The sequence below is a fragment of the Bos grunniens genome, chromosome 6 (assembly GCF_055505025.1).
Source record: "Bos grunniens cultivar Pamir isolate PY7600 chromosome 6, Bosgru_T2T1.0, whole genome shotgun sequence".
In the NCBI taxonomy this organism is placed as follows: domain Eukaryota; kingdom Metazoa; phylum Chordata; class Mammalia; order Artiodactyla; family Bovidae; genus Bos; species Bos grunniens.
In genome coordinates, this window is record NC_141170.1 from 92,825,799 (window position 1) to 92,939,554 (window position 113,756).

At 40.1% G+C, this 113,756-nt stretch overlaps 2 protein-coding genes and 1 long non-coding RNA gene across 5 annotated transcripts; 2 read left to right on the forward strand and 1 right to left on the reverse strand.

Moving 5' to 3' along the window:
• Positions 1–14,574: 14,574 nt before the first annotated feature.
• On the forward strand, positions 14,575–69,342 carry METAP1 (methionyl aminopeptidase 1). 2 transcript variants are annotated; one of them, XM_086406695.1, is made up of 11 exons: positions 14,575–14,702; positions 34,519–34,570; positions 40,096–40,208; positions 41,152–41,212; positions 46,912–47,003; positions 47,736–47,819; positions 51,215–51,353; positions 52,856–52,987; positions 55,786–55,929; positions 60,970–61,035; positions 63,717–69,342. In XM_086406695.1, exons 1-11 carry the CDS (start codon positions 14,589–14,591, stop codon positions 63,878–63,880), a joined length of 1,161 nt encoding a protein of 386 aa, XP_086262821.1. In that variant the 5' UTR covers positions 14,575–14,588; the 3' UTR covers positions 63,881–69,342. The 2 variants fall into 2 exon arrangements, with proteins under 2 accessions (XP_086262821.1, XP_086262822.1); XM_086406696.1 differs by lacking the exon at positions 14,575–14,702 and adding an exon at positions 14,814–15,054.
• Positions 69,343–74,607: 5,265 nt separating this feature from the next.
• ADH5 (alcohol dehydrogenase 5 (class III), chi polypeptide) lies at positions 74,608–89,429 on the reverse strand. 2 transcript variants are annotated; one of them, XM_086406697.1, is made up of 9 exons: positions 89,363–89,429; positions 86,489–86,590; positions 84,781–84,922; positions 84,195–84,282; positions 78,245–78,464; positions 77,834–78,094; positions 77,136–77,271; positions 75,047–75,185; positions 74,608–74,908 (listed from the first exon to the last, which is right to left on the reverse strand). In XM_086406697.1, the coding sequence occupies exons 1-9, from the start codon at positions 89,372–89,374 to the stop codon at positions 74,884–74,886; spliced, it is 1,125 nt and encodes a 374-aa protein (XP_086262823.1). In that variant the 5' UTR covers positions 89,375–89,429; the 3' UTR covers positions 74,608–74,883. The 2 variants fall into 2 exon arrangements, with proteins under 2 accessions (XP_086262823.1, XP_086262824.1); XM_086406698.1 differs by lacking the exon at positions 89,363–89,429 and adding an exon at positions 89,182–89,206.
• Positions 89,410–90,618, forward strand: LOC147371008 (uncharacterized). Its single transcript, XR_015165698.1, has 2 exons — positions 89,410–90,028; positions 90,242–90,618. It is a non-coding gene; the product is annotated as an uncharacterized LOC147371008 (long non-coding RNA).
• Positions 90,619–113,756: the final 23,138 nt, after the last annotated feature.

Genomic DNA, 113,756 nt, shown 5'->3' on the forward strand with positions numbered 1-113,756 from the left:
TATGAACCGGCAATCCCATTCCTGGCATAGATCCAAAAAGGATGAAAACTCTAATTTGAAAAGATACATGCACCCCAGTGTTCAATAGTGGCACTATTTACAATTGCCAAGACATGAAAGCAACCTATAAACGTCCATCTACAGATAAATGGATAAAGAAGATATGGCAAACACCCCCCCACACACACACACACATACTGGAATACTATGCATCCATAAAAATAATGAAATAATACCATTTGCTACAACATGGATGGACCTAGAGATTGTCATACTAAGTGAAGTCAGTCAGAGAAAGACAAACAAATGATATCACTTGTACGTGGAATCTAAAAAAGTGATACAAATGAACTTATTTACCAAACAGAAACAGACTCATAGACATAGAAACCAAACCTATGGTTATGAAAGTGGTGGGGAGAGAGGTAAACTAGAAGCTTGGGATGAACAGATATCCACTGCTGCTGCTGCTGCTGCTAAGTCGCTTCAGTTGTGTCCGACTCTGTGTGACCCCATAGATGGCAGCACACCAGGCTCCCCCGTCCCTGGGATTCTCCAGGCAAGAATACTGGAGTGGGTTGCCATTTCCTTCTCCAATGCAGGAAAGTGAAAAGTGAAAGTGAAGTCGCTCAGTCGTGTCTGAGTCTTAGCGACCCCATGGACTGCAGCCCACCAGGCTCCTCCATCCATGGGATTTTCCAGGCAAGAGTACTGGAGTGGGGTGCTATTGCCTTCTCTGCAGATATACACTACTATCTGTAAAATAGATTTTTAAAAAGGACCTACTGTATAGCATATGGAACTATATTCAATACCTTGTAATAACTTATAATGAAAAAGAATATATGTATATTTGAATCACTTTGCTGCATGCCTGAACACAACATTGTAAATAACCTATTGTTGTTTTTGTTGTTGTTTAGTCACTAAGCCATATCCAACTCTTTTATAACTCCTGAGACTCATAAACTAGCCTCCTCTGTCCATGGGATTTCCCAGGCAAGAACATTGGAGTGGGTTGCCATTTCCTTCTCCAGGGGATCTTCCCAACCCAGGGATTGAACCCTCATCTCCTGCATCAGCAGGTGAATTCTTTACCACTGAGCCACCAGGGAAGCCCCCAAATCAACTATACTTCAAGTAAAAAAAAAATGTCATTACTGAGAAGCTGATAAACAAAAGTGCATCCTAGGCTGCATTCATACGTGTATATTTCCATTTCTTCATGTGCTTATTCTACGGATATTGTGAAAGTCATAATAATGATTGGTAGAATGCTGATCAAACTCATTTTCTCTTATGTTGAGGCTACAGATAAACTGTTTTCTAGCATCCCTTGTATGTGGCCGGGGACTGACTTCTGGACAGAGGAATGCCCTAGAGTGAACTACACCATTCCAGTGGTGACCTGTGAAATCTCATGCATAGGAGAGTTCTCGTGGCAGCCTATTCTCAGGTAAGGATTCCAAGGACCCAGGATGTGGTATACATAAAAGACTGATCTGGGATCTGAGATCAGATTGACTGAGAAAGCAGGGCTTCCCCGACTGATCTATAACTGACTCTGACATACGGAGATATAAACTCTTGATTTTTTTAAGTCACTAAGTGTTTTGGGATTGTCTATTACAGCAGTTAGCCTTCCCTGACTAATGCTAATGCCACGCCTATACTGTGCCAGCCCCTATTCTGGGTACTAGGGACATAACAGCAAAAAAACAAGAGAGACAAGTTCCTGCTCTTACAGGGTATGTCATATATAGAAGGGAGGCAAGCATAAGCAGTGGTCATTTACATTCATATGGCACTTTATGGTTTACAAAATGATTTCATAGGTACAAATTCATTTGATTTTCTTAACAACATTCTACAGATGAGGAGACAAAAGCTGAAAGATCTGAAGAGCATTGCACAAGACAAAGGGTTTGGAACTAGACACATGGACCAGTTTTCTGACTCCCAAGCCATTGTTTACACCATGGTGCTTCTCAGCTATAAAAACATGACGGAGCAGGGCAAGTGTTAGTCCTTGTCATAAACTTGTGTTATTCAATTTCAATGAAAAGATATATTATGCAGAAGTATAAGAGTCTTTGTGGCAGCACTGCAGGAGAGGTAGTGGAGGGACGTGACTGGGGAGGGGTACCCTGAGGACCTCAACTGTATTGACCAGTATTTCATTTCTTAAGAGGCTTGGTGGCTGCTGTTGTCTAGTTGCTAAGTCATATCTGACTGTTCTGCAATCCCTTCTCAATCTGGCCCTCTACCCTTTGAGGTGGACTTGGATGGTCCACTGTAGATGACAGGCTCCTTATCCTTGTAGTTTTAGAGGACTGAAGGGAAGAGAATGAGGTCCTAGATTACTGACTTTGGGGTGGATTTGGGCTGGCTGTGTCTCTTCACCAAAAGTCATAACTCCTGCTAGGAGGCCTTCTCCTCCCAGCTCACTCTGGATTTTGGCATTTGCATTTATTGCGTCGAGCACTGGAAATATCCAGTAAGTTACCATGCATCAATCTGCTGAATCCTCAACATCAGTGTCCATACTGTGGGCCCATGAAGGGGAGCAGATAGAAACAAAAAACTAAATTTTGGTGAATGTTAATAAGCTTCTTGGCTACAAATATTTCTTCGGCAGACACAAAACATTCTTTAGCATCCATCAATAAAAATGCTACTCTGGAAAGAGAAAACTAAATTGATCCATTTTCCACTGCATCTGAATACCAAACCTTCTGGCTTTGATTTTCTAGGACAGTTGCAACTTACTGCCCTGTCCTCTTACTCCTTCAGGTTGAGAAATGTAAATATTTTCCCATTGTTAACTCTCAGTTATTGTACCATTTCTTTTGGTTTTCCAAGGCCCTGTCCAATCCTTAGTATATGGTCCTTTTTTTTTTTTGGCCACAGTGTGAGACATGTAGAACTTCCCTGAACAGGGATAGAACCTGTGCCCCCTGCAGTGGAAGCATGGAGACCTAACCACTGTACCACCAGCAAGTCCCTATTCCTTTTATCAAATTCTTTACTTTTCTCAAAAAACCCAGCTTGAGAGTATTATCTGCTTCTTTTAGGGTTCTAATAAAACCAGTGTTCTCCCTTCCACCCCTGACTCTCTTTCAATTACCACACACATACCTTTTTTCTCTTTTGAACATTTGAAATAATTCATAGTTACATTACATAAAACTTAAAGAGGAAAAACGTTGACTGAGCACTTATTATACATCAAGAATTGTGATAAGGTTAAGGGTTGGGAATAGAAAAAAAATAACACATAAACCCCCATGTCACAAGGAAGTTACAGACTAGTTGGAGAGACAGGTGAAAGATTAAAGGTAAGGGATACAGTGGTTAAGAGCATGGGACTTGTAGTCAGACAGACTTGAACACAAGCCCAGGCTCAGCCACCTACTGTTTATGTGAACTTGGGCAAAAAATGGGATTAGTACTAGGACTTGGGCTTTCAAATCCCAAAGAAGGGCAACGCCAAAAATGTTCAAACTACCACACAATTGAGCTCATTTCACATGCTAGAAAGGTAATGCTCAAAATCCTTCAAGCTAGGCTTCAACAGTACATGAACTAAGAATTTCCAGATGTACAAACTGGATTTAGAAAAGGCAAAGGAACCAGAGATCAAATTTCCAACATTCATTGGATCATAGAAAAAGCAAGGGAATTCCAAAAAAACATCTATTTCTGCTTCATTGACTAAGCTAAAGCCTTTGACTGTGTGGATCACAACAAACTGTGGGAAATTCTTAAAGAGGTGGGAATACCAGGCCTGCATCCTGAGAAACCTGCATGCAGGTCAAGAAGAAACAGTTAGAACCAGACACGGAACAACAGACTGGTTCAAAACTGGGAAAGGAGTATGTCAAGGCTATATATTGTCACCCTGCTGATGGAGCTTATATGTAGAGTACATCATGCGAAATGCCGAGCTGGATGAAGCACAAGCTAGAATCAAGATTGGTGGGAGAAACATTAATAACTTCAGATATGCAGATGTTGCTGCTGCTGCTGCTAAGTCGCTTCAGTCGTGTCTGACTCTGTGCGACCCCAGAGACAGCAGCCCACCAGGCTTCCCCATCCCTGGGATTCTCCAGGCAAGAACACTGGATCGGGTTGCCATTTCCTTCTCCAATGCACGAAAGTTAAAAGTGAAAGTGAAGTCGCTCAGTCGTTCCTGACTCTTAGCGACCCCATGGACTGCAGCCTACCAGGCTCCTCTGTCCATGGATTTTCCAGGCAAGAGTACTGGAGTGGGGTGCCATTGCCTTCTCCGGATATGCAGATGACACCACCCCAATGGCAGAAAGTAAAGAGGAACTAAAGAGCCTCTTAATAAAGGAGAAAGAGGAGAATGAAAAAGCTGGCTTAAAACTCAACATTCCAAAAACTAATATCATGGCATCCAATCCCATCACTTCATGCCATATAGATGGGGAAAAAATGGAAACCGTGACAGACTTATTTTCTTGGGCTCCAAAATTACTGCAGATGGTGACTGCAGCCATGAAATTAAAAGACACTTGGTCCTTGGAAGAAAAGCTATGACAAACTTAGGGTATTAAAAAGGAGAAACATCACTTTGCTGACAAAGCTCTGTATAGTCAAAGCTATGGTTTTTCCAGTAGTCATGTAAAAGTTGGACCATAAAGAAGGCCGAGTGCCGAAGAATTGATGCTTTTGAACTGTGGTGCTGGAGAAGACTCTTCAGAGTCCCTTGGACTGCAAGATCAAACCAGTTAATCCTAAAGGAAATCAGCCCTGACTATTTTTGGAAGGACTGATGCTGAAGCTAAAGCTCCAATATTCTGGCCACCTGATGTGAAGAGCCAACTCATTGGAAAAGACCCTGATACTGAGAAAGATTGAGGGCAAGAGGAGAAGGGGGCAACAGAGAATAAATGGTTGGATGGCACGCCAACACAATGGACATGAGTTTGAGCAAACTCTGGGAGATAGTGAAGGACAGAGAAGCCTGGTGTGCTACAGTCCATGGCGTGGCAGAGTGGGGCATGACCGAGGGACTGAACAACAATGAGGACCTACCTCACAGAGTCCTTGTGAGGATTAAAAGTAACTGCATTAGCATCTTACTTATCCTTACGTAGTAGTACTTACTTGTACACATGACCATATCATATAGTAAGTTCTTAATAAATGTTACTTAAAATTATTGTCAATTGCGCTAGTAACACCTTGCACCTGGTTTGGAGGCAGCACAATGGAAGGTACTGATGGAGGACAGCTGCATGTGTTAGTCGCTCAGCCGTGTCCTACTCTTTGCTACCCCATGGACTCTAGCCCTCCAGGTTCCTCTGTCCATGGGATTCCCCAGGCAAGAATACTAGAGGGGATTGCCATTCACTTCTCCAGGGGATCTTCCCGACCCAGGAATCAAACCTGGGTCTCCTGCATTGCAGGCAGATTCTGTACCATCTGAGCCACTAGGAAAACCCAGAGAATACTGGAGTGGGTTGCCATGCTCTCCTCGTGGGGATCTTCCAGAGCCAGGGATTGAACCTGTGTCTCTTACATCTACCTGCATTGGCAGGCAGGTTCTTTACCACTAGCGCCACCTGGGAAGCCCCAGAGTTGCATGAAGTGAAAGTCAAAGTGTCACTTGCTCAGTCGTGTCCAACTCCTTTCGACTCCATGGACTTTAGCCTGCCAGGCTTCTCAGTCCCTGGGATTCTCCAGGCAAGAATACTGGAGTGGGTAGCCATTCCCTTCTCTAGGGGACCTTACCAACCCAGGGATCTAACCTGGGTCTCCTGCATTGCAGGCAGGTTCTTTACTGTCTGAGCCACAGGGAAGTCAGAGTTGCATGGGTCAACACAAATTTAATGGGTGAAGTGATACCTGAATTGGATCTTGAAGAAACAGTAATTTCACCAAGAGATCAAATAGGGATCAAATACAATTTCCATTATAGCAAAAACATTTTTTTTTCTTTTGGTCCAAGATTCAATCCAGTGTCAAGTGTTGTATTTAATTGCTGTGTTTCTTCAGGTCTGGAACAGTTCCTCAAATCTTTCCCTGTTGGGACACTGGCATTTTGAAGAGTACAGGTCAATTATATTATAGACTGTCTTCTGTTTGGATTTGTCTGATGTTTCCTCACGATTAGAGTCGATTATGCATTTTTGGCAGGAACACCACAAAAGATACACTGTGTTCTTGGTGTTTCATATTAGGAGATGCACAAAGTTGATTTGTCCTATTACTGGTGATTTTAACTTTGATAACATAGTTTGGAATATCTGCAAGGTTTCTCAGCTGTGAAGTTCCTATTTTGCCTTTTTAAATGGTATATATTTTGTAGGGAGTTACACTAAGGTTATGTAACTATTCTGTTCCTTAACAAATATTCTCCAAATCAATTTAGCATGGCTTGAGTAAAGTATTCCTATGCGTGCACCTGTGCTAAGTCACTTTAGTCATGTCTGACTCTTTGTGATGCTATGGACTGGAGCCCACCAGGCTTCTTTGTCCATGGGATTCTCCAGGCAAGAATACTGGAGTGGGTTGCCATGCCCTCCTCCAGGGGATCTTTCTGACCCAGAGATCGAACCAGTGTCTCCTGCTTGTCGGCAGCCCAAGTATTACTATGAAAGTGAAAGTCCTCAGTTGTGTTGGAGTCTTTGGATCCCACGGACTATACAGTCCATGGAATTCTCCAGGCCAGAATACCGGAGTGGGGAGCCTTTTCCTTCTCCAGGGGATCTTCCCAACCCAGGGGTCAAATCCAGGTCTCCCTCATTGCAGGCAGATTCTTCACCAGCTGGCCACAAGGGAGGCCCAAGTATTACTACCAGATCAGATCAGATCAGTCACTCAGTTGTGTTCGACTCTTTGCGACCCCATGAATCACAGCACGCCGGGCCTCCCTGTCCATCACCAACTCCCAGAGTTCACTGAGAGACACATCCATCGAGTCAGTGATGCCATCCAGCCATCTCATCCTCTGTCGTCCCCTTCTCCTCCTGCCCCCAATCCCTCCCAGCATCAGAGTCTTTTCCAATGAGTCAACTCTTCGCATGAGGTGGCCAAAGTACTGGAGTTTCAGCTTTAGCATCATTCCTTCCAAAGAAATCCCAGGGCTGATCTCCTTCAGAATGGACTGGTTGGACCTCCTTGCAGTCCAAGGGACTCTCAAGAGTCTTCTCCAACACCACAGTTCAAAAGCATCAATTCTTCGACGCTCAGCCTTCTTCACAGTCCAACTCTCACATCCATACATGACCACAGGAAAAACCATAGCCTTGACTAGACGAACCTTTGTTGGCAAAGTAATGTCTCTGCTTTTGAATATGCTATCTAGGTTGGTCATAACTTTCCTTCCAAGGAGTAAGCGTCTTTTAATTTCATGGCTGCAGTCACCATCTGTAGTGATTTTGGAGCCCAGAAAAATAAAGTCTGACACTGTTTCCACTGTTTCTCCATCTATTTCCCATGAAGTGATGGGACTGGATGCCGTGATCTTCATTTTCTGAATGTTGAGCTTTAAGCCAACTTTTTCACTCTCCACTTTGGGTAATTTTCTAGTAACTTCATTTCTTCCACATTTATTATCTGACATTCTGTTATAAAGAAGTGCTTACTTTTGTTTCTCATTTGTATGTTTTTATCAGTATGTGTTCATGGATGACCATTTTTTAAAATGGCTTATAACCTGATACTATCATTATTTATTCTAATGCTCGGATTATTTCCAGTTTGGTCAGTGGGAGCTCCTTCAAATTGGCTCCAATGTCCTTTTTATACTCTCCATCACCTTTGTGCTTTACCTTATGTTTTGGTACAATGGGACTTTACAGACTTACCTTGTACTTCCCCTGCTCCTGTAAAGTACCTCTTCTCCAAGAAGCTCTGATTCCTTTCAGTGGGGAATGGTTTTTAGAAACCAAGATCTGGAAACTAGATGTGTTCATTGCTACTAGGTTCTCTTAGTGGGCGAAGTGTTACCCAAACATATACACATACAACTGAATTATCTATCTAAAGTTTGAGTTCATACTGATACTTCTATTTCCAGTATAATCCTACACGATTCATTCTAGCCTTCAGTCTTCCCATATTTTAAACTTACTGCTTAGACAGTGAAAATCTGGCTTTCAATATCCTTAGCTACTTATTTTCTCATTTTCCTTTTATGTACCAAGCTCCTGATGCTTGATTATCTCCTTTGCTTTGGCCTAGTGTTGGCAATGGCATCCCACTCCAATACTCTTGCCTGGAAAATCCCATGGACAGAGGAGCCTGGTGGGCTGCAGTCCATGGGGTCGCTAAGACTCAGACACGACTGAGCAACCTCACTTTCACTTTTCACTTTCATGCACTGGAGAAGGAAATGGCAACCCACTCCAGTGTTCTTGCCTGGAGAATCCCAGGGATGGGAGAGCCTGGTGGGCTGCGATCTATGGGGTCGCACAGAGTCGGACACGACTGAATCGACTTAGCAGCAGCAGCAGCAGCAGTGTTCCCACAGATCCCCTTAGCTCTGACTATTTCACTGGCCCCAATTCTTCGAGCTTTGGTTACCTCTTGGATCTTGGCTCCAGCTCCACAGGCCCCATATTAGCAAAGGATGTTAAGCATGGGAAAGGCATGATCAGATTTGTCTCTTAGAACAATCAGTTTGATGGCAGGGATTAGATTCAATGGAATTAGAAGTCGTTAAGAGGCTAGGCTTAAAATGGCCTAAACTAAAAATGCAAAGAACAGAGAGAATACAGAAAACAAATATTTAGCAGATAAAAGCTATAGGATTGAGTAATTAATTTGATGCTGAAGCATGGGGAAGAAGAGAGAGCCCAATTTCGTTTTTGGCTGCACCGCATGGCTTGCAACATCTCAGTTTCCTGACCAGGGACTGAACTCGGGCCATGGCAGTCAAAGTGCTGAATCCTAACCATTGGACCAGCAGGGAAGTCCTGAGAGAGTCTAATTTTTAACTTGGGAGATAACAGTAGAAAGGCTGTCACTAAACAAAACAGTGAATTCATGAAGAAAAGCAGATGTAAAGGGGGTGACAAAAGTGTCTAATAGAGGACAGTTGTTTCTTTTTGACCATATTGAATATAAACTGTCTGTGGACACTTGAAGCAGAGTAGCTAGTTGGAGATAGCTTTGGGCATGTGCTTAGACATTACCTGAAAAATGCTCTTCTGTGTGTAAAAGTTCAGAGAAACAAGTGCCTTAGGGCCAAAGGACTCTCAGAAACACCAAATCCTTATCTGAGACTCTGAAGTCCATTCTTTTGGCTCTAAGTGGGCTACCTGAACTTTGCCCCCAGGAATTAAAACAGAAATTAATGTCCAATAGGGACTTTGAGTTAAAAATATCAGAAGGAAGAAAAGAATAAAGTAGGGACTATGTCTGGCACAATTTCATAAAAATCTGTTTTGTTACTTTTTCACAATTAAACAAAAGCATAAAATTGATTGTCTTAAGAACAGCCAGAATGGTGGTCAAGGAAGTTTATGTCACTCAATAGCTTGTCTTGTGGGGGTGAAGGGGACCAAAGAGAAACTTATAGCAGGCTAACTAATATTGATGATAATTATAACTTATCTGTCTCTTAAGCACTTTAAAAAGTCGATCCAAATTAATTATGACAGAACTCTATAAAGTAGGTACTCTAATTTGTATTTTTCTGATATGGAAATATGACTAAGGAAAGGGGTTTGCAGGCAGAGGTTTCAACTCAAGTTGGATTTAGAAAAGGCAGAGGAACCAGCAATCAAACAGCCAATATCCGTTGGATCACTGAAAAAGCAAGAGAATTCCAGAAAAACATCCACTTCTGCTTTGTTGATTATGCCAAAGCCTTTGACTGTGTGGATCACAACAAACTGTGGAAAATTCTTAAAGAGATGGGAATACCAGACCACTTTACCTGCCTCCAGAGAAATCAGTATGGAGGGCAAGAAGCAACTGCTAGAAGTAGACTGGAACAACAGACTGGTTCCAAATCAGGAAAGGAGCACGTCAAGGCTGTATATTGTCACCCTACTTATTTAACTTATATGCAGAGTACATCATGCGAAATGCTGGGCTGGATGAAGCACAAGCTGGAATCAAGATTGCTCAGAGAAATATCAATAACTTCAGATACGCAGATGACACCACCCTTACGGCAGAAAGTGAAGAAGAACTAAAGAGCCTCTTGATGAAAGTGAAAGAAGAGAGTGAAAAAGTTGGCTTAAAACTCAACATTTGGAAAACTAAGATCATGGTATCTGGTCCCATCGCTTCATGGCAAATAGATGGGGAAACAATGGAAACAGGGAGAGACTTTATTTGGGGGGCTCCAAAATCACTGCAGATGGTGACTGCAGCCATGAAATTAAAAGACGCTTGGTCCTTGTATGAAAAGCTATGACCAACCTAGACAGCATATTAAAAAGCAGAGACGTTACTTTGCTGACAATGGCCCATCTATTCAAAGCCATGGTTTTTCCAGTAATCATGTATGGATGTGCGAGTTGGACTATAAAGAAAGCTGAGCGCCGAAGAATTGATGCTTTTGAACTGTCGTGTTGAAGAAGACTCTTGAGAGTCCCTTGGACTGCAAGGAGATGCAAAAGGAAATCAGTCCTGAATATTCATTGGAAGGACTGATGCTGAAGCTAAAACTCCAATACTTTGGCCACCTGATGTGAAGAACCGGCTCATTTGAAAAGACCATGATGTTGGGAAAGATTGAAGGTGAGAGGAGAAGGGGACGACAGAGGATGAGATGGTTGGATGGCATCACAGACTCTATGGACATGAGTTTGAGTAAGCTCCGGGAATCGGTGACGGACAGGAAAGCCTGGCATGCTGCACCCCATGGGGTTGCAAAGAGTTGGACATGACTGAGCGACTGAACTGAACAGTGCCTATCTTAATGCAACATCTGTGCTCTTAATTGGCCTACAGTATGGCTTTAGTAAAGATCAAGGAAATAGCAGCCTCCAGAGGAGATGGCCAACAGGAGTTTCCAGTCTCCCTGTGCCTGAGAGGAACCCTGAGGGTCTTTTTAACTAGAATTTTCAGAAATTCCTGTTCCTCTATCTGATTAGCTTAATCTTGCACACAACCCATCAGAAGCCAGCAAACTGGAATTCCTCCAGAGTAGAGGGACAACGATGACAATGGATATAAACATACAATAAAATACAAGGGAATACGGTAAGAACTTACAAACCATAAAACACGATAGTACAAATACACAAAGAGTTATCATATAGAAAGGGAATGGGACTTCCAGTTTTCTATAAATCTAAGAATAATCCATGGCATAGTGCTATGTGAAAACGCAGAACAAAATATTCCATCAATAACAGCAAATATGTAAACATTTAATACACATGTGAAAAAGGTATTGAAGGTAACTAGGATAGATGAAACACTGGTGAGTTTAGGTAATGGTACTATGGCCAATTTGTGTCTTGACCTTTTTTTAGCATTGTTCTTGAAAAAAGAAATTTTAACAAATAAAAGCAAACACATAAAAATAGAAATAAAAAAGGTATAATCAGAGAAAAATGTTCAGCCTTACTATATTCTGATAACAAATAGATTTATCTATTTATCCCAATGAAAAACATTAAATATAGATAATATCTAGCACTAGTAAGGTCTCAGGAAATAAGATCTCTAATACAGTTCTGACCAGAGTGTAAATTTTATACACTTTCTGAGGAAAAAACTGGCAAACTATATAAAAAAGAACAAACAGCAGTGACAATCCTTTGATGCAGCAATTCTACTTTTAAGAGTATATCCTAAATAAATAAGGATTTATGTGAAGTTAGAACTAAAAAGATACTCACAGCTTTGTTTATAATCTGTAACAATTAAAAATAATCTAAATGTCTATTATTAGTGAATTTGGCTCAGTAAATTATATAACAATATTATACAGACATCAAAATTATGTGGGAAAGGTACATATACATATTTATGAAATATACATATATATGCATTATGTGAAAGTTGCTCAATCATGTCTGACTCTCTGTGATCCTACGGACTATACAGTCCATGGAATTCTCCAGGCCAGAATACTGGAGTGGGTAGTCTTTCCCTTCTCCAGGGGATCTTCCCAACCCAGGGATCCAACCCAGGTGTCCCACATTGCAGGCTGATTCTTTACCAGCTGAGCCACAAGGGCAGCTCAATATGCATTATATATATGATATATTTTTTACTGCACCACACAGCATATGGGATCTTAGCTCACCAAGTAGAGATCAAACTTGTGCCCCCTGCAGTAGAAGTGCAGAGTCCTAACCACTGGACCACAAAGGAATTTCCTGGAAAAAGTATATTTGATGGCAATATAGTTCACAACTTGAACAAAACAGGTAACTAAATACTCTGCATAGTATGATCCAGTTTTTGTTTAAAAATATTCTATATACATGTGTCATATGTGCATATTGTTTTTACTGTTGTTTAGTCACTAAGTCGTGTCTGCCTCTTTTCAACCCCATGGACTACAGCCCACCAGGCTCCTCTGTCCATGGGATTTTCCAGGCAAGAATACTGGAGTCGGTTGCCATTTCCTTCTGCAGTGGATCTTTCCAACCCAGGGATTGAACCCACATCTCCTATATTGGCAGGTGGATTTTTTACCTCTGAGCCACCAAGAAAGCCTATATGTGCATATACATGTACATCTATGTATATACATATATTTGTTGCTTGATTTCTTTTTATGTATATATAACATTTTACAATTTATTATTTGATTTTATTATTTATATGTACTTATATAACAAAATTATTAAAAATATGTGCTTTTCTCATCTATCAAATTTGGAAAGATTTAAAAAAATATTTATTAGGTAACACAAAGTTCTCAGCACTTAGTTTGCAATGGAGCAGGATCCTATGGGGCCTTCCATGTGGCCTTTCCCTAAATCCTCTGCTTTAGCTCCTCTCTGAAATACCCAGATAATAGTATTTAATGCACACTGCCTGAATTGTTTTACAGATGTGAAAACCCTTCACAGAATGGAAAATGTTACTTTATAACCCTGAGCACAGAGCCCCAGGCCTTATGTCACCTAGGGCGGCCGTTTACCCGAGATACCTCACTTTCAGTCAATCAGAAAATTGTAAACCAGCTGATTGCACACCTTGCAACTCCCTCCATCCTTCACCAGGCTTTAAAAAAATGTGTTGCCAAAACCCTTCAGGGAGCCAGGGTTGGGGGCGGGGGGTGGAGGATGGGGGTGGTTTGGGGGGGCTGTGGTTTAGAGCAAGGAGTCATCCATCTCCTTACACAGTCCTACAATAAACCTTTCTCTGCTCCAAACTCCAATGCTTTGGTTTCTTTGCTCTCACTGTGCAGGTGGGCACATGAACTTGCACTACCAAGTTGATGATCAGTAAATACTAGTCCCTCTCTCCTCTCTCGTGACAGAACCATACTCAAGCACCAATTAGAAAATGGCAGACCTGGGATGTAGCCGAAGAGACTTAGGTTTGCATTAGATGACCTCTAAGTGAAAGTGAAGTCGCTCAGTCGTGTCCGACTCTTTTCGACCCCATAGACTGTAGCCTACCAGATTCCTCTGTCCATGGGATTTTCCCGGCAACAGTACTGGACTGTTGGACAGAAGGATTGCCATTTCCTTCTCCAGGAGATCTTCCCAAACCAGGGCTCGAACCCGGGTCTCCTGAATTGTAGACAGACGCTTTACCGTCTGAGCCACCAGGGAAGTCCTAACAGATGACCTCTAAAGCTTCTTTCAATTTTGACATTTCATGATCAACACAATCTTCCCCTATTTACCTCTTAAACAATCAACTGGTATAATACAAAAAACTGTATTGAATATTCAGGAGTTGTGTTACTATCACTAGCACGTATTTTGCGAATGGAGGGGGGAGTGGTGTGAAAAATAAGAGGGCACGAGGGAAAGCTGACACAAAACCCAGCACACTTCTTCATTAACAGTTCCCGGGCTTCCTTTCTTTGTGAATGAGCGGCCGTCCTTAGGCCTCAAAGCAGACACTATCCGTAAAAATGGAGTTACTTTCCTTTTCCAAGGAGCTGCCGGGTGGACCAACACAGAAGAGTGGAGTGTCCTTTCCAACGGCCTGAGAGTACGGCAGACGTTCAGGACCCTGGGATCCAGTCAGTAGGCGACAACCGGGGATTTCTCGTTAGGCACCGAGAAGGCCTTTCCTAGTCGGCCGAGCATGGCCTTCTCCTCCGGGGGCCGGCTCGCGGCAGGTAGAAGCGCTACCGCGCGGAGAGGCCGAGGGCTAGGCCAGGTACCCTTGCGGCCCACGTGCGCACAGGCGGCCGAGAGGCTGGGGCCCTCGGCTGAGGGGCGGGGCGAAGGCCATGGGGCGGGGCCAGCTGCGCGCGGGGCGGGGGAGGGGGCGGGGCGCGCAGCGTACTCTGGGCAGGCCCCGCGCTCCTCCTCCTCCTTCTGCACCTAGGCCCGGCAGTCCGAGCTCCTCCCCCGGCTCGGCCTCTCTCCCCTCCCCTGCCCTCCCTCTGTCCAACCGTTCCTCCCTCCCTCCTCCCCTTCTTCCTCGGTGAGGCGCTCCTCCAGTAGCCAGGCAGCATGGCGGCGGTGGAGACGCGTGTGTGCGAGACGGACGGTTGCAGCAGCGAGGCCAAGCTCCAGTGCCCCACCTGCATCAAGCTGGGCATCCAGGGCTCGTACTTCTGCTCGCAGGTAGACTCCCGCTTCCCCCGCGGCCCCGCTGCCGCTTCCCTCCCCTCTCCTCTTTGCCCTCGCGGCCGGTCGGGACACGCTCCTCCTCTTCCCCCGGCGGGCTCGCCCGCCGCTCTTCCTCCTCCGCCCTAGTCTGCCGCGCCGCCGCCCCCTCTCGCCTCCCGGGGATCTGGGGCCCCTGCGGACCCCGGCCGCTTGGGGCGCCCGCGGGGGTGGGGGCGCGGGCGCGGGCGTGCTGCCTTGTGGGCTGGGGGCGGAAGCGGAGTTGCCCCGGGTCTCCCGACCGCCCTAGGGCGCCGCGTTTGGGAGCCAGTTCTCGACGCTCATCTTCTGACCGGGCGGGGGCTGCCAGGTGTGCGGGCTACGCGGGACAGGTGGGATCGCCGGGGAAGGGGCCAGCCCTGGCTGTGCGAGTCGCCACAGCTGCAGCTCCCGGCGGGGCTCTGGTCTTGGTCGGTGGGGGCTGCGGGGCCGGGTAGTCACTGTGGTCCTACGGGATTGGGGATCGAAGAGACCCGCTGGGCTTGGAGAAGGGATACCTGGAACGGTGGGGGCGCCGAGACGGGCAATGCTAGCTCCAGCCCCACCTACCTCTGTCCCTAGGTTTTACTACCGCACATTGACACTTAAGCAACTTTGGAGTTGCGGATGGAGAGGGAGCTGTGTAATTCATTCTTTTCCTTTGGCACTCAGAATTATTGATTTACAAAACCGTAAGGTAACAATATGAGTCACCTCAGATTAACTGAACTTCCCACTGAGCGAAAAAGACAGTTCCATTAAGGATTATGCTTTAAGGCCGTATTTTAATAAGTTTTGTGCAGTGGAGCAAAGCCAGCATTGAATGGTGTCCGGACTGAAACGTGTGCTGGTGTTTGTTTACTGAAGAGCCCTAGTGTTCCGGCTGCATTTAGACGCTCAGAGTTTTGGCCTGGCGGCATTTGTACGGCTTTTCGTTACAATCCAGTTTTGTTGAAGAGAGGCACGGGAATATTCAAGTACGAAATTGGTAGTGTCCTGCGGGGAGGAGAGCATGCACAAAGAGTCTAAAGGCACCGACAGGGCCCTGTCCTTGCCATTGACTGAGATCTTGAACTAGTCAGGAGTATCTTTCTGAGCTCCAGTCCCACCACTGTCCAGACGGGAAGATGAAGTTTTTACTAATGTATTTCACAAGGTTGTTCTGAGACCCAAAGTATCCAACGAATGTGAAATCTTAAGAAAACAAAGGCAGTATTTTTTAAGGCTGGCAGTAGAGCGTAGCACATATGTATGTGTATATATACACAGATGAATAGAAGGAAAACATACATGAACAGTAAGCACAAATATAACTTTCAAATATAAATGTGTAAACATAAAGCTGTATGTGAAATGAAGATGTAAATAAAATCCCGGAGATCCAGCACTTGTAAGATAAGTTGTTGTAAAAGATCCTAGCAATGTTGTATAGGACTTGTTTTCAGATAGGATATAATCCTTGACCTTGTTAGTATCATTTGGAAAAAGTTACACTTGGAGAAGTGTTGCTCTTTCTAAAAATAGCACTGGGACTTCTCAACATGCTGAACCTGGTCTGAGTCCTTTTGTTTCTTTAAAATAATTTTTAAATTCTGTGATTTGTTGAGGCCTGTGTGGGACCTGGACTTTAAAAAAAAAAATCCAGTAATTTGTTTTTGAAAATCATGTACTCTGAGTAGAATAATGTGGTGTTTTGCGTTTTGCTTAAATTAAGTTGTCGTTTTGTAATGTTACATGAAATAATATGTACAGACACTTGTTGAGATTCTGAAAAGATGCTGTGAAACTATACTCATCGAGGATAGGTGATACTCTCCTAGGCATGTATTATTTAGTAGAAAGGACATTGGCTCATTGGGGTTTTTGGGAACATGCCAACACATTTGTGAAAACACGCAGGGTATATTTAGTACAGTAGGTATTTCATGTTGGATTCTGCAGGTATATTTCTTGTTCCATTGTTATGCCTGTAGTTGAATATATCCTGACTGATGCTTGAAGCTCTCTCTCTTCATTCCTGTTGCTTCCTCCTTTAGTCAGTTTTTAAAATTTCTCACCAGTTTCTTAGTTCATTTCTCTATTGTAGTTTCCCACCTTGCAAGTAAACAGTCACACACACACACACACACACACACACAAATCAAAGGAACAAAACCTTTCATGCAAAAGTTATTTTTCCCCTAGCATAGCGATCTGACTGTGCTTCTCCCCCACCTATAATGAATAGAATTGCCATTACTTGCAGGATTCTAGTCCCATAGTTAGGGCACCTCTTCTGAGTCCAGCTTTATTCTCTTGCTTTAACCAGAGTCTGTATTTATACTTGTTCCTTTGCACGGAATATCACCTGTCTTCTGAAATCATAAATGTTCTTTCAGTCCCAGCTTGAGACCTTGTTCAATCACTAAGCCAGTTTCCACATTTATGATGAAATTGGGGCTTCTCCTTGCCACTTCTCTGATCATCTTCACTAGCAGTGGTCAGTCTTTTCTCTTCTCCTTGCTTCTGTGGTCCCCAGGCTGATTGTCTGACCAGCTCGTCTTTGGGAATAAACTGTGAACAAAACTATAAGAACAGAAGTAAGTCTTTTCTGGTTATCCTGTCACACCACCTTATTTCCTTTATAACATTTTATACAGTCTGATCATTTGATTTTTGTTTATCTGTCTTTCAATCAGAAGGTGAGCATCATGAATAAACTCTCACTGCCCTCTCCTCATTTCTCAATACAATGCTCTGCGTGTAATAGGAGGTCAATAAATGCTTGAGTCAAAAGGCAGAATAAAGAGGTGCATTCATGCATGCTCAGTTGTGTCCGACTCTGGGACCCCATAGACTGCAACCCCCCAGGCACCTCTGTCCATGGAATTTTCCAGGCAAGAATACTGGAGTAGGTTGCCATTTCCTCCTCCAGGGGATCTTCCCAACCCAGGGATGGAACCCTCATCTCATGTATTGGCAGGCAGATTCTTTACCGCTGAGCCACCAGGGAAGCCAGAATAAAGAAGTAAACTGCCACAACTGAATCACAGTTCTGTTACTTACTAGCTGTGTGCTTTAGGCAGGTAATCTTTGTTTTTTGTTATAACCTTTCATTTTTTAACATTAATTATATTATTTTTGTTTGCTGTGTCTTTGTTGCTGCGCAGCAGCTTTCTGTAGTTATGGCAAGTGGGCATCTCATTGCAGTGGCTTCTCTAGTTGCAGAGCACTGGGTTTAGCGCACCCAGGCTTTAGTAGTTGCGGCTCCTGGGCCCTAGAACACAGACTCAGTAGTTGTGCACTGGGCTTAGCTGCTCTGTGGCTTTTGGAATCTTCCTGGACCAGGGACCGAACCCATTTCTTGTGCATTCGCAGGTGGATTCTCATCCACTGTACCACCAGGGAGGTCCCATTACAGCCTTTAAAATGGGGCTTTGAATAGTACCAACCTCAGGGTTTGTATGTATTAATGAAACACCTAGCGTAGCAATACATTTAATCAATGTTAGCTCTTTTTATCGTTATACTGTATTTATGCTTAAGAAGATAGGAATGTCTTTACTTAAGATGCTTAATTTTAAGACAGTTTTTTGTATTTTAATGAGTAAAACCTATTTCACTTGAAATTGAGCTTTACAGGAGTTTGTGATGTTTCATGGTATTTCTTTATAGCTGTATCCGTCTTATTCAGTAGTAGTTGACTAGGTTTAATAGTAGCTTAGTAGTTTACTCATAGTCCCAAAGAGTTTGTAAGAGTTTTTTGGGATGGAGGCTGTGCTGTACTCATTTTTGTATTTCTCGTAAGTACCTTGTACACAGTAAGCACTCAGTTCATTAAATGAAAGAAAAATGGTCATTAGGCCTGAGAAGGAAAGGCAAAGAGCAGTCAGGCCCTTAGTGAACACCCCAGGGCAGATACTATCTTGACTGTAGTTTAAAGGATCTGCAGAGAAGCACCTGAGTGATTTGCAGCCCTTCATAATGCGTAAGCACTTAAAAGGAAGAAGCCTGGGTTTGGAGTCTTACCTGGGTTTTTTGCGACCATGTCTTTGAGTAGGTTGTGTCCTGTTTTATAAGAGAGCGCTAATGATGCACCCAGGATCCTTATAGTTGAGGGGAAGGTGAATAAGAGCGTGCAAAGCGCCTCAACACTGTGTTCAGTAAATAGTGTTGTTGCACATGCCTTATGTCTACTACCATTGTAGCTAGCCATAAGGAAGGTTTAAAATGTTTGAGGAGGAGTCTTATTTGTTATGAACGTTTTGCACAAATTCTTGGAATAGGTTCTTTCACAGAAGTAGTGGCCATGTAAAGTGACTGCCTGGATCTTCAATAAGAAAATGAGTGGGTGGGCATCTCGTATGTTGGAGTGGAAAAGTGAGAAAAGATTTGCACTTCTAATATGTAGGTCTTTGAAATGTAGCCCTGTCCTCTAAAACACTTTCTCCTTTGATAACAAAGTTCCTGACATTCCTAGGGATTTTCTTAAAATTCCTTACATTACCTCACACTATTTCTAGATATTGCTGTAAGATAGCAATATCTAGTTGTGATTTTTTTTTCCTTAAAAATAACTTTTATTGTAGAAAAATTCGAAAATACAGGTGAAAGGTTGCTTGGTGATAATTTCTGTAAGTCTTTTGATGGGTAGTCTTACAAACATTTATGTATTCCTACATACACTCATGTGCATATACTTGTATGCATTTTTATCAAAATGGCTTGATCATATACATAATCTTAGGGAATTTTCTCTCTTTTATGTCTTAAGTAATACATTTGGAATGTGTATAATGGCTCCATTTACATTATCCTTTGTAATGGCTGAATAATATTTTATGTGATAGATGTACTGTCCTGTATTTACTCATGTATGGTTGAATTTACTCTCTTTTTAATTTTTTAGCTGCTGTTTAACTGTTTTGCAGTAAACGTTCTTGTGAAATTTTAAATCATTTTGATTACTTGAGAGTATAGAGTAATGGTGGGGCTGGTATATAAACCAAGGATTGAACCCACCTTGAGGTGCTGGTAGTTCTCACAGTGTAGTTAATGGATTATTAATAGTTTGAGAACCTCCTGGTGGAGATCTCCTTTAACTGACATGCTTGTATTATAAATGTTTATGTTGGAGTCTTGGCATGAATTATATTTTTATTGTAGAACTTGTAAAAAGCAAACATCATTTGGTTGGTAGATAATCAAAAGTTTAACCAATCTTTAACTCCGAGTTACTGTTTTAGAGATTGAAGGGCTATTGGAAGTAGATATGAGCTTATACTGTTCATTTAGTTTGTGACAGAAGTGTTAGTCACTTATTTTTTTCTTCCTTTTTTTTTTTGGTGAGTCTTTTTCAGGTTTGGCATACTTGCACAATATTTAGTTTGGTCTTAGTTAATTTGGTGGGGATGACAAACACGTAAGCCTGTGGCTAAACACATACCCAGCTCTAGATAGGAGGGAGAAGCAGTAGCGTGGTGGCTCCTGTATAAATGAGGAGTTGTCCCTGGTATTAATAGGAAATCCATTTAGTAGATGTAACATGGGCAGGAATGTGCTATAGAGCAACCGTTGAGATCTCTCTCCATGTTAAAGTTCTAATGAAACAAAATATAGGTATAGCCATCCTCTCTGCTTGATCTTGAACCTTTCTTGACTCAGTTTTAACATGAAGCATGTGCTTATTCATGCTTGGTCAGCTCAACAATTGTAAATCTTTTTTTTTTTTCCTTTGATTGGTATCAGCCTTGGGTCTGACTTTGAATAAAGAACAGTTTAACACACCCAGTAAGCTAGGTCCGCCTTTCTCAGTGTGTGTATTTAGCTGCAATAGTTGAACGTGGGACAGGGACCTCTGAAACGTCCTCTCAACTGTTCATTGCAAATGATTTTTCTTTTTGTGCACTCTTCACAGTAGCTAAGTTGTGGAAACAACATGGATATATAAATGGGTAAATATAATGTGGCATAAACATATAATGGAATACTAGGCAGTTTTAACAAAGAAGGGAATTTTGCAGTGTGCCACAACATGAATGAATCTGGAGGACTTTGTGCCAAGAGAAATTAGCCAATCATCAAAAGTGACTACACTTAACCCGAGGTACCTGAAATTGTTTAAATTCATAGGCTCAAAGAGTGGAATGGGTGAAGGGGGAAATAGGGAGTTAGTAATCAATAGGCATTTAAGTTCAGTCCTGCAGATGGATAAGCTCTAGAGATCTGTTCTGTACCACTGTACCTATATCGACACTTAAAATTATTAAGAGGATAGGTCTCATGTTAAGGTGTTCTGACTATTCTTTTTTAAAAGTTCTGTTTTTGTTTTTTTTTTCCCCCAGTAATCTGTCTGTTTTATAGCCAGGTTCAGTGGGGACTTCTTCCTGATATACCAGAGCTCTGTGGTGTCTGTTGGAAGGCATTCCTAAAATCCCTGTCATGGGGTCTGCTACTGTGGCCTTTGTCTAGGTCATAGGCTCAGGCCTCTCAAGAGTGGGTAGGGTATAAGTGAGATTTTGTGACTTTAGCAATTTTCTTATCATAAAGTGGCAGGCAACAGAGACGTTTCCATCTCTGTTGAGAACTTGTATTAATTGTTCCTGCCTTGATAAAAGGTGCAAAGGGGCAGCCCTTTGCATCAGATTCTGAAGGTTGCCCTGCCTTATCAATCAAGCCATGAGCTCAGATCATTTAGTAAAATAGGTAAGTTGTAAATGCCATTAGGTTTTAGATGTAACATGACTTCTTCCCCCCCTCTCTGACTGGGCATTTATTTTCTTACTGATTATTTCACTAACGGGTACTAGTGATGGGCTTAACTATTTGAATACTGATAACCTTGCATAGTTCACTACTAAAATGTAGAGGAAAATATAAATGGAGGTATTATGTGATTTAATATTGCTTTTGAATTGAGGTTCTTAAGTACCTTAAAATCAGGATCTGTACTTTTTTTTAAAACTCATTTGTTTTTATTAGATGTTGAATAGAATAAAAAACTAACAGTAAGTCAACCACAGTATCTAAAGAAACATGGTACAGTAAATGCATCTGTATTTAACCACCTGAATTATTAGAAAGAATATATTAATGAAGCAAGTAAAACCAGAAAGCACCTATGTGTCTCTCACCCTAGAGGTACTCCCTGTTCTGAGCTGCCTTTATCATTCATTTGCTTTTCCATGTATTTGATTCGTTAGATACGCATTGTTTCGTTTTGATGTTTCTGAAAGTTTTATAAATCATTGCACGTATTCTTCTGCAACTTGCTTGCTTTATATTCTGTTCTTGAGATTCACCCTTGTTGCGTGTCGCTCTCGTTCTTTCATTTTCATTGCTGTATAGTATTTGTGAATTAATGTATCAGTTTATTCATTCCTTTGTTGATGGAAATTTGGGTTGTTCTAGGTTTTTACTATTATAAACAGTACTACTCTAAACATTCTTGTACTTAGCTCCTGATGCCTATGTGCAAGAGTTTCTCTTGGGTGTACAACCAGGGGAAAAGTTCTTGGGTCATGGGTTATGTATGCATTCAGCTATGTTTTGACTGAGCCAGAATTTTTTCCAGTGTGATTGTGCTTATTCTCCCATTAGGAGAAACTTTATATTGTTCCATATCCTATCTAGGACTTGACATTAATAGACATTTTTGGATTTTGCCTGTTGTGTTACTTATGAATAACAACATTTGTTGGGCTATTTTTGCATCTGCAAACCTGCTAAAATTTACTGTCCTCAAGAGGCCAAGAGGTTACTTGTATGGACAGGAAGTACTTAAAAAAAAAAAAGTTAAATGACCTGGAGGTGCTAAGTGAAAGTATAGACAAGGAATTTTTTTCTTTTAATTATTTTATAACTTGATTGAGTATCCCTAGCTTTTTACTGTGATGATTTTCAAACATAGAAAAGTTTAAAGAAGAGTCTTATAACTAATTGCAGTATACCGTCACCTACATATTTTGCTCTAATTGCTTTATTTATGAGTTCTTATGTGTATTGCATTTGTATATGTATTAGTTGAAAATTTTTGAGTCACAGACAACATGACACCTTACCCATTCATTACATGGTTACATGTAACCATCTTCAGCATGTATCTTCTAATGACAGGGATATTCTTTCTTACTTATTAATACAGTACCATGATTACCTGTAAGAATATTGCCAAGAATTCCCTAATATTTCCTAATAGTCAATCCTATTTGAATTTATCAGTTATCTCCTGAACATCTTCAGTAGTTGTGTTCTTGGTTAATTTTGGAACCAGGATCCTTTCAAAGCTCACAAGTAGCGTGTGATTGTTACATTTCTTAGTATAGAACAGTCCTTTCATCTTTATTTTCATGATGCTGGCTTTTTGAAGAGACTAGTCAGTTGTCTAACAGAGTGCACACGTTCTTGGTTATCTGATTATTTCCTCGTAGTGTCTCTAAGTTGTTCTTTTATCCCCTGTCTGTTCTGTCAGGATTCACTTGACAGGACTCGTGAGTGATGCTGTGTGCTTCATATTCTGTCACATCAGGAGGCGCTCCTAAATGTGATCGCTTGGTTAGGAGGTGCTGCCTGCTCACTGTACGCTGTTTTTCACTTTGTAATTAACTACCTACCATAGTGCCTTTGAAGGACAGTGGATTCTGTGTCCTTTTGACCTTCCTCCAATAGTTTCTGATTGTTCCCTAGCTCTCTGGCCCAAGACAAACAAGGTTTACCTTGCAGCTTCCCTGTCCCAGATCTGGAATCCAGCCTGTCTCCAATGAGCCCTTGTTTCTGGTAGGAATGTCTTTAGAAATCTAGTTCTGCCTGCTCAGTATGCTCCATACTGAGCCACTGCCTGGAGTCCCTGCCTCGAGAAGAAAGGTACTGAGATCTTCAAGAAAGTGTGCTGATGGCTCTGGAGGACACAAATAAAACTGCTAATGGGCAGTTTTTCAAAGCAGCGTAATAAAAAGGTGCAAAATGGTATAGATAAGGTCCTAGAAGGCCTTCTGCAGGAGAGGTTAAGAAATGGATTTGGGTACACTGGAAAAAATAAATAAAAAGGTAAGTAAAAAGGTGTCTGTTAGCAAGGAGGAGAGGACATTCTCTCCAGGGGAAGGATGTTTATGGAAGTAGGAGCAAGCTGAGGCATGTGTGTTACAGCAAGTAACCACAGCCTTGCAGTGGTGAAGAGTCTGAGTACAGAAATACAAGGAAATAAAATGATTGTTAGCAGGGCCAGAGACTTTGTATTCCACTGAGTATATTTTTTTTAAATGTAAATACCTCCATTTGTTTTTTTGTTATAAAAAGCAGTGCATGATCTTTGCATAAATTTAAAACAGAAGTGTTTAAAGTAAAAGCTGTGTCATGATCGTATCCTAAGAGTGTGTTACAGTTTGGTTTATTATCTTTTCAGACTTTTATATATTTATTACATAGAGGTTAAGAGCATGGAAACTGTCTCAAGAGAGCCTGCATTTAAAACCTGGCTTTGCCATTAATGAGCTGTGTGGGCTTTTTTTAACGTGTTAATTTTTCTGTGCTTCAGTTTTCTCATCTGTTAAATAGGAAATAATAGAATCTACCCTGTAGAGTTGTGAGGATTAACGGTGCATATAGTACTGCCTAAATCAGTGCTTGGCATACGGTCAGCATTCATGTGTTACTTGTTGTTTTTATGTTTTTGAAACAAAACCAGAATCATTGTTTTGTATAACATACAGCTTTGTAACTTAACTTATTTAAAAATGAATTTCTTTTTTCTACAGGTAAAGAACACATAGAGACGTTACTATCCTAACCATTTTTATGGGTACTTTTCAGTGGTGTTTATTATATTTGCATTGTTGTAGAACATATCTCAAGAACTTCTTTAATCTTGCAGAACTGAAACAGCTCATTAAACAGCTCTCTTTTGCTTGCTCCACGCAGCCCTGATAACCACTGTTCTGCTTAACTTGTGGAGAACAGCATAAGTATTTTAAAAGAAACATTTTCCAGGTGATTCGAGGACCTGTTCAGGACTGAGAACCGTATTACCCCATATCAGCTCCTACAACTTGGTAGATATCTCTTGGTGTTAAGAAAAAGTGGGGTAAAAACTTAACCATTCTAGTTTTAGTAGGTACTCTGTAGCCAGTGCTTTGGTGCAGTGAAATAGGTGGAAAGCAGGGTAGTGAGACAAAGCGCTGTCAAAGAAGTGCTGAATAAATACATGTGCCCTGTTGTTAGGCATGGGGTGGGATGAGGTATGGTGTGGACACTTTATGAAGGTAGCATTTGTAACAGACTGAAGGGATAGGTTAAAACTTGTGAGGACAAGATGTGAATATGAGTGTCAGGAACAGATAGACGAGGTCGTGCAAGGGAAAGGACAGTGTGGTATTCTCTGGGGGAACTCTCATCCTAGTTTAGTTAGGTTGTTGGTACATTTTTCAGAGATAAGGAAGGAAAGGTTGCTCAGGTAAGAGTCAGAGGTTGATTCTTCATGGTGTGGAGAATAAGTCACTCACGGGTTTTGAGTGGTCCTAGTCAGGTAAAGAAATGGGAGAAGAATGAGATTGTGGTATAAGGAAGGAACAGTGTTCAGTCTTCAAGAGTTACTAGGAGGCACAGAATGTACTTGATGCTGTCAGGGGTCTTGAAGACTGTGCCCTTGTTACTTCATGGCCTCAGCAAGTAAGAGGATGGTGGGTGTCCTGAGAAGTATTTATTATGAATACTTTGATTCCTTCATTTCCTCAAATATTCATATATTTTGAAATATAAGTCTTTAGCTAGGTAAGCTGTTTTGTGAGACAGTTCCTCAGTTTATTTAATGAGAATAATCCTATTAGTCCTCTTATTAAAAAGGTGGGATTTGATGTAGGTCTCACAAACCAAGTACAAAACACTCTGAAATCCTCTGAGGAAAATACAGGGCTATTTATTTGAATAGCTGCTTTTCAGTGAATGTGATGAATTTCAGCATGTTTATTAATGGTTGATGATAGCTACATTGAAATTTTAATTGGGAGAGAAATTGACATGGTTTGACATTGATCCAGTGCACTGTAAGCTTTAGAACACCAGGTAGTCTGAAAAATGTAAAACATGTTCTGCTTTTTTAGGAGTAAGTTGATAATCTTGTTAATCCCCACCCCCCCCCCCCGCCCCGAAATAGAATCAAGGAGGGTTATTTCTAAATCTTGGCAGTTTTTCCATAGCTGTGACTTTTTAGAGTAGATATGAAAAGAAAATAGTTTACCATGAATACTTATGGTGGGAACCAAAACTTAACTGTTGGTCTTTGCACATCATCTTGGGCTTTTTACTTTCCCCAGTATGAAGTGACAATCAAGGAGAATCATTTTGAAATATGGTTCCTTTAAAAAACTTACATTGCTTTTAGTTGGTTCACAGTTTATTAGAGAATCAAATTAAGAGAGATCACCATGAAATAGATTATTAATTGAATTGTAGAGGCAGTACATGCTAAAGGGTTTAGAGGATGTGTCATTTCTCACTGGGGAACAGGAGGAGTTTTACAGAAAACGTTGTATTTAAAATCATTTGTTGTTATCTTCTGAACTCTTGAAGGAAAGTATGATTTGAATGGAGAGGAGGAAGGCATCTGATTATTGAAGCTTAATTGCTTTGAAAGATAAGATATGTATGAAATTGGGCATAGGTCAGAGTGGTACCACCTCCTGCTCCTGTCCCAGTCAGAGCCCCTCTTTTTCTGTTTAAATACTAAAGAGTTCTAGATTTCTTTTTACAAGAGTTCTGTGATCAGTAGGGGTAAAAAGAAAAACTTGGCACCTACTCTGATACACTCCAGATGGTATGCATTTGCAATTAGAATAAAAAATTCTTTGTTTATTTAAAATTCAAGAAGATTTGATGATTGAATTTTTGGATGTTGTCATGTTGTAAATAACATTACCTTCTGAATGGAGAAACTTGGAACAGTCAACAAATAATGCTGAATGTTTAGATGTGCCCACTGTAAGAGGTGAGTCACAAGAACGACAACATTAGGAAGGATGTGAGATTGATGAGAAAAGAAAGAATAACATGATTGTCTTTGCTGATGCTTGCCTGACAAGCCTTGTTCACCATAAGGTGACGTCCCCCAGGAAGAGGTTGAAAGAGACGAGCTGTGTATTTTGGCCACTGGGGGGATACCCAGTTGTGGAGCAAAGAGTAGGCTGTCCAGTTGGTCACACTGTGAGCAGAAAGTATAAACACATTGCCTTAATGCTGTATTAATTGGTTTAAATCTACTTTAAGTGACAAGATGCCTTAACTCAGAAAACAATTTGTCTTTTAGAGAGAATCTTCCTGCAGCTGGAAAACGGCATTCAGCTTAAAATACTGGCTGTAGAAAAGGAACTTAAATATATGTGCACTGGACATTTTAGAGATTATGCCAGTTATTATGTATTCAATATGGCTTTGATTCTTGAAAACACATGCATATGGCTTAGAAACAAATATTCTAATACCAGGTATCTCTTAACCTGGTGTTAGTTTTTCAATTGTTACTGAGAAATCGACAGAACATTGAATAAGTTTAAGGTATTGTTGTACAGTCACTAAGTCGTGTCCGACTCTTTGTGACCCCATGGACTGTAACCCGCCAGGCTCCTCTGTCCATGGGATTCTTACTGGAGTGGGTTGCCATATCCTTCTCCAGGGGATCTTCCCAACCCAGGGATTGAACCCAGGTCCTCTGCATTGGCAGGCGGATTCTTTTTACTACTGAGCCACTAGGGGAGCCCATTAAGGTATACAACATAATAATTAGATATTGTATACTTTGTGAAACAGTTACCACAATAAGTTCAGTTATTATTCATCACCTCACAGTTTCAGTTTTTTTCCCTTGTGATGAGAACTTTTTAAACAACTTTCAAATATACAATATTGTTAGCTATACTCATCGTGTTGTACGTTATATCCCCAGAATTTGGTTTTCTTTCCACCACTTTAAACTGATTATTTTGGCATTCAATTCCATATCTCTAAAAGACATGGTGTATTTCTCTGTCTTGATTATTTGGTTTAGGCCTTGTCACTAGGTTTCCTGTGATGGAGGAAGAGAGTTTGGCAGTTATACTCCTCACATGCCATGTGGCTCTCTTCTGACTTGTAAAGTGGTTTTGAGTCATGTAGTCTACTTGCCACTTAATAGTTGTGTGACCTTGGGCAGGTAGGTCATTTAGTGTGGCTCAACTTTTCTCATCAGTAAAATGAGTACTGTATATATAGTATCTACTTCATAGGATTCTTAGGACTTAACATATGTAAAGTAGTTGGAATAGTGACTAGCACATAGTAGGCTCTACATAAGTATTATGTATTATTGTTACGGTATAATTACTTTTCCTTCCTTGTACAACTCCATTCACTTAGCTTTCTGTGTAGTAAGTCCCCCTACATACGAACCTTGGAGAGTTGCAAACTTTAAAAGATATGAACGTATGTTTGCACGTCCACTTGTGTTTAAATTCATGTGTCTGGTGTACATTGTCACATGCGTCCTCCACACGAGGCTGTGCTTTTGTTTACTTTACTGTAAAGTACTGTTGCCATGCAACATCAGGAGGTTACTAATGAAGACCTGATGGAATCGGAGGCCCAGAGAAAGGACCAAGAGAGACAAGAGGAAGAAGTAATTGAAGAACCAAAGAGATTCACAACATGGGAAATGGCAAGGGGATTTTCTTTATTTGAGGAGGCGCTGTTAGTTTTTGAGGCATAGGACCCAAACGAAGAACGGTACATGAAGGTTGCAAAATGCTGTCCAGTGTTCCGGCTTGTCTGTGATAGGAAAAAAAAGAGATACTGCCTAGACATTGCTGGATTGTAGTTTTAAGAGAGTAGATAGAACTGAAAACATCAAGGAGCCAGAACCTGTGCCATCCGTGTCAAGCATGAGTGAAATTGCAGCTGCCCTCCGTGCTGCTGCTGGCGACCGTTCCGCTCTGCCGTCTCTCGCCGCCGCTGCCTCCTTGTCAGTAACTCTTGTTGCGCGTTTACTCAGTGCCCGCCCCTGTGTGCCAGCTGTTGTTCTGTACTACTGTACTTTTCAAGGTACTGTGCTATAAGATTAGAAATGATTTTTTTGCATTTTTTGTTTTTGTTTTTTTTTTATGTATTATTTGTGTGAAAAGTATTATAATCCTATTACAGTACAGTACTGCATAGCTGATTGTGTTAATTGGGTGCTTGCGCTAACTATTGGACTCACAAACCTGCTCTTGGAACGGAACTTGTTTGTATATAGGGGGCTTGCTGTAACCTGTAGACGTTTTGTAGATAATCTTTATCAAGCTGAGGAAATTCTCTTCTATTTTACTGAGAGTTTTTATTATGAGTGGTGGTTGATTTTTGTTTCCAACCGTATTGTGGATTTTTGTTTCATCTTGCACTTTTGTTACCTTCTGCTTTATGTATTTTGAAGCTCTGTGGATATATACAATTTAAACTGTTATATCATCTTAGTTATTTGACCTTTTAAAAAAATCATTACGTAATTTTCCTCTTTATCCTTAGTAATTTTCTTTGTTATTGTCATACTGGTCCTGAGGCTCTGTTTTTTATTTTTATTATTTTTTTAATCTTTTCTGTGTTCAAATGGGATAGTTTCTTTGGTCTTTTAAGTTCACTGAATTTTTCCTGTCATCTCCATTATGCTACTGGATGCTGCTGCTGTGTTTAGTCAGTCGGGTCTGACTCTTTCTTGGTAACCCCTTGGGCTGTAGCCTGCCAGGCTCCTCTATCCATGGAATTCTTCAGGCAAGAATACTGGAGTGGGTAGCCTTTCCCTCCTCCAGGGTATCTTCCCAACCCAGGGACGGAACCCAGGTCTCCTGCATTGCAGGCAGATTCTTCATCAGCTTAGCCACCAGGGAAGCTTAGCTATTGTATTTTTCGGTTTTATAATTTTCATTTGGTTTTTCTGTATATCTTTGGGAATATTTTCTTTTTTCCCATTGGTATAAGAGTGTTTTTGGTTGATTGTTGGAGCGTTTTAATAATAGCTGCTTTAAATTCTGTCAGTTAATGCCAACATTGGTGTCAGCTTAGCACTGGTGTCTGTTGACTCACTTCCCTTATAAATTGAGATTGTCTTGGTTCTTTATATGCTGGATAATTTTAGATTGTATCCTGTGGGAAGTTTTGCATATTATGAAATCTCGAGTCTTGTTTAAATCTTGTGGAGAATGTTGATATTTTGAGTTTTAGCTGGCCACTAACTCATCTGGTTAGGTTCAGCCTGCAAGTCCTGACCTGCCTTCTTTGGTTCCAGTGTCCGTGCAGTTTTCAAAGCCTCTGCAGCGCCATTCACACCTGTCCCTGAGACCTGAATGATGGTCTCTGCTAGTTCTGTTCTCACACACATCAGTAGTTCGTATTATGAACAACGTGATGGGGTCATTTTAGGGAGCTCCTTCCTTGGGAATTCTCGTTTTTGGTCCTCTGGCCAGAAAGCTGGGGTTGTAGGTACCTACCTTTGCTGTATGTCACAACTGTGCCTTTGTCTGGGCCAAATGATAGGAGGACACAGACAGAAGAAAGTAAAGGGGTTTGGCCCCATCCTATCTGGACTGCAGCTTTACTGATGAAAGAGATACCTCCTGCTCAGCACTTTGGTTCCTACACGCTCATGTTTTGGGTTCACTTGGGGTTTGGGGTGTGAGAGGACAGGGACGAGAAGAGAAGGTGGGCTGTACTCTGAGCACTAGGGGTTGCCTTTTCTGTTCCTTGAGCCAGAATTGGAAGGCTTCTGGACCACTCTGTGTGCCCTGGTGCTCACCTCCATGTTACTCCTGGTGATTTTGGTGGGGGAGGATGGTAAACTCATCGCCAGCTCAGTGGTTCCTCCGAGCTCCACGAAGTCCATGAGTCTGACTTTTGTCTCCTTTGCAGCGTGGCTCCTGATGTCTCTGCTCAGTGCTATTCTGTGGCCATGCCGCCTAGCTGGTAGGATCTTAGATCCCTGGCCAGGAATGGAACCTGACCCACGGCGGTGAAAGCGCTGAGTCCTAACCACTGGACCACCAGGGAGTTCCCAAGCTCAGTGTTTTTTAAATTTAAAAAAACAAAACAAAACAAAACAAAACAAACCCAAACCTGCCTTCCTATTTGCTTTTGCATCTGCATAGCGTATAACTCTGCCCAAGGTTAGTCACAGGTTGTGCTCACACCCCTTGAACTGGCACGCTGTTTGTTGTTCTTGGTGTTCTTTGCTGCTTTGGCCGGAAAGTCTGTTCAAACTTGAGGTTGTTCCCACTCTTGGATCCCCTTCCGTGATGTGCAGGTTCCCTGAACAGTGGTGCTGGGCTGTACCTAGTCGCTCAGTTGTTTTTGACTCTGAGACCCCATGGACTGTAGCCCGCCAGCCTCCTCCTGGGATTCTCCAGGCAAGAAGACTGGAGTGGGTTGCCATGCCCTCCTCCAGGGAATCTTCCCAATCCAGGGTCAAACCCAGGTCTCCCGTACTGTGGGCGGATTCTTTACCGACTGAGCCATGAGGGAAGCCGGAATGGTGATGCTCATTAGCTACAAAGCCCACAGTCATCACTAGCTGCCTAATGGCCGTAAGTTTTCATCAGCTAAGAATTCAGGGCAGGGTTGATGCACACATTGAAGGTATATAGGTGTACCATCTTTTCAAATTCCAAATTTAAATTGCTTTTAAAAATAATAAAATGGATAATAATTAGAATTGAGCACTTGTTATTGACCACACATTTTTACACAGTTTTCCCTATGTTACAGTTGAGGAAAGTGGGACTTAAAGATATTAAGATTTTTTCCTCTATGTTGTACAACTTATAAGTGATCAAGCTAAGGTACAGGTCTGACCTCAAAGTCCATGATTTTTGCCATTGCCTGAAACTTGGTTTAGAAAATCATGTGAGTTTTAAGTTGTTCCTACTTATAAGCCCTTTATGAAGTATGTATTATCCTTAGTAATAAGCAGGCGGTGGATTTTTTGTAACATTTTAAATGCTTCTTTTACCTCTCCTCTCTGATGATCTTTCCCCCTCCCTTTCTTGATTTAAATTGGTATGTAAACTTCTGTGTTCTCTAAATTGAATCAGTTGGGATAGAGATGTTATTTTATTTAAGGAAATATGCGTCAGCTTCTGTGAGGGTAAAAAAAGATGCTGGGTGAGGCAAAAGTATTTTGTTCACATAACCTATTTAGAAAAGCTTTATAAATAGGTTGTATCAGGTTGCCAATTATATAAAGGAAGATCTTATTTTGTAATTTTGATGTGCATAAATTTAGTTACCACAGATTAGTTAAAACCAGTCTCCCAACCACACAGGTAATGACGTGAAGTACATGAGACTTTACCGCTAGCTATTCATTCCTCAGATGACCTTGGAAATCACAGCCCTGCATCTTGATTAGTGAGCGACTGGCCCCTCTACTTTTTTCAAAGCCTGTCAGTGATTGGTCCCTGGGCATCTGTCACTTGGTTCTCTTGTAGACAGCAGAGCCTGTAGTTGCCTAGCTTTCTTGTTCTCCAGTGATAAACTTATATGACACTTTACAAAAATGAATCATTTGAAAAAAGGAATTGGCTAAGAAGAAAATGCAACAAAGAAATGCTAGGTGTTACTGCTGGATGTGAAACCTAAGTGGAACATAAATGGAATTGTAGAAGAAATAGCTGGCTGTGGGGATGTTGACCGAATGAATGCCCACCATTCTAGAGACTCTAGGCATGCAGTCAGAGGAACTCAGAAACAGGCTGGTTATTATAAATGAGGAAAATGATTGTGATGAAAGGAATCAATAATGTCTTCAGGGAAGGAACATCAATAAAAACTTTACATTAAAGGAACTCTCAGAGGTATTGAAAGTACAAAGAATACAATTTGGAAGCTGTTGCAAACCTAGAAAGTATACCAAGCATGAAAAAGATGCTCACTCCATCTGCTGAGTTATTCAGTGAGAAGAAGGCACACAGGTTTAGATTAGTCCTGATCAGTTTTTTTTCAACATCTTATTTATTTTTAATTGAAAGATAATGTTTTACAGTATTGTGTTGGTTTCTGCCGTACATCTGATAAGTTTTTGAATAAAAAAGTAAAGTACTCTAATTTTCAACATATCTAATGTTTTAAATTACAGTATACTAAACAAATTTTTCGAGTTTCCTGTACATTATAACCTAGAGTAAGAGAGTTTTTAATGTTTTGGCAAAAAGTTTTAAAGATCATGAAACAATTTTCTGGTTGATTTTGAAGGTTGCTTTTTATGGTTACAGATTGTACAATGGTTTTTAATGGTTCTATACTACTATGCATAGCAAGGATTGCCTGTATTAAAAGCCAGTGTTTTGGAATTCTTCAGAACCATTCTGTGTACTAACAGGAGTTTTAATTTTGGTTTTGTTGATGGAGATCAGGGATGCATAACCAAGTTATCAGGTTGTTCTTTTGTTTAAAACCCTTTCATGGCTTCCGTTATCATTAGAATAGAGCAGACTCTTCAGTGTGATCTGACCCCTGCCTCTGTATTTAGTTCTTGTGTTCTACCTCTTCTGTGTATTTTACTTTTTAGCCCTTAGGACTTAGGAAAGTGAAAGTGTTAGTCGCTCAGTTGTGTCTGACTCTCTGTGACCCCATGGACTGTAGCCCACCAGGCTCCTCTGTCCACGGAAGTGTCCAGACAAGAATACTGGAGTGGGTCGCCATTTCCTCCTCCAGGAGATTTTGCGGACCCAGGGAGCGAACCTGGGTTTCCTGTGTTACAGACAGATTTTTTACCATCTGCGCCATCAAGGAAGCCCGTAGGCTTCCTTAGGATTAAACTATGTATTTAATCGTGTAATTAGCCATGTAATATTTGTCTCCAATGGACCTATATTGTTTACTACTGAATGCCCAGCACCTGTGTACATATAAACATATGCATACACGTCCATTCATTCATCCATTTCCTTCTCCAGTATCAATATACAGTGCATGTTATATCTGCAGGGCACTCTGTACATTATATGTGCATAGATACATTTTTTCCTGTGGAGAAGAATGGTTACTTTCCCAAGATTCTCAAAGGATTCGGTGGTCTGAAAAAGTCAAGTATTGCACTATAGGAATTGATACAGTGAAATGAATACTCAGCCTAGATGGTATCATTAAACATTAAAGATGTTCAGTTTCCAGTCTCAAACTGCATTTGAATATTTGGACATATAAGATATTATATATAGCCCTGAACAAGCATTTAAAACTACTGCATTGTCTGTAGAACATAAAATTCATTTTAAAAATGGTTATCTGTGTTGGGATATACTAACATAATAGTGATAGATGATGAACTGGGAATCAAACTACTATAAATCATGGAGGAATCTGTAAATTTTTCCTCATTTTTTTTTTCCTCCTAGTGTGTGATTCAGAGAAGGCAATGGCACCCCACTCCAGTACTCTTGTCTGGACTATCCCATGGACAGAGGAGCCTGGTAGGCTGTAGTCCATGGGGTCGCTAAGAGTTGGATATGACTGAGCGTTTTCACTTTCACTTTTCACTTTCATGCTTTGGAGTAGGAAATGGCAACCCACTCCAGTGTTCTTGCCTGGAGAATCCCAGGGATGGGGGAGCCTGGTGGGCTGCCGTCTATGGGGTTGGGTCGCACAGAGTCGGACACGACTGAAGCGACTTCAGCAGCAGCAGCAGCAGCAGTGTGTGATTGCTCCATTGGTTCAGGGTTCTTTTCAAATACTTCAAAATAATTTGGTAACATAAAATTGAAATATAACAATGACTAAAATGTTTCCAGTTAAGGAAGGTGACACTGATTTTCATGTTTGTTCTTTTTAGGAATGTTTTAAAGGAAGTTGGGCAACTCACAAGTTACTGCATAAGAAAGCAAGTAAGTAAAGTTACGCATCTCTATACTGTTTTTCATAGAAGTGACTTCTTGCAGTAGACAAGAATTCTTACACCTCTGTAAGTGTGTGTTTGAATGGTCTGACAGTATATAATCCCAGAAGCTAGAATTAGGGCAATTTTGTGCTTTGTGGTGTTCAATCATGTAAGTAAAATGTGACTGAGTAATACCTTTGTTAATGTTTTATTGCATATGTACCATGAAAACGCGAGATGGTTGCTACGATAGTTGGATTGGCTTGACCAGTACCAGAGAATGTCCTGATCTTGGCATCTGGCGCCCACTCTGTCCTGTACTTCAAGCATTTGCGTGTTGCAGGCAGGGGCGCAGGAGCTCCATTTAATCAGATTGCTTTTGTTTTTGTGTAGTGTCCATTTCAATTGCTTTGTCTAACTCAGAATTGTATCACTTTGTTTTTTTGGTGTTTTAATGTTATTACCTGTAGCCTGATGTTTAATTTTCTTTTTTGAAGTTCCTTTGTGAAACACCACAAAGTGAAACTATTGGCTACTTTTTTAGCTATTGCTGTCAGCCACACTGATCTATCACTGATTCAAGTCATCTTTCCTGCTTTGGCAACTCATCCTATAAATTTAAGCCTTTAGGGTGGCTAGCTCAAGACAACTCATCACAATTACTTGAAAATTGACAAGGGCTTTTTGTTCTTATAGCATTGCCATCCTCATGGATGAAGGACTGGCAGATGGTACATGGTTCTTGGTATAAGGTTTCTTTTTCAACTTAACTGATTTTGGTATTTTTAGTTCATCTACTTTATATTTTTAAGGAATTTGCTGATTTGGTAAAGTTTGGTAGATTGTTTTATATTTATATACCTTCAAAATCTCATTGAGATCAATTTAACCACCATTTGAAGGAAAAGGAAATAAAAATTTAAAAAGACATTCTGTGGTTATAGAAGTGAAGTCTGCATTTAGTCGAAGTGCTAAGGCTATTGTGGGAGGAAATATGGTTAGAGATGAGGAAAAGTGATTGTGAGTAAATGAGTTTAAAAAAACATAAATGACAGGATTTGTTACCTCAAAGGGTAGAGATAGGTTTAAATATGCCACTTTATTTTATTTACTCATACTTTAAATACTGTGCATCAGATGTGTTAGGTAATTTTAGAGCTCTTTGAGCCAATTATTAACATTTTTTACCCAGGAACTTCTGGAGGAAGGCATGGCAACCCACTCCAGTATTCTTGCCTTAAGAATCCCATGGACAGAGAAGCCTGGTGAGCTACAGTCCATGGGGTCACAAAGAGTCGGACATGAGTGAGAACCTAGCGTGCTCGCAGGCACCCAGGAATGTAAAGCATAGGGAACTGAAGGATTGAGGTGAAAGAGTATGCTACTAAAAGAACTGAGTCTCTTCTCCAAGTGTTTACCAGCTCAGTGAAGTGTGCTTGTTTCTTCAGTATTGGGTTTCTGAAGATAGGACTATTTTATTATGACTTATACTACAAGACAGTTAAACAGCTGGTGTTCCCGAAGTAATTTTTACTGTATTGGACTGAAACTACTTGTGTTTTACGTACATCTCTGGAGTTTAGTATGATGCCGTGTTTCAGATTGTGCCCTCTTGGATCTGATGGGATTAGGTTCACTGGGTGAGCCTAATATTCTTGGTCCCTTTGGGTGGTGTTGGGTAGAGTCAGCCCTCAGGTGGCCAGTCCTGTATTTTTCACACCCTAATAACCATAGTGGGTAACAGTCTTAGAGGAGGGGATGGTGTGGGGAAACATGATCTCCAGAGCTAAGGAGAGTATTGAGAAAGGGAATAGGGGAAAAAAGAAATAAGAGCTAGGGTTGGGCTGGGAAGCAACCAGAGCGGCTTAAAAGATAGCTCCTTAGTCCAAGAAATTATAGTGAGATAACATAGCAAATAGTTCTGTGTACTGATCTCTAATTAAAGATGACTGAGTCGTATTTATGTTCATGTGGCATATTGGTCTGTAATTTGCTTTTATATCTTTGACTGGATCTGGCATTAGAGTAATCCTGGACTCATAAAATGGGAAATGTCTCCTCCCCTTCTTTTTTCTGGAAAAGGTTGTGTAGTATTGGTATTATTTCTTCAGAAAATGTTTGCTGGAGTTCGCTAATGAAATAGTTAGGACTTGGAGGAGTTTTCTTGGTTGCAGAAGTTAATGAGGCCTTAGGAAAGTTCCAAATGTGAGTTAAAGAGCAACATTTATTTTTCTTGTGTCCTAGGGAAGAAGACCACTTGGCTGTAACATCTTGGAAAGCCTGATGTTACAATGGCTTTAATGCTGATGCTTGAGTGCATTTTTCCTATGCATACCTACTGCCAGAGTTTACGTAGTATTAGCATTTGCCTTTGGTCTGATCTGTGTAAGTTGTAGCACTTCACATCTCAATACTGTATTAGTATACACTTTTACACTTACCACTAACACACTTTCTTTGTCGCCAATTTTCCTAAAGTAAAAGGGTGGATGTGTTTGACAAGTGTCTTTTGAATAGCCAAAAATGTGGTATAAAAACTCACTTAAAAAAAGAGCATCTCTATGGGAATTCTCTGGTGGTCCAGCTGGACACAGTGCTTTCGCTGCTGTGGCTGATGTTCAGTCCCTGGCTGGGGAACTAAGATCCCCACAAGCCACGTGGCACAGCCAGAACAAACCAACCACCTCTAAATAATACTTTTTCTTCTACTCTTCTGCCCTTCCAAGCTAGTGTGCTTGAGTTTTGGATTGTACAGGGAAGAGGTTAGGTAATATTTCAGAACTGGTTGCAGCAGGCTTTGTGAGCATGGATTACCCTAAGCCTCACCTCCAAACTACCGAAATCATGGGTTTCTTGTGAGGGTTAAATGGGCAGTAATTAGTAAGTGCTCAGCAGCCATTTATCGGGAGAACTGAGTCAGGATTGTGGTCAGAAAATTCTGTCCCAGGCAGAGCTTAGATACGGGCAGTTTTTTGTGAAATCTGACTGGAGGAGGCCACGTGTTTTAGAGAAAGAAGAATGTGATGTGTAATACTTGAGATCTGACCTTGTACGAATCGGGTTCTCTCCGACACCACCTGCAGCTTACCTGGCCCTGTTGCATGGTGATGTTTGAGAGACAACTTACAGGTGTTTTTTTTGCTGGCCTATGCTTTCACAGTCTTTGTGAGAAGAGCAGTTAATGTGCAGTTTTGTTACCAACCCCCAGTCCAATTTCTGTTTATTGGATTTCTGTTACGTGTCTAGGACTTAGGGGCTTAGATCAAATTTATCCTTAAATAGTTTAATTTATTTTGGAAGAATGACTTTCCCTAAGTAAATTACACCTAGAGATTAGAAAAGAACTTGCCATATGTCATTCTTGTCTAGCTAGCTTTTGGGTTATAATGCTTGTTTGAGGTCTGCTTTGAATTCTCTTGAAAATTGATTGTGGACAGTTCAGAATCCAGATCAGTAGGAAGCTTTGAAAGGTTTTACATCCTTCCTTTTCCCTGCATTCTCCCTTGGAATATGTTAAAGCAAAAAGCCTGCATCTTGATTGCTATTCTGTGCTATATTTCTGGTGAAAATTATTCTTGAGCTTCATAATTCAGACAGAAGCACTTGGTGCTATCACAGCCAAAGCAGGTTATCAGGCCTGCATTTAAAACTATTTTCTATAATGTTTGGGGGCTTCCCTGGTGGCTCTGACGGTAAAGTGTTTGTCTGCAGTGCAGGAGACCCGGGTTCGATCCCTGGGTCAGGAAGATCCTCTGGAGAAAGAAATGGCAACCCACTGCAGTACTCTTTTCTGGAAAATTCCATGGATGGAGGAGCCTAGTGGGCTACAGTCCATGGGGTCGCTAAGAGTTGGACACAACTGAACGACTTTACTTTCACGTCACTATAATGTTTAACCCCAGTGGCAATGAATAGGTTCCATTTTTGTCCTGGAATGAAAAACAGCTTTCCTATTGACATTAGCATTCACAGAGGCTTTCTTGAGCTTCATAGGGGAGAAAAATACCTAAAATTCAGTAGCGTAGTAGAGCTTTTCTTTCTCTTTTCTCTTCTTATTCTTTTCTATTCTTTTACTTCATATGTACTATTATAATTATATTTTCTTCCAAAATAATGTGAATGGATTGGTTGTATTTTTGCATTCTTGTCAATTGCACATCAAGGGTCTTTCACGCCTAAGTTGACCACGTGCTTTGTGGAGAGAATACTCTACTAGTAAGCAGCATTTCCACATTTCTCTGCCCATGTGAACCAAAATTCCCCCGTTCCTTCATCTGTAAAATGAGAAAATGAGACTAGATTATCTTTCTCTGTTGTTGTTGATAACTTTAGTCACCATGCTGTACATTATATTCCCAGGACTGACTGACCACATGACTGGATTTTTGTACCTTTTGACCACCTTCACTCATTTCACCATTCCTCTTTGGCTTAAAGTATCTATTCTCCCATTTTGTATTTTAGATAGATCACTTAAAGGGGAGTTTTTTCCCTAAAATTATTTGAAGCCTGACTTTTAAAACCTGTGAGAGCATAACAGTAATCAGGAAAAGATTGGTATACATTGAGAAGTATATAGGCTGTTACTTGGTGTGGGAGGGATTTGAATTCCTGCTGTTTAAAGTCTCAGGTTAGTAGTTCTATTTTAGTTTGTAGATAGAGCAGTGTGCTCAGATACCATTGAGGGTATGTTCTGTGTGAAAAAGATTTTAGGTGCATTTCAGTTAATGCAGCATTATATATTATTAACTAACCTGGGTTTATTAACTAACCTGGGGTCTTTGGTTCTTATATTTCTAATGAATTTTCAGTAACTTTTGATTGATTATTCCCTCCCCTTATCTTTGCCTTTTCCTACTCCCTTCTATTACTCCCTTACATATTACTACTTTTCTAAAATTTTTTTACTGTGATATAGTTCTACTTTAATTTAATATAGTTCTTCCTTCTGTTACCTCCATCCTGAAAAAAAGCAGACGATACTCATAAAATTTTCAAAGCAACTAAAAATGTTTACTTGACAGTCTGTCATCAGCTAAGTGAGAAGTTGTTTTTTTTTTTTTAAACTTTAAATTTGCTTGGGGATTATTTAGAATCTGTTCTTTTAGTAAAAGCATGGAACCCATTTCATAATGTCTGCCCTCAGCTGGGAAGTTTTGACTAGGCTCACGTTTTATATTTCAAAAAACAGGCTTCCTGTAAATTGACACTGTAGAGAGAATGCATTTAGCATTTATTTGAGAAAAGGAGTTTGACCACGTGCTGTTCCTATTCAACATTGTGTAAAAACTGATAATATGTTTAGTTTGGGCTTTTTCTCCCAAGACACTTAGATCTTTCAGGAGGCAGAGGGTTGTGGATAGAGCAAGAACATAGTATTTTGGGGATTCAGGTTAAGGTGGAAGTTTGCTTGATTTTGTGCCTGGGCTCTTTGGCTTGGCTTTCAAGTATGTGATTGTTAAAAATATGCTGCTGCTTAGTGGCTTGAGTGCTGAGGCATTTCTTTCTCTAATTCATCCGTCCATCTCCCAGAAGATGAAAAGGCCAAGCGAGAAGTGTCTTCCTGGACTGTAGAAGGTGATATCAACACTGATCCATGGGCAGGTTATCGATATACTGGAAAACTCAGACCCCATTATCCACTGGTGAGTAAATAAGGTAATAAAAATTTAATATTTTTTTAAACCAGTCTTCATAATTTTCAGTTTCCTAAAAATGGTTCTTATAATTTGTATTCCGATTCTGAATCATGTGCTTAGGATTAAGGTTACATTCTAGCTTTTTAGCTTTCATGGTATGTTGTTTACAAGTTAGTAGGGATAATTGCCAGTCATGAAGCAGAAGAAATTTTAGATTAAGGATCAAGACTTCCTTAATTAAAAAAAAATGAGGTAGAATAGATATTTTTAGGTCAGGATAATGGGAGTATATATTACTACTATTCTAAAATTTTTTTACTGTGATATAGTTCTACTTTAATTTAGATAAGACTTTTCTGCCCCTCTTGCTCCTTCCTGTGTTTTTGGCGGACTGACTTCAGAGTCTTAACCTCGGAATTGATTTAAGTTGAAATTTGTCATTCTGAAATATTTAAATTCTTTTTACTGTTGTCTTTTTATTAAAGAAGTACATCTTTAATTTTTAAAATTTGGAAAAATGTAAGAAAGTCTCTTTAATCGTAGTTTCCAGAGATAATGACCAGGAACATAACGGTGCACATTTACTTCGAGACAACATTTCGTTATTGCTTTGGTTCACGGATTTGTTTGGAACAACACAGGCGCCTCCCCTGTCTGTGTGCAATCATAGATCTTCAGTGCCCTCTGGCACTCTCTCTGTCGCTTACATGTTCTGGGAAGGGGCATGACAGTAGCACCAGGAAAGTAAAGCTCAGTCCTCACGAAATAGACATGGTGTGATATTTAAGATGTCCTGTAAAACTTTTTTTTTTTTCATTTAAATGAGATGAATGAACTTTTTTATTTGGTATTTATCCCCCCACTTTTATTTGCATTGTTAGTAGATTTTAATAATGAAAGTTACTTTCACATTTGAATCGGATCCAGCTAACTTCTTTGTTGTTTTCAGATGCCAACAAGGCCAGTGCCAAGTTATATTCAAAGACCAGATTATGCTGATCACCCTTTAGGTAAATTCTGCTCTGCTGTTTCTTCATATTTTCAGTTTATGAGCTTGACGACTACTGCAAAGGAAAAGAGTACTTTTTTAGTAGAAAATTTTCATTGCTGCATTTCTAATATTTTTTTTCCAAGATAAACTAGAATATTTGAATTAAAAATTCTTTCCTCACACTAGAAATCTAATCAGTTCTGAAGACATTGTTTATATAGCTGTTAAAGGCTACATCCAACATAATACTGTATTTTGTGTTGTTATATCAAATTCTAGCTTTTAAAAAAAAGTTATTTTAACATGTTCTCCTGCCTTAATTAAATAATATCTGTTTACATAAAAGCAGATGGTGGAGGTCCTGAGTGCATGCCTAACTAAAGATTCTGTATTGTAGCAGTAATAGAAATAGTAGTAATGGGATGATAATAATAGTAATAGTGATGCTGATGATTCTATAATTGATACTTATTTTTTCATAACTGTGTGTCAAACATTGTGTCAACTTCTTTACGTGTATTACTCCATTTTATACTTTGAGCACTCCTGTGGTGGGTTCTATTGTCTTCTCCATTTTATATTAATTATAGTGAGACACAGAGAAGATAGGTAATTTGCAGCATGGTGGTGGTTTAGTTGAGAAGTCATGTCCATCTCTTGCAGCCCCATGGACTGTAGCCTACCAGGCTACTCTGTCCATGAAACTTCCCCAGGTGAGAATACTGGAATGGTTTGCCATTTCCTACTCCAGGGGATCTTCCCTCCCCAAGGATTGAACATCAGTCTCCTGCATTGTAGGCAGATTCTTAACACTGAGCCACCAGGGATGCCCAATTGGCAGCATCAGTTCAGTTCAGTTCAGTCACTCAGTTGTGTCCGACTCTTTGCGACCCCATAAATCGCAGCACACCAGGCCTCCCTGTCCATCACCAACTCCCGGAGTTCACCCAGACTCACGTCCATCAAGTCAGTGATGCCATCCAGGCATCTCATCCTCTGTCGTCCCCTTCTCCTCCTGCCCCCAATCCCTCCCAGCATCAGAGTCTTTTCCAATGAGTCAACTCTTCGCATGAGGTGGCCAAAGTACTGGACTTCAGCTTTAGCATCATTCCTTCCAAAGAAATCCCAGGGCTGATCTCCTTCAGAATGGACTGGTTGGATCTCCTTGCAGAGTCCAAGGGTCTCTCAAGAGTCTTCTCCAACACCACAGTTCAAAAGCATCAATTCTTCGGCACTCAGCCTTCTTCACAGTCCAACTCTCACATCCACACATGACCACAGGAAAAACCATAGCCTTGACTAGCCGGACCTTTGTTGGCAAAGTAATGTCTCTGCTTTTGAATATGCTATCTAGGTTGGTCATAACTTTCCTTCCAAGGAGTAAGCGTCTTTTAATTTCATGGCTGCAGTCACCATCTGCACTGATTTTGGAGCCCCCCAAAATAAAGTCTGACACTGTTTCCACTGTTTCTCCATCTGTTTCCCATGAAGTGATGGGACCGGATGCCATGATCTTCGTTTTCTGAATGTTGAGCTTTAAGCCAACTTTTTCACTCTCCACTTTCACTTTCATCAAGAGGCTTTTGAGTTCCTCTTCACTTTCTGCCATAAGGGTGGTGTCATCTGCATATCTGAGGTGATTGATATTTCTCCTGGCAATCTTGATTCCAGCTTGTGCTTCTTCCAGTCCAGCGTTTCTCATGATGTACTCTGCATAGAAGTTAAATAAGCAGGGTGACAATATACAGCCTTGACATACTCCTTTCCTATTTGGAACCAGTCTGTTGTTCCATGTCCAGTTCTAACTGTTGCTTCCTGACCTGCATATAGGTTTCCCAAGAGGCAGGCAGGTCAGGTGGTCTGGTATTCAGAAAAAAGTACATAGATAAGGTAAATTCTGGTAGCATAAAATGTTATGAAGGGAAAAGTGAGTACGTTTCCCCAGAAGTAATCACTGTTAATGATTTCTTGGAGAACTTTTCAGCAGTCTTTGTTGTGCATACACGTGTTAGCACCCTCTCCATCCAGTTATACAAAAAACGAACAAGCATATACGCCTTTTCACCTTGTGGTACTGTATTTTATGTTGTAAATATTCCATATAAGGTCACATAAAACCATTTTTTTTTTTTAACCTTATGAAAAAGAAACATCTAGAATATTATTTGACCAAGTATCTAGTTACTGTGGCCTAGCCAAGTTGACACATAAAATTAACTGCCTCATATGTTCTCTGAGAATTGTTATGCTATTATCCATATGACTATAATTAATGGAATTTTATTAAATTTTTCATATAACCCCATTAATTTTGGTGTTTCATTGTATAGGCTTTATTTTTAAGTGAAATGTTTGGAAGTAGAAATGATGGCAATCAAGTTTTCTTGTCTTTAAAAGCTTGCTTTTAATATTTAACCACCATGTTTTTAATGAGTGAAGTATTCCACTGTGTGTACATGTTATAATTTATTAAACCAGACTCCTATGAATTTATTTCTAGGTTTTTCCCAGTTTATTTCTAGATTATTTCCAGGTTTTATTTCTTCCAGTTTGACCACAGGAACTGCTCTTGTGCACACTGTTCACGTGCATCTTTGTGCACATGTCGAGAGCATTTCTATAAGCGAATTGTCTAAAGTAAAACAGCTAGATCGCAGGATACGTGCATTTAAAAAAATTTGAGAGATAATTACAAATCTCAGCGATTCTTCAGTTAAAAACATGTGAGAGTCTATTTTCTTCTGTCTTCCTCAGCTTAGTATGTTATCAAGTTTTATGATCTCTGCTGATCTGAAAGATGAAAAATGATACTTTGCATTTATTTTAATTTGCATTTTTAAGTTATGAGTAAGGTTGAGCATCTCTTTACTTTTATTATTATTTATTTATTTAATTTATTTATTGGGCCGTGCCAGGTCTTAGTTGCAGTATGTGGGATCTAGTTCCCTGACGAATTGAACCTGGGCCCCCTGTATTGGGAATTCAAAGTCTTAGCCACTGGACCAGCAGGGAAGTCCCCATCTCTTTACTTTTAAAAATCATTTGTATTTTTCTTTTTGAACTGTCTATTGATATCCTTAGCCTTTTTTCTCCCTCTCAGATTACTTAGTTTTTTCCTTCTGACTTATAAACGTTCTTTCTATATTGAGGAAAATAATCTCTTGATGTACTATAAAATGTTTTCTCCTAAGCAGATAGTTACATTTTTGTCTTTGTTTATAACTTTACATTTATGACAAACTTTCAACATTATTTTGTAGCAAAATTTGTCAGTGTTTTCTTTTAAGGTGTTTATGGCTTTATGACCTAGGAAGACCTTTTTGGTTCAGAGATAATAAGAATATTTTCCTATGATTTCTTCTACTATTTCTGTGATTTTACTCTTTTTGTGTGTGTGATAAAATTTTGGGCCCATGTGAAACTTATTTATTATTAGGAGTGAAGTAGGGCTGCAACTTAATTTTTTCCCAGAAGAATATCTGATTGTCACGTCACTGGTTGTTTTTAACAATCAGTCTTTTTCTTACTGATTTAAAATGTAACCTGTATCACTGTATTATATTTTCATATATCTTTGGGTCTATTTTTGGATTCTGTTCTGTTTCATTAACCCATTTGTCTAATCATATGCCATCACCAAACTTAATTATTATAGCTATTGAGTGTTTTACCCGCTCCAGTGTTCTTGCCTGGAGAATCCCAGGGACGGGGGAGCCTGATGGGCTGCCGTCTATGGGGTCGCACAGAGTCGGACACGACTGAGGCGACTTAGCAGCAGCAGCAGCAGCAGCAGCATGGAGTGTTTTAATATTTGGTAGGCCTTGTTGCTCTCTTTTTCAGAATTTTCCTGACTCTTCTTGCATGTTTGTTTTTCCATGTGAAATTTAGGATCAGCTTGTCTGGTTTCTAAAAATGTCCCATTACCATTTTTTATAGGGATAGTATTAAATTTATAGACTAACTTTGGAAGAATTGACACCTTTACAATATTGAGTCTTCCTATCCAAGAACAGGGTATGCTTTTCTGTTTTATTTAAGTCTCCTGTATGTCTTTCAGTGGTATTTAAAAATTTTCTTCATTAGGTCTTTTAACATTAAGTTATTCCTGGATACTTTATCTCTTTAAGTTATTCTTGTGAATATAGTATCTTCTGTATTTTTTGATTTGTTTTTTTCATAGCTCAGTTGGTAAAGAATCCGCCTGCAATGCAGGAGACCCTGGTTCGATTCCTGGGTTGGGAAGATCCGCTGGAGAAGGGATAGGCTACCCAGTCCAGTATTCTTGGGCTTCCCTGTGGCTCAGCTGGTAAAGAATCTGCCTGCGGTGGGGAATACCTGGGTTTGATCCCTGTGTTGGGAAGATCCCCTGGAGAAGGGAATGGCTACCCACTCCAGTATTGTGGCCTGGAGAATTCCAGGGACTCTCCAGTCCATGGGGTTGCAAAGAGTGTCCACGACCGAGCAACTTTCACTTTCACTTTGTGTATGGCAGAGTTATTGATTTTTATGTATTATAATCTGCCAACTTGCTGAATTCTTATTTCTAGTTATTTTCCAGGTATTCTCTTGTTCTAGGGATATATAATCATATCTGAAATTAATAAAGATTTTGTTCCTTTTCTAAGTTTATATGTCTTATTTCTTTCTCTAGTTAAATACGTCTGCGGTATTGTCAGAACAGTGCTAACAATACTAGTGCTGATAGTGGGCATTCCACGATGTTGGTTCTTGGCTTGAGATTTGTATTTATCATGTAAAGGTGGTAGCTGGTTGTGTTATCAGAGCTATCTTTCTAGATGATCATTTATTTTCCAATCTTTAATCTATGACTATGATGAGTTATATTGATAGTTAATATTGAATTATACTTGTCTTTCCAATATGAATTTCACTCAATTCATAGTGTACTATGTGTTTTTTGGATTTTGCTAGATAATATTTTATTTGGGATTTTTATATCAGCATTTATAAAGAGTAGTTTATGGTTATAGTCTTTTTGTCAGATTTTGAAATTATTATTATACTAGCTTTAATGCTTCTCAGTATATGAATAAATTAAGCTGATTTTATTAGTGAAAATTCTTAGGGCAGTATTTTTCAAACTTTTTTTGATTGTGAACTGGAGTGAGAACTGTATTTTATAACATAATCTGTATATATGTGTGTGTATAAATTAACAGCCAAAGATTTCACAACAGCCTGTATATAGTCTATTTTCTATTCAGTTTATTTACTTTAAACAAATGTTAAGTCATAGCCCTCTAATAGCCACTAAATGATCATAAGTTGTAGTTTGAAAAACACTGACTTAGGTTCCAGTTTTAGAAAATAAATGAGTGTAATTAATTCATCAGTTGTTGATATATGCTTGCTACATAGAAGATGATCATGAAAACAAATATAAATTAATTATATGGTGCTGTTCAAAAAATCATTTATTGACCTTATTACACACTGCCTGTCAAATAATAAATATGCCATCTTGACTGATTTCTAATAAATCTGAAAATTTGTTCTTTAGAATTCTTCCTTCAGTTTGTTTAGCAAATTTCATGTTGAAAGTATTTTTTCGGAAACCCTGACCTGGACCCTCCCATATTATGAAATACCATTGTGTGAATTAGACTGACTATTATTTTATCATTGGGGAGTAATTATGCTTTTATATACTACATCTTTTTGTTCATTTTGGTTTTACTTAGTGATTTTCTTTTCCAGGAATGTCTGAATCTGAGCAAGCTCTTAAAGGTACTTCTCAAATTAAGTTACTCTCATCTGAAGATATAGAAGGGATGCGGCTCGTATGTAGGGTAAGAGTTTTCCCCTCCTCCTAGGATAGGACTTGTTTAAGTAGTTAGAACAAATGAAGTCAATGATTTGCACATGTACAAAGGTGGCAAATGTTACCTAGTAAGACTGTGACTGGCCGTTTTTTTTTTTTTGAAAAAAAATTTTCATTAAAGTATAGTTGATTTACAATGTTGTATTAATTTCTGCTGTACATCTAAGTGATTCAGTTATGTATACATTCTTTTTTATATTCTTTACCATTATGTTTATTCCAGGATATTGAATATGGTTTTCTGTACTATGCAGTAGGACCCTGTTCTCTGTCCATTCTTTATGTAATAGTTATTTCCTATGGTTCTTTGATGAAAATCATTTATCTATTCTTTTATTTCCCTCCCTTTCCTTCTCCATTGTAGAACTGTGAGAAGCCTCAAACTTCATCACTTGATTATTGTTTAGAGTACTTAAGATGTACATTTTTGCATAGAAATCAGTCAAGTGTACTAATTAAACCATTTGCTAGCTAGCCCAATTTTATTTATATGTTTACACAGACAGACATACACATTTATTAATGGGTATTAAAAATATGTTACAAATACATGTAAATAGTTATAAAAATTCAGGATTATTATATTCAAGGTGAGATTCATTTTGTCAGTATCCCATAAAATCTAAGTTAGTACAGAGGATACAGATTTCTAATGCTACTTCATTTCTTCTCTAATGTATGAAGTGTTTCTCTTTTACAGCTTGCTAGAGAAGTATTGGACATTGCCGCTGGGCTGATTAAACCAGGTGTAACTACTGAAGAAATAGATCATGCTGTACACTTAGTAAGAATTGTACTTTTATGCTTTGAGAAATTTTTCTGTACTGTTAGCTGTCTTAGACTTATAAATAAAGTAAACCTAAGTTCTGAATATCTACACTTGGCTAAAAACTAATTTGAAAGCAAATTTTTCACTTTGTTTCAAATATAAAAAGTATTCAACAGACATTATCCCATCTGTAAGTATCTGATATTGGGGTCTGAGGTAAGCCCGAAGTACCTTGTTTCTGAAATGTCACATTTCATAACATTTTAGTTTAGCTTTTACAAGATGATTAATTTTATTAGTGCTTTAGGTAAATCATGCTACCATGTGTGTCAAATATTCTGAAGTCAAAAAATATAACTTCTGAAACTAGTGGTAAAAAATGTTTCCTTTTTTAATCTATTTACAATAACAAGGCTACAAAGAGACCAGATACATGTTTGTAGTAAATATAGTATCAGTTCACTTCAATCTCTCAGGCTTGTTGGACTCTTTGCGACCCCATGAATTGCAGCACGCCAGGCCTTCCTGTCCATCACCAACTCCCAGAGTCTACTCAGATTCGTGTCCATTGAGTCGGTGATGCCATCCAGCCATCTCATCCTCTGTCGTCCCCTTCTCCTCCTGCCCCCAATCCCTCCCAGCATCAGGGTCTTTTCCAATGAGTCAACTCTGCATGAGGTGGCCAAAGTATTGGAGTTTCAGCTTTAGCATCAGTCCTTCCAGTGAACACCCAGGACTGATCTCCTTTGCAATGGACTGGTTGGGCCTCCTTGCAGTCCAAGGGACTCTCAAGAGTTTTCTCCAACACCACAGTTCAAAAGCATCAATTCTTTGGTGCTCAGCTTTCTTCACAGTCCAACTCTCACATCCATACATGACCACTGGAAATATAGTATAGGGATATTAAAAAAAATTTTTTTTTTAATTTAGTTTTTTTGACTGTGCTGGGTCTTTGGTGCTGAGCACAGGCCTTCTCTAGTTCTGGCAAGCAAGAGGCTACTCTGTTGCAGTGCACGGGCTTCGCGCTGTGGTGGCTTCTCTTGTTGTAGAGCTCAGACTCTAGGCATGTGGGCTCAGTAGTGGCGGCACATGGGTGCAGTTGTCTCATGGCATGTGGGATCCTCCTGGACCAGTGATCGAACTCATGTCCCCTGCATTGGCAGGTAGATTCCTAACCGCTAAACCACCAGGGAAGTCCAGGTATACTTAATAAAAAAGATTGCTTATCCACCAAGGAGAGACCTTAAAACCCTGTAGTAGATGAGTGCACACATGATATGGTTAGGTTGTTCATAACAGAAGAGCAGTAACTAGTTACTAAATCACATGGAAGGCTAATTAAACCTGCTCTCGTAATCAAGCAAATGCAAGTCATAAAACCTTCTAAATTAGGAAGTATTTTAAAGATATTTATGTCCATTACCTCTCTGAAGATGGTGAAACTGGTACTCTTTTTCATGGTGATGGCATTTAAATTGGGACTATCCTTTTGGAAAGATATTTGACAATGTGTCTTGAGCTATAAAAATGTCTATAACATTTTTTTTTATTTGACATTATAAATCCTAATTTGGGGTTATTCAATATATTATAAAATATAGTTGACCCTTGAACAACATGGGTTTGAGCTGCATGGGTCTTCTTATATGTGAATTTTTTTCAGTAAATATATATATGTACTGTAAATATATTTTCTCTAATGATTTTTAAAATAATATTTTCTCTAGCTTACTTTATTGTAAGAATACAGTACATAATACATGTAACATACAAAGTATGTGTTAATTTCTGTTTTTGGTAAGATCAGCCATAGTGTATTAGTAAAATGGGGGGGGGCAGTCAAGTTTTATGTGGATTTTGGACTAGGCAGGAAGGGGATCATTGTGCCCACTCACTGCCCCCGCCCCCCCATCCACCATGGCCCAGGGTTGTATATGGTTATGCACCAGTAGCAGTTTGAATGCTTCCTGTAGGCCAGGGACTCTTATGTGCTTATTTTACCAACTCATCTCATCTCCCAACAACTCTGAGGTAGGCACTACTCTCATCTCTATTTTATAGATTAGGAAACTGAGGCAGAGAGAGGTGAAGTTGCCCAGGGTTATTCAACTGAAAAGTAACGGAGCTGGCATTTTTAGTCAATGCAGTCTGCTTCTGTGTGTTCTTAACTACTATGTGGACTGCTGTGAGAATTACAGAAGCAGATTGTTAAAGGAAAAATGATAGGCATAATAGTTATTGGTTATAATATTTGTAGTTGAGAACACTAAATTTTAAGTAATAGTAGAATTACCAATAAAATTATAGTACATTTCACAAACTGTATTTTAGGCAGCTGTTTAAAAATTACTAGTCTGAAGACTGGCAGTATGGAAAGAGAAATCATGTACGCTGTGACTACCACTGTATAAAAACATCCAAGTAACATAAGACTTGTTTATGGAGAACTAGATCATTTTCTTAGTGATTGCTTTTTTGTTCCTACATGAATGTTCGTATGAATGTTCTATATGAACGTCTCTGGAAATACTTTGAAAGTGAAAGTATTGTTGCTCTGTCATGTCTGACTCTTTGCGACCCCATGGACTGTAGTACACCAGGAATTCCAGTACACATGGAATTCTCTATCCATGGAATTTTCCAGGCAAGAATCCTGGAGTAGGTAGCCATTCCCTTGTCCATGGGATCTTCCTGAATCAGGAATTGAACCCTGGTCTCCCATGTTGCAGGCAGATTGGCAGGTTCTTAATTATTACTGCTGCTGCTAAGTCACTTCAGCAGTGTCCGACTCTGTTCGACCCCATAGACAGCAGCCACCTGGCCCCTCCGTCCCTGGGATTCTCCAGGCAAGAACACTGGAGTGGGTTGCCATTTCCTTCTCCAATGCATGAAAGTGAAAAGTGAAAGTGAAGTCGCTCAGTCATGTCCGACTCTTAGCGACCCCATGGACTGCAGCCCACCAGGCTCCTCCATCCATGGGATTTTCCAGGCAAGAGTACTGGAGTAGTATTTATTTTTTTGGTCATAGGGATAGAGGCATTTATATAAGCATTAAAATTAACTGTGCACATTAATATTTAATATATTTTTCATAAGGAGTTGGTAATTCTAAAATAAATCTTCATATAGTGACATTTGTATATGTTTGTAAATATTTGTAATGCGTGAATTTGCTTTTCTTTTGCAATTATTGGTAAACTGGTTTGCTGACTGTTAGAAACCCTACTGTTTGATACTAAAAGTAGTATCTACTATTATTTCTAAAGTAAAATATTAAATAGGTTTTTCATTAGGAACATCTGTACAACAGGTTTTTCCACATTTTTCAGATTTTAAAATCTGATTAATTGCATGCATACTAGCTTTTTCTTTTGCACATTCCAAATTACTTTATTTTTAATTTATTATAGGCATGCATTGCAAGAAACTGCTATCCTTCACCCCTGAATTATTATAATTTCCCGAAGTCTTGTTGTACTTCAGTGAATGAAGTGATTTGCCATGGAATTCCAGACAGACGGCCTTTGCAAGAAGGTGATATTGTTAATGGTAAGAAATGTGTGGCTTTTGTTGCTGTGAACTAAGAAACAAGATTTTGGGAGTCTGATAGTGACTTGCATCTTCTTCACTTGTCTTTAACTTATTTTTTTCATATTTAAAACTTAAATTTAAAATCTCTGGAAACCTATTTTGTGGTTTTCAGTTAACTGCTTTCAAGACACTTCTAGTATAATGTGTTTGTTACAAGTTCTTTAATGCAGAGCTTTAATATGTGACTGGTAAATGAAGAGTGTCAGTGAAATGTGGAACTAATAATTGATTCAAGTGGGATTGTTTTCTTACTCCTTTTAGTCCACTATTACAGATAAAGAGAATATGTAATATGTGAAGAGGATAGTAATATGCGAAGACCTTAAGAAAAAAGGCTCAAAATTCTGCAGAAGTACTGTCCTTGATGTTAAGTTTCGAAAGTGGCTTTAGGGACCACTGTGTTCAGCTGTTTTGGGAAACTGCGAGTGCAGAGAAAGAAGCTGCCAAGATGGTTCCCTCTGTAATTAAAAAATAAATTGATGAGTTAGACTCCCCTCGATGATATTTTTAATAGTGATGAACTTGGTTTCTTTAATAATCAGATACCTTTAAGAATCTATGTATTAAACAAGGAAGCATGAGCCCAAGTGTTAAAGGCTACAGAGAATGGACAAACTGTGATGCTGGCTGTGAATGGTAGTGGAGACTTGACTGACGCTGTTTTTATATGAATTGTTTTTGCTACATTTGGAGTATCAGTTTATAAAACTCCCTAGGTTTTGAGAGGTCTGCCCAATGCTAATTTACATATAAGCTCTATTTTTTTTTTTGCATGCATATATTATGAGGTTTTTCAGGAATGTGTGTGTTGTGCTAGAGCCAATACATCTATACTGTGGTATTATAACTTGATTGAAGATTTATGGTTTAAAAATACTAATTCAGTGTGCTCTCGAGGATACATTTAGCTTAGTGTGGCTTAGTGGTGTAGTGGTAATCTGTATTTTTAAACATGAAGACAAAGAGAAGTATGAATAGTCACAAATAAGTGAAAGGCAAATGAGTTTTTGAAAAATAACTGTAGAATAGTGTAAATGTTTCTGTTTATTGATTGACTAGGATGAGGAAAAACTTGTTAAAGATAATGAGAGAAAGCAGTATTTTCTGTTTGATGTCACAGTGTGGCAGAGTCCTTTGTTTAATGTTATTAACTTGGGTTATTGATCTTGCGGAAATGTATCCGGGGGGATACATTATTCTTTTGCCATAAACGATTTAATCGCTGTTCTAAGAGCTTTGAAGCCCGTCTGGCTTGTGCTATGTGACCACAGACCTGTCCTCTACAGTGAGTTTAGGTGCATTATAGACAAGAAATATCTATTGGGTGTTAAGTTATTTATTCATTGGTGTTGCTTAGAAGTTATTTTTTTCATTAACCTGCTTGATTCTGTCGTGTCAGCAGAATTTGAATTTTGAGATAAAAACAAATGTGGTCTTTATGTTTGCACATTCTTTTGCAGTGGACATCACTCTTTATCGGAATGGTTATCATGGGGACCTGAATGAAACATTTTTTGTTGGAGACGTGGACGAGGGAGCTCGGAAACTGGTTCAGACCACGTATGAGTGCCTGATGCAAGCCATTGATGCAGGTGAGCCTCAGGGCTGGGCACCCGCTGAAGCTGCTGAGTAGTGTGGGGCTCGAGTGACCTGTCATTGCACCATGCATGCCTGGTCCCTTCCAGCTGTGCTTCTGCCCGACCTGAGTTAGCTTTGGGTTTGGCAGCAGTAGGTTTAAAGATGACTTGAGAATCCCTTGATGAAGATGGACTGAATTATTGCTTATTCCTTTGTCTCTTCTATGATTTATCTTCCTTTTCATTTACTGATAAATGGGGAAGAATGTATTGATAGTTCCAGACTGTAACTTTTCTCCTACTTTTTAATTCTTTCATAAGTGTTCTGTTCTCTTATTATAAAAAACTATAAGACTGCATCAGATTATGAGAGGAAAACATGAGTGATTTTCCTTTATACTTGCCTTTCCTTTTTTTAAATGTCTCTTTTCTAGAGGTGTCCATTTTTAACATTTAGGTTTTTTTTTTCTCCATAGTACATTATTACACATGTATGTGTTTAGTTAGGTTAAATGGAATCATAATATTGTAGTATTATGTAATTTAGTACTTTTTCAACTAATAATAGCTTAGAGATCTTTCCATATTAGAACATGTACATGCCTGCATGCATAGATCTACCTATCCTTTTGCTTTATGTTTTATTCCACAGTATAAAAACGTCTACAACTTTTCCCCTCCTGGATTTTGGTATTTTCCAGGTGTCTTGCTATTACAGTGAATAATGTCTTTGGTGAGGTGTATTTCTGTGGGACTTTTCTCAGACTGTGTCTGTCTTTGTTCGTACAAACAGTTTATCCATGGTTTTTAAAAATTTATGCAATATCTTGTGAGGAAAGAGAAAGAAAGGCTTGTTGCAAATGTAAACAGACTATTAGAAGGACAGTTTGAGGGCCAACAACTCTTGAGGTGGAATTCACAGCGTTTGAGCATTACTGGTCAGTGTATTATCCAGCCCTGCCCCACCATTAAATAGATCTGATGTATCATCTACACTGTATAGGACAGGACAGCGTTCTTAGGCAAATAAAGGAGATGGTATAATTTTTACTAATTTAATAAAATCAGAGGAATGAAAAGTGAAAGCATGTGATTATTTTTATATATCAGTATGTGAGATTTTCCTTTCCTTTTAATTCACTGTTGATTATACTTGAAAACTTTGATATTCACGGTGGTATTGTGAGATGAGAACTTTAATATTTAGTATCTTATTTTGGAAGCTTTAGGTTTAAATAATTTTTAGAGTTTAATATTTATATCTCTTTTGCTTCTCTATGAGTTGATCAAAATAACCAGATGGCTGGAATGTTGTTTTACAAAGTCATAGGAATGAAACTTGCTAAGGAACTAAAATCTTTAGAACAGTAGACAACCAAGAGTAGAAGTTGCCTAATCTCTGGAAAGTGCTATTAACTCCTGTGTATGGATCATTCCTGCCTGTTGTTTTCTGATAATTTGACTGCCCATCCTGGTTCAGAGCTGTGGAGAGTTGGACCAACTGTGAAATTAGCTTTCCAGAATAGGGCTCCTCAGCCTGCACGTTTGCGGCATTTTGAGTCTGATGATGCTGTGTCGTGGGGGCCTGTCCTGTGTACCACAGGATGCTTAGTAGCATGCCTGGTCTCTATTCACTGGAGGCCGGTTGCACCACCTCTCCAGGTTGTGACAGCCAAAAAAATGTCTCCAGATTCTATGAAGTGTACCCCTGGGACCAGAATTGCCTCTGGCTTGAGAATTAGGGAGAAGTCTCCATTCTCACACTGCATCATTATTGTTGAACAGGTATTTCCTTTATTGTATGTGCAGCATGGGTTAAAATTTTGCTTTCCTCCCTGCTGACTGGGGCTGGTAAGAAGGCTTGGGTGGGAATGCAAGAAAATCATTATGCAAGTCAGCATGTTCCTCAGAAATCATTAATCTCCCCTGCCCTACCTCCCAATAAAAAAACAACCAAGCTGGTCCATACGGTTAAGAGCAAGTAAATGTTATGAAAATGATTCCTTAAGCCATTTGCCCAGAAATGTGATTGGCTGGAGAGGATGTGGTGTGTCTGAACCTCAGGTTGGAAATAAGCTGGCAGAGAAAGAGACTGTAGGGAGGGGGGGACCCCCAGTACTGTGGCTGGACCCCCCACGAATCCAGCAGAGCCCAAATCCTGGGGTCCCAGTGCTAGGAGAGCCGTAGCAGCAATAAGAACCACTTCTTCTGGTTTTTGTTTAAACAATGGTAAAAGTCATAAAAAATAAACAGGGCAGGAAGTATATAGTGAGAAGTACCTTTCTACATCCTACTCCCAAGATTTTCTTGAGAGGCAAATGAACAATTTGAGAACCACTTATATGGGGATAAAGATGCCCAGGGGAAGCAATTCTTTGAAAAGTCGACCAGACTGAAACCAAAGACAAGTCAGTTTCCTTATGAATGTTCCTTTTTCTCCTGATGCTCTTTATTCTCTTATCTCTCCTGCTCGCTTTAATGGAAAGCCCACTGACCTTAGAGAAGGTGAGGAAGAGAAGTGTGTTTTCCAGTCTCTTTGTTTGTTCAGAGAGCAAGTGGTGCTGCTCCCAGCCCCTGACTGCTGCACAGCCCCTCCTCTTCTGCAGCAAAGGAGGAACCAGGTGCTGCTAGCTTGACTCTCAGCTTCATCGTTTCCTGGCAGTCTAACCTCTCTGAGCTTCGATTTCCTCATCTTGAAAGTCTTAGGTGTAGGCGTGTAAAACCTTCAGAATGGTTCCTGGCATAGATAGTGATTGCTTAGTAATTATCAGTTACTCTTTCCCTTTGCCACGAATCTTCTCTTTTCCTTTCAGTAAAGCCTGGTGTTCGATACAGAGAATTGGGAAACATTATCCAGAAGCATGCACAAGCAAATGGATTTTCAGTTGTTCGAAGTTACTGTGGGCATGGAATTCACAAGCTTTTTCATACAGCCCCCAATGTACCCCACTACGCCAGTAAGTACTGTCCAAAGAGTTTGTATTGGCTGACTGTTTATTTAGCAGATATTTTTTCCCCAAACATTTAACAGGACCCACAGTTTTGTATCTATTAGAATAATCTATTAGCTGTTATAAATAGCTCCCCAAAATGTGTATACTCTGCACATACCTTGCTCACAGTAGTCCAGATCCTGAGTGTGTGGTTACTGTTGGGGGTGCGTGAACAGTTATTCTTTGATGCAGGCGCTTGTCACTTTCAACACATAGCTTTCAGGGTCACTTTGGGGGTTCCCTTTCTGATCTTAAAGATACTGGGGGAGAGGGGAGAAGCATGGAGGGGTATGCTTGGGAGGTTTTAGTGGGCCAACATGGACTTGGCACAAGTCACTTACATTTACTTTTCATTGGCAGGAATTCAGTCATATGGCTACACTAACTGCAAGGGAGGTAGGGAAATGTGATCTAGCTGAGTACTTTGGAAGAAAAGGAAAATAGTAATTTTGGTGAACGGCCAACACTGCCTGCCACATATATTCTGACTCCTTAGATGAAACTGATTCTGCTGAGTTTGATTTGAGTTCTTAATATATATCAGATACTGTGTTCTTTGTTGGTATAAATAGAGGAGAATAGACAAAGTATCCTTTCCTGAAATTGAGTGCTGTCCGATAGATTAACAAGGAAGTGTTGGATAATTAGTCTTACAGAACCTTTTCTCTTGAAGAGATAAGACACACGGGAGTAAGTTTGTTATTTAGTGCTGGAAATGAAAGCTATCCACATTAGGTAACATAAGGAATTTAATAAATATAGAGGAGTCACTGCTATGTAGAGACTTTGATGTACCTTCTTGGGCTTAGGTTTGCTCATACATACAATATCAGGGAATGGTACCTACTCTAGAACTGTTACTAGAATTAAATGAGATCTTGCTTGGAAAGCACTTAAAGTTAACTCTTAGAATGAAGATGGTGATGGTTTATGTTATCTCGTTTGTGCATCACAACTCTATGAATAATTTCTTAGCTCTCTTTTTAACAAGCAGAGTCTGTGCTTAGGGAACTGATTTACTTAAGTCCACACAAACTAGTGAATAAATGTCAGGGGTAGGATTGGTACCTGGGTTCTGTCTGCCTTTCTAGAGTCAGCCTTGCCCTTGCTGCCTAGTAAGGATGTAAGCAGTTTGGCGCTGAGTCTTATGGGAGAAATAAAGAATGAGATTTTGGTTTGCTGGAGAAGATGAGAAAGAGCATTCCACATGGTGCTGCTGCTGCTAAGTCGCTTCAGTCGTGTCCGACTCTGTGCGACCCCATAGACGGCAGCTCACCAGGCTCCCCCGTCCCTCGGATTCTCCAGGCAAGAACACTGGAGTGGGTTGCCATTTCCTTCTCCAATGCATGAAAGTGAAAAGTGAAAGGGAAGTCTCTCAGTCGTGCCTGACTCTTAGCAACCCCATGGACTGCAGCCCACCAGGCTCCTCTGTCCATGGGATTTTCCAGGCAACGGTGGGGAAACATGAATAGATGCTTCAGGTTGAGACAGACTGAACAGAGACAAGATAAGCTTAGGCTGAGAGTTATGTGTGAGCTAGAAGTGGGCAGTGCCAGATGGAAGATATCTGACTTCATTTTTAAGGAATTGCAGAAGATTTTTTGGCAGGAGAATGGCAAGGTGAAATTGTTATTTTGAGAAGATAAATTTACCAGTGGTGTCTGGGATGTATTGCAGGTATGAGCCAGCGGGCTTGTCAGCCTAATGCACAGTTGTTTTCATAAATCCAGATGTGAGCTGGTAAAATCCAAGATATCAGTAGTTGCCACAAGAAGGGGAAATGAGTGAGAAACCTCTCAACAGGAGAAGCTAGAGAAGTCAATTAAGCACAGCATTTGACATAAATCAATAAGCATTTATTAGCAGACCACAGGGTCCTTTTTATTTCAGCTGGAATTGTGCACAAAGTAAAAGCTAGCAATAGATAATAAGTAGCCGACTTTGTTCCTTCCTGCTCAGCCCTTGGTCACCTATTGTGCATTCCCTTTAGCAGAGTGGAAGTAGCTATTCTGATGACACTGCTGTGTGCCACACGTGTGCATGCATGTGTTTTGCGTGTGGAAAAAGTGTGGGCAAGGGAGAGAATGAGAAAAGCACCCTTACTTGCAGAGATAGCACTCACATTTAGGTATGGATTGTATAAAGAGAGGCTTTATTTATTTATATTAATTTTTATTGGAATATAGTAGATTTATAGTGTTGTGCTAGTTCCAGGTGTACAGCAAAGTGACTCAGTTAATGTTGCTTAGTCGCTAAGTTGTGTCTGACTCTTTTGCAACCCCATGGACTGTAGCCTGCCAGGCTCCTCTGTCCATGGGATTTCCTAGGCAAGAATACTGGGGTGGGTTGCCATCTCCTTCTCCAGGAGATCAAACTGGCATCTCCTGCTTGGTAGGCAGATTCTTTACTGTTGAGCCCCCCAAAAAACAGTAAAGTGAATCAGTTATACATACACATATATCCACTCATTTTTAAGATCCTTTTCCCACGCAGGTCATTACAGAGTGTTGAGTAGAGTCCCCTGTGCTGTGTGGTAGATTCTTACTAGTTGTCTGTTTTAGGTGTAGCAGTGGGTATGTGTCATGAAGAGAGATTTTTTGAAGGAAATAAAATTTATGGGAGAAGGCGCTACGGTGATGATAGTGTCAGCACGGTACGGCCCCGCTGGTATACAAGATATGCCTCTTGAGTTTCATGTTAAGCTGCTTAATTAGAAATAAACAATTCTGAAAAAAGAGACAAGGACCCATGTATACTTCATTTTATCCACTTTGCTGTATTTATGAAAAGTCAAGTGTTAAATGGGTTAAAATAAAAATGTTGTGGTCTCTTTAGGGAAGCATTAAAGGAAGCTATTGGAGTCTTTGTACAGCAGAGGCTTTTGAATGTAAATGATCCCTTCTTTAACTTATAACTCTGTATTCCTAAGCAACTGAGTGTGAAACCAGGAAATTGTGTAACTTCCCTCCACGTCCTGTATAAAAGAGGTCTTTGTTAAGATGAGCGCTTATGTGCTTCCTTATCATCATGGTTTGGAAGTAAAGGTGATACTGCCCTACCTTGAGAATTTAGATCACGGTAATGCTGTGAGGCAGACAGTAGAGTAGGTGCATGTTTTTGTAGAAGTACTCAGCCGTATTATCTGCTATGGTGTAGATACTCGGAGGGTGTGTTTTTGTTGAATGAGCTGTGTTGAGAAACTGAAACCATGAGCCAAAGTGAGCTGGGAATTGTAATTTCTTGAACAGTGAATCAGTAGCAGGAACAGGAGTGGAACTTGGATTCTCTTCATCAGCACTGACCAGTGGAATTATGTGAGGCACATATGTAATACTAAGGACTTCTGTGGTAGCCCAGACGGTAAAGTGTCTGCCTACAGTGCGGACGGAGGAGCCTGGTGGGCTACAGTCCCTGGGGTCGGAGAGTTGGACACAACTGAGCGACTTCATTTTCTTTTTCACTTTCATGTAATACTAAAACTTCTAGTTGTCATATTCAAAAGTAAGAAACAGTTAATTTTACATTTTATTTAATCTGTTACATTAAAAATATTAGCATTTCAACATTTAATCAGTGTAAAACTATCATTGAGATATAGTCCATGCTTTTTTTATCTTTGAAACCGGCATATGTTTTACATGTACATTCTGACTTGCCACTTTCCAAGTGTTTAGCCTCATGCACCCAGGTGCTGCTGTATCCGCCAGTACAGTTCTCGATTCCTTTAGCCATTTTTATTTCTGTGATACTGCACTGACTCTTTTGATATCCCCAAGGGCATATGACCAAGTCTATATATGTAGTAAGTTGCATGCCATTTGGAGGGAAAGTTCATGAAATTAGAGATAAAAAGTCAAAATTATTTTTGCCCCTCAGATTTTTATAATATTTTAGAAACTCCTGATTTGGAATCTGTAGGTTGTTTATTTTGGCAATACCTAAGATAGTGGAAAGCAGCATGATTGCTGTTCACAAGGAAAGATGTGCAGGAATGTAAACAAGAGGGTGAAGTTAGAACAAACCTAGGCAGAGCTGTTAAATAGAATCAGCCTGTTGAATCCATCCAGTGGATACATGGGTCACCATCTGGAAGCACAGCGGTCTTATCAAGAAAGCCTGAAAGCTGAGCTCTCGCCACCTGGTGGTCAGGCAGAGAAAGTGCAGCCATCCGTTCACTGATGCTCTTACCAGCTCTTGATTTTTATTCTGAAAGTTAACCTGTTCTCCATTTTTGAGATTGTCTAAAAAGACCTATACCTCTTTCAAATTTTTGGCCTTTTTGGGGAGATGGCAAATCTGGACACTAACAGTTGAGTTTCTCATGATGATCCTTAAAAATATATATTGGCAAATTTGGACAAAATAGGAGGGAGAGATGGAAATTTTGTTTCCAGTAAAAAAAGGAATAATCCTGCCAGCATTAAAAAAAAAAGTAGGTTAGTGCGCAGGGGCTTTTTTTCCCTTTCCAAGATAAGACAGTTTACAAAACTTTCTAAAAATGGTACAGTTGTTTCCGTGGGCTGTGCCCTACCTCCACCCCCATATCCATACCCACTCCTGTCCCAGCCAGGAGATGCGCAACTTCTGGCATAGTCTGAAATATCTTGTTCTCCTTTATACTGTGGTACTTGGATAAGTATGGAACTTCGTTGGTTATATAATTGCTATTCTAACCCTGCTATAACATAAATGGAGGTAGTTTTGCTTTCACAGAGTGCTAACTACATCTGAAATCCAGTCTAGGGCATCTCTGTATTTTCCTAGAGAAAACAAGCAAAATGAAGTATGCCTAGGACAATATCTGCCCCAGAGTAGGAGGTTTTCAGAGCCCCCCTGTTTGCTGAATGATCTGCTTTAAGAAAGGGAGTCAGGAGAGGAGAAATTCATTAATATAAGAATCACTCATGGGAATGTAAGTTGTGTACTTTTTCCAGGGAAGTGTTTAACAATATGCTGTAGGTTTTTTGCTGTGTTCTGAGATTTTTTTTTTTTTTTTAATTTCAGAAAATAAAGCAGTTGGAGTGATGAAGGCTGGTCATGTATTTACAATTGAGCCAATGATTTGTGAAGGTGAGGAAAAAGGGATGCCGTAACATTCTGTAATTGAATTTTTATTTACGTTTGGTTACTCATGATCAGATTAGTAGTCTGCTCGATTTTGCTTCATTTCCACTCCCCCCCTCTCGAACTCGATTCAGTATCATGTAGAGAACCGAAAATTGTAATGGTTGGCAAGAAAGCGGTACTTTCTCCATGGTAATTCGTCTGCTGTGAGTAGATGCTGAAGTACTTGAGTCCTGGTCCCTTTTCATAAAGCTTCTGTCAAAGGGTGTATTGTAATAATTAGTTGCCTCCATCAATCAAGGCCGTGTGGAAACTGTTGCGTGTCTTGGTGTGGGTGAGAAAGAGGGGAGAAAAGGAAATTAGAGCCTTTTTTTTTGAGGCAAACACAGTTATTTAATTCTCCACAACCTATGAGGTAGAGGTGCTGTCCCCATTATCCATGAGAACAAACTGATTTTTGAAGAGGTGAAGTGTTCAATAACTTGCCCAGAGTCCCTTAGCTAGTTATGTAGCAGAACTTGTGGGACTCTGAAGTCATGAGCTGTCCTGCCTCTTCAGGGTCTGCACTTTGGTCATCAGGTGCTGCCATCAGACAACTGCTGTGGAGAAAGCCCAGCCCAGACATGCTTTGCACTGGCAGTTTTATGTCCCTGCAGTCGTTGGTCGCTGTGACAGGCGCATGACAGCCGTGATCTGTGTCACGATTTGCGCTCTCACTGAGGCTGTCGGAGTAATAACCGGGGCCTCCTTCACCAGTTGTCTGTTGAGATTAGGGGATGCAGAGGGATGCAGCAGTCGTAGGGCTCTTGCGTCCTGTCCCCTGTGTTAATGGAGTCCCCTCAGGATCCTTCCAGTCTTTTTTATAACCTAATCTTGAGAGTGATAGATACCCCATCACTTCTACCAGGTTTTCTTCCTTAGAAGTGAGTCACTAAACCCAGTCCACACTGAAGGGAAGCATTGGAGGTTGTTTTAGAGGCTGTCTTCTTAAGCTGATCCTTAGTTCCCTTTTCTGTAAGATGCAAGTTACAACCTTTATCTTTTATCTGAATGCCCGGGGCTGTGGTAAGAATTAAGTGAGATGGTTTGTATGAACGCAGAGTACCTTTAAAGGGCTGTACAAGTGTAAGATACTGTTTTTGTCACTCCCCAGAAGAATGATGACCCCGCATAAGCAGTTGCAAGATAAGTAAGTATGATGGCAGAGAAAGGCAAGGACAAGGAGAGGAAAGTGTATTTTGGAATCGTCTGCCTACAATTTGGGAGACCCAGGTTCAGTTCCTGGGTCAGGAAAGTCTCCTGGAGAAGGAAATGGCAATCCACTCCAGTATTCTTGCCTGGAAAATCCCATGGACGGAGGAACCTGGTAGGGTACAGTCCATGGGGGTTGCAAACAGTCAGACATGATTGAGTGACTTCACTTCTTCACTTCCAAGTGGTGTTTCCTGGAGTAAGCAAATAACATTGTGTTGAGCTGGTTCAGGTAATCATCAAATTATACCAGATATACTTCAGTGTAACTAAGCTGGGCTAAGTCTCAGCTCCATAGTGGAAAGTGTCTTAATTCGAAGAGGAATTTTCTCAGAACGGTAGTCAAATATATTTGACTTGACATTTAGTAAAGAATCTGTTTTAGTAGATAACTGTAAAATTAAAGAAGTATTAATGTCTTAAATCCATTTGTTAAAAGATCATTCATTACATTGAAAACTATCTATTCACTCATCGTTAGATGGTTGACAAAGCATGAGTTAACTTTCTTTATGCTGCCTCATATTTTCTTCTTAGACCGGGATTTAATGTTGCAGAAGTAGGTTACCTCACTACTTTATACTCTGGGATTTGTCTGAGGCAGTAAGATCTAATGTTTGGTAAAGAGTATTCAAAATAAAGAATATTACTATTATTTTTTAACATCTAATTTGGAGACAGGAACATCTCTGTATGCTTTTTTAGTAGTGTCTGGAATTGTAGAACCTTGTAATTCCGCTGCTGTCTTCCCTGCCTTACATCTCACGCCCATTTTCTCCTCTCATTTTCCTTCGTCTCCCAGCTTCTTTCACTGTTATTTCCTTTCTAACCCATTCTGCCTCATCATAATTTTTAAATTCTCTTGCTAAACTCCTGTTTCTTTCTCTTTGCCCTCTTTCTGGTTACAGGGGTGTGGCCTACAAAAATTTCACAGTATAATCTGTTCTCACCATTTATGTGCCTGCCATTTAAAAGTTACACAGAATTAAATGTTATCATAAAAGTATAAAAAGTTATCTTATTTCCTTCACAATATACACTGGCTATGGTTTAGTCAGATGCCAAAGTTATATCAGGAGAGAGCTAAATTCTTTAATGCAATCCTGGGATGAGTGGTAATCAGTACATTTACAAAAAGGAAGCTGAGTGCCTTTATTTTGGAAACAGCATCTTCATTCAGTAGTTGAGAAGTATACAAAACGTGAAGTTGTAAAATTTAAACATATTATTGCTTCATTGAACTAAAGACCAAAATGAAGTTGGAAAGGCTTTAGCTTAAACAGATGATGTGTACACAGGAATCTTAATAATGAATTGTAAGATTAGTTTTTTGAGCTACCCAAGGATAGAGGGGCACGGGCAAGTACACTTCCCTAGAGTGTACTTAGAAAAAGGACTGAGTGGTAGAATTAAGAGATGGTGTTTGTTCGTTTAAGGCGGATGGCAGGATGAAACCTGGCCGGATGGCTGGACGGCGGTGACAAGAGACGGGAAGCGGTCTGCCCAGTTCGAGCACACTCTGCTGGTCACGGACACTGGCTGTGAGATCCTAACCCGGCGGCTTGATAGCGCGCAGCCTCACTTCATGTCCCAGTTTTAATTTCCCCCAAGACGGCACATCTCAGTTATACTTTCTGGCTGTACTCCGCATTTTATTGAGAGTACAGAATGGAAGAGGAAATTTTTTTATTACTTGTTTTGTTTTGACTATCGATAAGGAAGGACTACAACATCTGACATGTGTCCTCAAGAACTTGTCTTGGGTCTGAAAAGGTCAAGAAGAATAAAGGAAGCATTTCTCAACTCCCCTCCCCCCGCCCCACACACAGATCTCTGCACCCGTTTTTCTTCCTTGCCCTTTGAGCACTTTTACTTAAACCTGCTTCTAGTTGCTTCTGTCACTGCCACCGCTGGGCCAGCATCGCCAGCTGCTTTCCAGGTGAGTGCTGGAGAAGAGAATCCTTGAGACTTCTGCGACATACGTTGCTCCCGATTTTTTTTATTATTATGTATGTGTGGAAGTATATACGTATACATTTTAAATTCCATGTATGTAATTACTGAATACTATGTGACCTGGAGTTTGTACTGATTCTTCCCTGATGGAGTTCTGTGCTGTGATAAACGGACCCATCGTTTGCAGTGATTTAATTCCCAGCTGGAAATTGGCTTCCCTCCTTGCCCTGCTAATTATTGACGCTTATAATTGTGCATAAGAAAGCACTCGGTCAGTGAGACCCTCCAGTGTGGGCTCTGTGTGAGTGAATGTATGGGGCAAAATCCACTTTGGACAAAGGTTATCAGGTTTTTAAAAGTCGAGTTTATGGCAGAAACAGCTGTGCTCCAAACAGAAGCTGGCTGTTGCAGAGAATGACGTTTTTGTAATACATTGCTATTTCAGACCTCTGTTTGGTCATGATGGGAGGAAAAATGCTCCCTTCCCCTCTCTGTCCTACTTCAAGGGCATAACCTTGGAGAGATACTCAGAGAAGGCTGGAGGCTGCCCTGTGGAAGTTGGGGAAGAGACAGTTCTGAAGCCTCTCCAGCAGGGAGCAGAGTCTGGAAGTGCTAACGTCTGGTAAAGCTGGTGGTGGGGCGGAAGGACGTCTCTGGAGGTTGGACAGTTCCCTTGGAGTAGGGATGCGCTGTCCTGGGTGTGCTGAAATCACACTTCTCCTTTACACAGTTGGGAACCTCGTTAGAAATGACCTCCGCTGCCCAGCATCTGTGCTCCTTTCAGTAGTTCAGTCCCAAATGGGAGAGTATCCATGAAGACAGATCAAAGTCATTGTCATTGGAGAATACTTGATTACCGGGTATCTGGAAACTGTATGCGAAGATAATTGGATTACACTGACATGTCACACTTGTAAGAGAACATCTTTCCCAGAGTGCCTCAGACCTTTTTTGCTTTAAAGGAATCATGATAATGTTTTCATTACTTTTTATTATTTTGATGATTTAGTAATGTGGCTGAATCTGGTATAGACTTTTGGGGGTATGTGTGTGAAGTTTTTTATCAAACTGTAATATTTGTGAATGGAATGCCTTGCAATATAAATGTTAATATAATATGTAAAGGGAGATTAAAAAGTTTGATTATTCTGCCACGTGGTCATTAACTTTGCTGCATTTTGTTTGGGATTTTAGAAAGAAGTGGTGGGAATGGAGTGGCTGATTTCACCATTTAAAAAACTCATGATGATTTGAGTAAAAATACTTTTTAATGTTGAATGACTGTATAAAAATTCCAGTCCTGTGTTTAGTTCAGCAGTCTACCAGTAGTATTTGACATGTAACCATGTGTCTGAGAGTTGTTTAAGACAGATTGCCACACCGGTAGTGCAGCATTTTATGTACTGATCATGGAGTTTGTGGTGTGGGCTTAGTCAGTGTCTACTTTGAGAAAACAAGCTCAAGGAAAAAAGTCTTGGTGGGATGGTTTTTTGTTGTTGTTAAAACACCACACTGGTGATGATGCTTTCTCGGTTTGGGAGATGTAAAAACAGCATAGGACTCTAGTCTAATTGTATATGTCTAATTACAAATGTTTACTAGATTTAGATGAATAAACATCTAGGGTAGTTTTATCATTCTGCCAACTTCTCAAAATGTCAGTGTGTTAACTTTTTTTTTCTGTATTATCTTTTAAAATATTTTTTTTCCCCTACCAGTTGTTCAGCCCCCTTTTAATTATAATTTAGAAAGGAAACATGTTTGCATTTCATCTTCAGTTTCTGGCTTTTGGTGACAAAATGTGTAAAAGTGAATTAGAACCCATTCACCAGCAGTCTTATATTACTTGTCACCCTCATGTCTAAATTGATAGGAAGAAGATGTTTAGGAATTTGCCATCTTAGCTTGACTTCTCAGTTTGTCCTGTCTTCGCTCTGGCTTTTCACGGAGTTTGATTAAATTTGAGAGACAGATGTTCCACTTTGCTGAAGCCCCCAAATTGTGTCTGTAAGCTATTTCTGCCCCCTTCCCCCAGCCCACGTTTTTCTAACTTCCAGCTTTTAATTTTGAAGATTTTTTGAATTTACAGAAAGTTGATAGTGCAGCGAAATACCCATATACCCTTTCCTGCATTCAGCAGTTGTTGCTGTGCCTCGTCTCTTGATATAAGAAGCATTTTTCTTTGGAGAGGAATGGCATCATACTTTATCTGCTACTGTCGCAGCATCTCTTTTAAAACGTAAGGACATTTCCTACACGATCATTGTCACACCCAAGGAACTGAATATTCAGAGTTGTCTGTATAGTACACATTCACACCTGAGTCAGCTTTCTCCAGAGTGTTCTTTTTTTAAATGCAGAGTCCAAACCCATGGCATTCAGTTGTCATCTGTAGGTTTTTTTTTTTTTTTTTTTAACTGTAAAACAACCTTTTCCACCATTTTTTGATCTCTTATGAAACTGACACTTGAAGAAGTAGGCTCCCCCCAACTCTGCCCACTTCTTTTTGAGTATCAGCATTAGCTTACTGATTGTTTCTAAAAGTGTTGGTCACTCTAAATGTTCCATGTTTGGCCAGTGGAAGCACCTTTAAGCTTATTTGTGGGTCATTTTGCTCTATGCCTATCAGTCTTTGGGCATGTCCTTGCTTTTCGCCATATGTTCTCAGTTTGTCTTATACTTTTCCTGCCCCAGACTGGGAACTGGCTGCTTCTCCAAGGAGCCCTGGTTTCTCTTCATGAGGAATGGCATTTGGAAATCAAGATCTGGGTACTGCTGGGGTGTTAATTGCTCCTTGGCCCTTTCAGGGAACAGAGCCAGGAACTGCATTTTTTATAAATTCATGTTGATGTATGGCAAAACCCATCACAATATTGTAAAGTAATTATCCTCCAATTAAAAAATTAATTAAAAAATAAATCATGAATTCATTCTGATACTTTGATTTCAAATTTAACACTAGTCTTCCTCACCCTTCCCTGTTTCATATTTGTATTTTCCTTCTCCCATAGTGAGAATTTTGTTTCTGAACAACACTAATATTTATTTGCTTGATTCTACATGACATGTAAAATAATTTCAGAATTACCACACCAAAATCACTACCAACAATCAACCTAAGTGCAAAATTTGTGGTTGCTCCTATTCTTGGAACATATCTCACTAGGAGGGTACTGGTTTAAAAGTTAATTGAAGTAATTCGTTTTGATTCTGCTGTATTCTAAATTTCATAAATCATGTGTGTGCTGCTTGTTGCTAAGTTGTGTCTAACTCTTTTGCAACCCCATGGACTGCAGCTCGCCAGGCTCCTCAGGCTCCTCTGCCCATGGGCTTTCCCAGGCAAGATACTGGAATGGGTAGCCATTTCCTTCTCCAGGGATCTTCCTGATCCAGGGATCGAACCTGCATCTCCTGCTTGGCAGACAGATTCTTTACCACTGAGCCACCTGGGAAGCCCATAAACCCATGAGCTATTTTTTAATAATAAATGCAGTGAATCTTGAGGGCAAAACATGCTATAGAGATGGTGGAGATATTTTAGTGGTCTCAGAGTTGGAAACACTGGAATTGATTGAGATAGTGTGATCTACGATTTTGTCTACATCTGATGGTGTGTGTTCTCTAGCTACCAGAGGAGCAAATTGTACCGCTTGTAATGTGGATGTTTAGCCCATTTTCTAATAGACTGGGAAAAAACATCTGGACATGGTTTAAGGATATGGTTTTACAATACAGGCTGCATTATGCTGATATTCTAGAAGTTATTAACATGTTTTGCTTGATTTAGAAAAATGAACATCTAAAGAAAAGCAGCACAGGCTCCATTTACTGAAATTCTGTGGCCCCACTTAGTCTCAACTCAGAAGGGTAGGCAGCCTTCTTACTCCTTTTGGTGCCAAGTGTTAAAAAATGTCTTGCATTTGGTTATCTTACAAAGGAAAGGTGGGGGTAAGGTGGCCTTGGCGACCTGTTACCTGCTGCTTTTCATTCTGGGGACTTAAGTGAGCAAGAGCAGAGCTGTCTGTATATGGTAATTCTATTATATTAAAATATGTGTCAATATTGCCAAAAAAATGTGCTAAAAACCAGTTTATGTGGAGCACTCAGAAGGCCTTCCTGGAAAGATTTTCACTTACCACTTATGTTAAGAGTTCAAAGTATTTTAAATAATCTCTCTTGTGCATGTCCAGCCTTTTTACTGTTGCGGAGCTTTTATAACTGTTTTGACTCCTGGGTGCTTGGCCCTTTTACTAGTACTCCAGACTCCTCACCCCACTTCCAACAACAGACACATGGCAGGGTTTACTCCCACACGCGTGTAGGCACATTTGCATCGTGGTGTCACAAACTCCCAAGATCAACAAGCAGGACACCAGGGCTGAGATCTCTAATTTTTTAAACTAGTTGCATGGCTTGGACAAATTTCCATCTCTTTAAGGAGGTATCCTATTTGTGCAATGACACAGAGCTTAGCAACTGTTTTATTCTATATATAACGTGACTAAATCAAATTCACTTTATTTTAGTACTTGGGTCAGAGGTCAACAGAAAATTTAGAGTAGAATTTTTTCAAACTTTACCAGTACATCTGAGCCCTGGGTGGTTCTGAGGAAACAAAATAGACAAGGATAAGAACTGTTAGTATTAAGATGTAGATTTGCAAAAAAAAAAAAAGCAACAGGTATTTGAAAGCAAATTTCCTCTGTTTCATCTAGATCTGATTCTTGGTCATCAGGACTATTTCAGCCCCTGTCTAGAGTCAGGGTAGTTCTGTGGTGAATCAGCACTCCTTTCCTGAAGGGAGCATGTGCCTATTAGCTCATCTCAGTGAATTCTGTTATGATGTCTGGCTTGATAAAAATCTGTGTGCAGTAAAAATCAGTAAAAAGCCCATCTCCCCACCCCCAAGTAAAAAGCCCATCCCATCTGCTTTGTTCTTATAAAGTTCCACCAAAAGAAATCTGTATAATGGAGGACTTTGTATGTACTGGTTCACTGTGCCAGTTCACTTCATAAATTGTTTCTTTAAAGATATGATTTTCTTGTTATAGTTCTATGCACTTATTATCTGAGTAACTGTTTAAATATACTTAAATGTTTTCCAAATATGGTTTGTGGTGTATTTTTTCTAAAGGGTATTTGCTGACAAAGAGTCTGATCTTGCACATTAATTGAAACAAAATTGGTTGAGTAGGTCATTTTTCCTGGGTCACACAGTATCTCTAGGGCCAAAGAACTGTTAGTTACTCGAAGGCTTTGATCATCAGCCTACTTGGGAGACTGGCAGCCAAGCAGAAGATGTTGTAAAGCATTCTGCACATGTAAAATATGCTCCCTTTTCCCCAGATCAGCAAAACCTTTGAGAATCACCAGCTACATTTACTTTTGCTTTGAAATGAAAGAAATGGAAGTAGCATTATGTGTAGCCATTTTTAAGTTGTACACACATTAACTAGCTCCACTGTAACAAAGTTTGGATATAATGCAACTTGTCCCCTCACCTCAAAAACCTCATCATTCCACACATTCTACTTTATATTAGTCCCCTGTGCATGTAATAAAGACCTTGTTCAAGTCAGACATGCCTATGTATTTTACACCCTGTTTTTCACAGTGAACATCCCTAGGTGGGTTAAATAGAAAGCAAGATAGCCCAACATGCTGAAAATGGAAAAGCTGGTAACATTTGAAAAATGCCAAGTATATGAGCATTTTCAGTGAGAAACAAAAAGCTGTTAAAAGTTGGTAGTATTGTAAAATTTTAGATCCTTAAAAATTGTTTTTCACTAGCTTTCATAAAATATACAGTGGAGAGATTAGCCATTTGTGGTAAACTTATATACCATTTATCCAATAAAGCAGTTTAAACTTAAAAAAATTCCCAAGAATACTTTTAAGGTGGCAGAGTTCTGATTTTGAACAGCCAGGGTTAGTGAATGTTTTTCAGCCCTGTGTTGTCTGTGTTCTTCCAAAAACTATTTGGTTCCACAATATACATAACAGCCTAGATGCCATCCAAGAGGATGTATTGAAAGGATCTTAACAAGAAATACTTTAAACCTATAGTCCCATGATCCAAGAGCCTTCATGGTGATACTGGTTCCTTCAAAGAGGCAACTGGGCTTTCATCCAGGAAATGCTCATACCTGTTAAACTGAATTAGCTGGCTCAAGACTATGTACACTTCACTGTGACAGAAATGAAAAGTAAACTTCCTAATTGACCAGCTACAAGAATTGGGGTTCCATTATTTTACTATCTTAAAATTGCTTTACTTTCTCATCTTGGTGAACGTAAAATGTCTGCCATTCTCATTCATGTATAACTCATGAGTTATACATGAATGAGTGGAAGAATCTTTTAAAAGAATTATTAGCTCTTCTCCATTATTACCCTCATATGTTCTTTGTTACGGCAATTGCTTAAGGCAGTAAAATATACTTTATTCCTGGAAGGCTGAGCTAAAACAAACCAGATGAAAGTACATTTCTTAGAGCTGGGGTAGACGCTAGTTTCAATTTCCTCTTCTTCCAGTTTATGTAGGACAATAGGTTAGAGCCCTTTGGGCCCCTACTGAGTCTCTAGCCCTCTAGATAAAATGAGAGAAGCTATACTGCTTTGTCCTTCAAATGCACCAAAGATCCAAAAAGAAGTCCTGACCATAACTGCCATTTTCTATTTTCATTTTGGGAGCAATTAAGCCACATCAATCAGAAGAATAATTAAAACAAAAAGCACATGCTTTCAATTCAACCAAAGATATGTATATCAATGTCCTGATATGAAAACAGTCTTAAGATATATGTGGAAAAAATAAAAAGGCACAGAATAGTGTTAATTAGTATTCATTTGTATAAATTACATGTATACATGTTATTTCATTCGTAGAAACTTCTGGGAAGATACATAAACTTATCGGTGGTCACTAATTTTGGGGGAGAGGGGGAAGTTTAACTTTTCTTTCCCATGTAATTTTCTCTATTTGAATGTTCTAACTCTTGCATGTATTGCCCTCATGCATTTATTTTTGTGTTAATGGATTACTGGGATGTTAAGACTATGCACCATTTTTGTTTGCTGCTTTATTCTGCTCAGGGTAAAGAAGCCTAAATGCTACTTAACAACAGCACCAGGAAAACACTGATAGGTTTGACCATACTAAAATAAAAATTTAAAAATATAGAATATATTAAAAATATAAAACTTGCAAAGGATTGGCATCTAGAATAAAGAAGTCTTAAAAAGAACCTGAGCTACGTTAAGTCCTGAGACCAGGTGGGTGTGTGATCTCACCTAAATGACTGTGGAGTCAAGTCCCAGTCAGAGTTGCACGATTTCAGATATTTTGTACAGCACAGGGAAATACAGCCATTGTCTTGTAATAACTTTTAGTGGAATGTAATCTAAGTCAGAGAAAGGCAAATACCTTCTCATGCTTGACGCCTTTACTTCCTTCCAGCCCCCTCCTCTCCTGGACTTTTCCTCTGTGTGCCTTCTACAGAAATGGATCCATCCTCTGCCTGGGTTTCTGCAGTCTGGCACCTCCACTCTGTATGCCCAAGCCTGGCAGGCAAGGAGCAGAGAATCTTCCAGTTAGAGGGGAGGGGAGAAGAATGTTGTCAGTACACTTAGATTTCTTTTTTCACTTTGACCACATAATCTTGTCTTTTCCGAGAGTTGATGAATAAAGGTACTGAAACCATTTACCTCAGATTGGGACTTGAACCCATGCGCTGGGACTCGAACCCAACCAAAACCCTGCTTGGGACTTGAACCCCACCAAAACCTCACTTGGGACTTGAACCTACATGGCTGGGACTCAAACCCAGTAAAAACCCACGGTACCTGGTTTCAGGACCTAATGAAGCTCAGAAGAAAAAGAATACAAATGACCAAAAGAATGAAAGACTTCAGTAATTAAGGGAAATGCAAATTAGTCATTTCATACCCATGTGGTTTATAAAAACTGACAACCACTTTGAAGAGCACAATTACACTCATCTCAGATGCTAGTAAAGCTCAAAACTCTCCAAGCCAGGCTTCAGCAATACGTGAACCGTGAACATCCAGATTTCAAGCTGGTTTTAGAAAAGGCAGAGGAGCCAGAGATCAAATTGCCAACATCGAAAAAGCAAGAGTTCCAGAAAAACATCTATTTCTGCTTTATGCCAAAGCCTTTGACTGTGTGGATCACAATAAACTGTGGAAAATTCTGAAAGAGATGGGAATACCAGACCACCTGACCTGCCTCTTAAGAAACCTGTATGCAGGTCAGGAAGCCAACAGTTAGAACTGGACATGGAACAACAGGCTGGTTCCAAATAGGAAAAGGAGTACGTCAAGGCTGTATATTGTCACCCTGCTTATTTAACTTAGATGCAGAGTACATCATGAGAAACACTGGGCTGGAAGAAGCACAAGCTGGAATCAAGATTGCCGGGAGAAATATTAATAACCTCAGATATGCAGATGACACCACCGTTATGGCAGAAAGTGAAGAGGAACTAAAGAGCCTCTTGATGAAAGAGGAGAGTTAAAAAGTTGGTTTAAAGCTCAGCATTCAGAGAACTAAGATCATGGCATCTGGTCCCATCACTTCATGGCAAATAGATGGGGAAACAATGGAAACAGTGTCAGACTTTATTTTTGGGGGCTCCAAAATCACTGTAGATGGTGACTGCAGCCATGAAATTAAAAGACACTTACTCCTTGGAAGGAAAGTTATGACCAACCTACACAGCATATTCAAAAGCAGAGACATTGCTTTGCCAACAAAGGTCCATCTAGTCAAGGCTGTGGTTTTTCCAGTGGTCATGTATGGATGTGAGAGTTGGACTGTGAAGAAAGCTGAGCGCTGAAGAATTGATGCTTCTGAACTGTGGTGTTGAAGACTCTTGAGAGTCCCTTGGACTGCAAGGAGATCCAGCCAGTCCATTCTAAAGGAGATCAGTCCTGGGTGTTCTTTGGAAGGACTGATGCTAAAGCTGAAACTCCAATACTCCACCTCATGCGAAGAGTTGACTCATTGGAAAAGACCCTGATGCTGGGAAGGATTGGGGGCAAGAGGACAAGGGGACGACAGAGGATGAGATGGCTGGATGGCACCACCGACTTGATGGACTTGAGTTTGAGTGAACTCTGGGAGTTGGTGATGGACAAGGAGGCCTGGCATGCTGTGATTCATGGGGTTGCAGAGTCGGACACGACTGAATGACTGAACTGAACTGAACTTGAAGAGCAATTTGACAATTTCTAGTAAGGTTTAAAATGTTATCCTGTGATACACATCTTACATGACTGACACTGAGCATGATGTACAAGGATGTTCCACCAGCGTTGTCAGCAACAGAGGAACAATTTGGGAAACAATTATATGCCACAGTTGGAGACAGATAAATGATGGTAGTTCATACAGGTGACTACTACTGCACAGTACTCAGTGAACGGGAGCATCATATACAACAGGGATTAATCACACAGTAATGAGTGGAAAAGCTGCAGAAAAAGATAGCATCTGGTTTAACATGTATGACAACATGAAGACTGGCGGGTGTACAGATATGTATAGTAAAAGTATGGCAACCTGGGTGAGAGTGATAAACACGATTCTGGGTGCTGACTATACCACAGGAGAGGAAAGGCAATGTGGTCTGAAAGAGTAAAATGTTAGGATTTGACAAAATAAGTGCTTCAGTTTGGATATTCAGTAAGTAAATGTTTTCCACATACTTGAAATAAGTTCACAGCGGGATCAACAACACAAAACTACCTACTTAAAAGGTAGTTTCAGTGACGAATTCTAGTGCTCCATATGGGCCAGATGCCATACCAGGAACTGCGAATCTAAGTTTGATCAATGCACGGTACCTGCCCTCAAGAAGATAATCTTCAATGCCCCTGGTGGTCCAGTGGTTAAGAACCCACCTGCCAATGCAGGGGACACGGGTTCTATCCCTGGTCCGGGAAGATTCCACATGCCTTGGGGCAACTAAGCTCACACGCTATATAGAGCCCACGTGTTGCAACTCCTGAGCCCAAGCACCCTAGAGCCTTGCTCTGCAACAAGAGAAGCCACCACAATGAGAAGGCCATGCACCTCAACTAGAGAAAGCTGGTGCAGTAACGAAGACCCAGTGCAGCCAAAAAAAGAGAATCTCACCGAAGCAGATTTCGGTTGACTGGAGAAATCTGTTCTTTAATAATGGGTCTGAGATCCTTAAAAGTTACAAGAAAGTTACCAATGACAGTGAAGACAACGGCATACACTCACCACTGCCTTGCCTTCTCCGTCTTTCCTTTAAAGAATGAAGATGACAGGGAGAGAAATCATGAGAATGAATTCAGCATAAAACAGGTGACAACTCCCACACATACACAGGCATTCCTTTTATTATGTTAGAAATATTCTTTAATGAGCTAGCAATTATTTATGTGAAGAAGAGACTAGAAAACAGATTTATGACAGTATTAGCCTTATCCTTGGTTAGACATATGTAGGAATTTACACACAAAACATTATTGCTTAGAGTAGGTTAATGAAGATCTAAGAATCTGTGAACTTGAAAGAGCTCCTTTCTGCTTATGTGGCTGCTCCAACCAGACCCTAAGACTTAGTTACAAGGATGGAAGAATTCTCCTCTCTTGAACTTAAAGCTTTACAACCGTTCGGATGCTGTAAGAGAAGAAAACAATAAACAAAGGTTCAGAATCCTTTAACACCACTAAAACACTTTTTAAAAAAATACTTCTTCCTCCGTAAGCCCCAAATCATTACCGCAGTCTATACTACACAGCTAAAGAGAAAGCTTACCTCTTTCCGGCATGCATCAGATCAAAGGCTTCATTAATTTGGTCAAAAGGCAGACTGTGAGTCACAAACTCATCAACTTTTATCTTTTTGGACATATATTCAGACACCAACTTTGGGACACTTTCTACACTCTTCCATCCTAAAGGAAATCATACATCTATTCATTACTTTTTCCAACAAATCTCTATAGTATGCTTATTACTTAGTAGGTGACAAAGACATCTAAGAGAATGAATTTTTTCATGAATTAAAGAGGAATGAAAAACTTCAAAATCAGCCTAGAGAGGAGGAAGAATTTAATACACATCTTTAGTTAAGAAAAAAAACAGATGCCTTTTGAGCACTTTTCTTTTTTCTGTGTTAAGATTTACTAAAATCTCATTAAACCTTAACGGAGATTTTAAAACTATACAGGACAGAACTCTAGAAGTCTCAGAACAAGATTATTTAAATCCACAACAGCAAAATTTCTATAATCATGAAATTCAAGGAAGAACAAAATTGATGTGATACATGACTTTATTTCTGTGCTTTTAATTTCAACATAAAGATAACATCTCAGAATAAAAAACTGTGAACTGAAAAGCAAAGTAGAAGACCTTTACTTATATGTTAAGATTTTAAACAAAGTCAGATCCTTCAATTTTTCACTTGTATTATTAAAAGAAGCAGTAAATGTACAAATAAGCCTTCCCCCTTTTTAAACTAGGGTTTCTTTGGACTATATTTCAAGCTTTTGTGTGTGTGCTAAGTCGCTTCAGTTGTATCCAACTCTGTGAATCCATGGACTGCCGCCCACCAGCCTTCTCTGTTCATGGGGTTCTCCAGGCAAGAATACTGGAGTGGGTTGCCATTTCCTTCTCCAGGGGATCTTTCTGACCCTTTTCCAAATCTCCCTCCTTACATCCTCGACAGATTACCTTTTCATTCCAAACTGGTACCTTTTTTTTCCCCCCTCATTTAAATCTCCTGGTAACAGACAACTACAGCTACTGCTATTCCCTACACCAAAACTTCTATTTACATTGTGAGTCATGTGTTAGCAACACCCATGGGGCCCCAAGGCTCCAGCTTATTTCTCAACAAACATGTGTTTCGGTGAGGCTTCAGTTAGAAGTGACTTCCAACCCCCCTGGCTCAGTCTCCCAGACATTTTTAGAACATTCTCAAATATAGCTCTGGAACCTCAGCTGATGTCCCTGAGCTGCGTGTGTGGTTCTACAAGTCTGTTCTAATACACTCAAGTGGGGCATACTAGTGTCTAGGGCTTTGAAAAGAGGGTTTAGTCAGCTTGACATTTTCCTTGACAAATTGTGTAGTATAAAGAAGGAAAACTTAGGCCAAATCCCTCATTTTTCATACTTTCCCAATTTTCTGGCCTTGGAAAAAAAATGTGGCATGATGTGAGGCAGGGAATGAGACACTTTGTTAGACGCAGGTCATTTCATTTGAAACTCATGCTATGTAATACTTTTTCCTTAGGAGAATTGTAAGGATATATTTTTTAAAAATCTATTAAAAACTTAAGGTTTCCTTCATTCACAATAGTTGGGATATATAAACATGTTTTGATGTCTTTTCTCTTCCCTAGCTGAGCGACCCTAAGAAAGAGAAACTATTTCTTAGCATTCTCCTGGTAGTTGGCAACCCCAGGTAACCACATACTTTTAGGACACTCAAGGGAAAAACGATCAGTTTGGCAGCTTTTCCATTTTGTTATAAGGCTCTGTCTAACTTAAAGTTTTACTCAGACTGGTTACTGCTGAAATCAGTACTGTTTAGAGAGAAGCATGATCACATCCAGGGATCACTGCACTCTCTGGGAAAATGAGTAAAAAAATGCCAATAACCTATATAAGTCTACCAGATGACACAAGGTGGCTGGCCTGGTTTATCCTGTATCCAGCTTCTGACCTAGCCCCAGCTATTTCATTAATAGAATATTAGTATTTTTTTTCAGGGTATAAAAAGTAGCCTTGTGTTTCAGAAGAAGCTGAGCACCTCCCCAGTCCCCAGGGTTAGTACTCATTGGGATTACAATTCTGCTGAAGGAAATAACAGAAGAAAATGTCCTCATCCATCAAATTACCTCCAAAGGCAGTGCCTTTCCACGTGCGGCCCGTGACTAGCTGGAACGGACGAGTGGCGATTTCTTCACCAGAGGCAGCTACTCCCACTACCACACTGATGCCCCAGCCTTTGTGGCAGGCCTCCAGCGCTGCTCTCTGCAGACAAACCACAGAAGTCAGTGCATTTTGCTAAGAATATCTACTTCTCCAGAAACTTCTGGGGGACAGGGTAGTGGTACAGAGAACTTTTTTAGAAAAGTGGCAACAAAATGATCCAAGTATTTATTAAGTTGTTTAATTTTATTGAACAATTTTAACAGGTACTTTTAAAAGAATTTGCTAATTTGGCTAAATATTAACACAAATTGAAAGGATTTAAAGCTTTTATTTGTTGTCTACTAAGGTTAGTGAGTCACTATGTGGATATGTATCTAATTCCATAGCCCATGTTCTCTATAACTGCATCGTTTTGCCTTTTCATTTAATGAAACACACTTTAAGATACAGCAGAGACTGAAAGGCAAAATAACATTTCCTTCATCTTTCCCTTGTCTAGTTCAATAGTTATTTTTCCCTTCTTTCAGCAACCATTCTTATCCGAGAATTTAAGATTTCTCCTTTGCAAAACAAAACTATTTTATCTTAATAAAGGAAATTACATTTAAAAAGGCAGTTACACACACACACAAGCACATGGAATGAAGCCAGGCATACTCACCATGACTTTCACATTACCAATACACTCAAAGGAGTAGTCGACTCCCCCGTCAGTCATCTCAATGAGCACTTCCTGGATCGGTTTACTGAAGTCCTGGGGGTTAATACACTCAGAGGCCCCGAACTCCTTGGCTCTTGCGAATTTATCCTTATTGATGTCCACACCAATGATCCGGGCTGCACCAGCCATCTTACAGCCCATGATAACTGCCAATCCAACTCCTCCCAGGCCAAAGACAGCACAAGTAGAGCCAGGCTCCACCTAACATTAAAGACAGCCTATAAGGTACTCATTCTGTAAGAGTCAGCGAAATCATTAGTTTTCTTACAGGTTGGGCCAAGTTCACTACTTCAGCAAAGCTTTGCTGTATGAAGTTAGAAGGTGGAATCTAAAACCCAGGCCAACACTTACCTTGGCAGCATTCAAAGCAGCACCATAGCCAGTTGAAATGCCACAACCCAGAAGGCAAACTTTATCCAAAGGTGCTAAAGGATCAATTTTAGCAACAGAAATGTCAGCCACAACTGTGTATTCAGAAAATGTGCTGGTTCCCATGTAATGTAAAATTGTCTTTCCTTTACAAGTAAATCTGCTAGTGCCATCTGGCATTAATCCTTTTCCTTGAGTGACTCTAAAGAAAAAGAAATCAATTTTTTAAAATGATGACCAGTAGTTAGAAGACTGTGCTAAGACCAAAACTCTAATTTCTAATGTATTCATTAATCAATTTAGCACCTTTCACCAATGCCTGATTAAGAAAACTTTTAAAAGAATTATAATCTTATGAATCTTTTCCAACATTCAATATCCCTCTAGATTACCTGTCAAGAGTACTGAAATAATTTTAACAGGTACAACTTATGGATCACATAAAATGATTTTAAAATTCCATCATGTGACCCTATATGCGAGACAGCAAAAGACACACAGATGTAAAGAACAGTCTTTTGGACTCTGTGAGAGAAGGTGAGGGTGGGATGATTTGAGAGGGTAGTGCTGAAACGTGTCTATTATCACATGTGAAGCGGATCGCTAGTCCAGTTTCTATGCATGAGACATTGTGCTCAGGGCTGGTGCCCTGGGATGACCCTGGGGGATGGGATGGGGAGGGAGGTGGAAGAGAGGTTCTGAATGGGGAACACTTGTGCACCCGAGGCTGATTCATGTCGATGTATGGCAAAAACCACTACAATACTGTAATTAGTCTCCAATTAAAATACATGAATTTTTTTTTATTTTTTAAAAAAGAAAAAAAAATTCCATCATGAAACTGTGAGCAAATATAACTTCAAAAAGCATTAAGCCAAAACAGCATCCACACAGCAGAGATTACAAGCAACTAAAAAGATGGGGAAACAGTAGAAAAAGTGGCTGACTTTATTTTTCTGGGCTCCAAAATCACTGCAGATGGTGATTGCAGCCATGAAATTAAAAAGACACTTACTCCTTGGAAGGAAAGTTATGACCAACCTAGACAGCATATTAAAAAGCAGAGACGCTACTTTGCCAACAAAGGTCCGTCTAGTCAAGGCTATGGTTTTTCCAGTGGTCATGTATGGATGTGAGAGTTGGACTATAAAGAAAGCTGAGCGCAGAAGAATTGATGCTTTTGAACTGTGGTGTTGGAGAAGACTCTTGAGAGTCCCTTGGACTGCAAGGAGATCCAACCAGTCCATCCTAAAGGAAATCAGTCTTGGGTGTTCATTGGAAGGACTGATGTTGACGCTGAAGCTCCAATACTTTGGCCACCTGATGCGAGGAGCTGACTCATTTGAAAAGACCCTGATGCTGGGAAAGATTGAGGAGGGAGGAGAACGGAATGATGGAGGATGAGATGGTTGGATTACATCACCAACACAAAGGACATGGGTTTGGGTCGACTCAGGGAGTTGGTGAAGGACAGGGAGGCCTGGCATGCTGCGGATCATGGGGTCGCAAAGAATCAGACAGGACTGACTGACTGAACTGAACTGATCCAGATCAGCACATAAAAGCAGATGTCCAAACTGGTTAATTCAGATTTCTTAGGAGGCCTATTTCAAAAGTGTAATAGTCCCCATGGATTCAAGTTATCTTCTCTCTTGCAATGGTTTCAAAATTATTTTTGATATTCTAAATGGTTGATGTAACATCTTGCTTAGGAATATGGGCCCTAAAGACAGACACAGTCAATCAGTTCAGTGGCTCAGTCATGTCCAACTCTTTGAGACTCCACGGACTGCAACATGCCAGGCCTCCCTGGCCATCGACAACTCCCGGAGATTACTCAAACTCATGTCCATTGAGTCGGTGATGCCATCCAACCATCTCATCCTCTGTCGTCCTCTTCTCCTTCTGCTTTCAATCTTTCCCAGCATCAGGGTCTTTTCAAATGAGTCAGTTCTTTGCATCAGGTGGCCAAAGTATTGGAGTTTCCGCTTCAACATCCGTACTTCCAATGAACACTCAGGACTGATCTCCTTTAGGATGGACTGGTTGGATCTCCTTGCAGTCCAAGGGACTCTCAAGAGTCTTCTCCAACACCACAGTTCAAAAGCATCAATTCTTCGGTGCTCACCTTTCTTTATAGCCCAACTCTCACACCCATACATTATTACTGGAAAAACCATAGCCTTGACTAGTTGGACCTTTATTGGCAAAGTAATGTCTCTGCTTCTTAATATGCTGTCTAGGTTGGTCATAACTTTTCTTCCAAGGAGCAAGCGTCTTTTAATCTCATGGCTGCAGTCACCATCTGCAGTGATTTTGGAGCCCCCCAAAATAGTCTCTGTTTCCCCATCTATTTCCCATGAAGTGATGGGACCAGATGCCATGATCTTCGTTTTCTGAATGTTGAGTTTTAAGCCAACTTTTTCACTCTTCTCTTTCACTTTCATCAACAGGCTCTTTAAGTTCCTCTTCATTTTCTGCCATAAGGGTGGTATCATCTGCATATCTGAGGTTATTGATATTTTCCCCGGCAATCTTGATTCCAGCTGTGCTTCCTCCAGCCCAGCGTTTCTCATGATGTACTTGCATATAAGTTAAATAAGCAGGGTCACAATATACAGCCTTGACATACTCCTTTTCCTATTTGGAACCAGTCTGTTGTTCCATGTCCAGTTCTAATTGTTGCTTCCTCACCTGCATATAGGTTTCTCCAGAGGCAGGTCAGGTGGTCTGGTATTCCCATCTCTTTCAGAATTTTCCACAGTTTGTTATGGTCCACACACTCAAAGGCTTTGGCGTAGTCAATAAAGCAGAAATAGATGTTTTTCTGGAACTCTCTTGCTTTATCAATGATTCAATGGATGTTGGCAAGTTGATTTCTGGTTCCTCTGCCTTTTCTAAATCCAGCTTGAACATCTGGAAGTTCATGGTTCACAGACTGCTGAAGCCTGGCTTGGAGGATTTAAGCATTACTTTACTAGCGTGTAAGATGAGTGCAATTGTGCGGTCATTTGAGCATTCTTTGGCATTGCCTTTCTTTGGGATTGGAATGAAAACTCACCTTTTCTAGTCCTGTGGTCACTGCTGAGTTTCCCAAATTTGCTGGCATATTCAGCGTAGCACTTTCACACCATCATCTTTTAGGATTTGAAAGAACTCAACTGGAATTCCATCATCTCCACTAGCTTTGTTCATAGTGATGCTTTCTAAGGCCCACTTGACTTTGCATTCTAGGATGTCTGGCTCTAGGTGAGTGATCACACCATCATGATTATCTGAGTCGTGAAGATCTGTTTTGTATAGTTCTTCTGTGTATTCTTGACACCTCTTTTTAATATCTTCTGCTTCTGTTAGGTCCTTACCATTTCTGTATGTTTCCTTGGTATCTCCTATTTTCTTGAAGAAATCTCTGCTGCTGCTGCTAAGTTGCTTCAGTCGTGTCCGACTCTGTGCGACCCCATAGATGGCAGCCCACCAGGCTCCCCCGTCCCTGGGATTCTCCCGGCAAGAACACTGGAGTGGGTTGCCATTTCCTTCTCCAATGCATGAAAGTGAAAAGTGAAAGTGAAGTCGCTCAGTAGTCTTTCCCATTCTATTGTTTTCCTGTATTTCTTTGCACCAATCACTAAGGAAGGCTTTCTTATCTCTCCTTGCTATTCCTGGGAACTCTGCATTCGAATGGGTATATCTTTCCTTTTCTCTTTGCCTTTCACTTCTCTTTTATTCATAGCTATTTGTAAGGCCTCCTCAGAAAACATTTTGCCTTTTTGCATTTCTTTTCCTTGGGGATGGTCTTGATCCCTGTCTCCTGTACAGCGTGAGGAACCTCCATCTATAGTTCTTCAGGCACCCTATCAGATCTAATCCCTTAAATCTATTTCTCACTTCCCCTGTATAATCGTTATGGATTTGATTTAGGTCATATCTGAATGGTCTAGTGGTTTTCCATACTTTCTTCAGTTTAAGCCTGAATTTGGCAATAAGGAGTTCATGGTCTGTGCCACAGTCAGCTCCCGGTCTTATTTTTGCTGACTGTTTCATTCTGTACTCCAAGGCCAAATTTGCCTGTTAATCTAGGTATTTATTGACTCCCTACTTTTGCATTCCAGTCCCCTATAATGAAAAGGATATCTTTTTTTGGTGTTAGTTCGAGAAGGTCACACACACTTGTGTTCAAATCCCAGGTGGCCCTTGTCAAGTGAATTAACCCCTGTGCCTTCATTCTGTCATTAGAAAATCAGAGAAACCATCTTTCTTAGAGATTACTAAAAAATCAAATGAGAGGTTATGTAAGCATTAGCATTGTGCCTGGCACAGAGTGCTTAATAAAAAGGTTACTTTTAATAAAAATAAACCCTAGAACTTGATGTACACTCTTGGATAAACCTTTGGAATATATATGAATAAAATATATACAGATGAAGAAAAAGTCAACTGCCTGTGGATTCAAGAACATTTCCTTTGAGAGAAACATAAATACGACCAGAAACAAACAGATGACAAAGCTCTACCCCAATAACCTTTATATCTTTATGAGAGCAAGTTAAATTTGCTTAGCTCTCAATGTCAGAAACTGCTCTGCTTTCAGAAGAGGCTCATGAACAAAAGGTGATATGGGATATATTTTAAGCTTTGAAAGAACTTGTCCTTCTAAAAGCTTACAGACAGCCACAAAAAAGCCTACAACCATTATCCTACTTGGTATGTCAGAAGTCTTTCAGATAGTGTTTGGAATTCCCTTTCAAAATGACTATAGTTATATTTTTTTGGTTCTAGTTTTGTAACTGTGTTCATGTGATAAAATAAATGCAATTTCGTCTTCCAAAAAAAGAAACTAATTTTGTCAATGGCGTTAGAAAACAATGCAAAAACTAACAGATCTCCCAAATAGTGCTGGGTGGGAGTATATGCCATGACTCAGCAACTTCAATCCTAGGGAAATACCCAAGAGAAAGTTGCATAGATGTCCATCAAGATATCCATCAAGAGACACACATGGACGCTCCGAGAGGCACTAACCATAGCAGGGTCAAAGTGGGGAGCAATGTGAATGTCCATGGGAGAAAGGGTAAACAGAGATATTTGGAATGAAACAAAAGAGAATCAGAGGCATATAGCAGCACGGCCACTTCAGCAGACATTATGAATGAAATAAACCAGGCAAAAGAGCACATTCTGCATAATTCTGTTTCTATGAAATTTTACAGTGAAAAATAACAATAGTGGTTACCCTTGAGGGAGGTAGGTGTTGACCTGTAAGGGACATGAAGCACTGTGTGGGCAGCTGGAAGGGTTTTCTATCTTGATCTGAGTGAAGGTTATAACTATTAGGTGTGTATAAGCATAAAAATTCATTGAACTGTACACTTAGTATTTGTACACTTTAATTACTTCATTATGTGTATGTTCTACTTCAGTGACAAAAAAGAGGCAAAAGGGGGAAAACAGACACAAGATCTTAAATGCCTCAAAGAAGTTAAGTGTGTTACCTTGCTACAATAAAATAACCACCTTTTCTTTGTCAAAGGGTTATGTTATCTCTTGGAGGCTTCCCAAAACCGTATGAGCTAAGTTTTATTACTTTGGTTTCATGGACAATAAAATGGCTCATAAAAATGCCTTCATTCAATTTCATAACCATGTCCCTCCTTACTACCTATTTTGGCAAATTTACCCTAGTATTATGGAAAGAGAATGGGTTCAGAAAATTGCATTCTCTCTCCCAACAGCTGATGATGCTGAGCATACCACTTAATTTCCAAGTCTAAATTTTCTCATCTATGAAAATACAGTAATACCAGTGATAATGACAGGTTGCCAAGAAGACAGAATGAAATAATGCACGTAGAATGCTCTGTATAAATTGCCACATAATTACTTATCATGATTAATATTACCTCTTGTTTTAAGAATAAAATAAAAAGACACTAACCTTATCTTCTGGCAAAGGTTTGTTTTAGGATTCAGACAAAATTTGCATTCTCCACACTGGGGGATGTAAAGTGGGATGACAGTATCACCTAGAAAACGAACGCAAGGACACTGTCCTGAATTGGTAGCACCTGATTCTAAACAAATTCCCATTCTTGTCAACTCACACAGCTTTGCAGGTTAACAACTTTAAGGCCTAGAACTTTACCTACATAACATCAGACACTGCCTGACTATGCAAAAAAAAAAAAAAAAAAAACAAGCTTCAAATTTTTATCTAAATGAAACTTTCAAAACAGTAAGTGGAGAACAAGGAAGTCATGTGCTTTACTATACTGACTTGATGCATCTTCAAAAATTCTTGCTTAATTGGGCAAAAACCATGTCAGATAAGTAGCAGTCTCATAATCAGAAAGGAAACAGCTCTCAAATATTTGTGTTTTCCAGATGAGGAATAAAATCAATCTTGACAACTTACTTAGGCGGTAACTTATTCAAAAATAAACAATGTATAGTGTATCAGAAATATAATTTCGTATAAAAATAAGCCAAAATTGTAAAATAAGTGGTTCAAATATCCTCCTTACCTGCCTTCAGCTTAGTAACTCCTTCACCAACACTCTCCACAATTCCAGCACCTTCATGTCCCAAGATCACTGGATAATTCCCTTCAGGATCAGCCCCACTCAGTGTATAGGCGTCAGTGTGGCAAACTGCAGTGGCAATAATCTAACAGGATATTAAATAGCGTCTGAGTGTATGCACATGCAATTCAGAGTGACACACAGGTCAAAGGAGAGACATTTTTACTTAACAGCATATTTTATTGGTTAGAAGATACACTTCTTTCATATTTTAACCTCTCTAAAATCAGCATGTGCTCATCACCAATGGCATCTTAACAACTGGAACTGGCAGCATTTTCTTAGTGGTACATAAAATTAATGGTACCTTTATAGGCAATGAAACATAGTGTATCTATTTTCCTTTTTGATACATGTTAGCAGGAGAAGGTAAACCAGGGCATGTTATGGGCACGGTGCTTTCTGCGGGTGTGGAGAGGAACACCACCTGTGTGCAAAAGCAGGGAGAGCCCATCTCACTGCTGGCCTCCTCCTGACTGTTGGGGAATGAGATTTCTAAAAAGACATATGCCAGCTTGCTTGGTCTGTGGCAAAATTCAAGAGCTTTTATTGGAACCAACTCCCTCTTGAGCAGCCACACAGAATTTCTGCTTAAATAAGCCCTTTATCCCAATTTTTCTGGCTTTCAAGTATCTCTTTTCTTTTCACACTGCCAAAAGCACAGAAAGGAAAAGTCTTGGGAGTATCCGTTTTTCTGCTTCTCACATTTAAACCTGATTACAATGTAACATTCTTAGCTGTTTGTTAGCAGTTTCCCAGGGAAGACTGGTAGCCCTGTACAGCTCATATTAGCACATCCAGGATCAACTTTTTCTTTAGCAGAAAAATCACAATCAGGTTGATTTCTGTAAAGATTTCAGATTCCTGAGCCTGGGTTAAAAGAACCTGAAAAAATTATTTGGCCCTGGCTTCTTGACTTGTTAAATGTGATCCCTGGAAGCATGAGAACTGGAGGTGGGATGGGGGAAGTATACTCCAATTCACAGCAAAAAATGGTTATTTTTTGCTAGAAGGTTCATTTTACTCAATGGTCATTACTTTAAAGCACTGATTTTACATCACAAGTACAGAGTAGAATGCCAGAGTATCCAGCTGGCTGCCTTGTGCGATATGCCTCTCTCCAGGGGTAACTTCACTTTCTTTGCCACAGCAGAGATTAAGAGGTGTTGGAATAATGAATCCCCTGAACCTTGGACTTGTCTGCAAAGGTCAGTACATTTTAAAGTTCTCTAAGCAAGCCTGCTTCACTTGCTTGTTGATCCAGTCAGTTAGGAACCTGTTCCCAAATCTTATTTGAAGTTTCTTCCGATAATCCAAAGAATCTTCAGAATACATCTTAAGTTATGGGATCAGCAGAAAGGGGAACATCCTATAAAGTCACCCTAAACCCAGGCTACAGAAGATCAACTGCACTCATCCACTGATCCATGGAGAAGGCTGTTCAGTGCAACACCAAAGCTAAAAAGAGGAGAGGAGCACTGCAAAAGTGAGAGGGATGGACTGAGAGCCGGGATTCCAAGGCTGGATGACTCTCAGTCCCTTCTCCTTGACACTGTCCTTGGGGATTTCTCCTCTGTAGACCTCAGAGGACTCTTCTATCTAGAGACCTAATTGTAGGCCTTCCCTTCCAGTGCCTTAGATGTTTCATTACCTTAATTCGAACTTCATGAGCCTTTGGGGGTGCCACCTCTACCTCCTCTATAGAAAGAGGCTTCCCAGCTTCCCAGGCAACTGCAGCCTTGCACTTAATAACCTGCAATGGGGGAAAACAGAGCAAGATGCTTATCCTCCTGAACTAATCACAACTACTTAGTTAATTTAGATGATGATGAATGCTAATCTTAGCCAGTACATCACCGATTCACAATGACACAACTCCAAGTGATATTGAGAATCTCCTGGCATGTGTTTATACTTTATATAAATAGAACTCATTAAAAAATTTTCATTGAGGTGATCACATGTGGAAGTTTCATTCAGGAATTCCCTGGCAGTCAGTGGTTAGGACTCAGCACTTTCACTGCTGGGGCCTGGGTCCCTGTTGGGGGAGTGAGGGAGGGGAAAACTCAGATCCCTGCAAGCTACATGACCAAAAAAAAGCTTCATTCATCAAATATTTAATGACCCTCTACAACGCATAAGCAGGAGAAGGTTAAGAATACAGGTTCCAAGAGAATCTGATTCAGTAGTCTGGTAATAGGGCCCAAGGGCTCTGAATGCTTAAGATGTGTCCTATGAAATTTTTTTGCTCAGGCTGGTGTAAGTAACACTGGTTTACTGTAAAACTGCACAGCGGGAAGTGGTATAAGGAAGAGAATCAGAATGGGGGATCTAAAAAAAACAAACAAACTGTACCTATCCCTTTCAATTGTGCTATGCAATACAGTAGCCACCTGCCACATGTAGCTTTTGAGCACTTGAAAAATGGCCAGTTTGAACTGAGATAAGCTGTACCTGTAAAATAATCCCAGGTTTTGAAGACTCACTATTTAAAAAATGCTGATTACATGTTGAGATGGTATTTTGAATATATTGGGTTAAATTTTAATCCAACAATGCCATTTTAATGTGGCTACTAGAAAAGTTAAAATTATATACATGACTCATATTGTATTTCTATAGTACAGTGCATGAGGAAGGTTTTGATTAGTTCACAGAATGATTATGAAACATGTTTATGGAATAAAGGTCCTGCTGAGATTATAGTAGACTTAAAAGCCAATAATTACAAAATGTGTGATTTAAAGGGAGAGGCACAAAGTGCTACAGAATGCAAAATGTGGAGAAAGAGTGTAACAGTGTAACTTTGGTTGGTGGGTTTGGGGAAGTGTCACTTTTAACTAGGATGAAAGATGAGGAACAGTTACATAGAGATAAAATATCTACATATAGAATGATTGTGAGCTGTGGATATGAAAATGAAGCCCCTAATACAGTCCTTGACAAGGTGCTGCTGCTGCTGCTGCTAAGTCGCTTCAGTCGTGTCTGACTCTGTGCGACCCCACAGAGGGCAGCCCATCAGGCTCCCCTGTCCCCGGGATTCTCCAGGCAAGAACATTGGAGTGGGTTGCCATTTCCTTCTCCAATGCATGAAAGTGAAAAGTGAAAGTGAAGTCGCTCAAGTGGTGTCTGACTCTTCTCGACCCTGTGGACTACAGCCTACCAGGCTCCTCCGCCCATGGGTTTTTCCAGGCAAGAGTACTGGAGTGGGTTGCCATTGTAGCTTCGCAGAAGTAAGTTAGTAGCCATTAGTAGCAAGAGAACAAAAGAGTGGAGGAAAAGAAGAGCTGACCTATGCAGAGGGATGAGTGGCTTGCATAAACTTATGAGGCTGGAAATAATCACTTTTAAAATTAAAATGTAGATATTAAGTGCTGATAAAAAATTTATACACTGCATTAGAAACTTTTTTCACCTCAATGTACCATAAATCCCAAACTCCAAAGGTAAAATTCAAAATACTAACAATGAAATCACATATTCTAAAGATCTAAAGCAACAAGAATAAATAATTCATTCACAATCTAAGCTTTAAATCCCTCCTCCCCCCTTTTAAAGCATATCTGAAAGTTTAACGTTTTCCTTTCAATAACAATTCTAAACAAAACAAAGCCTCACTAAATCCGCAGGCAACTGCCCTACTTCAACATCTGAACTATCACAGGAAAAACAGCTGCCAACTTGTTAAATCTCAAAGGTCGTCGTTTAGACTTTACCATTTCTATTCAAGTTCAAATCTTTCAAGAAAATTTGTTAACGTTGTAAAGCATTAAAACAAACAGCGACGTTAGATTAATCCTGTTACTCGCATATTTCTGCCTTTACTGGCTAATGTGTATTTCAGGAACTTTTAATAGTATGTTGCACAGGGTGCAACCCCGGCTCACCATCCTTAGTGTGACCACTAATCGCGACTAACCTGTAACTCTCAAGTTTTTTTAATCTAAAATGGGGTACTATTTTGCATAGGTGTTACAAAAGGATTCAAGTAGGGTGTGTAGAAAGCTCTGGTGCCCAGGTGCTCCAAAACTTTACGAAGCCTTCCAAAGTACAGTCCTTGGAGGCAGAAAGATAGCTCAATTATGAACTACTATGGTGAAACACAACCTAGGGGTTAGGAGCACCGGCTCTAGCTGCAGCTTTGCTACCTGAAAGTATGATCCACAGCAAGTGATGTAACTTTATGTACGCAAAACGTGGGGACTCTTAAACCACCTCCCAAATACCAGGATACCGATCCCACCCCGCCCCCACTCTACGGTTCTCCCCACCCCCATCCCGCTTCGGCTGCCCGCGAAGCAGCAGAATCCAGCCAGGAAAGGAGCCGAATCAAAGCTTCCTCACTCCCTCCCTGCTGAGCTGCTAGCTCTCCACGGCCGCGTTTCAGCTCCACCAGCTAGAGTCAGGCTCCAGGCCAAGCCCCACGCGCCCCCGACTCCTCTCAAGCCAGCGGCCAGGTTCCGCTCCATGCTTTCCCCCTCTCCCTCCCTTTCTTGGACTCAGCCCGCGTAACAGCTGATTATACCTGGTTCGCCATTTCCTCAGACCGCAGTCAGCGTGAAGCAGATAACTGGAAACAGCCGTGCAGGGTCGGGGATGTAGGCGGGGCACGCGTCCGCCTGCGCCGGGGCGAGCGTGGAGGCGGGGGTGCGGGGGCTGGAGCGTGGCGGGTGGGGCTTGAGGCCGGGCAAGGCCGGAGCTCTAGTTGATACCAGATGGTCTCGCGAGAAGTTGGAGTTTGCGGTAGGCTGGAAAGCAGCGGCGGCGGCCGCTCGGTGAGCAACGTAACACAGTCTGTAAAGTATCTGTCAGATAGATGAGGGTTTCCCCGTGTAACTGTAGCCCAGGCAGCGTAGATAAAGCTTATAAAGGAGATATGTGGAGGGCGAGGAACCAGGACTTTCACTGGAAGTACGTGAGAAACCGTAAGAGGACCGCACCTTCTACACAGCTTGTGGGCACGTCTTGAGGGCTCAAGATGAGTGAAAGACAGCTCCGCAGGAGAGTCTCCATCAGCTGAGCTTTGAGAAGGAGGATAAAGGGCTTATTGGGCAAAGTCCCAGTGTCAACTTGGGGGAAAAAAAAAAAAAGCACAAAGGAAGACCTGTGAGTTGAGTTTCTTCAGCGTCTTACTGAGGACTGTGGCCTGGAGACAGCCTCTCAGATATCCCTGAAGAACTATTCTGAAAAGGTGGGAGAAGGCTAGTATACGTGTGATTTTGGGGTGCAGGGTTGTAATCAAGCATTCATCTCCTGAAGGATTATTGCTAGTCCTGAGGAACAGATATCTAAATGATTTTTGTGTTTTTTCTAAATATGGGAGGATGTGACAATCTAGGTTCTAAAAATGTTTCTCTTGAAATATTTCTAACTATCTAACGGCCTATTTTGCCTATTTTGCCAGAGCACAGAGTGCCTCTTTCTTGATCTTTTCCCGGAATTCCTCTAAGTGTGTACTGCGGGTCAGTGATTGCTGTGGCTAATAACTCAGGCCTTGTAGAACTGGGTGATGGGCAACATTCTTCAGTTTAAGCCAGGCTCCTATTCCAGCTGCTGCTGAAGGGTAAGTAGGATTTATGGTGGTGGTTCATAGAACATGGGGAGAGAACTATGCAAGGAGGAGAATGGGGCAGTGAAAAATCTCTGGGACATGGATGCAGTTGATGTGTTTTTAGAGTGGAGCAGAGTGTAGAGAGAGAGAGGATGGATTATTTGCTAGTTTACTCTTAAACTCTGTTACGGATGCTGGATTTTATTAAAATGGCTTTATTGGACAGACCACTCTCTTCTCGCTGCTCATTTTTTTTTAAACGGCATTTTAATGGCTCCTTCTCAGTATATACCTTAAGGGTTGGTGCTCTCACAAGTATATCCAAAATGTTTCATGTCACCCACTTATCTTTACCGTGACGTTAACTTTTATTTATATAGAGACAACTTCTAGATTGTGAATCAGGATGGCTTCTGGTAAACTCAAGACTTGAGAAGTTCCTCAAGTCAATGTTAAATACTGAACCACAGATTAAAGAAGCTCAGGGAACACCAGGGAGCCTAATGCCAAAACACAAAACAAAACCAACCAAACAAAAATACACTTAGGCATAATATATTCAAACTACAGAAGATCAAAGGAAAAAAATCTTGAAAGAAGCCAGAAGGAAAGAAAACATCTTATGAAAAGAGGAGCAAAGGTAAAAATTACATCCAGTTTCCCCTCAGAAATCATCTAAGCAAAAATATAGTGGAATGAAACATATGTGTTGAGGAGAAAAAAACCTTCCAATCTAGAATTCTGTGTTCTGTAACTTTATCCTTTAGAAGTGAATGAGAGATAAAGACTTTCTTACATAAATATTGATGAAATTTGTTGCCAGAAGACATGCCTTGGAAGAAATGTTAAAAGAAATTCTTCAGAGAGAAGGAAAGTGAGTCAGGTCAGAAACTCATCCAAATAAAAGAAGGGCAATAGGGAATGAATAAATGATAGTAAAATAAAAACTTTTATTTTTCTTTATTGATTTAGCAGAGAACGTAGCATATAACAAAGTTTTATTCAAAGTAAAAATATTCAAAACAGTATTATTCAAAAATAATAGAAAAACTACTTCATGATTATGAAGTATGCATAATTGAAATGGATGACAGCAATGACACAAGGGATTAGAGAGAGGAATTAGGATTGTATTGATTTTGTAAGATGTTAGTACTGCCAGTGAAGCAGTATAGTGCTATTTGAAAGTGAACTTGGATTGGTTGTAATAAATATATATTGAAAATTCTAGGGCAAACACTAATTTTTTTTTAAAAGTACAATTGATATACTTAGAAAGAAGGGAAAATGGAATCATGTATTGGGTTGACACCAAAAGGAAGAGAAGACAAAAATAGTAACAAAGAAGGGCAACCAATGTTAATGGAAAACAGTAACAAATACAATAGATAGTAATCTGACTGTATCAATAATCACTTAAAATGTCCATGGTCTAAATGCACCAATTAAAAGAAATTGTTAGTGTGAATCTAAAAACAAGTATCAAATATATGTTTTATTTTAAAAAATCTGCTTTAGTTTTTTAAATTAAAAAAATTTGTTTTGGCCATGCTGCACAAAGTGTGGGATCTTAGTTCCCTGAGTAAGAATTGAACCTAGGCCCTCAGCAGTGAAAGCATGGAGTCTTAACCATTGGACTGCCAGAGAATTCCCCAAAAAACCCACTTTAAATAGAGAGATACATATAAATTAAAAGTAAAAGAATGGAGAAAGATAAGCTAATACTACTCGAAATAAATTTAGAATAGCTATATTAATTTCAGATGGCAGATTCAAAGCAGTAAGTATGAGGTATAAAGAGAAGTGTTGCATGATCAAGAAGTCAGTTATCCGAGAAGGCATAACAATCCTTAATGTGTATGTGTCTAACAACAGAGCTTCATAATACATGAGGCAAAAACTGATAGAACTTTAAGGAGAAATACATAAATCCACTAGTACAGTTGGAGGCTTCAACACCCCTCTATCAGAAATGGATAGACCCAGCAGGCAGAAAATCAGTAAGGACATGGTTAAACTCAACAGCACCATCAATCACCTGGACATAATTGACATCAGTAGACTATTTCATTCAACAACAGCAGACTACATTTTCTTCTCACTATCACATGGGACATTCACTGAGATAAACTACCTTCTGGGCCATAAAACACATCTTAATAAGTTTAAAAGAGTAAAACTCTTGCAAAGTATTGTCTCTGACTGCAATGGAATTAAAGATAGCTAGAAAATCTACAAATACATGAGATTAAACCATACACTTCTAAATAACACATGGGTAAAAGAACTCTTAAGAGGAATTAAAAAATATTTTGAACTTAATGAAAGTGAAAACACAACTTAAAATTTGTGGAATGTAATGAAAGCAGTGCTTATGGAAAAATGTATGACATTGAATGCAGGTACTGGAAAAGAAAAAAGATCTAAAACTAATCATTTAACCTTCTATCTTAGGAAAATAAAAAGATCACTTTAAATCCAAAGTAAGCAGAAGAAAAGAAATAGTAAAATTTAGAGTAGAGGGGAGTTCCCTGGCAGTCCAGTGGTTACAACTCAGTACTTTTCACTGCCGTGATTCCAGGTTCAATCCCTGGTTGAAGAACTAAGATCCTGCAGGCTGCATGGCACAGTCAAAACATTAAATTTATAAAAAGAATGAAAGGGAGGCACACAAATTACCAATTTCGGAAACGAAAAAGGGACATCATGATAAATCTCTATGGACATGCAAAAGATAATAAATAATACTATGAATAAACTCTATGCCCACAAATTTTATAACCTAGATTAAATGTGCAATTCCTTGAAAGGCAATCTGTCCAAAACTCACACAAGAAGAAATAGAACATTTGGATAGCCCTGTATCTTAAATCAAATCAATAATTAATAACCTTCCCAAACAGCACCAGGGTCAGAGGGGTTCACTGGTGAATTCTACCAACTATTTAAGAAAGAAAGTATACCAATTGTCTATAGTCTTTTCCAGAGAGGGACACACAAAGGAAGATAGATACTTACTAATTCATTCTGTGAAGCCCACATTACCTTAATACCCAAACCAGACATAGTCATTACAAGAAAAGAAAACTAGAGACCAATATCACTCATGAACCTACATGTAAAAATCCTTAGCAAAATATTATCATATTGAATCCAGTAATTAATAAAAACCTTAAATGGCACAACCAAGTGGGATTTATGTCAGGCACGCAGCTTTGTTCAACATTTGAAAATCAACTAATGTAATTCATTTCATTAACAGTTCAGTTCAGTCTCTCAGTTGTGTCTGACTCTTTGCGACCCCATGAACTGCAGCACACCAGCCCTCCCTGTCCATCACCAACTCCCGGAGTTTATCCAAATTCATGTCAATTGAGTCGGTAATGCCATCCAACCATCTCATCCTCTGTCATCCCCTTCTCCTCCCGCCCTCAATCTTTCCCAGCATCAGGGTCTTTTCAAATGAGTTAGCTCTTTGCATCAGGTGGCCAAAGTATTGGAGTTTCAGCTTCAACATCAGACCTTCCAGTGAACACCCAGGACTGATTTCCTTTAGGATGGACTGGTTGGATCTCCTTGCAGTCCAAGGGACTCTCAAGAGTCTTCTCCAACACCACAGTTCAAAAGCATCAATTCTTTGGCACTCAGCTTTCTTCATAGTCCAACTCTCACAGTCATACATGCCTACTGGAAAAATTGTAGCCTTGACTAGATGGACCTTTGTTGACAAAGTAATGTCTCCGCTTTTTAATAGGCTGTCTGCTGCTAAGTCACTTCAGTTGTGTTCGACTCTGTGCGACCCCATAGATGGCAGCCCACCAGGCTTCCCCATCCCTGGGATTCTCCAGGCAAGAACACTGGAGTGGGTTGCCATTTCCTTCTCCAATGCATGAAAATGAAAAGTGAAAGTGAAGTCACTCAGTCGTGTCTGACTCCTAGCAACCCCATGGATTGCAGCCTACCAGGCTCCTCCGTCCATGGATTTTCCAGGCAAGAGTACTGGAGTGGGGTGCCATTGCCTTCTCCATAATAGGCTGTCTAGGTTGGTCATAACTTTCCTTCCAAGGAGTAAGCGTCTTTTAATTTCATGGCTGCAAGTCACCATCTGCAGTGATTTTGGAGCCCAAAAAAATAGTCAGCCACTGTTTCCCCATCTGTTTGCCATGAAGTGATGGGACCGGATGCCATGATCTCAGTTTTCTGAATGTTGAACTTTAAGCCAACTTTTTCACTCTCCTCTTTCACTTTCATCAAGAGGCTCTTTAGTTCTTCACTTTCTGCCATAAGGGTGGTGTCATCTGCATATCTGAGGTTATTGATATTTCTCCCAGCAATCTCGATTCCAGCTTGTGCTTCTTCCAGTCCAGCGTTTCTCATGATGCACTCTGCATATAAGTTAAATGAGCAGGGTGACAATATACAGCCTTGACGTACTCCTTTTCCTATTTGGAACCAGTCTGTTGTTCCATGTCCAGTTCTAACTGTTGCTTCCTGACCTGCATACAGGTTTCTCAAGAGGCAGGTCAGGTGGTCTGGTATTCCCATCTCTTGAAGAATTTTCCACAGTTTATTGTGATCCACAGTCATTAACAGGCTAAAGAAGAAAACTCCTGTGATCATAGTAATAGATGCAGAAAAGCATTTGACAAAATCCAACACCTATTCATGATGACAACTCTAGGAGTAGAGGGGAACATTCTCAACTTGATAAAGAATATCTACAACAAATCTACAGCTAACAACATACTTAATGATGAGAAAGTAGAAGCTTTCCTACTAAAATCAGGCTCCAGGCAAGGATATCCTTTCTGACCACTCCTTCTCAATATTACACTGGAAATCCTAGTTAATGCAGTAAGCCAAGACAATAAAAGATACAGTGATTGGCAAGGAAGAAATAAAGTGGTCTTTGTTCACAGATGATATGACTGTATAGAAAATCTGTTGTTCTTTTTCAGTCACTAAGTTGTATCTGACTCTTCGTGACCTAATTTGTAAGCATTCTCAAAAAACTTGTGGAACTAACTAATGACTATAGCAAAGTTGAAGGATATAGGTGGTACACAAGAGTCCATTGGTTTCGTATATACCATACTTTCCTATATACCAGCAACGAACAAGTGGAATTGGAAATTAAAAACAACATAATTTACATTAGTATGGGGAAAATGAAATACTTGGGTTTAAGTTTAGTAAGGTATGTATAGATCTGTAAAGAAAAACTGCAAAAATCTGAAGGAGCAAGAATGAAATAAATGCAGAGATATTTATTCCATGATCACAGATAGGAAGACTTGATACTGTCAAGAAGCCATTTCTCCCTCTCTTGATTTATAGATTCAACACAATTCCAATAAAAGTCTTAGCAAGTTATTATTTTTTTAATTAATTTTAATTGGAGGCTAATTACTTTACAGTATTATGGTGGTTTTTGCCATACATTGACATGAATCAGCCATGGGTATATATGTGTCCCCCTGTCCCAAACCCCCCTCACACTTCCCTCCCTGTCCCATCCCTCTGAGTTGTCCCAGTGCAACAGCTTTGAGTGCCCTGTTTCATGTATCGAACTTGGACTGGTCATCTCTTTCACATATGATAATATACATGTTTCAGTGCTATTCTCTCAAATCACTCTACCCTCGCCTTCTCCGTCAGAGTCCAAAAGTTTGTTCTTTACATCTGTGTCTCTTTTCCTGTCTTGCATATAGGGTCATTGTTACCATCTTTCTAAATTCCATATATGTGCGTTAATATACTGTTTTGGTGTTTTTCTTTCTGACTTCACTCTGTACAATAGGCTCCAGTTTCATCCATCTCATTAGAACTGACTCAAATGCATTCTTTTTTATAGCTGAATAATATTTCATTTTATATATGTACAACTTTCTTATCCATTTGTCTGCCGATGGACATCTAGGTTGGTTCCATGTTGTAGCTACTGTAAACAGTGCTGCAACGAACATTTAGGTACACCTATCTCTCTCAGTCTGGTTTCCTCAGTGTGTATGCCCAGCAGTGGGATTGCTGGGTCTTATGGCAGTTCTATTTCCAGTTTTTTAAGGAATCTCCACACTGTTTTCCATAGTGGCTGTACTAGTTTGCATTCCCACCAACAGTGTAAGAGGGTTCCCTTTGCTCCACACCCTCTCCAGCTTTTATTGTTTGTATACTTTTTGATGGCAGCCATTCTGAACCAGCATACCTCATTGTGGTTTTGATTTGCATTTCTCTGATAATAAGTGATGCTGAGCATTTTTTCATGTGTTTGTATGTCTTCTTTGGAGAACTGTCTGTTTAATTCTTTGGCCCATTTTTTGATTGGGTCATTTACTTTTCTGGTATTGAGCTGCTTGTATATTTTGGGGATTAATTCTTTGTCAGTTGTTTCATTTGCTATTATTTTCTCCCATTCTAAAGGCTGTCTTTTCACCTTGCTTATAGTTTCCATCATTTTGCAAAGTCTTTTAAGTTTAATTAGGTCCCATTTGTTTATTTTTGCTTTTATTTCCATTACTCTAGGAGGTGGGTCATAGAGGATATTGCTGTGAGTTATGTCAGAGGTGTTTTGCCTATGTTTTCCTCTAGGAATTGTATAGTTTCTGGTCTTAAATTTAGAAATTTAATTCATTTTGAGTTTGTGTGTGTGTGTGTGTATGGTGTTAGAAAGTGTCAGCAGTTATTTTTGTGCTGTTGACAAACTGACTCTAAAGTTTATATGAAGAGGCAAAAGACCCAGAATAGTCAACTCAATATTGAAGGAAAAGAGGAAAGTTGGAGGACTGACACTACCCAACCTCAAGACCTACTATAAAGCGGTAATAATCAAGACAGTGTGGTTATTGGCAAAAGAATAGACAAATAGATCAGTGGAACAGAATAGAGAGCCCAGACACAGACCCACATAAATACAGTCAATGATTTTTGACAACATATCTAAGAAAATGCAATGGAGAAAATGTAATCTTTTTGGTAAAATGTAGTCTTTTGGTAAAAAAAAAAAAAAGGTAACTGGAACAACTGGCCATTCACATGCCAAAAAAAAAAAAGAAACTAGAAGCAAACTTCACAAAAATTAAAACCCGTAATGGATCATAGACCTGAATGTAAAATGCAAAACTATAAAAGCCCTAGAAGATAACATAGGAGAAAATCTAGATGACCTTGGTTATTGTGATTACTTTTAAAATACCAAAGGCATGATCTATAAAAAGAACAATTAATAAGCTGGACATCACTAATATAAAAAAATTCTGCTCTCTGAAGTACACTGTCAAGAGAATAGGACAAGCTACAGACAGATAATATTGGCAAGGCGTATCTGATAAAGGACCATTTCCCAAAATATACAAAGAACTCTTAATAAGAAAACTAAAAACTCAATTAAAAAATGGGCAAAGATCTGAAAAAATTGGTCATTAAAGTCACACCATGTTGCAACTAAGCATATAAAAAGGTATTCAACATCATATGTCATTTGGGAACTGTAAATTAAAACAATAAGATACTGCTGCTGCTGCTGCGTTGCTTCAGTTGTGTCTGACTCTGTGCGACCCCACAGACGGCAGCCCACCAGGCTCCCCCATCCCTGGGATTCTCCAGCAAGAACACTGGAGTGGGTTGCCATTTCCTTCTCCAATGCATGAAAGTGAAAAGTGAAAGTGAAGTCGCTCAGTCGTAAGATACTACTACTCACTTATTAGAATGGCCAAAATCCAAAATCACCGTATGCAACAGGAATTCTCATTCATTGTTGGTAGGATTGTGTAATGGTACAGCCACTTTGGAAGACAGTTTGTTGATTTCCTATAAAACTAAACATTTTCTTACTATACTATCCAGCAATCCTGTTCCTTGATATTTACCCAAAGGTTGAAAACTAATGCCCACAAAGATTTATAACAGCTTTACTCATAGTTGCCAAAACTTGGAAGCAACCAAGATGTTCTTCAGCAGGTGAATGGATAAATTGTGGCTCATCTAGACAATGCAGTATTCAGTTCAGTTCAGTTGCTCAGTTGTGTCCAACTCTTTGCAACCCCATGGACTGCAGCATGCCAGGCATCCCTGTCCATCACCAACTCCCAGAGTTTACTCAAACTCATGTCCATTGACTTGGTGATGCCATCCAACCATCCCACCCTCTGTTGTCCCCTTCTCTTCCCGCCCTCAATCATTCCCACCATCAGGGTCTTTTCCAACGAGTCAGTTCTTCACATCAGGTGGCCAAAGTATTGGAGTTTCAGCTTCAGCATCAGCGCTTCCAATGAATATTCAGGAATGATTTCCTTTAGGATGGACTGGTTGGATCTCCTTGGAGTCCAAAGGACTCTCGAGTCTTCTCCAACACCACAGTTAAAAAGCATCAATTCTTTGGCACTCACCTTTCTTCATAGTCCAACTCTCACATCCATACATGACTACTACAAAAACCATAGTCTTGACTAGATGGACCTTTGTCAGCAAAGTAATGTCTCTGCTTTTTAATATGCTGTCTAGGTTGGTCATAACTTTTCTTCCAAGGAACAAGTGTCTTTTAATTTCATGGCGGCAAGTCACCATCTGCAGTGATTTTGGAGCCCCCCAAAATAAATTTTCCACTGTTTCCCCATCTATTTGCCATGAAGTGATGGGACCAGATGCCATGATCTTCGTTTTCTGAATGTTGAGCTTTAAGCCAACTTTTTCACTCTCCTCTTTCAGTTTCATCAAGAGGCTCTTTAGTTCTTCTTCACTTTCTGCCATAAGGGTGGTGTCATCTGCATATCTGAGGTTATTGATATTTCTCCGGGCAATCTTGATTCCAGCTTGTGCTTCTTCCAGCCCAACGTTTCTCATGATGCACTCTGCATATAAGTTAAGTGAGCAGGGTGTCAATGTACAGCCTCGACGTACTCCTTTTCCTATTTTATTGGGAGCTGCGTTAGGCATCACTGACAAAATGGAGGCATGGCCCCCAGCCCCCTCTCCTCATTCCACAGGCATGGACCCGGGATTAAGGAGTTAAGCCTTGTAATTCTGACTTGTCTTTTCCTCTCCTCAGCTGAGTTGACTGAAAAGGAATATTAAGGTGCTTATTGTTCTTGAGAGGAGCAGGAGAAGGCACAAAGCCTTCTGCAGGTGTGCTCAGAAAATAATTCATAAAGTTAATCATTGACATTTGTTCAAGGACTTTTACAAAAGAGTGTTCCAGGATGAGCACATAGGCTGTAGCTTGAGGCCATGGGAGGGATTGCTATCTGAAGCCTATTTGTGAGGAGAATGTTTATGGCAAAGGAGTTTACTGAATTTAGGGCTTAGAAATAATTAAAACAGTTAGAAGTTAAAGATTTAAGGAATGTTGTAAAGTTAGCATATTTTACTACAGCTTATAGAAGTTAGAAATTTTTAGAGATACTAGGAGTTCGTATATTGTCACCCTGTTTATTTAACTTCTATGCGGAGTACATCATGAGAAACGCTGGACTGGAAGAAACACAAACTGGAATCAAGATTGCCGGGAGAAATATCAATAACCTCAGATATGCAGATGACACCACGCTTATGGCAGAAAGTGAAGAACTAAAGAGCCTCTTGATGAAAGTGAAAGAGGAGAGTGAAAAAGTTGGCTTAAAGCTCAACATTCAGAAAATGAAGATCATGGCATCCGGTCCCACCACTTCATGGGAAATAGATGGGGAAACAGTGAAAACAGTGTCAGACTTTATTTTTCTGGGCTCCAAAATCACTACAGATGGTGACTGCAGCCATAAAATTAAAAGATGCTTACTCCTTGGAAGGAAAGTTATGACCAACCTAGAGAGCACATTCAAAAGCAGAGACATTACTTTGCCAACAAAGGTTCGCCTAGTGAAGGCTATGGTTTTTCCTGTGGTCGTGTATGGATGTGAGAGTTGGACTGTGAAGAAGGCTGAGTGCCGAAGAATTGATGCTTTTGAACTGTGGTGTTGGAGAAGACTCTTGAGAGTCCCTTGGACTGCAAGGAGGTCCAACCAGTCCATTCTGAAGGAGATCAGCCCTGGGATTTCTTTGGAAGGAATGATGCTAAAGCTGAAACTCCAGTACTTTGGCCACCTCATGCGAAGAGTTGACTCATTGGAAAAGACTCTGATGCTGGGAGGGATTGGTGGCAAGAGGAGAAGGGGACGACAGAGGATGAGATGGCTGGATGGCATCACCGACTTGATGGATGTGAGTCTGAGTGAACTCCGGGAGTTGGTGATGGACAGGGAGGCCTGGTGTGCTCTGATTCATGGGGTCGCAAAGAGTCAGACACGACTGAGCGACTGATCTGATCTGATCTGATCTGATAGCTAGAAGCCTTTTTAAGAGATAGTGAGCTCAGGATGTTAGGGCCAAACAGGATTTAGGAAGATAAGTAGTAAACTGAGGAATGTACCATGAGTTACAATGTAATCACAAGTTAACTATAGGACACATTAAAGGAGGTAGATAATAGATGACACAGCTGATTCAGAGAGAATCCCTGAAGCAGGAACTCTGTTTGAAGAGCAACAATGATTTATGGAGATAATAAATCCGGGTGAGAGGGAACTGAAAATGTCAAACCTCTGACCTAATGTTTGTGTAAAAGTATAAAAGAGAATCTTAAACTTGATATAAATAGGCAGTCCAAAAGAAAACTGAGAGGCTGCCTCATCGCCGACACCGTTCATCTCTTCAGGTTGAATCCCTGGCTGCTGGAGCTGGACTCCAGCACTATTTGGAACCAGTCTGTTGTTCCACGTCCAGTTCTAACTGTTGCTTCCTGACCTGCATACAGATTTCTCAAGAGGCAGATCAGGTGATCTGGTATTCCCATCTCTTTCAGAATTTTCAAGTTTGTGGTGATCCACACAGTCAAAGGCTTTGGCATTGTCAATAAAACAGAAATAGATGTTTTTCTGGAACTCTCTTGCTTTTTCCATGATCCAACAGATGTTGGCAATTTGATCTCTGGTTCCTCTGCCTTTTCTAAATCCAGGTTGAACATCTGGAAGTTCATAGTTCTTGTATTCCTGAAGCCTGGCTTGGAGAATTTTGAGCATTACTTTACTAGTGTGTGAGATGAGTGCAATTGTGTGGTAGTGTGAGCATTCTTTGGCATTGTCTTTCTTTGGGATTGGTATGAAAACTGACCTTTTTCAGTCCTGTGGCCTCTGCTGAGTTTTCCAAATTTGCTGGCATATTGAGTGCAGCACTTTCACAGCATCATCTTTCAGGATTTGAAATAGCTCAACTGGAATTCCATCTCACCTCCGGTAGCTTTGTTCATAGTGATGCTTTCTAAGGCCCACTTGACTTCACATTCCAGGCTGTCTAGCTCTAGGTGAGTGATGACACCACTGTGATTATCTGGGTCGTGAAGATCTTTTTTGTACAGTTCTTCTGTGTATTCTTGCTACCTCCTCTTGCTACTGCTGCTGCTAAGTCGCTTCAGTCGTGTCCGACTCTGTGGGACCCCAGAGATGGCAGCCCACCAGGCTCCCCCATCCCTGGGATTCTCCAGGCAAGAACACTGGAGTGGGGTGCCATTGCCTTCTCTGACCTCCTCTTAATATCCTCTCATTAGGTATGGACCTAATCGTATGTTAGGTCCATACGATTTCTGTCCTTTATTGAGCCCATCTTTGCATGAAATGTTCCCTTGGTATCTCTAATTTTCTTGAAGAGATCTCTAGTCTTTCCCATTCTATTGTTCTCCTCTAATTCTTTGTACTGATCAGTGAGGAAGGCTTTCTTATCTTTCCTTGCTGTTCTTTGGAACTCTGCATTCAAGTGGGTATATCTTTCCTTTTCTCCTTTGCTTTTTGCTTCTCTTCTTTTCACAGCTATTTGTAAGGCCTCATCGGACAGCCATTTTGCTTTTTTGCATTTCTTTTTCTTAGGGATGGTTTTGATCCTTGTTTTCTGTACAATGTCATGAACCTCCATCCATAGTTCATCAGGCACTCTATCAGATCTAGTCCTTGAAATCTATTTCTCACTTCCACTGTATAATTTTAAGGGATTTGATTTAGGTCGTACATGAGTGGTCTAGTGGTTTTCCCTACTTTTTTCAATTTAAGACTGACTTTCACAATAAGGAGTTCATGATCTGAGCCACAGTCAGCTCCTAGTCTTGTTTTTGCTGACTGTATAGAACTTCTCCACCTTTGGCTGCAAAGAATATAATCTATCTGATTTCAATGTTGACCATCTGGTGATGTCCTTGTGTTGAGTCTTCTCTTGTGTTGTTGCAAGAGGGTGTTTGCTATGACCAGTGCATTCTCTTGAAAAAACTCTCTTAGCCTTTGACCTGCTTCATTTTGTACTCCAAGGCCAAATTTACCTGTTACTCCAGGTGTTCCTTGACTTTTTACTTTTGCATTCCAGTCCCCTATAATGAAAAGGACATCTTTTTTTGGGTGTTAGTACTAGAAGGTCTTGTAGGTCTCCATAGAACCATTCAACTTCAACTTTTTCAGCATTACTGGTCGGGCCATAGACTTGGATTACTGTGATATTGAATGGTTTGCCTTGGAAACGAACAGAGATCATTCTGTCATTTTTGAGATGGCATCCAAGTACTGCATTTTGGACTCTTTTGTTGACCATGATGGCTACTCCATTTCTTCTAAGGGATTCTTGCCCACAGTAGTAGATATAATGGTCATCTGAGTTAAATTCACCTTTCCCAGTCCATTTTAGTTCGCTGATTCCTAAAATCTTGATGTTCATTCTTGCCATCTCCTATTTAACCACTTCCAATTTGCCTTGATTCATGGACTTAACATTCCAGGTTCGTATGCAATATTCTTTAAGCATTGGACTTTATTTTCATCACCCATTGCATCCACAACTGGGCGTTATTTTTGCTTTGGCTCCATCTCTTCCTTCTTTCTGGAGTTATTTCTTCACTGATCTCCAGTAGCATATTGGGCACCTACTGACCTGGGGAGTTCATCTTTCAATGTCCTATATTTTTGCCTTTTCATACAGTTCATGGGGTTCTCAAGACAAGAATAATGACGTGGTTTGCCATTCCCTTCTCCAGTGGACCACATTCTGTCAGAACTCTCCACCATGACGTGTCCATCTTGGGTGGACCTACACGGCATGGCTCATAGTTTCATTGAGTTAGACAAGGCTGTGATCCATGTGGTTAGATTGGTTAGTTTTCTGTGATTGTGGTTTTCAGTCTGTCTGCCCTCTAGAGAAGGATAAGAGGCTTATGGAAGCTTCCTGATTGGAGAGATTGACGGAGTGGGAACCTGGGTCTTGTTCTGATGGGCGGGGCCAAGTTCAGTAAATCTTTAATCCAATTTTCTGTTGATTGGTGGAGTTGTGTTCCCTCCCTGTTATTTATCTGGGGCCAAACTATGGCTGAGGTAATGATAATGGTGACCTCCTTCAAAAGGTCCCATGCACGTACTGCTACACTCAGTGCTCCCAACTCTGCAGCAGGCCACCACCGACCCACACCTCCACTGGAGATGCCTGGACACTCACAGGCAAGTCTGGGTCAGTCTCTTGTGGGGTCACTACTCCTTTCTCCTGGGTCCTGGTGCACACAAGGTTCTGTTTGTGCCCTCCTGTGCCCTCCACAGGACTATTTCCTTGTCCTGTGTAAATTCTGATAGCTCTATGGTGGGGTTAATTACGACCTCCTCCAAGAGGGCTTATGCCATACCCAAGTCTGCTGCACCCAGAGCCCCTGTCCCTGCGGCAGTCCACTGCTGACCCGTACCTCCACAGGAGACACTCAAACACAGTTCCGTCTCAATCTCTGTGGGGTCCCTGGGTCCTGGTGTGCATAAGGTTTGTCTGAGCCTTCTGAGCGTCTCTGGCAGGAATGGGGTTTGAGTTTAAACGTGAATTCGCCCCTCCTACTGTCTTGCTGGGGTTTTCTTTTACCCTTGTACGTGGGGTATCACCTCACAGCCGCTCCAGCGCACACAGCCGCCGCTCACTCCAGACAATGCAGTGTTACTGAGCATTAATAAAGAATGAGCCATTAAACCTTGAAAAGTCATGGAAGACCTTAGATGTGTATTATCAAGTGAAAGAAGACGATTTGAAAAGCCTACATAGTTACATACTGTATATAATATTCTGGATAGTGGGGAGAGAGGGATGAATAGGTGGAACAGAGAGTTTTTAAGGCAATGAAACTCTTCTGTATGATACTACACAGTGGGTATGTGTCATACTTTTGTCAGAACCTGTAGAGTGTGCACCACCAGAGTGAACCTTAGCATAGAAGTATAGACTTCAGGTGGTAATGATATGTCAGTGTAGTTCATGTAGCAAAATACCAGTATGGTGGGGAATATTGATAGTGGGAGAGGTTGTGTGTGTGGTAGGAGGCAAGAAGTATGTGGGAATGCTGTACTTTCTGCTCAGTTTTGCTGTGAACCCAAAACTGTTCTAAAAAAAAAAGTGTATTAAAAATAATAAGTCATAAGTAGATGTGTAAGTCACATATACTTTCTATGAGAAGGAAAACTTGATACAAGGTGAAATCAGAGGCCCTCAGTCTCATTAGAGAATTTGCTAGTGTGGACTAAATTAGAAATAGCCTGACCAGGTAGGAGATAACAGGTGATATTTTCCAAATACAGATAACAAAGTGGTTGTAGTAGAAAAATATAGAAGTATTTGGGAACTTCACCCTCCTGGTGGCATATGGAAGCAGGCTTTTTGTTAAATTCTTGACCTACTATGCTCTCCAGTTCATTTAGTAGAAGAGAGGAAATGGTGAGTGACACCGCTAACTTGTACTTAATTGTGACTCTTAAGAAAATAATTCAGCATATTTTAAAAGGAAGGGCTTACTAGATGATGATGACCTGTCATTCTAGACTGTGACATGCAAGTAAGTGTTCACTAGACATAGTCAAACAGAATTCAAAAAGTTGAAGCATATTTCATAGAGCTGATAAGAAAGAAATGTACTGAATGAATTGAAGGAAGAGTTCATGTAGCCATAAATGTCTGCTGCATTTTGAGGGGCACTTTTTTTGTTTTTCCGGCTTCAGTTGCCATTGCTTGGGTACATATTCCATCACAGGGGTACAGACAGCGCTTACTATAGCCCCTATGGATTGGAACAGGAAACTATGTGAACTGAAGGAAGCCACAGATGGGTTAAACATGAGGGAGACAGAAATGGTTGGTAGTAAGTCTTTTAAATACTGCAGTCCAAAAGCTACCTACCAAATCCTTTCTGTTGGGAAAACATACATATGCATAGCATACAGAGAAGATAGGCATCTATTAATAGTTTGCAAATCTGAAAATTGTGCAGTTTTTCCTGTTACTTTTCAAGAAAAACATGTATAACAGAATTGGGAGGTCAGACACTTGTTAGGGTGGCTCTGTGATTCCAAAGAAGTACATTTTCTTTGTATTTTTTGTAGGCAATATATTGTAAGTTATCCATTGTTGTAAGAAGCATGAGCATATATTTTTACTGACTAGAACTATAGAGACTGTGGAAAACTTGACAGGCTGGAGAAGTACAGGCATACCTCATTTTATTGTGCTTCACTTTATTGCACTATACAGATATTGCATTTTTAAAAATTGAAGGTCTGTGCCAACCTTGTGTTGTCAGATGATAGTTATCACTTTTAAATGACAAAGTTAGCTATGTACATTTTTTAGCCATAATGCTATTGCACACTTAATAGGATGCAATATAGTGTAAACATAACTTTTGTATGTACTGGGAAGCAAAAAGTTCATGTGACTGACTTTATTACTATATTCACTTTATACTGGTGGTCTGGAACCAAACCTGCAATATCTCTGAGCTATGCTTATACATAGCTTGTACCTATGCTTGTACGACCCAGATAATCATGATGGTGTGATCACTGACCTAGAGCCATACATCCTGGAATGTGAAGTCAAGTGGGCATTAGAAAGCATCACTACAAACAAAGCTAGTGGAGGTGATGGAATTCCAGTTGAGCTATTCCAAATCCTGAAAGATGATGCTGTGAAAGTGCTGCACTCAATATGCCAGAAATTTGGAAAACTCAGCAGTGGCCACAGGACTGGAAAAGGTCAGTTTTCATTCCAATCCCAAAGAAAGGCAATGCCAAAGAATGCTCAGACTACAGCACAATTGCACTCATCTCACACGCTAGTAAAGTAATGCTCAAAATTCTCCAAGCCAGGCTTCAGCAGTATGTGAACGGTGAACTTCCTGATGTTCAAGCTGGTTTTTGAAAAGGCAGAGGAACCAGAGATCAAATTGCCAACATCTGCTGGATCATGGAAAAAGCAAGAGAGTTCCATAAAAACATATATTTCTGCTTTATTGACTATGCCAAAGCCTTTGACTGTGTGGATCACAATAAACTGTGGAAAATTCTGAAAGAGATGGGAATACCAGACCACCTGATCTGCCTCTTGAGAAATCTGTATGCAGGTCAGGAAGCAACAGTTAGAACTGGACATGGAACAACAGACTGGTTCCAAACAGGAAAAGGAGTTCGTCAAGGCTGTATATTGTCACCCTGTTTATTTAACTTCTATGCAGAGTACATCATGAGAAATGCTGGACTGGAAGAAACACAAGCTGAAATCAAGATTGCCGGAGAAATATCAATAACCTCAGATATGCAGATGACACCACCCTTATGGCAGAAAGTGAAGAGGAACTCAAAAGCCTCTTGATGAAAGTGAAAGTGGAGAGTGAAAAAGTTGGCTTAAAGCTCAACATTCAGAAAATGAAGATCATGGCATCTGGTCCCACCACTTCATGTGAAATAGATGGGGAAACAGTGGCAACAGTGTCAGACTTTATTTTTCTGGGCTCCAAAATCACTACAGATGGTGACTGCAGCCATGAAATTAAAAGACGCTTACTCCTTGGAAGGAAAGTTATGACCAACCTAGATAGCATATTCAAAAGCAGAGACATTACTTTGCCAACAAAGGTTCGTCTAGTCAAGGCTATGGTTTTTCTTGTGGTCATGTATGGATGTGAAAGTTGGACTGTGAAGAAGGCTGAGCGCTGAAGAATTGATGCTTTTGAACTGTAGTGTTGGAGAAGACTCTTGAGAGTCCCTTGGACTGCAAGGAGGTCCAACCAGTCCATTCTGAAGGAGATCAGCCCTGGGTGTTCTTTGGAAGGAATGATGCTAAAGCTGAAACTCCAGTACTTTTGGCCACCTCATGCGAAGAGTTGATTCATTGGAAAAGACCCTGATGCTGGGAGGGATTGGGGGCGGAAGGAGAGGGGGAGGACAGAGGATGAGATGGCTGGATGGCATCGCTGACTCGATGGACGTGAGTCTGAGTGAACCCCGGGAGTTGGTGATGGACAGGGAGGCCTGGCGTGCTGAGATTCATGGGGTTGCAAAGAGTTGGACACGACTGAGCGACTGATCTGATTTGATCTGATCTGATGCTTGTACAAGGGATAGTTTCATGATTAAATATAACATGAAATTAAAATGAGACTTCTTCAGATTGTCTCAGTTTTGGCTAAGAACTTCCAAGGTTAGGCAATATAGGTGTCAAAATTACTCCCATATTTTAAGGCAGGGTGCTGGAGTAGCTTATGTACAACATGCTAAGAGACAGAAAATTTCTTCCATCAACATTAGCTCATTTATTGTCTCTCAGCCATATAAGGGAGAGCAAAGAACTCACGGGGAAGGGCAAAAATGGTTTGGAACGAGAATTTCTTTGGAGTTGTCAGTGTGCTGTATATGCATTTCCTACTTCCTGGTAAGAATGATGAAACACTTAGCCCTCATCTGAAGTCAACAGAAGAACAACAGTCAAAAAGCTTTAAGTATTTTCTCTGGAACTTGGAAGACTCAAGGTCTGTTATCTGAAATAAATTTAAAAAAAAAAAAATTGTGGCTAGAGGCTGGCTAGAACAGCCTGTCTGGTGGCAGAATGAAATAGAGCAAAGTTTAGTGGCGAGAGGGATGCTAATGTGTTTCCATGGACCAAAGGTGGAAACTGCAAAGGGATACAGTTATTAATCCCTTGAGGTTTGTTGATCCTTTGAAGAACTCTTCAAAGGAGATTAACCAAAGAGATCCATCTGGAGAAGTAAGATGACCCTGGTGGAAGCCAAGGGCTGTCTTAATTGTCAGTTGTAGAAAGAATCATTCCTTTAAGGAACTGCAGATAGGACATCCCTATTAGGTCAGAGGATTCTTTGTGAAATCCATAGAAATTCCCCACTCAAGAAGGAACTCAGATTCTAAAGGATGCTATACCCAAAGGACACCAGTGTTAGACACCAATTGCAACAGTTCTGGTTGTATAAAATGTAGTCTTTTCTTCCAAATGTCTCCTCTTTTCTAGGCTGGACAGTTGAAGGGACTTGAAACAGTAGCTAGTATGCAATGAGAAGAGATGGAAGATGGAAGGGAGAAGAAGGAAGCCCCTCATTCCTTCCCTACTGCAGATCTAAATTCCTCTGGTAATAATGGCAGTCAAGCCAGTGGTGATGGCCTCAGTCTAGGGTTGGGTTTGATGGTTTAGTCTGCAGCATCTTGAACCTGAGACAAGGAAAATGGTGACCAGATCAGTTCTGCTGCATGGTTTTGGACATAATTTCAAACCATAAATCTCTGAAAGTGTTTTCTAGTTTTCTTGATATTATTAACTCTTGATATTAATAGTTTTCTGACCTAATATCCTTTTAATAAATTCTTTATCATTATAAATTAATCAGAATTGATTTCTATGACTTGCAATGAAATCAGTCAATTTGTATCAGGAGTTTGCAAGAAAAGAGACCATCAGGGAAGTGGGTCAATCTGGGGATGAAAAATCTGACCTAATGGGGCTGAAAGCAAATGAAAACCCAGTTGATTCTAAGGAGTAGATTAAGTATGCAAGGGTGGAACAGTTAATAAAAAATTAACTCTGATTTCTTGGAAGGAAGTATTGAAGGCAAAGCCTTGGGGATCACAAGATTTTTGCCATAAAAGAGTATTAAAATAGATGATCATTCACAGCCTGTGGGTGTAGATGATTTCTTCTGAAAGTGCTGGACAGTTTAATAAAAGAGAATGGTAAATTCTGCTACTTAGTGATGTTGAGTATCTAGTTCAACTTCTCTAACATTCTCCTCCTTCTCATCATTGTTGCGAGATGGCTACTGCAGCTCCAGACTGTTGTGCCCTAACATAGTATCCAAAGGCAGGAAAGAAAGGATATTTTCTTTTGTTTCCCAATTGAAGTACAGTTGATTTGCAATGCTGTGTTAGTTTCTGGTATATAGCAAAGTGATTCAATTACTATCTATATATGTGTGTGTATAATACATACATACATATATATATATATATATATATATATATATATATATATAGTTGCTGTTTTTTAATTGCTCTAATAGTATCCAACTCTTTGCGACCCCATGGACTGCAGCACACCAGGCTTCCCTGTCCTTCAGTGTCTCTTGGAGCTTGCTCAAACTCATGTCCATTGAGTCAGTGATGACATCCAACCATCTCATCCTCTGTCGTCCCCTTCTCTCCTCCCCTCAATCTTTTCTGGCATCAGGGTCTTTTCCAATGAGTCAGCTCTTCACATCATGTGGCCAAAGTATTGGAGCTTAAGCTTCAGCATCAGTCCTTCCAATGAATATTCAGGACTGATTTCCTTTAGGATTGACTGATCTCCTTGCAGCCCAAGGGACTCTCAAGAGTCTTCTCCAACACCACGGTTCAAAAGCATCAGTTCTTCAGTGCTCAGCCTTCTTTATTGTCCAGCTCTCACATCCATACATGACTACTGGAAAAAGTCATAGCTTTAACTATACAGACCTTTGTCAGCAAAGTAACGTCTGCTTTTTAATACTCTATTTAGTTTTGTCATAGCTTTTCTTCCAAGGAACAAGCATCTTTTAATTTCATGGCTGCAGCCACCATCTGCATTGATTTTGGGGCCCAAGAAAAAAAAAAATCTTTCACTGTTTCCATTGTTTCCCCTTCTAATTTCCATAAAGTGATGGGACTGGATGCCATGATCTTCATTTTTTGAATGTTGAGTTTTAAGCCAGCTTTTTCACTCTCCTTTTTCATTTTCATCAAGAGGCTCTTCAGTTCCTCTTTGGTTTTCTGCCATTAAATTGGTGTCATCTGCATATCTGAGTTTATTGATATTTCTCCTTGCAATCTTGATTCCAGCTTGTGCTTCATCCAGCCCAGCGTTTCTCATGATGTACTCTGCGTGTAAGTTAAATAAGCAGAGTGACAATATAAAGTCTTAATGTATATTGTCCAATTCCAATTTGGAACCAGTCCATTGTTCCATGTCCAATTCTAACTATTGCTTCTTGACCTGCATACAGGTTTCTCAGGAGGCAGGTAAGGAAGAGGGTCTGGTATTCCTATCTCTTTAAGAATTTTCCACAGTTTGTTGTGATCCACACAGTCAAAGGCTTTAGCATAACCACTGAAACAGAAGTAGGTGTTTTTCTCTTGTTTTGTCTATGATCCAACAGATCTTGGCAATTTGATCTTTGGTTCCTCTTCTTTCTAAATCCATCTTGAACATCTAGGAGTTCTCTGTTGATGTACTGTTGAAGCCTAACTTGGAGAATTTTGAGCATTACTTTGCTAACATGTGAAATACATGCAATTTTGTGGTAGTTTGAATATTCTTTGGCATTGCCTTTCTTTGGGATGTGTGTGTGTGTGTGTACGCTTCTATGCACACAGTAAGTCTCCTCAGTCTTGTCCAACTCTTTGCGACCCTATGGACTATAGCCCTCCAGTCTCCTCTGTCCATGGGGATTCTCCAGGTAGGAATACAAGAGTGGATTGCCATGCCTTCCTCCAGGGGATCTTCCTGACCCAGGAACTGAGACCACATCTCCTACATTTGCAGGCAGGTTCTTTACCACCAGCACCACCTTGGAAGCCCAATATATATTATATACCAATATACCTGCACCAATATATACATATTCTTTTTCATTTTCTATTATGGTTTGTTTCAGGATATTGAATATAACTCCCTGTGCTATACAGTAAGACCTTATTACTTATTTTATTTATTTATACAAAATTTTCTTTTATATCGGAGTATGGTTGACTAGCATTGTTGTGTTAGTTTCAGGTATATAGCAAAGTGATTCAGTTATACAAGTATCTATTTCAAATTATTTTCTGATTTTGGTTATTATAAAACATTGACACCGAGTTCCCTGTGCTATACAGTAGGACCTTGTTATTTATCTTTGTTATATATAGTAGTGTGTATCTGCTAGTTGATAACTCCTACTTTATCTCTCTCCTACCCTCTTTCCCCTTTGTTTTCTATGTCTGAATGTATGTTTCATAAATAAGTTCATTTGTGCCATATTTTAGATTTCATATGTAAGTGATATCAGACGGTATGTCTTTTTCTGACTTACTTCATTTAGTATGATAATTTCTAGCTGCATTCATGTTGCTGCAGATGACATACTTTCATTCTTTTTTTGGGCTGAGTAATATTCCATTGTGTATATATACTGCATTTAGGTTGTTTTTCTGTCTTGGCTATTGTGAATATTGCTGCTATTAACCTAAGGGTGCATGTATTGTTTTGTATTAATAGTTTTGTCAGGATATATGCCCAGGAGTGGGATTGCTAGATCATATGGTAATTCTGGTTTTTTTCTTCTTGGATCACTGCTTTGTCATGGCAAAGGGGCTTGCATAACTCAATGAAGCTATGAGCTATGCTATGCAGGGCCACCCAAGACAGACAGGTCATAATGAGGAGTTCTGACAAAACGTGGTCCACTGGAGAAGGAAATGGCAACCCACTCCAGTATTCTTGCCTAGAGAACCCCATGGACAGTATGAAAAAACAAAAAATATGATACTGGAAGATGAGCCTCTCAGGTCAGAAGGCATTTGGTATGCTACTGGGGAAGAGTGCAGGGCAGTTACTAGTAGCTTCAGAAAGAATGAAATGACTGGGCCAAAGCGGAAACAGGGCTCAGTTGTGTATGTGTCTGGTGGTGAAAGTAAAGTCCAATGCTGTAAAGAACATTGCATAGGAACCTGGAATATTAGGTCCACAAATCAAGGCAAATTGGAAGTGGTCAAGCAGGAGATGGCAAGATTGAACATCAACATCTTAGGAATCAGTGAACTAAAATGGACAAGAATGGGTGAGTTTAATTTGGATGACAATTATATCTACTACTGTGGGCAAGGATCCCTTAGAAGAAATGGGGTATCCCTCATAATCAACAAAAGAGTCTGAAATGCAGTATTTGGGTGCAGTGTCAAAAATGACAGAATGATGTTTGTTCATTTCTAAGGCAAACCATTTGAAATCATAGTACAACAATTTTTAGTTTTCTGAGTAACTCCCATACTATTTTCCCCAGTGGCTGCACCAACTTACATTCCTACCAACAGTGTAGGAGAGTTCTTTTTCTCCACATACACACTCTCTAGTATTTGTTATTTGTAGACTAAAAAAAAAAAAATTTATTTTAATTGAGGCTAATTACTTTCGGAGAAGGTGATGGCACCCCACTCCAGTACTCTTGCGGGGAAAATCCCATGTCAGAGGAGCCTGGTAGGCTGCAGTCCATGGGGTTGCTAAGAGTCGAACACGACTGAGCGACTTCACTTTCACTTTTCACTTTCATGCATTGGAGAAGGAAATGGCAACCCACTCCAGTGTTCTTGCCTGGAGAATCCCAGGGATGGGGGGGCCTGGTGGGCTGCCATCTGTGGGGTCTCACAGAGTCGGACATGACTGAAGCGACTTAGCAGCAATTACTTTACAATATTGTAGTGGTTTTTGCCATACATTAACATGAATCAGCCATGGGTGTACATGTGTCCCCCATCCTGAACCCTCCTCCCCCCTCCTTCCCCATCCCATCCCGCAGGGTTGTCCCAGTGCACCAGCTTTGAGTGCCCTGTTTCATGATCAAACTTGGACTGGTCATCTATTTCACATATGGTAATGTACATGTTTTAATGCTGTTCTCTCAAATCATCCCACCCTTGCCTTCTCCCTCAGAGTCCATAAGTCTGTTCTTTATATCTGTGTCTCTTTTGCTGTCTAGCATATAGGGTCATCATTACCATCTTTCTAAATTCCATATATGTGTGTTAATATACTGTACTGATGTTTTTTAATGATAGCCATTCTGAATGGTGTGAGGTGGTACCTCTTTGTAGTTTTGATTTGCATTTCTCTAATAATTAGCAGTGTTGAGCATCTTTTCATGTGCCTGTTGACCATCTGTATTTCTTCTTTGGAGAAATGTCCATTTAGGTCATGAAGACTTTTATTTTTAAGGTCAGGTTCTGAAATTTTATTATAGTATAAGCAGGCATGACCCAGATAATCACGATGGTGTGATCACTGACCTAGAGCCAGACAT

Excerpts from the sequence above, each read along its gene's own strand:
- ADH5 (XM_086406697.1), bottom strand. Across the intron at positions 78,465-84,194 it reads AACCTTTGCCAGAAGATAAG|AGTCACTCAAGGAAAAGGAT; the intron begins GTTAGTGTCTTT and ends CTTTTTCTTTAG. Across the intron at positions 78,095-78,244 it reads CTGCTTTGAATGCTGCCAAG|GTGGAGCCTGGCTCTACTTG; the intron begins GTAAGTGTTGGC and ends CTTTAATGTTAG.
- METAP1 (XM_086406695.1), top strand. The coding sequence starts at position 14,589 with ATGGCGGCGGTGGAGACGCGTGTGTGCGAGACGGACGGTTGCAGCAGC. Across the intron at positions 34,571-40,095 it reads GTTACTGCATAAGAAAGCAA|AAGATGAAAAGGCCAAGCGA; the intron begins GTAAGTAAAGTT and ends TCCATCTCCCAG. Across the intron at positions 61,036-63,716 it reads TGAGCCAATGATTTGTGAAG|GCGGATGGCAGGATGAAACC; the intron begins GTGAGGAAAAAG and ends TGTTCGTTTAAG.